Source organism: Cervus elaphus, chromosome 5 (genome assembly GCF_910594005.1).
Source record: "Cervus elaphus chromosome 5, mCerEla1.1, whole genome shotgun sequence".
Taxonomy (NCBI): Eukaryota; Metazoa; Chordata; class Mammalia; order Artiodactyla; family Cervidae; genus Cervus; species Cervus elaphus.
In genome coordinates this window covers 60,306,628-60,450,806 of record NC_057819.1, presented here as the reverse complement: position 1 = coordinate 60,450,806, position 144,179 = coordinate 60,306,628, and the positions used below count along the sequence as shown (strand labels likewise).

The 144,179-nt window shown below is 37.4% G+C and overlaps 1 long non-coding RNA gene across 1 annotated transcript; it reads right to left on the bottom strand.

Annotated features, from left to right (window-relative positions):
- Window positions 1–39,158: 39,158 nt before the first annotated feature.
- LOC122694188 lies at window positions 39,159–143,878 on the bottom strand. Its single transcript, XR_006341131.1, has 4 exons — window positions 143,807–143,878; window positions 44,682–44,739; window positions 40,694–40,773; window positions 39,159–39,255 (listed from the first exon to the last, which is right to left on the bottom strand). It is a non-coding gene; the product is annotated as an uncharacterized LOC122694188 (long non-coding RNA).
- Between the last annotated feature and the right edge of the window lie 301 nt (window positions 143,879–144,179).

The window sequence follows — 144,179 nt, the reverse complement described above, 5'->3', positions numbered from 1 at the left end:
GATTGCATTGAATCTATAGACTGCTTTGGGTAGAATAGCCATTTTGACAATATTGATTCTTCCAATCCATGAACACGGTATGTTTCTCCATCTGTTTGTGTCCTCTTTGATTTCTTTCATCAGTGTTTTATAGTTTTCTATGTATAGGTCTTTTGTTTCTTTAGGTAGATATACTCCTAAGTATTTTATTCTTTTTGTTGCAATGGTGAATGGTATTGTTTCCTTAATTTCTCTTTCTGTTTTTTCATTGTTAGTATATAGGAATGCAAGGGATTTCTGTGTGTTAATTTTATATCCTGCAACTTTACTATATTCATTGATTAGCTCTAGTAATTTTCTGGTAGAGTCTTTAGGGTTTTCTATATAGAGGATCATGTCATCTGCAAACAGTGAGAGTTTTACTTCTTCTTTTCCTATCTGGATTCCTTTTACTTCTTTTTCTGCTCTGATTGCTGTGGCCAGAACTTCCAACACTATGTTGAATAGTAGTGGTGAGAGTGGGCACCCTTGTCTTGTTCCTGATTTCAGGGGAAATGCCTTCAATTTTTCACCATTGAGGGTGATGCTTGCTGTGGGTTTGTCATATATAGCTTTTATTATGTTGAGGTATGTTCCTTCTATTCCTGCTTTTTGGAGAGTTTTAATCATAAATGAGTGTTGAATTTTGTCAAAGGCTTTCTCTGCATCTATTGAGATAATCATATGGTTTTTATCTTTCAATTTGTTAATGTGGTGTATTACATTGATTGATTTGCGGATATTGAAGAATCCTTGCATTCCTGGGATAAAGCCCACTTGGTCATGGTGTATGATTTTTTTAATATGTTGTTGGATTCTGTTTGCTAGAATTTTGTTAAGGATTTTTGCATCTATGTTCATCAGTGATATTGGCCTGTAGTTTTCTTTTTTTGTGGCATCTTTGTCAGGTTTTGGAATTAGGGTGATGGTGGCCTCATAGAATGAGTTTGGAAGCTTACCTTCATCTGCAATTTTCTGGAAGAGTTTGAGTAAGATAGGTGTTAGCTCTTCTCTAAATTTTTGGTAGAATTCAGCTGTGAAGCCATCTGGTCCTGGGCTTTTGTTTGCTGGAAAATTTTTGATGACAGTTTCGATTTCCTTTCTTGTGATGGGTCTGTTAAGATCTTCTATTTCTTCCTGGTTCAGTTTTGGAAAGTTATACTTTTCTAAGAATTTGTCCATTTCATCCAAGTTGTCCATTTTATTGGCATAGAGCTGCTGGTAGTAGTCTCTTATGATCCTTTGTATTTCAGTGTTGTCTGTTGTGATCTCTCCATTTTCATTTCTAATTTTGTTAATTTGGTTTTTCTCTCTTTGTTTCTTAATGAGTCTTGCTAATGGCTTGTCAATTTTGTTTATTTTTTCAAAAAAACAGCTTTTAGCTTTGTTGATTTTTGCTATGGTCTCTTTAGTTTCTTTTGCATTTATTTCTGCCCTGATTTTTAAGATTTCTTTCCTTCTGCTAACTCTGGGGTTCTTCATTTCTTCCTTCTCTAATTGCTTTAGGTGTAGAGTTAGGTTATTTATTTGGTTTTTTTCTTGTTTCTTGATGTAAGCCTGTAATGCTATGAACCTTCCCCTTAGCACTGCTTTTACAGTGTCCCATAGGTTTTGGGTTGTTGTGTTTTCATTTTCATTCATTTCTATACATATTTTGATTTCTTTTTTGATTTCTTCTATGATTTGTTGGTTATTCAGAAGCATGTTATTTAGCCTCCATATGTTTGAAGTTTTAACAATTTTTTTCCTGTAATTGAGATCTAATCTTACTGCACTGTGGTCAGAAAAGATGACTGGAATGATTTCAATTTTTTTGAATTTTCCAAGACCAGATTTATGGCCCAGGATGTGATCTATTCTGGAGAATGTTCCGTGTGCACTTGAGAAAAAGGTGAAGTTGATTGTTTTGGGGTGAAATGTCCTATAGATATCAATTAGGTCTAGCTGGTCCATTGTGTCATTTAAGGTTTGTGTTTCCTTGTTAATTTTCTGTTTAGTTGATCTATCCATAGTTGTGAGTGGGGTATTAAAGTCTCCCACTATTATTGTGTTACTATTAATTTCCTCTTTCATACTCGTTAGTGTTTGCCGTACATATTGCGGTGCTCCTATGTTGGGTGCATATATATTTATAATTGTTATATCTTCTTCTTTGATTGATCCTTTGATCATTATGTAGTGTCCTTCTTTGTCTCTTTTCACATCCTTTATTTGAAAGTCTATTTTATCTGATATGAGTATTGCGACTCCTGCTTTCTTTTGGTCTCCGTTTGCATGAAATATTTTTTTCCAGCCCTTCACTTTTAGTCTGTATGTGTCTCTTGTTTTGAGGTGGGTCTCTTGTAGACAGCATATATAGGGGTCTTGTTTTTGTATCCATTCAGCCAATCTTTGTCTTTTGGTTGGGGCATTCAACCCATTTACATTTAGGGTAATTATTGATAGGTGTGGTCCCGTTGCCATTTACTTTGTTGTTTTGGGTTCACGTTTATACAACCTTTCTGTATTTCCTGTCTAGAGAAGATCCTTTAGCATTTGTTGAAGAGCTGGTTTGGTGGTGCTGAATTCTCTCAGCTTTTGCTTATCTGTAAAGCTTTTGAATTCTCCTTCATATCTGAATGAGATCCTTGCTGGATACAGTAATCTAGGTTGTAGGTTATTCTCTTTCATTACTTTCAGGACGTCCTGCCATTCCCTTCTGGCCTGGAGGGTTTCTATTGATAGATCAGCTGTTATCCTTATGGGAATCCTTTGTGTGTTATTTGTTGTTTCTCCCTTGCTGCTTTTAATATTTGTTCTTTGTGTTTGATCTTTGTTAATTTGATTAATATGTGTCTTGGGGTGTTTTGCCTTGGGTTTATCCTGTTTGGGACTCTCTGGGCTTCTTGGATTTGGGTGGCTATTTCCTTCCCCATTTTAGGGAAGTTTTCAGCTATTATCTCCTCGAGTATTTTCTCATGGCCTTTCTTTTTGTCTTCTTCTTCTGGAACTCCTATGATTCAAATGTTGGGGCGCTTCACAGTGTCCCAGAGGTCCCTGAGGTTGTCCTCATTTCTTTTGATCCTTTTTTCTTTTTTCCTCTCTGCTTCATTTATTTCCACCATTTTATCTTCTACCTCACTTATCCTATCTTCTGCCTCCGTTATTCTACTCTTGGTTCCCTCCAAAGTGTTTTTGATCTCATTCATTGCATTATTCATTTTTAATTGACTCTTTTTTATTTCTTCTAGGTCTTTATTAAACAGTTCTTGAATCTTTTCAATCTTTGTTTCCAGGCTATTTATCTGTAACTCCATTTTGTTTTCAAGATTTTGGATCATTTTTATTATCATTATTCTAAATTCTTTTTCAGGTAGATTCCCTATCTCCTCCTCTTTTGTTTGACTTGGTGGGCATTTTTCATGTTCCTTTACCTGTTGGATATTTCTTTGCCTTTTCATCTTGTTTAGATTGCTGTATCTGGAGTGGGCTTTCTGTATTCTGGAGGTCTGTGGTTCCTTTTTATTGTGGAGGATTAACCCAGTGGGTGGGGTTAGACGATTGGCTTGTCAAGATTTCCTGGCTAGGGGAGCTTGCGTCAGTGTTCTGGTGCGTGGAACTTGATTTCTTCTCTTTGGAGAGCAATGGAGTGCCCAGTAATGAGTTTTGAGATGGGTCTATGTGTTAGGTGTGTCCTTGGGCAGCCTGTATGTTGATGTTCAGGGCTATGTTCCTGCGTTGCTGGAGAATTTGCGTGGTATGTCTTGCTCTAAAACTTATTGGCTCTTGGGTGGTGGTTGGTTTCAGTGTAGGTATGGAGGCTTTTTCACTGTCTACTTAGTTTTTCTATAAACCTAAAACTGCTCTAAAAATAAAGTCCATTATTAATATGAAAACATATACTATAGAATTCCTATATATGGTTTCTTTATTTCTATACATTGTATAGAAAACCACATAATTTGGAATTAGCTCTATACAGCCATAACACATTTGTTCAAACACTGTCTTAAATGACAACAACCTATCAATATGTGTTAATCTTAGTCCAAACAGGAAAACATAAACCACTGTTAATTATTTAAACCAGAGGGAATTTAATAACAAGGACTGGTTACAAAGGTGAGGTGCAAGATGAGAATCAGAGAGGGTAGCTTGATCTGCAATGGCAGGAAACAGCATCTACCCTTAAGCTGGAAAGACAAAGGGAGAGCAACCTTATGAGAGCCAGGCCTGGGGCAGAGAGGAAGCTGGAACCACTATGGCCCATAGGAGCTGGGGACACAGAGAACATGCTAACACCCAAAAAAATGATGCCGAAGTAGGAAAAAGAGGAAGAAGACCCATGCATCTCCCTTCCACCTACCCTGGTCTTATGGGTACCATTTATTAGCTAACCCTAACTACTGTAGGAAGCAGGCAATGGGACCACAGGGATCAGAACAAGAAAAGGGAACAAAGACAGGGGCAGTCTGGCCCAAGATCAGCATAGCATCAGAAAGTAATAATAGTAATAATAATAGAATGAGGATGCTAGTGAAGTGAATTAATCTGGTTTTTAAAAATGCTTTAACTATGGAAGTACATTAGGGAAAAAAAAGATGTATAGTAGGTATTACAACAAAATTCAGAAAGTAGCATCAGTATTTACCAGAAATATCATTTCTGCCCAGTTTCCATGCCTCCTCCCCACCAATTTCCAGCACTGAGATTACATAACACCTGAGCCCATCCGGTTCTGTGTTCTGGAATTGACAACCAGAGACACTAGCTGAAGACATTACATCCATAGTGGCAAGAAGAGAGGAAAAGAGGAAAAATCTAACTTTCTAGTTCACAGTGAGAAGACATGAGACAACCCCTTTATTCATGCTGGCTTGAGCAAGCTTGTTTTTGCTCACAGAATCCCTAAGATAGTCAACTATAAAAAGTCATAATTCAAGATTTCAGATTGAAATTTTCTGTTATAATTCCTGTGATAACATGTTTGAGATACATGAATGGGACATTTTGTCATCATTAAGTATTCATTGTGTGTGTGCTCATTCACTTGGTCATATTATTGATTAGGCCCAAAGAACTCTGCAGAGGACCCATGATACAATATGTATCTGTACCATATTTAGAAGAGTGGAGTAATCAAAACAATGAGCTCAGAAGAATACAATGAGGTAAAAAGTTAAGATTACCAGCTGTCACACAACCAAAGGAAAACATTTTCTATGCCAGTTGTTAAGAGAAAACACAGGTGCAAGGAAGATGTCCAGGCTGTAGGAGGAAACACAGAAGAAGGCAATTATAAAAAATCTACTGAAAGCCCTACATCAGGATATGCCAGAGCTAGAAAGGGTTATTGATTTATCATAAATTCTTTCAAGAGCAGCTTTTTAATACTCCACTCTTTTCTATTTCACTTCCTTTGAAATAGCTTTCCCCTTCATCTACAAAGAAATTCTGGAGTTGAGGAGAAATAACAGCCCTCAGCATGCATCGCGTGGTGTCAGTCGGAAACTGTAGAGAAATACATGTTTGCATGTGTATAAAGCAGTGAAGGCCCAGGAAGGCATATTGACTAAATTCCTGAAAGCGTTTTCATTTGATTCTATTTGGAAATATAATATGGCCCAACTTATTTGCATGCTTTTATTATTAAATTCTCCATAACCATAAAGCTATAAGAAAGCCTATATTTTATAACGATTCAATCAAAAGGAAATTATCATTGGAAAGAGAAACTTGGCAAGATGATGTGATGAAAGTTCAGATTGCTCTTGCTGCAAATGGTCTACTGTATATATTGCAGCAAGATATGCTGTATCTTGTCTCAGAAAGACCCACGTTAATAATATCAATCATCCCAATTCTACTCTTCGCTAGGTCTGAGAGGAGCCTGGATCAGAAGCAAAGGCTAAGCATACCTTCCGGTTCTAGGCTAATGAATTGTTTTTTTCCTGGTTATAGGCTAATGACTTATTGTTTAGTTGCTAAGTCATGTCTGACTCTGTGAGACCTCATGGACTGTAGCCCACTAGGCTCCTCTTTCCATGGGATTTTCTAGGCAAGAATACAGGAGTGAGTTGCTGTTTCCTTCTCCAGGAGATCTTCCTGACCCAGGGATTGAACCTGAGTCTCCTGCTTTGGCAGGTGGATTCTTTATCACTGAGCCACCAGGGAAGCCCAGAAACCGGAAATTCTACAGAATCATAAGAAATATCAGCTGCTGCAAAAATTGAAGACTGTAAGATAAACAATAGCCTGACCCTCTTACATGGATGTTTTGAAGTAATTTATCCCCTCCAGAGTGCTGTTTACACACTGCAAAGGCTTATGCTTAGGTTGAAGGACCTAGAGATGATCTGGTTGCTTGTTTTTTATTTTTTGGAAATGGGGCATTTGGGATGTTAGTTCCCAGACCAGGGATCGAAGCCATACCACTTGCAGTGGAAGCGTGGTCTTAACCATTGGACCTCCAGGGAAGTCCCTGGTTTCTTATATTATAGATGTGGGAATACAGTTCTGAAGACTTTTGAAATGAACGAGTGTTTTAGTGTCAAAGTGGACATAATATATCTCAGAGCTGAACTTCTTCGAATGTGCACAAGTGTGTTTTCATCCAAAAAAAGGAATGCTCTTTATATGCAGTGAAAATTAGCCAGATTCCCTTTACCTCTTGTCAAATTAGAGATGTATTTGGAATGAGCATCAATTTAATAGAGAAAGGTGTCTTTATATCCCCCTGTTACACAGAAATTACTAAAAGAAAACTTGTAAAAAGTAGTATTCTTTTAAGAACTGTTTCACTTTAATCATTCAGATAGTACATATAACTTTTTGTGTTAGAAAAAAACACCACCCAAATAGAGTTGTTCTTTCTAGAAGATATTCATATAGAAGTTTTGGAATTAAAGCTTCCTTCTTACACTATCTGGATTGTATTTTTACATGAAGCTATTTTTAGTAGAGTATAGTATTCTGTCAGGTATTTAAATCATCTTTCAACAGATGTCTTTTTAAAATTCATAATTTTGCATACATTGTCTCATGTGATTTTTACAAAAAACCCTTTGAAGTAAGATACTATTTTAATCTTTATAAATTCAGATTATCCAAGTGAAATTTCACAAAACTAAAGTAATAGACCAACAGACCCTCAGAAATCCTGACCCACGTCAGAATCACTTGGTGAGGGAGGGACATGAAAAATTCAGATTCCTAGGCAATTCCCCCAACACTTCTGAATTAGAATCTTTGGGAGCACAGCCCAGGAAGCACTAAGGTAATCTGATCATATCAGACTCTTATCTGAGTCCTAAGACTCTGCAGAAGATGTTCAGGGACTTCTCTAAGAGTGAAAAGAAAGCTTGATGAATATCACCATTCAGCATAAAATCTTGAACATACTAGGTTTCTATTTATAATTTCATTCAAAGGAAAAGTGGGGTCGGTGTTTCAATGTTTAATAATTAAAAAAAAAGGCACCTGCATTTTTCTGATGAAGAACCCAGTCACATAAAGGCCAAAGGTCAAAGAGCTCATGAGGACAAACCAGGTTCTAATGCCTTAATGCTTATTCCAGGGTTTTTTTTTTTTCCATTACACCACAGTGAATCTTCCTGCTGCAGAAATGTGCTCTGGTCAGAGCCTCTGCTGTTGCAGAAGATTTACAAAGACCAGAGGCATGCACATAAATACAAGGTCAGCACTTCAGCAGAGCTTTTGCAAACCAGACTATTCATGATTTTCCCATGAACCACTTGGTTAATCAGACAGCCTGCAGGAACTTGAAAGCAGGTGGAGAGTAGAGTGGGCCTTGATCCTCTGGATCCCTGATCTCTACCTGTCCATCCATAGATGCCCCTATTTCAGAAGGAGCTTGGCCTCTTGCTGTATCTTTCTACTTTTCCTACTTCTTATGCAATTTTGGCACTTTAAAGACCAGAGTGGTGAAGACAGACTTACCTTAAAAAAAAAATTATTGAGTATAGTTGACTTACAATGTCATGTTATTTTCAGGGGTACAGTACAGCAGTTCAATTATACACGCACACACACACATATATACGTATGATTATAAAAAGGAGATATTAAGAAGAGGTGGCAAGAATACATAGAAGAATTGTACCAGAAAAAAAAAAAAAACCAAATAGCCATGATGGTGTGATCACTCACCTAGAGCCAGACATCTTGGAATGCAAAGTCAAGTGGGCCTTAGGAAGCACTGAACAAAGCTAGTGGAGGTGATAGAATTCCAGCTGAGCTATTTCAAATCCTATAAGATGATGCTATGAAAGTGATGCACACAATAGGTCAGTAAACTTGGAAAACTTAGCAGTGGTCACAGGACTGGAAAAGGTCAGTTTTCATTCCAATCCCAAAGAAGGGCAATGCCAAAGAACATTCAAGCTACCACACATTGCACACATTTCACATGCTGTCTAAGTAATGCTCAAAATTGTTCAAGCTAGGCTTCAACAGCATGTGAACCAAGAACTTCCAGAAGTACAAGCTGGATTAGAAAAGGCAGAGGAACCAGAGATCAAATTGTCAACATCCATTGAATCATGGAAAAATCTAGAGAATTCTAGAAAAGCATATACTTCTGCTTCATTGACTATGCTAAAGACTTTGACTGTGTATAACACAACAAACTATGGAAAATTCTTAAAGAGATGGGAATACCAGACCACCTTACCTACCTCCTGCCAAACCTGTATGCAGGTCAATGGACTGGTTCAAAATTGGGGAAAGGAGTACATCTTGTCACCCTGCTTATTTAATTTATGTGCAGAGTACATCATGCAAAATGCCAGGACAGATGAAGCACAAGCTGGAATCAAGGTTGTGGGGAGAAATATCAATAACCTCAGATATCTGATAGAAAGTGAAGAAGAACTAAGGAGCCTCTTGATGAAAGTGAAAGAGGAGAGTGAAAAAGCTGGATTAAAACTCAACATTCAGAAAATGAAGATTATGGCATCTGGTCCAATTACTCCATGGCAAATAGATGGGGAAACAATGGAAAGAGTGACAGACTATTTTCTTGGGCTCCAAAATTACTGCAGACAGTGATTGCAGCTATGAAATTAAAAGACACCTGTTCCTTGGAAGAAAAGCAATGGCAAACCTAGACAGCGTATTAAAAAGCAGAGACGTTGCCGACAAAGTTCCATATAGTCAAAGCTATGGTTTTTCCAGTAGTCATGTATGGATGTGAGAGCTGGACAATAGAAGAAATAACTGAGTGCTGAAAAACTGATGCCTTCAAACTGTGGTGCTGGAGAAAACTCTTGAGAGTCCCTTGGACTGCAAGGAGATCCAACCAGTCCATCCTAAAGGAGATCAGTCCTGAACATTGATTAGAAGGACTGATCCTGAAGTTGAAGCTCCAGTACTTTGGCCACCTGATGTGAAGAGCTGACTCATTGGAAAAGACCCTGATGCTGAGAAAGACTAAAGGCAGGAGGAAAAGGGGATGACAGAAGATGAGATGGTTGGATGGCATCACTGACTTAATGGACATGAGTTTGAGCAAATTCCAGGAGATGGTGAAGGACAGGGAAGCTTGGTGTGCTGCAGTCCATGGGGTAGCAAACGGTCGGACATGACTGAGCGACTGAACGGCAACAACAATATGTATGTATGCTAAGTAATTTAAGTCATATTCGACTCTTACAGCAAAGTAACTCAATTATACATACCTATGTATTTATTCATTTTCAAATTATTTTCATTGATCACAAGTTATTTTTTCTGTTCTTGATTACCTGCATTCTGATAACTTCCAAGTAGGCTTTGCTGTGTTTTTTTTTATTTGCTAAGTCATGTCTGACTCTTTGCAACCCCATGACCTGTGGCCCAGCAGGCTCCTCTGTCCATGGGATTTCCCAGGCAAGATTACTGAAGACAGTTGCCATGCCCTCCCCCAGGGGATCTTCCCAACCTAGTGATTATATCCATGTCTGTTAAATCTCCTCTATTGGCAGGTGGGTTCTTTACCACTAGCACCACCTGGGAAGCCTTTATACACACACACACACACACATATAGTTTTTTATAATTTTTCCTTTATAAATTATTACATATAAATACTGAGCATAGTTCCCTGTGCTATACAGTAGGTCCTTGTTGTTTATTTTATATATAGTATTATGTATTTGCTAATCCCAACCTCCTAATTTATCCCTTCCTCCAGTCCCCCTTTCCCCTTTGGTACCATAAGTTTGTTTTCTGGGTCTGTGAGTCAACTTACTGTTTTGTAAATAAGTTTATTTGTATCATTTTTTTAGATTTCACATGTAAGTGACATAAGATATTTGTCTTTTTCTGTCTATCTTACTTCACTTAGTATGATAACCTCTAGGTGTGTCTGTTTGCTCCAAATTTAATTATTTCATTCTTTTTTATATCTGAGTAATATTTTATTTTATATATATATATATATGTATGTGTGTGTGTGTGTGTGTGTGTATATATATATCTTCCCTGGTGGCTCAGATGGTAAAGCGTCTGCCTACATTGCCAGAGACCCAGGTTCAATCCCTGGGTTGGGAAGATCTCCTGCAGAAGGAAATATTCAGTAGCTCAGTTGTGTTTGAGTCTTTGTGAGTCCACAGACCATAGCTCGCCAGGCTCCTCTGTCCATGGACTTTTCCAGGCAAGAGTACTGGTGTGGGTTGCCATTTCCTCCTCCAGGGGATCTTCCCAAGCCAGGGATCAAACTTGCATCTCTTGATTCTCCTGCATTGGCAAATGGATTCTTCACTGCTAGCTCTACATAGGAATGTGGGGTGTGTGTGTGTGTGTGTATTTATATATATATATATATCTTTTTTATCCGTTTGTTTGTCCATGGACTTTAGGTTGATTCCATGTCTTGGCTATTGTAAATAGTGTTGCAATGAACATTCAGGTGCATGCATCTTTTTAAATTATTATTTTCTCCAGATAAATACATAAGAGTGAAATTTCAGGGTCATATGGTAGCTCTATTTTTAGTTTTTTAAAGTACCTCCACACTGTTCTCACATAGTGGCTATACCAGTTTACATTCCCACCAACATTGTGGAAGGATTCCCCTTTCTCCACACCCTCTCCAGCATTTATTTACTTGTAGACTTTTTGATGATGACCATTCTGACTGGGGTGAGGTGATACCTCATTATATTGAATAGCTTTGATTTGCATTTCTCTAATAATTAGCAATGTTGAGCACTTTTTCGTGTACCTTTTGATCATGTAGATGTCTTCTTTGGAGAAGTGTATATTTAGATCTTCTGCCTATTTTTCAGTTAGGTTACTTATTTGTTTTTGGTGTTGAGCTGTGTGAGCTATTTGTATGTTTTGGAGATTAACCCCTTGTCAGTTGCATCATTTGCAAATACTTTCACTCATTCTGTAGGCTGTATTTTTTTGTTTGTTTATAGTTTCCTTTGCTGTGCAACCTTTTAAGTTTAATGAGGTCCCATTTGTTTATTTTTGTTCTTATTTCCATTGTTTTATGAGATAGATCTAAAAAGATATTGCTCTGATTTTTGTCAGTGTCCTGCCTATGTTTTCCTTGAGGATTTATATAGTAACTGGTCTTACATTGAGATTTTTAATCCATTTTATTTTTGTGTATGATGTTAGGGAGGGTTCTAATTTCATCCTTTTGCATACAGTTGTACAGTTTTCCTAGCACCACTTGTTGAAGAGACCATCTTTTCTCCACTGTATATTCTTGCCTCCTTTGTCATAGATTAATTTACCATAGGTGCATGGGTTTATTTCTGGGATTTCTATCCTGTGCCATTCATCTATATTTTTATTTTCATGCCAGTAGCATACTGTTTTGATTGCTATAGTTTTGTAGTAGTCTAAAGTCAGGAAGCCTGATTCCTCCAGCTCCATTTTTCTTTCTAAAGATTGCTTTGGCTATTTGTGTTTCTGTACAAATTTTTTTTTAATTGCTCTAGTTTTCTGAAAAGTGCCATTGGTAATTTGATAAGGATTGAATTGAATCGGTAGATTGCCTTGGGTAGTATAGTCATTTTTACAACATTATTATTCCAGTCCAAGAAGACAGTGTGTCTTTTCATCTGTTTGTGTCATCTTCAGTTTCTTTCCTCTGTCTAATAGTTTTCAGAGTACAGGCTTTTTGCCTCCATTGGTAGGTTAATTCCTAAGTATTTTATTTGTTTTATTATGATGGTAGATGATATTGTTTCATCAATTTCTCTTTCCAAATTCTCATTGTTAGTGTATAGAAATGCAATAGATTTATATATAGTTTTATATATTGCAACTTTACCAAATTCAGTGATGAGCTCTTGCAGTTTTCTGTAGCATTTTAGGATTTCCCATGTATAGTATAATGTCATTTGCAAAACAGTGAGAGTTTTTACTTCTTTTACAGTTTAGATCCCTTTTATTTATTTTTCTTCTCTGATTGCTATATCTAGGACTTTCAAAACTATATTGAATAAAATGTGGTGAGAGTGGGCATCATTGTCTTGTTCCTGATCTTAGAGGAAATGCTTTCAGGTTTTCACCATTGAATATGATGTTAGCTACGAGTTTGTCATATACGACCTTCATTATATTGAGGTAGGTGCCCTCTATGTCTACTTTCTGGAGAGTTTTTATCATAAATAGATGTTGAATTTTATTAAATACTTTTTATCATCTGCTGAGATGATCATGTGTCTTTTATTTTTCAGTGTGTTAGTGTGATGTATCACACTGATTGATTTGCAGCTATTGAAATATCTTTGTATCCATTCAATAAATCCAATTTGATCATGATGTATGATGCTTTTTAATATACTGTATTGTATATAATGTATTTCATTCAGTTTGCTAGTATTTTGTTGGACTTTTGAGTCTATGTTCATCAGTGATATTAACCTATAATTTTCTTTTTTGTGATATCTTTGGTTTTGGTGTCAGGGTGATGGTGGCCTCATAGAATGAGTTTGAAAGTATTCCTTTATCTGCAATTTCTTGGAATAGTTTCAGAGGAATTGGTGTTAACTCTTCTCTAAATGTTTGATAGAATTCACTTGTGAAGCCATCTGTTCTTGGACTTTGGTTTGGTGGGAGATTTTAAATTGTATTTTCAATTTCAGCAGTTGTAATTGGTCTGTTTGTATTTTCTATTTATTCCTGGTTCAGACTTGGGAAATTGTACCTTTCTAAGAACTTATCCATTTATTCTAGATTGTCCATTTTATTGACACATAGTTGCTTGTAGTAGTCTCTTAAGGTTTTTTGTATTTCTGTGGTGTCAATTGTAACTTCTTTTTTTCTGATTTTATTGATTTGGTTCCTCTCCTTTATCTCTTGATGAGTGAGGCCAAAGCTTTGTCAGTATTTTTTATATTTTCAAAGAACTAGCTTTTAGAATAAATTTTGTCCATTTCCTCCAAACTGCTTGGAACAGCATGATCCATGAATTGCCATGAAAGGTCATAATTGTACCAGGGATAAGCTCAGTGTTCAGGCTGCCTCTTCCTAGGGATTCAAATATAGTCAACTGAAAGCACTTAGTGAAGAGAAGGATATTGCAAAGAAAAGTCTGCTAAAAATAGTCAGGGACCCCTGGTCTCAAAGGTAACCACCAAATATTTTTACCTTTGTATATGTGCGTTGATCAAAGCAAAAAAAATTGACAATTTGAGTTTATTTTTCCTTTTAAAAAAAAAACCTGTATTCTCTATCCCCCTTCTCCCTCACCTCAATAAAGCTGTAAATAGAAACTCCTGAGATATGATCATGTATAATGATAGTGAAGTTGCTCAGTCATGTCCGACTCTTTGCAACCCTGTGGACTATAGCCCACCAGGCTCCTCCGTGCATGGGATTCTCCAGGCAAGAATACTGGAGTGGGTTGCCATTTCCTTCTCCAGGGGATCTTCCAGACCCCGGGATTGAACCTGGGCCTCCCGCATTGTGGGCAGACGCTTTAACCTCTGAGCCACCAGGGAAGTCCTGATCATGTATAGCAACTGTATATGTTGCAATTCATGAAATGTGTCTGAATTACATAAAAATACTGGAATAATATCCAGCTAAGAGATTAAGGAGATCAGTCCTGGGTGTTCATTGGAAGGACTGATGCTGAAATTGAAACTCCAATACTTTGGCCACCTCATGAGAAGAGTTGACTCATTGGAAAAGACCCTGATGCTGGGAGGGATTGGGGGCAGGAGGAGAAGGGGACAACAGAGGATGAGATGGCTGGATGGCATCACCGACTTGATGAACTTGAGTTTGATTAAACTCCGGGAGTTGGTGATGGACAGGGAAGCCTGGCGTGTTGCGATTCATGGGGTCACAAATAGTCGGACACAATTGAGCAACTGAACTGAACTGAAGAGATTAATAATAAACGTCTTGGAAAACTATCTTAGACAGTTGTACCCTATGTATAGTGTCACTTTTGACATCTTGTAGTAATTTACTGAGGTCCCCAATAAGTGTAATTTACAATGACAAGCTGGGCATGGTCATGTATATGTATCCATTTGTCATTCCTGGGTAAATATGTACGTAAGTACCCATTTGTGCTGGAGATAGGAGGAACTCTGCAGTCATAGCTTGTATTACATGACCTCACTGCATCTGCCTGAAACCAAGTGCATCAAGGTAAACGTCCCTGTGACCTGTGGGTGGATGTTTTCTGTTCCCCAAGGATCGTGTGGAGATGAATACCCGTAATGATGTATAGGAAGGCCAGAGAGTCTGCAATGACACAGTGAAGTCAGAAGGGAGCGAAAGATTTAAATAAACAAAAGAATCTGCCAGAAGAAAGAAAAGAGCCAAAAAAGACACCTAGAGAGAAACTAAAACTCATTGAGTGAAATCAAGAAAGAGCAGTTCAGTTTTCAGTGGGTTTCCTCTTCTAGCTTCAGACCACACACGTTCTCCCCAAAAGTCCCCATCACTTGGGTTGTTAGGACAGTTCTCTATTCCTTTCACTCAGTGCAAAAATGCCTAAGTATTCAGCAGGAAACAGGAAATAGCAAGGAATATTGAGTTTGTGCTTTATTTCTTAAAGAAACTTAATTTTGAAAACTGACATTGCAGTGCTTGAACAACCTACCTAAATACAAGTTTCTGTGGGTGGTCCTGTTAGTGTGTGTATATGTTTTAGCTAGTGCTATTTTTTCTTTTAAAAGCAAGAAAAACAAGGGTCATGGTGCTTATTGGTATTTTCAATTAATTTAAAATTAAGTGGCCTAAAATTTTAACTATTCAACTATTTTATGATTTTATTCCAATTAAATGAAGAATTTGAAGACAGTTAAGAATTCAGCAAGTTAAGCACTGACTAAAAGCTAAGAAGAGTGAGTCTTCACTAATTCCTTTCTTTTCTAACTGTCCAGTAATCTGATGTATCTCAAAAGAGTCTGCCCAAATTCTTCAAAGTGAAATTACCTCTGGGCTTTGACCAGGCATTTTTCAAGGACAGGATAATTTATATCTAAAAGAGATTATTTCAGAAGGCTTTGAACAACAGAAAGGAATGGCTTATAATGAAAAATTACTTTCTCCTTCTAACACAGCATTGTATTGTGATATGGAATTTTCATGTACTCACATGTAGCTATTTCCTCATATGCACCAACACAAAATAGAATCTAAATAGGAGCCATTCAGGTTCTAGGGACGAGGCACTGGAACAGGTGTCAGAGCCCAGAACCCAGCCTTGGCTCTTCTACAATGTTACATGAGCTGGACCACAGTCACCTAATCTACCTAGTTTTACATTGATTTCTCTGAAAAGCATGCAACTAAACTAAATCAGGTATCTCTTATTACACTGAAGTGACACTTGTCTTTCATCTCAAATTTTCTGGAAGCTCATTTAGAGGTGAGAGTGACACTAAATATACCGTGTAGAGTAGCTAAGTTTTGTAATTAACTGTATTCCTTTTCACAACATGAAGACAATGGGAGCAACCTGCTTAGAAAGCCACAAGAAGATGACTTTTTATATGCTCAACAAGACAATTGCACTAAATGATCTGTAAGGTCAATTTATGCACACAAATTGTATGATTCTCATTTCAAATAGAGAAAGTACATCCTTACTGCCCCTACCAAGTGCAACATGGAGTAGCAGTTGGGACTGTGACCCACGAAATGTTAGAGCAGCGATCTTTCAGCACTTGATACAGTGGCAAGTAGCATGGTTGGTGGCTCTTTCACCTGAACTTAAACCTGGAGAAATACCAACATACAATATTAAGAGCACAGAACGTTGGTAATGAAAAATGAGAGTAGCTGTAGTGGGACAGAAGTATTCGTTTGGTTCAGGAGGAAGATAGGGTAAAGAAGCTTCAAAATGAATAAGGAACAGAAATTTAGGTGTGAGCTTGTATAGCTTAAGAGGATTCTCCCAAAAACTAAAAAGAAAAGCATAACTTTAAAGTCAGGAAAATGCTATAGATAGAATATAGGGAAAGAAACATAAAAGAAGCAAACAGAAAATACAGGTTATTTAAGTTGGAAGATGTGTACTTTAGCAGTAACTACAATACATGTAATTGTTAACTACCCAGATCAAGACTTTTAGATTGCGCTAAAAAGGACACTATCCAGCAGTGCATCCAACACAAGAGCCATGCTACGAGGAGAATATAGAAACGCTGAAAACAATGAAAATGAGTGGATGTGTTAAAAAAGATGTAAGCAGTAAACTGAATTTTGTTTCAGCTTCAATATGCAAGTCTTTTTCTCACAAAAACAAGAAGCTGAGCAAAAAAAAAATCAATAACTTTTCTTGAACAAATCAGAACTGAGTCTGCAGGACTAACTACCATCTCAAAAGCTAGAAAGATAGACAAACTCAGAGAGTTACAGCCAAGATCTGCTCAGAAGCCATGGAAGCCACACAATGGTAGGAATACTTCAGTGACAATTTTGATTAATTTCTGGGAGATGAACATGTATTAAAAGTGAAAATCCAAGGGTCATTTGGTCCTTATCCTCAGGAACCCCACGAGGTTCTCAAGGTAAAGATCCACGAAAGTTCCCATTGTGGCTCTAAGGGGAGTCAAGAGGAGGAGTCAGTTCAGTCACTCAGTCGTGTCTGACTCTTTGTGACCCCATGGACCGCAGCACGCCAGGCCTCCCTGTCCATCACCAACTCCCAGAGCTTGCTCAAACTCATGTCCATGGAGTCGGTGATGCCATCCAATCATCTTGTCCTCAGTCATCCTTTTCTCTTCCTGCCTTCAATCTGTCCCAGCATCAGGGTCTAGTCCAATGAGTCAGTTCTTCACATCAAGTGGCCAAAGTATTGGAGTTTCGATTTGAGCATCAGTCCTTCCTATGAATATTCAGGACTGATTTCCTTTAGTATGGACTGGTTTGATCTCTTTGCAGTCCAAGGGACTCTGAAGAGTCTTCTCCAACACCACAATTCAAAAACATCAATTCTTCGGTGTTCAGCTTTCTTTATAGTCCAACTCTCACATCCATACATGACTAGTGGGAAATGCCATAGCTTTGATTAGATGGACCTTGTTGGCAAAGTAATGTCTCTGCTTTTTAATATGGTGTCTAGATTTGTCATAGTTTTTCTTCCAAGGAGCAAGCATCTTTTAATTTCATGGTTGCAGTCACCATCTGCAGTGATTTTGAAGCCCAAGAAAATAAAGTCCCTCACTCTTTCCATTGTTTCCCCAACTATTTCCCATGAAGTGATGGGACCAGATGCCATGATCTTAGTTTTCTGAATGTTGAGTTTTAAGCCAACTTTTTCACCCTCCTCTTTCACTTTCATCAAGAGGCTCTTTAGTTCTTTGCTTTCTGCCATAAAGATGGTGTCATCTGCGTACCTGAGGTTATTGATATTTTTTCCCAGCAATCTTGATTCTAGTTTGTACTTTATCCAGCCTAGCATTTCGCATGATGTACTCTGCATATAAGTTAAATAAACAGGGTGACAATAAACAGCCTTTATGTACTCCTTTCCCAAATTTTAACCAGTCCATTGTTCCATGTCTGGTCCCAACTGTTGTTTCTTGACCTGCATACAGATTCCTCAGGAGGCAGGTAAGGTTGTCTGGTATTCCCATCTCCTTCAGAATTTTCCACAGTTTATTGTGATTCACACAGTCAAAGGCTTTGGCATAGTCAATAAAGCAGAAATAGATATTTTTCTGGAACGCTCTTGCTTTTTCACTGATTCCATGGATGTTGGCAATTTGATCTCTGCTTCCTCTGCCTTTTTAAAATCCAGCTTGAACATCTGGAAGTTCACGGTTCACATACTGTTGAAGCCTGGCTTGGAGAATTTTGAGCATTACTTTGCTAGTGTGTGAGATGAGTGCAATTGTGTGGTGGTTTGAACATTCTTTGGCATTTCCCTTCTTTGGGATTGGAATGAAAACTGAACTTTTCCAGTCCTGTGGCCACTGCTAAGTTTTCCAAATTTGCTGGCATATGGAGTGTAGCACTTTCACAGCATCATCTTTTTGGATTTGAAATAGCTCAACTGGAATTCCATCACATCCACTAGCTTTGTTCGTAGAGATGCTTCCTAAGACCTACTTGACTTCACATTCCAGGATGTCTGGCTCTAGGTGGATGATCACACCATTGTGGTTATCTGGGTCATGAAGATCATTTTGTATAGTTCTGTGTATTCTTGCCACCTCTTTCTAATCTCTTCTGCTTCTGTTAGCTCTATGCCATTTCTGTCCTTTATTGTGCCCATTTCTGCATGAAATGTTCCCTTGGTATCTCTAATTTTCTTGAAGAGATCTCTAGTCTTTCCCGTTCTGTTGTTTTCCTCTATTTAATTGCATTGATCACTGAGGAAGGCTTTCTTGTCTCTCCTTGCTATTCTTTGGAACTCTGCATTCAGATGCATATATCTTTCCTTTTCTCCTTTGCTTTTCACTTCTCTTCTTTTCTCAGCTATTTGTAAGACCTCCTCAGACAGCCATTTTTCCTTTCTGCATTTCTTTTTTCTTGGGGATGGTCTTGATCCCTGTCTCCTGAACAATGTCACCAACCTCCATTCATAGTTCTTCAGGCAGTCTGTTTTCCAGATCTAATCCCTTGAATCTATTTGTCACTTCCACTGTATAATCATAAGGGATTCGATTTAGGTCATACCTGAATGGTCTAGTGGTTTTCCCTACTTTTTTCAATTTAAGTCTGAATTTGCCAATAAGGAGTTCATGATCTGAGCCACAGTCAGCTCCCGGTCTTGTTTTTGCTGACTGTATACAGCTTCTCCATCTTTAGCTGCAAAGAATATAATCAGTCTCATTTCGGTGTTGACCATTTGGCGATATGTATGTGCAGAGTTGTCTCGTGTTGTTTGAAGTGGTGTTTGCTATGACCATTGTGTTCTCTTGGCAAAACTCTGTTAGCATTTGCCCTGCTTCATTCTGTATTCCAAGGCCAAATTTGCCTGTTACTCCAGGTATCTCTTGACTTCCTACTTTTGCATTCCAGTCCCCTATGATGAAAACGACATCTTTTTTAGGTGTTAGTTCTAGAAGGTCTTGTAGGTCTTCATAGAATAGTTCAGCATCAGCTTCATCAGCATTACTGGTTGGGGCATAGACTTTGGTTACTGTGACATTGAATGATTTGCCTTGGAAACAAACAGATCATTCTGTCGTTTTTGAGACTGAACTCAAGTACTGCATTTTGGACTCTTTTTTTTTTACTATGAGGGCTACTCCATTTCTTCTTAGAGATTCTTGCCCACAGTAACAGATACAATGATCATCTGAAATAAATTCACCTATTCCAGTCCATTTTTAGTTTACTGATTCCTAAAATGTCAATGTTCACTCTTGCCGTCTCCTGTTTGACCACTTCTAATTTACCTTGATTCATGGACCTAACCTTGGTAATCCTTGGTAAATATGCCCAGAGACTTTTCTATTTAAAATAAAGGCCTACTTTCCAGGAAGAAATACTTTACCAGAGCCTGTGCAATATTTGTAGTGGGAAGGATGTTCCTTTCACTCCAGTCCTCTCCAGTCTCCCTCTCTCACCTAAGAGTGGGGGAGCTATACCAGAAGAGATGCTTGTGAAGGTCAGAAACTAAACACAATGGCTCATGAAAAGACTGAAACTTACTTGGAGTATTCTAGAACACTCACCCACCCCTGTCCACTACAATGATACCAGTAGGGTTCCAGTGTTATAATAGTAGATTACAGCAGAGAAAAACACTCTATCTGAAGAGGAATACTCGTGAAACCAAAAGTCAAAATTAGTGATGCTGAGCATTTTTTTCACCTGCCTATTAGCCATCTGTATGTCCTCTTTGGAGAAATGTCTATTTAGTTCTTCTATCCATTTTTTGATTGGGTTGTTCATTTTTTTCTTATATTGAGTTGTATGAGTTGTTTGTATACTTTGGATATTAACCCCTTGTCAGTTGCATATGATAGTACTTTTTATGCTGTATTTTACCCCAATAAAATAGCTTTAATTTAAAAATAAATTTGAATTAATAAATAATTCAGCATAACTATAAGATCAATTTACCGATGTGAAAAAGATTCTTCTATGCCTCAAAATAAAATAGAAAAGAAGAAAACATTTTAAACAGCAATAAAAATAATAATGCATTTAGGAATTATCCAAAGAAAAGATAAAAAAAGACCTTTATAGAGAAAAAGTTTAAATTCTTTTAAGGATTAAAAAAATAGCAGAACTAAATAAATATAAAATACAATATAATATTGTAAAGATATCAAATCTGCAAAGAATTTTTCCTGAATCCAACTTAATGGAAATAAAGATGTCAATAGGAATTCTTTGTAAACTTGAGAAAATTTTCCTAATATTACACAAAAAAATAAATCTTCATAAATAATTTCAATTTTATTTTGTATTTGTTTTGCATTTTTGTAAACTTCTTCATACAATGAAAATATTTTTATCTTCATCTGCTTATGTAAACATAGTCACTCTTAAAACAATTGGAATAATATCTAAAAATGTAAAGATATTTGAAATTTCACCACCCTGAGATAATCACCTATAATATTCTGAAATCATTCATTGTTGTGTTACTTATGCATAGGTATACATATATAATTTTATATAGGTGTCATCATATCATGGATATCTTTGCTCCACTGTGATCCTCAATTTCATGCTAACATTCTATTATTTCCCACAATCATATAGCCCATACATACATATATGTTCTGATTTTCATGATTTTAAATATTATATGGAGTTTGAACCATAATTATGTTCATCTCTTTAGTTATATTCTTTGCTTAGTTTTTGGTCAGTATAAAGAATGCTGCAATAAATGTCCTTGTAATTTGTAGATTCATACACTATTTTTGTGGACAAGATTTATGTTTTTATTTCTATAATAGAGATTTTGGGAATAGAGTCATTGAGTAGAAGAGAATGTGTATTTTTTCCAGTTTTACTGAGAAATAATTGACATGCATCACTATTTAAGTTTAAAGTGTACAGCATGATGGTTTGATTGACATGTTTTAAAATGGTTATCACGCTAGGTTTAGTTAACATCCATCTCATATATGTACAATAAAAGGAAAGAAAAAGATTTCTCCTTGTGATGAGAACTCAGTTCTACTCTGTTAATAACTTTGTTATATATCATACAGCAGTGTTAGCTATAGTCATTATGTTGAATATTTCTGTATTCCTAGTACTTATTTATCTTGTAACTAGAACTTGATATGTTTTGACCACTTTCAACTTGCCCCAACACCACCCTTACTTCTGGTAACCACAAATCAGATCTCTTCTTTAAGAGTTTGGTGTTCTGAGTTTTGGGGTTGTTTTACAGATTCCACATGTAAGTGAAATCATGCAGTTTTTGTCTTAGTCTGACTCATCTCATTTAGCATAATGTCTTTGAGGTTCATCCATGTTGTCACAAATTGTAGGATTTTCTCATTTTATGGCTGAATAGTATTCCATTGTATGTATAAATCACAATTTTATCCATTCATCCATCAACAGACAGGTTGTTGCCTTATCTTGGCTATTATAAATAAAACTTCTATGAACACAGGAGTACAGATATTTTTCTGAGTTGGTATCTTTATTGTTTTAAACTTTCTCAGAATTGAAATTGCTGTATCATATGATACTATTTTAATTTATTTAGGATTCTCTATATTGTTTTCCAAGGTGGCTATGCCAATTTGCAATCTTACCGCAATGCCCAGGGTTCCCTTTTCTCTGCATCCACCCAATATTTCCTCTGTCTTGTCATTTTGATAATAGCTGTTCTCACAAACATAAAGTGATACCTCATTGTTGTTTGAATTTGCATTTCCCTAAGGACTGGTGATGTTGAATAACTTCTCATGTACCTATTGGCCACTCATATATCTTCTTTAGAAAAATGTCTGTTCAGATCCTCTGCCCATTTCAAAAAGGATTATGTGTGGAAATTTTTGCTATTATATGAGCTTTTTATATATTTTGGATATTGCCCCTTACCAGATATATGGTTTGCAAATAACTTTTTTCCATTCTGTAGGTTGTATTTTCACTCTATTGCTTTCTTTTTCTGTGCAAACTTTCTAGTTTGATGTAGTCCTAGTTCTTCATTTTTTACTTTATTGCTTGTGTTTCAGGTGTGTGTTTTTTTTTTTTATTTTGTAATTGGAGGAAAATTGCTTTACAATGTTGTATTGGTTTCTGCCATACAATAATGCAAGTCAGTCATAATTATACATATAACACCTCCCTCTTGAGCCCCCAACATATGTGTGTTAATATACAACTTTTGTTTTCCTCTTTCTGACTTACTTCACTCTTTTAACAGGCTCTAGGTTCATCTAGCTCACTAGAACTGACTGAAATTTATTCTTTTTATGGCCGAGTTATTTTCCATTGTACATATATATCACATCTTTATCCGTTCATCTGTTGATGGGCATCTGGGTTGCTTCCATGTCCTAGATATTGAAAATAGAGCTGCTATGAATATTGGGATACATGTGTCTTTTTCAATTATGATTTTCTCCGGGTATATGCCCAGTATATACCATATCACTGGGTTGTACAATAGATTTATTCCTAGTTTTTAAGGCATCTCCATAGCATTCTCCATAGTGGCTGTATCCGTCTCAACGTACATCCCCACAAACCCTGCAGTAGGGTTCCCTTTTCTCTACCTCCTCTCCAGTGTTCACTGTTCGTAGATTTTTTGTGATGGCCATTGTGACTGCTGTGGGGTCCTTGTACATTTTCTTTGCACTTCTCTAATAATTAATAATGTTGAGCATCTTTTCATGTGTTTATTGGCCATCTGTGTGTCTTCTTTGCAGAAATGTCTGTTTAGATCTCCCCATTTTTTGATTGGGCTGTTTGGTTTTCTGATATTGAGCTGCTTATATATTTTGGAGATTAATCCTCTGTTAGTTGTTTTGTTTGCAGTTATTTTCTCCCATTCTGAGGCTTGTCTCTTAATCTTGTTTTTTGTTTCTTTGCTGTACAAAACTTCTAAGTTTAATTAGGTCCCATTTGTTTACTTTCATTTTTATTTCCATTGCTCTAAGAAGTGGGTCAAAGAAGATCTTACTATGATTTAGGTCAAAGAGTATACTGCCTATGTTTTCTGCTAAGCGCTATGTAGTTTCTGGCCTTACATTTATGTCTTTAATCATTTTGAGTCTATTTTATTGAGTGTGGTGTTGGGAAGTGCTCTAGTTTCGTTCTTTTGCACGTGGCTGTCCAGCTCTTCCAGCCCCACTTATTGAAGAGGCTGTCAGGTGTGTTTTCCAAAAATTCACCACCAGGACCTCGTGAGGAAGATTTTTTTCCTGTATTTTCTTCTAATAGTTTAATGGTTTCAGATCTTACCTTTAAATCTTTAATTGATTCTGATTTAACTTCTATGAGTGAGGTAATATAGGGATCAAGTTTTCGTTCTTTTGCATGTGAACGTCCAACTTCCCCAGCACCATTTATTGAAGATTGTCTTGTTTCTGATGAATATTCTTTGCTCCTTTGTCAAATATTAGTTGACTGAGAGAAGGTGTATTTTTAGTTTTCATAGATATTAACTAATTTCTTTTCCAAAATTCTATACATCTTAACGGTCTCACCACAAATATTTATCATACTGTCCTTTGCTCTATATTCTTGTCCAATGAGAAGAATATTTCATTTAATATTTCTTTAATATGAAGCTCTCTGACATTTTGTGTACTGCTGTTCATATTTGGCCCTTTAAATTGTTGTTTTCTGAATTATCTGTTCGTATCATCCATTTTTAATTGCGTGGTTTACCTTTGAATAATATAGAAATTAATACTTTTTTTTATCTGAGTTACAAATGTGTTTTTCTTGTTCCATCATTGCCTATTGATATTTTATGGGATGTTTTGCCATTTAAAACTTTTAGTTTTCTACACAGTCAAATATTTCTATCTCCTACTTTATAGCCTCTGGATTTCCAGTTTCACTAGGAAGATCTCAGTAATCCATCTGTTCTGCATTTATGCTCATAATTATCTAGCCAAGTTTTAAAAATTATTTCTAAGCCCTTATTTGTCTGGAGTTAATTTTTGACAATAGGTCATATTTTTCTTTTTCCATATGAATAGCTAGTCAGTTTTGTTCAATTTTGGAAAAAAGAAAACAAAGAATGGGACTTAACCTCTCATATATTAAGACATGCCACAAGCTGCAATAATTTGAGGCAATGTGGTATAGGTATAAAAATAAAAAGACTGATCAATGGAACAAAGCAGAGTGCTTGAAGTAGGCTAATATTTATATATTATTTGCTACACTAATATAAAGTTGACAGCAAAATATGTGAGAAAAGATGAAATAAGGCTTATTTAATAGATGATCTGGAAAGATTAGTTTACATGGAGAAAGTCAAAGTGAAAAACAAAGATTTATGGGCTTCCAAGTGGCTCAGTGCTGAAGAATCCACCTGCCAGTGTGGGAGACAAGGGTTTGATCGCTGATTCGGAGGATCCCATGTGCCACAGATCAACTTGGTCCCTGTGCTGCGACTATTGATCCTGTGCTTGAGAGCCCAGGAGCCGCAACTACTGGGCCATGTGCTGAAACGACTGAAGCCTGGTGTACCCTAGAGGCCGTGCTCTGCAACAGGAGAAGCCGCTGCAATGAGAAGCCTGAGCACTGCAACTGGAGGTTAGCCCCTGCTTGTGGCAACTAAAGAAAAGTCCACACTGCAATAAAGACCCAGCACAGCCAAAAATAAATGAACAAATAAAATAAAGAAAAACAAAGATGTATTTCAATGGACTAACTTAAAATGATAAAGCAAATGAAATGCTATAAAGCAGTTAGAAGCAATGCATTAGACATACCTGGGCCAATGTGGATAGCCTTAAAAATTATGATGTTGCATGAAAACACTTTAAAAAACAGAATGAGATTAGTAGCTAATTGCTGATGATAGGTACAAACAGCTAATACTATTTATAAACAGCTTAAATATGTATGTATAATGAATTTGTATATGAACACATATACAAACACATACCAAAAATGCTGTATATTTTATATATACCAGAATATGTATTGATAGTATTAGATTGGTTATGTATGGAATTAAAAGAATGGAGATTAAGGATAAAGTAGAAAATAAAGTAAAACAAGAAAGGCACCTTTCTTAGAACAATGTGATAGGGTGCTATATACCAAGGTAAATAATTAATAATCCTATAACTCAGATCAATGACAAGAACAAAAATATATGGAAAAAATGATAGATCTATAAACATCAATTCTGGAAACTGAGATCCTGAGAGATTAAGGTCCCTACCTAGGTAAAATTCCTAGTTAGTGGCCAGACCAAGCCAAACCCAGGTATATAGACCACTTCACCCCTTGTATCCTCTTACATAAATTTAAAGATTTTATGCAAATATGAAATCTGTCAGGGCTCCAATATACTATAAAATGTTGTTGTTCAGTCACTCTGTCATTTCTGACTCCTTGAGATCCCATGGACCTCAGCATGCCAGGTTTTCCTGTCCTTCACCGTCTCCCGGAGTTTGCTCAAACTCATGTTGTCCATTGAGTTGGTGATGCCATCCAACCATCTCATCCCCTGTTGCATATTTTTCAGAATCAGCTTAGTATATAGTATAGTTTTGAAGCAGTAGATGTCTTGGGTTTTGGTCCACCAACCTCCTTTCCTTTTAGGGAAAGGTCCATGTTTTTTGGCAGGGCTGCCAATGTCCTAAACCCTTCACCACTACCACCAAGATGGGCACTTGATCCAAACTAATTTAACTATGCTTTCTCACAAGGAGTTGAATCTTAAGCAGAACACAGATACTGATTTGAGTGATGGACCCAACCAAAGGAGAGAGCCCTGAATTCCTGCTCTTCACATGGCAGAAGCAGATGTTCCTGCCTTTCTCAAAGCCTGCTGGTTTAGCTCTTTCTTATACTGTGTGGGCCGCCTGGCTTCCCCTCCCAAATATTTTGTTGATCAAATTAATCTGTGTTGTTTGCTGTTAGCCTGTCTAAATAATATGCTAATCATAATAAACTCTAAACATGCAGTAATTAGACATTTTTCATGGTGCTTTGAAATGTGAATGGTCGAGAGGAAGGTGGGAGGGGGGATCGGGATGGGGAATACTTGTAAATCCATGGCTGATTCATGTCAATGTATGACAAAAACCACTACAATATTGTAAAGTAATTAGCCTCCAACTAATAAAAATAAATGAAAAAAAAAAAAAAGAAATGTGAATGGTCCATGGAGGGGGTTGAACTGGATGACCTATATTTCTTAAAACAGATTTCCATGAAAGTATTTAAAAAAAAAAAAAACTTTTTATCCTGTAGCAAACAGAGAAATTCAAGTCCATTCCACTGATCAGTTATTCCCAAAGAGACATTTCATTGTCTTAAGGCTTGGAGGCTCTTTCAGCATGCTGAGAGTTAGGAAAGCTAGAATTACTTGAATATAAACCTCTCTGACATTATATTCTCTTTACTCTCTCCCTTCATTACCATCCCTTCCACCTCCCTCCTCATTGGAATGAAAATATAAATCAAAATAGATAGCTTGGTGGTGTTATGTAGACAGGACCTGCAATATTTATTGGATAACTGTATGCTTCCTTGGGGATTTTTAAAAATGCAATCTCTTTTTTCCCCCTATTGAATCACTACCCATGTAGAGTCTGCTATAGAATTAATAAAGAAGTGAATAAACGTATTAAGTAAAATACTGTCATAGCTTCATAGAACATAAATCATAACAGCTCAAATGCATATGCTGCTTACGTTCCATGGAACTCAAAATATTTCACATATGATCTCACTTAGTTTATAACATCCCTGTGAGATAGGTAGATAACCTGTGGTATGTAATACCTTTACCCTGCATGTCTAGAACATTCTGTGCACTTCCTTATTCCTCCTCCTTAAATTCTTATGAGGTAAGGAAAACAAGGATCAACTTCCTTGCTTTTAAGTGATGAAAATGGATACTCAACAGGAACAGTGATTTGCCTCCTGTCAAACTGCAGTTTGGCCACAAATGTAGATATTGCAAGACCCAAAGCATGTCCATTCAAACCACTCTAAAGAAATGAGAAGATAATGAGATCAAAAGGAATGAAGAGTGAGACAGAAGGGAGGAAAACAATGGTCACCTCAGTCTGGCATCCTGCCACCATGGTTTCAGAGGACAGAATAGCTGCTGTTACTTCTACATCATTTTCACTCCACATTGAAAACACAGTGATAGGAGATGTAGTGGTCCAGGGACAAGGCAAGGGGTGATGGCTAAGTTCATTTCCATTATATCATACATTCTTCAGTAGTCACGTCACTTCTGGACCTCATTTTTCCAGTGTTTAGTTTCGCATGGAATATCCTCTAAAATTCATGATTTCTGATGGGAATTTGGAAAGAAAAGGACAGAATTGATGGGGATAAGCTGAGCCAAGTTTCTTCTAGCTTGTGGCCCATTCAAGTCAAAGTGATCTGAGATTGATGGCAGGGGAAGAGAGAAATCAAAATACGTTTTCTTTCCCTTTGATAACAAATTTGAAGTTAAGTGATGTCTCCTAGTGTAGGTGAACCACTCATTTCAAATGTCCAGGAACTTTTTCTCCCTGCTTCCTCTGCTGCTTTGCAATCAACTCCATTGTGCCCTATCCTTTTAGACTTTACTCTACACTACATTTTTGGCAATAGGAAGAGTACATGTTTAAGTGCTTTTAGAGTCATTTTTCTTAATATCTGAGGATGTGGGAAAAATAGTAAACAGACAAGAAATAAACCTTACTGCTCCAAGTAAGAGCTTAACCTGGGCTTCCCTGGTGGTTCAGTGGTAAAGAATTCACCCACCAATGCAAGGGATGCAGGTTCAATCCTTGGGCTGGAAAGATCCGCTGGAGAAGGAAATGGTAACACACTCCATCATTCTTTCCTGGACTCAGTTATTACAAACATATATTCTTTTTCATATTCTTTTCCATTATGACCTATTCGGTATTCAATAGGATATTGAATATAGTTCCCTGTGTATTACAGTAGGACCTTGTTGTTATCCATCATATATATAATAGTTTGCATCTTCTAATCACAGACTCCCAATCCTCCCCTCCATTTACTCTCTTACTTGGCAACCACACCTCCATTCTCTATATCTGTCTATTTTTGTTTTGCTGATATGTTCACATGTGTTATATTTTGGATTCCACACACAAATGATATCATACCATATTTGTCTTTCTCTTTCTGACTTACCTCACTTAAAAATAATATCACTCTCTAGGTCCATTCATGTTATTGCAAATGGCATTATTTCACTCTTTTTTATGACTGGGTAATATTCTATTGTGTGTGAATGTGTGTATATATATACACACATATGCTTTTATATATATATATACACACATATATATATATATATGCATGTATATACCACATTTTTATCCATTCATCTGTCAAGGACATTAGGTTGTTTGCATGTCTTGGTTATTGTGAGTAGTGCTACTATGAACATAGGAGTACAAGTATTTTTTTGAATTATGGTTTTATCTGAGTATATGCCTAGGAGTGGTATTACTGGATCATATGGCAACTCTTTATAGTTTTTTGAGGAACCTCCATACCATTTTCCATAGTAGCTGCACCACTTTACATTCCTACCAACAGTATAAGAGGGCCATCTCTAGCATTTATTATTTGTAGACATTTTAATGATGACCATACTGACTGGTGGAGAAGGAAATGGCAACCTACTCCAGTCTTCTTGCCTAGAGAATCCCATGGACAGAGCAGCCTGGCGGGCTGCAGTCCACGGGGTCGCAAAGAGTCGGGCATGACTAAAGCCACAGCACAGCACGTACTGACCGGTGTGAGGTGGTAACCCACTATTGTTTTGATTTGCATTTCTCTAATAATTAGTGATGATAAACATATTTTCATGTGCCCATTAGCTATTTGTATGTCTTCTTTGGAGAAATATCTTATTTAGGTCTTCTGCTCGTTTTTTGATTGTTTTCTTTTGATACTGAATTGTATGAGCTCTCTGTATATTTTGGAAATGAATCCCTTGCCAGTCTGCATCATTTGCAATTTTTTCTCCCAATCTGTAGGTTGTCTTTTTGTCTTATTTATGATTTCCTTCACCTTGCAAAAGCTTGTAAGTTTGGTTAGGTCCCATTTGTTTGTTTTATTTTTGTTGCTCTGGGAGATTGACGTAAGAAAACATTGGCATGATTTATGTCAGACAGTGTTTTTCCTAGGAGCTTTATGGTGTTTTGTATTTAAAGTGTTGAAGCCGTTCTGAGTTTAATTTTGTGTATGATATGTGGGTGTGTCCTAGCCTCATTGATTTACATGTGGTTGTCCACCATTCCCAGTATCACTTGCTAAAGAGATTCTTTTCTTCATTGTATTCTCTTGCCTCCTTTGCTGAAGATTTAATTTTCCATAGGTGTATGGGTTTATTTCTGGGCTCTCTATCCATTCATCCTTTTTATGCCTGATTTTGTGCCAATACCACACAATTGATTCCTATAGCTTTGTAGTATTGTCTAAAGTCTGGGAGATTTATGCCCCTTGCTTTGTTCTTTTTCCTCAGAATTGCCTTGAAAATTTGGGGTCTTTCACGCTTTTATATAAATTTTTGGATTATATACTCTAGTTCTGTGAAAAATGTCATGCAAATTTTAATAGATAATGCATGATATCTGCAGATTTCTCTGGGTATATGGCCATTTTTAAAATACTAATTCTTCTAATCTAAGAGCATGGAATATCTTTCCATTTCTTAGAATCATCTTCAATTTCATTTATGAATGTTTTATTGTTCTCAGCATATAAGTCTCACCTCTTTGGTAAGGTTTATTCCCGAGTATTTTGTCTTTTTTGATGTCATTTTTAAAGGGGTCTTTAGTTTGCATTCATTTTCTGATATTTCCTTGTCAGTGTAAAGAAACGCAACCCATTTTTATATACAACTTCTTCCCTAACAATTTGAATATGTTTTATTTCTTTTTCTTGTCTGATTTTTGTGACTATGACTTTTAGTAGAATGTTAAATAGAAGTCACAAGAGTGGTAATTCTTGTCTTGTTTCAGATTTCAGTGGAAAGGCTTTCAGCTTTTCACTGTTGAGTATTATATTGGCTGTGCATTTGTCATAAGTAGCTTTTATTATGTTGAGATACATTCCCTCTATACCCACTTTTTAAATAGTTTTTATCATGAACAGATGTTGACTCTTATCAAATGCTGTTAAGAAGATTGTATCTTTTCTTTTGTTCATGTGGTGTATCACACTGATTGATTTGCGTATGTTGAACCATCCATGCGACCCTGGGTGAATCCAACTTGGTCATGGTGTATGACATTTTTTTATGTGTTGTTGGATTCATTTTGCTAATATTGAGAATTATTGTATCTATATTCATCAAAGATATTGGCCTATAATTTTCTTTTTTGGAAGTGTTTTTGGTTTTGGTATTGAGGTAATAATGGCTTCATAGAATGTCTTTGGAGATGTTTCCTCCTCTTTAGCCTTTTGGAAGAGTTTGAGAAGGATCAATACAAGTTCTTCTTTCTATGTTTGTTGGATTTCTTGGAAAGCCCTCTGGTCCTGGGCTTTTGTTTGTGTGGAGTTGTATTTTTTAAAGTACAGATTGTATTTCACTTCCAGTGATTAGTCTATTCAAGTTACCTGTTTCTTTTTGATTCAGTTTTTATGGGCCAGATATTTCTAGAAACTTGTCCATTTTTTCTTGATTGTCAAATTTGCTGCCATATAATTGTTCACAGTATTCTGTTCATTTTGCATTTCTGTAGTGTCCATTATGATTTCTTCGCTTTCATTTTTCATTTTATTTATTTTGGTTTTCTCTCTTTTCTTCTTGATGAGCCTGGCCAGAGCTTTGTCAATTTTGTTTACCCTATCAAAGAGTCAGCTCTTAGTTTTATTGATTTTTTTCAATTGATTTTTAAAATATCTATTTTATATATTTCCTCTCTGATCTTTATTATCTCCTTCCTTCTGCTGATTTTAAATTTTAGTTATTTTTCTAATTCTTTTATGTGGTGGGTTAGATTACTTATTTGAGATTTTTTCTTATTTCTTAAAGAATGCCTGTTTTGCTATGAACTTCCCTCTAAGAACTGCTTTGCTGCCTCCCGTAGATTTGGTATGGTGCATTTTCATTGTCATTTGCCTCAAGGTATTTTTAAATTTCTTCTTTGATTCACCATTGACCCATTGACTTTTTTAGTAGCATGTTGTTTAGTCTTCATGTAATTATGGTTGACTTCTAATTTCTTAACCTTGAGGTCAGGAAAGATGCTTGAAATAATTATTATGCCCTTAAATTTTTGAGGGTTGTTTTGTCTCCTAGTATGTGGTCAGTCCAAGAGAATATTTCATGTAAACTTGAAAAAACGTGTATTCTTCTTTTTTGCCAAGTAACGTCCTGATAATGTCAAGTAAGTTTAGCTGTGCTATTGTATCATTTAGGATTTCGGTTGCCTTACTGATTTTCTGTTTTAAAAATCTGTCCATTGATGTTAGTGGACTGTTAAAGTCTCCTACTATTATTGGATTCCTACCGGTTTCTCCCTTTATGCCTGTTAGTGTTTATTTTATGTACTCGAGCACTGCTATGTTGGGGACATATATGTTGATGAGTGTGATATCCTTTCTTTGTATTGAGCCTTCTATAATTCTTTATAGCCTTTGTTTAAAACTCCATTTTGTCTTATATGAGTATTGTGACCCCTGCTTTCTTATCATTTATGTTTGCATGAAATATCTTTCCCATCCCCTCACTTTCAATCTACATGAACATTTTGCCCTAAAGTGGATCTCTTATAGGCTGCAAATTGTAGGCTCTTTTTCCTTTATCTAACCTGCCACTCTATGTCTTTTGATTGGAGTACTTAGTCCATTGACATTTAAGGAAATTATTGTTAGATATGCATTTATTTCCATTTCACACCTTACTCTTTCTCTATTTAGAGAAGACTTTTCAATAGTTACTTTAGAATAGGCTTAGTAGTGCTCTATTCTTTTAGTTTTTGCTTTTCTGAGAAATTCTTTATCTTTCCTTCTACTCTAAATGATGATCTTGCTGGGTAGAATATCCCAGGTTACAGGCTTTTCTCTTCCAGGACTCTGAATGTATCTTGTCACTCCGTTATGGCCTGCAATCTTTCTGTAGAGAAATTAGCTGATAACCTATGGAAGTTCCCTCATAATTAATTCTTTGTTTTTCTCTTGCTGCCTTTATTGCCATTTTTATCATCATATGTCTTGGTGTAGGTATATTTGAGTTTATCTATTTGGGACCCTATGTTTTTCCTGTACCTGGATATCTTTTTCCTTCTTTAATTGGGAACTTTTCAGTCAAAATTTCTTCAATTATATTTTCAATCCCTTTTTCTCTTTCTTTTCCTTCCAGAATTCCTGTTATGCATAGATTGGCACACTTTATATTATCCCATAGGTTTCTTATATTGTTTTCTCATTTTTTGGTTTGTTTGTTTGGTATTCTATATGCTGTTCTGATTGGGTGATTTCCATTATTCTGTCTTTCAGATCACTTATTCATTCTTCTGCATTATTCATCCTGCTATTCATTGCCTTTAGTTCAGCTTTCATTTCTGAAAATGAATTTTTAAATTTTTCTTGGGTCCTCCTTATAGTGTCTAGCTGTTTTTAACAGTAATTTGCATTTCTATTGATAGTCTTTCTTAAGTTCTTCAGTATTTTCATAATCTCCTTTTTAAAGTGGTGTCTATTAGACTGGGGAGGTCTGTTTCATTATTCACTTGTTCAGGGGAATTTTCTTGATCTTTTAATTGGGAATGGTTCCTCTACGTCTTCATTTTACTTTTATTTCTCTTGCTCCATGAGTTTAGGAGAAACAATTATCTGCTGTGGTCTTGGAGGGCTATGTTTATGTGGGAACACCCCCATATAGCCTGTTTGGGTTTAATATTTTTGGCGCAAGGGCTGTTTTTAGTGTGGTTGCCTGCCACCTCTCTTCTCCGTGTATGCTGGCGTGTCCCCCTTGATAGGAGGCGTGACTGGTGTTGTGGTGACCAGAGCCCGCATGAATATTGAGCAGGGCCTCCTCTGTGCTGTTTGCTTGTCCAGTCCTGTCAGGGACAAGGTCTGCTCCCTAGCTGCTGAAGTGGAGCCCTTGAGAGCCATTTTTGTGCTGTGTTTTTGATCTGTGGTGTGCAATTGGTGGGACTGGAGCTCTTCCACTGGGAGAAGAGCCACTGAGCCTTCCTCTGCCAGAGCTGTTCACCACTGAATGTACTATTTTGTGACCCATCACCTGTTGTGTGGCTCACAAAATACACTGTTGTTTGCACAGCCCTTGACCCTGTCTCAGCCTTGGGAAAGCTGGTAATCAGCCCTGGTATCCCTCAGGCATTGTTTTCACAAAGTCATCAGTGCAAACCCACGGAAGTCAGGTCCTCCGACTGGAGAAGTTGCACAGCCGGACCTGCTGTGGGAGCTTTGGAGGTGGCTCAGCCCAGCCCCCACCTGCACAGGCTCACAGAGCCCACAGCTGCTATGGCCAGACCCGCCCTAACTGCAGGAGAACCCACTGTCCTTCAGATGTCCTGAAGGCCCTCAGTTTACAAAGCCTGCCCCAGGAGGAACCGGCCAAAGTGGCAGCTAGGATTGTTCTCCCAAAGCCGGTGGAGGCAGGGGCCTATTCACAGAGCAAAGGCTGCAATGGTGGCTTCACCCCTCCCTTTAGGTGCCTCTTAATGGTGGAGCTTTGCTTCTGTGGTGGGCCCAGGGCTTCTTTGACAAACACCTCTGGATGCTGCAGTACCACACTCCAGTCCCTTCAACTGTCTCCTCACAGCCAGCAGCAGTCCTCTCCCTGAGTCTGTCCCCTGAACCCTGAGTCCCATCACCAAGCCCTTACCCATGCCAGCGGATGCACATTTCAGGCTGGAGACACGAGCTGGTGGCATGGACTCTCTGTGTGGGTCCTCCTCTGTTCTGCCTGTCGCAGAGCATTGTGCTCCTGTGATACTTCTTTTCTGCCTGGTCCTCCCACCAGTGAGGGGGCTTTCCAGGGTGTAAACTTTTCTTCTTTTCCAGCTCCCTCCCAGAGGCACAGGTCTCATCCTGCTTCCACTTTCATTTTTTTCCTATTGTCCCGTCAAGTTACATAGAGACCTTTCCTGTCCTTTCAGATATGTGAGGTCTTCTGTTGATATTCTGTACATGTTCTGTGAGAATTGTTCTTTTTGAAGATGTATCTTTAATATATTTATGGGAGGAGACGAGTTTTCTGTCCTGCTACTCTGCCATCTTGGTTGGATCCCCTCCTTGGGCTGTTTTTAAAAATCAGATCTACTTTCAAAAGACAAAGATTCAATTTCCACTTGCAGCCAAGATGGAGTAACAGAGATTGGATTATCCTCAGTTTGAGGCATCTTCCTCTCTCAGTCCTCTACAAAAGGGAAGGCAGGGGGTAAACTCTGACCTGGATTGCCTATTGTCTGTGGTTTGTCAACACTATAATGAAATATTTGAATCCACAAGAAATATTAGTTACAGTCTTAAAATCTCTGTCAGATTTTCTTCCATCAAAATCTGAATCTTTTCAGAGGACAATGGAGCTTAGAATATCACTCTTTGCAAAAGCAAAGCAAGCGTGTGTTTCAAACTACTTTTCTTAATCTTCCCAGCAGTTACTGCAAACCATAAAGGAACTTTTGTACCAACTAACTTCTCATACTCTTAATAAAGAGAAACTAATGACATAGAGATTTTTGTGAAGTGCTTTTGAGCTAAAAAACATCATCATATGCTTTTATATGGTTTCTTTATCCTTGGACCAAAAAAAAAAATCTTTGCCAAACTAAGATGAGAAAAGTGACTCCCCATAACAAAAGCAAAACAAACTTCATGTGGTCTGTAAAAAACAACAACAACAATAACAAAAAACTGCTGAATGAAAAAAATGGTTATTTGTCAAATGTGATGTGGAAGCTATCTTGGTGAATCAGGTACCTATTTGTACTATCGGAGAATGTCACGTGGAATAGTTTGTTCTAGGATCAGAAAAGAGCCTCTCCAAACAAAAAATAGAGCAGTAAAGAACATTTCCTTTAGCCAGCCAGAATGTCTCTAAATGCATTTCTACCTGGTTTTGTCTATAAAGAAGACTGGACATTTTTAACTCGGCAACCAACACGCTATAAGTAGTTACATAAAACCTTGTTGGTATGGACTTTTGAATCAAGAACCAAAGTGAAATTAGAGGAATGTAGAAGTTGTAATATCATCAAACAAATTCGGTTTTGACTATATGAAGCATATTGTTTTTGCTTCACTGAGGTCACTTCATATCACTTCTATAATTTCTTACCCCCTACTCCACCCTCACACCCTACACCTACCTCTTTTGACTTCAATGGCCAGTGACACAGACTCTCCTCCAAGGTCTGTCCTCAGGCTACTGGAAGCACTGCTCTGCCCAAATAAAGTAGAAGGAAGTTCTGGGAGTGTACTCCCCTGTCTTCCTCCACCTTCACTTTGTGAACAGTGTCAGTCCCTCAGTTGTGGGCTGTAGCCTGTGAGGCTCCTCTGTCCATGGAATTCTCCGGGCAAGATACGGAAGTGGGTAGGCATTCCCTTCTCTAGGGGATCTTCCCAACCCAACGATGAACTCTAGGTCTCCTGTATTGCGGCAGATTCTTTACTATCTGAGCCCACTAGGGAAGCCCATAGCACTAAGTAAATGTCTAGCTGATACCAAACTAGACAGTTCAAGTTTTTTTGCCTAGGGTAAGGCACTCAGAGGATTCAAAATGCCCCAGAGCTCTCCTTTGGGCTCAAGGTGAGGCCAAGAAGGACGTTGCCTGAACCCCCACCCTTGCTTGGCCTGCCTCCTTCCCTGCCCTGTTTCTCTTTCTAGTTTCCCCTGAAGTACCTCCTTAATAAATCACTTGGCCCCAAATCTTCTTCTCTGAGGCTGTTTCTGGAAAGACTAAGCTAAGGAAGTAGCTCAAACCACTAATAAAACCATGCCATCTGCATTCCTTACTAATCTATAATCAGTAATCTATGTGTACATGCAATGCTCAAAAACAGAATTTTTCAGAATTAGTTTCTATTAACCAACTAGAATTTCACATAATTTGTTAATCACCTTCATACACCTCTCCCTCAAAGAGAATATAAAACTAAACATCCTGCCAGTGAATGTGAATATAAATGGAAAGTTAGAAGAGTACAAATAAGATTTAAAATACTTAGGTTTGCAGCAGTTTTGAAGCTTCTTCACTGAAAAAAAAATTAAGTCAAATTCCTTTCAAGTGATGTATTTTTTAAATAGTCTACAAATTATTTCATTAGGTCCCTTGAAAGACATTTGGCTCCTTTCAAATTAATATAGCAGTTGATCACCTAATAGGATTTAATTTTGATAGAGGACACACTATGAAAAGAGAGAAAAAGTCATGATAAATAGGAGCAGTTTTGAAAATGAGTAGTAAATGTTTTTTGACCCACTTCCAACTCATTAAAATCTTTCTGAATCCAACCTAAATCCTTGCCTCAGAACCTTAATAGCCTTTAGTCAGAAAATTGAATTAACTTTTGAATTTAACTTGTAAAGGTCAAAAGGAACATACTTCTAATGACAAAGGAAATTAAATATGTGCTATTTCATCTTCTATTGTTTAATACCTAATATATCATTTATCTGAAAATGAGAGGAAGATTTTTTTTGAGCAAAATAATGCCTATTTTTAACTAGAAAAATATGGTTATATTCCTTTTACGTTAACTCTATCTCCTTTCTTTGAAAACCAGATAAATATTCATATCTAATATGGGTTATAGTTTGAAATATAGGTTATCTTATATACAAGCAAGAGAAAATTGAAGAACAGTAGCAGTAATCTCCCTTAAGGTAAATCCAAAATATAAATCCCTTCATTCATTCCACAAACATTAGGTACCTAATATGTATCAAAGACATGTATAGTCCTGTTTGTTCATGGAATTTGGTCTGAAAGGGTTTTTTTCTCAGGTTTTTTTTTATCCTATTTGACTTCTTTTCAGTCAAAAATTGACACTGTTGCACAATCCATTCCTCTTGAAAGGATCTTCTCCCTAATGTTAATATCTAGAGAGAAACGAGACCTCTGAAATATTCATCCCTCCCGATTTCCGCCCATTTTTCCTAGTCTCCTTCTGCATCTTTCTTTTGTCCATCTCTAAATGTTGGCTTTCCCCACGAGTCAGTTCATGTGTGGCTGTTTACTTGGCTTCATCCACCCCCGACAAGCTGCTGACACCACACAGCCATTTCCAGTTTATATTAGTCTATGCTCTAGAGGTGTATTCTCAACTGTCCACCGCTCCAACCCAGAAACCTCAGACTCAAGGTATCCTCTCTTCTCACCAAAAAGTATGCAAAGGAAAAAAATTCCCCTTCCCTATCTTCCTAAGCCCATAAACTTCAACCCATTCATGACAAAACCTAGCTGCCTTAAATCAGAAAATCTCTTATCTGGACTACTTTAAGAGTACTTACCTGGTCTATTGTTCTCTAATTTCTCCTCCCCACCTTTCTGCCAAGTCAAAAATTGTGTGGTACAACCTAAATTATCAGTTATAAATCAGGTATGAACCATGTTAATCTTCACTTTAAAATCCTCATACTCCCTTGTTAAGTCAAAGCATAAAATCCTAACTCCTCAGTACAGTACACATTGTCTTACCCGTGCCTCTGCTGATGGACATGTAGGTTGCTTCCATGTCTTGGCTATTGTAAACTCTACTATGATAAACATTAGAGTGTATGTATCTTTTTGAATTACAGTTTTATCTGAGCCTGTGCCTAGTAGTGGGATTGCTGGGTCATAAGGTAGCTCTCGTATTAGTTTTTTATGGAACTTCTATACTGTTCAACAACTACACTCCAATAAAAAAAATGTTAAAAATAATAAATAAATACAGTCCACAGTGCTTTCCAATCTCATTCACTCTGGCTTTTAAGACTTGTAAATCCATGGCTGATTCATGTCAATGTATGACAAAAACCACTACAATATTGTAAAGTAATTAGCCTCCAACTAATAAAAATAAATGAAAAAAGAAAAAAAAAAAGATTTCTCTCCGTCCATCTCTATCACCCATTCAGCGGTTCTGAAATCACAGGCGTGGTCAAGCCTCTGTGTTTTCGTCCATAGAGTTCTCTCTTCCTGCCCTGCTGCCCTACACCACCTTGTATTTGACTCATCCATATAACTGAGAGCATCTTAAAAATAGGTACTGATTTTTATTCATTTTTGTACCTTCAGAACCTAGCTGAGTACTAGGATTCTCATGGATGTTCAATTGACATTGAATTCAAAACCATTTACAATGTGGTTTTCACTCTCCTTTTCTGTCTCATCTCCAACTTTTCACCCAATTCACCCAGTTTTCTAGTCATATAGACTATTCATCATGACTGAACAAGGCATGTTCTTTCATACTCTAAGTTCTTTGTTAGAAGCCTGTTCTTCCTCAAAGAATTAACTCAGTTTTAGACTAATCTTCTACATTCTAGATGTATATTTTCCTTAGTGATGTGAGGGTTTCTGCATCTTTTCTCTTCAGACATACCCAGGTAGAATTAATTATCATCCTTTTCAATAGCTAATTATTCATAAAACTTACCAGATTAAATCATATATGTGTATGTCTTGATCTCTCCTATTGAATCATAAGATATTTAGCTTGTCTCATTTGTATCTTCAGCACCAAGAATCTTGCCTGGTAAATTAAATTGAAAAACAGATTAGTTGGGGCATTGGATTCTCAAACACATAGTTCATTAGTTTGGCTGACATTAGAATTTCATGGGGAACTTTTAAAAAATACCAGTGACTCTGTCCCATCTCCAAATAGTCTTGCTTAATTGGTCTGGGAGAGATACAGCACTAGCATTATCGGCAGTGTTCCATGGCTGATTGACAGGGAATGTTGGCCAGGAATGGGAGCGGGCAGCCCCAGAGACATGAGAAAGGGTCGAATTATAGAGCTCCATGAATGCCAGCTCAAGGCAATTAAGGGCTAATTTGCTCTGGGGCCACATCATCCCTCACCATGGACTCTCCAATTGGTTGAGAATCTTGGGAGATTAAATGAATATGAGTTTTCCACGATCAATTCTACAGTGTCCTGAGGACCACTTACCTTTCTTTAGTCAATAGACACAATACTAAAAAGCACTCTCTCCCATCCTCTCTCTTTGTCTCACAACTCACTTGCTGCAAACTCAAACAAGTATTTCCTGGCTACTTATGGGAGTATTGGCTTTCGTCTCCATGGGAATATTTTAAGCACTAACTTGGGTTCTCAATCCTCTTTCCCTACATTAGCTCCTTCACCACCACAGTAGTCACTTGATGACCCCCACTTACAGCCTCAGATCTGCATCAGCTTCTGAGTCGTTTTGACAAGGACAACAATAATTGCAACAGCTTCAGCCTAATACTTAGCAGGCTATGGCATCCTGCCGCAAGACCAGCAGCCAAAACATTAAGTTCTAGGGACATGCCCCCAAGACTGTCTCAGCATCACTTATGACTCACACCTCGCCCACAAGGCTATCCTATCTGATAGTACCCCATTTGCCCTAGGAAGGACAGATCGATCTCAGGGGACCACAGATCCTGCCTTGCTTCTCCGACTACTCCGGTCACTACCCTGCAGACCCCATATTATGGTATGGTCCATCAGCTTCAAACCCGCCCTTCTCTGCTCTGTGATGCTGAGACTAGGACTCTGCAGACTGCATTTCTGTCTTGCTGGCTGGCTCTGTTAGACTCCTCCAATAGGGCTGCTGGAGGAGACTGCAGGGCTGGAGAAAGGGAAAGAGTCTGCTGCTTCCTGCTGTCTCTCCATGGGCTTTCTCTTCCTGACAGCAACAATCAACCATGCCTCTGCTGCACCCTGGCAGTTAATTCCAATTAATAGCAAATCCAGTTTGCAGTCTTTTTCCAATTTTATATGCCCACTCAGAGACACCAGCAGCAGCTTATGTCTTCTCTTTACAAATTCAGGTCCCAGGTCCACAGGGTCCCTCCTCTAACCATCCCAAAACCAGCCTTCTCCTCCAACCTCTAAGTTGTAATAACTCCAGCTCCTCCCTTGGCGTTCTCAGCCTCTCTCAGCCTCAGGGTTGATGGCTGCTGCCTGCAGTTGTTACCTTGGAGATAACTTCAGGTTGTCTTTTAGCCTTGTCAGTTCTTCAATCATTAATTAACAATTCTTTATGTTAAATTCTCACTGTGGGGGGAAAAAAAAACCAGTGTGATTCCTTCTTTTGATTGCACCCTCTTAGTACAGGCCTGGCTCAAACAGGCATATTTGCCTGAATTATGTCTCAGCTAGTTCTGTGCCTTGAAGCTCTCAGCTGTCCTCATTGCAATCTGCCTCTGTAACATGAACAAAAATGTTTCAATTGTAATATTCAATCCACCACTGATATAGTATAGTCATATACTATGGACTATTTGATTGGAATTTTATTTTCTAAATAATGATATTAGCAGCTTGCATTTTTAAGGAATAACAAATACAGCAAATAGACCATTAGCTTTTATAAAGAACATGCCCATGCATCTTCAAATTTTCCAATACTGTTGCCATCATAAGCACCTGGCTTCCTTTCCAGGGCCATCATTTGCATGTGGGATCAAATGGAAAAGGGCGAAGTACATAAAATGTGGATGCCAAAGTGAGCTAAACTCCCTCTCCAGCTAATCAACTCACCCATACCGTGTTTTTAATAGAGCACATGATGTAAAACTCTCAGAGTGCCTTAACTTGCCATTGATTTTTAGATTCATTCAATGGCAGTTGAATTTTCAAAGATAAACATAAAATCATCTACTTAATGAACATGAATTTGAGCAAACTCCAGGAGATAGTGAAGGACATAGGAGCCTGGCATGCTGCAGTCTATGGGATCGCAGAGTCATACACAATTAAGTGACTGAACAACAATAAAAGGCTATTAGCACTGCTATTTATTTAGCACTTAATGCATGATAATCACTATACTTACAGTATCTTAATACTGTACATACAGTATTTTATTTAGTCTTTACAAAAATTCTAGAAGTAATTCATATCATTATGTCTCTTATTATAGATGAGAAAACTGGGACACCAACAGGAAAAGTAACCTGCTGATCGCAAAGAACTTGTAAGTAACAAAAGTGGAATTCTGACTATAGAGCCCACATCTGTTGGCCATCCTTAATATGTTAGCTCTACATACACACTTTTCTTGTGAATGCACCTCTTATGGTAAAGGCTACATATTGTTTTTACCAATCAGATGGATAATTGTTTGCTTTTACAATGCTTAAGGAATTATCATTATATAATCCTTTCAAAACCTTTTATGATTTTGGATTGTAAACCTACTTTATTGTATATTACAGTACCCAGCTTATGAAAGTTCACTAGCAAATCAAGGCTTTTTAATGTAATGTATTTCCCAGGAGGAATTAAGTTTCCTGGGCCAGTCCACAAAACATGTAGAATTGTTCATCACATTTTTAGCAGTAAAATTAAGTAGAAAACAACAGAGTTGGCTTTTCCTTTTAAAATTATAAAATATATTTTAAAAATAATGAGCCGTTTTGAAAAGCCATGAAACTCAGCAGGGCTGTAGGAAGGCCAGGTATCTTCTGTGGGAGTGTGGGGATATAGGACAAACATGTGAAATGGGAGAGGATAGAAGTTATTCTGACGATAACCCTATATGCAAGACAGAAAAAGAGACACAGATGTATAGAACAGACTTTTGGACTCTATGGAAAAAGGTGAGGGTGGGATGATCTGAGAGAGTAGCATCGAAACATGTATATTATCAAGTGTGAAACAGATCACCAGTCCAGGTTGGATGCATGAGACAAGTGCTCAGGGCTGGTGCACTGGGAAGACCCAGAGGGATGGGATGGGGAGGGAGGTGGGAGGGGGCTTCAGGATGGGGAACACATGTAAATCCATGGCTGATTCATGTCAATGTATGGCAAAAACCACTACAATATTGTAAAGTAATTAGCCTCCAACTAAAAAAATAAATGAAAAAAAAAAAAGTTATTCTGACCACAAAGCCCCCAAGAGGGAAAATAATCATGCCATTATTCCCTATCTACCTGTCTATCCACCCTACCATTAGCATAGAGTATGTTCTTCCATAAGGAAAAAGGAGGTAAATTGGAGGTCATAAGCCTATCAGATAAATTTATCAGAGAGCCATATCACCAGCCAGTCATATAAAGAGAAGGGCATCAAAGTCAAGCTTAAAAGGAAAAAATGGCTCTGTCTCAGGTCCAGGAAGGTGATGGGTGTGAAGTAGAAAGGAAGTTCTTCTGAACAATTTTGTTACCAGAAGTCAAATGATAGGGAGAGGAGGTGCTTTAAAAGAAAAGCACTTTAGCTGTGATACCATCATAGATAAAAGCTGTGAAATAGATGAGCTGTAGGTATACTGGGCATATTGTTGGGACCATTCCTACATAGTCCTTTCAAGAATCACAATTATCTTTGGCTTCCCTTATTTAGTTGTTTAGATAAGATCTTGTTTCCAGGGAGACTTACTCAAAGATATTTTTGGCAAAATGCTACCAGTAAGAAATGAATCTAAATTGTTTAATTCTGAAGAGACTTTACATTTTTCATCTTTTTAATCTTTTAATTCATGTATTCATCCTGTCAGCAAGAGTTTATCATACACACTCTGTGGGGCACTGTCCTAGGTGCTAGAAGACACACCAGAGAAAAATACTGCCTCCAGAGAGTTTATATCTTAGTTTTACAATCATTTGAGAGTCATCTGCAAATAAATTAATGTCTAAAAAGTATTTTAATAAAGTGGAAAAGGATAAAGGATGCCATCCAGATAGCTATAGTATTAGCTGTCTTTAAAAGAAAATATGGATTCCCAGATAGATCAATAAATTTTCCTTTTCAAATGATATCAAGCAAATGTGACTTGTACAGTTTCTATTTGGCCTTATAGTTTTTGGCTTGTACATGTTTAGACCACTTAGAGCTGTTGTTTGAAGCACAAAGATAATGGACAAAGTAGATGTAAGAAAAGCAAAGTGTACACTGTAAGTAGAGTTTTGCCCTGACATTCTGCAGATTTCCTATTTTGAACCAAAAACTGAAACTTAACCTTTGAATGTGTTTTACAGAATTTAAAAAATTTCTACTTCATCAACTAGGTTCCAAATATTGTCAGTTGAACATATACCGGGAGACTTCTCTAAGTTTGTTGAGAGTTCTTAGTTCAGGGAATAAACATGAAACATAGGTTGCTACTGAGGAAATTGTCCAACACACAATTAGAAGAAAGAATACAATGCTCCCAGAAAAGGAAATGCTAAGATGTCAAAACCTCCTTCAAACAGAATCTTAAGGATAGAGCCCATCTATGCTGAATAGATTAAAAGAGCATTGAAAGAAGATGACTCCAGCTTTTAACAGATGTTTTTCTCTAAAGTAGATAATACAAGCCTATGAAATAAGCTATTAGATAATAAAATTTTAAGTAAAATCGAATGGTAAAATTCGGTCTGTAAACACTAGAAGTGAAATTTAATAAAAGTTGATTGATTTTGACTCTATTAATTCAGAATTTCAGATAATCTCATAAAAAATAAACTAATGTTAGCTCTTTGGTAATTTGGGGAGAAAGATCTTCTAGGTCAATATTTCTCAATGTTAATGTTCATAGGAATCATCTAGGGATCTTGTTAAATGCTTCCAGCAGCTCTGGGGTGGGGCCCTGAGTGTCTGCATTTTTACTGACTCCCTGCTGGCCCTTTGGGGGCTTCCCTGGTAGCTCAGCTGGTAAAGAATCTGCCTGTAGTGCAGGAGACCTGGGTTCAATCCCTGGTTTGGGAAGACCCTCTGGCGGAAACGGCTACCCACTCCAGTATTCTGGCCTGGAGAAATTCCATGGACTGTATAGTCCATTGGGTCACAGAGTCAGACACAACTGAGTGACTTTCACACATTGCTAGTACTTTGCTCCCAGTGCACAAAAGTACTTTGAGTAGCAAGGATCTAAGAAAATCAGTATAAGCCAGATTGTACAGAAAATAGCAAACCAAGAAAAAGCATATTTTCACAATATCATTGGGAATATCAAGTAGAAAAAAATGACTACTTACAAATGAGTCTTTGTTGTTCATTAAAACAGTTTTGGTAGGAGTTCAATGTGGTAACGTGCTGTAAGTGGATAAGTAGAATTAATTCACATTGTCAAAAAAATGAAAACAAAAAGATTTTCTTTAGAAATACTCTATCCCATTTTAACTCTAATTTCATTCATTTCTAGTGCTTTCATTTTAGTTAATGAATATGTGGAATTTTGACCACTAAAAGCAAAAGGAAATGGTATCTTTACCCATCTTCAATTCTTCTTGGGTTCATTTTCCCAACAAGTTTGAGAATTTCCCCACATATTTACTCATTTACTCAGGAGAAGCACACACAGACAGAGAAAAATACTGCTAAGAGCAAGTCCTAAAGTAACTAATTCAGAACAGATTCTAAGATGAGCCACTCCCACTCCACCCCAACCTGGTAAGATAAATAAACAACAAAATTGTTAAGGTAAATATTATGACATAACACTCACTATAAACATAATGCATCAAAAGCTCCAAAGTAGTATTTCCATGGGTCACCACCATGACTGACAATTATTAATTGAGATTGTCCAAAATCCTTTGGTGTGCCTTGGTCCCTACCACATTGCTGAAGCTATAGAGAAATAAGAATGAATGGTGACTGCACTTTCCTATTTCCAGGGAGTGTAAAGATATACACATTTTGTGGGTATCTGTCTTTAGTCACCAATGATGATCTTGTTTTCTGTGGTAAATAAATAGAAGCAGAGGCCAGGAGGACAGAGAGGAAGACGTAATGTCAGGAGCATGCAGGAAGGCACAGGATGCCTTCCTGGGGAAGAAACAAAAGGCACGGTTCCCTTTTCTCCACATCCTCTCCAGCATTGATTGCTTGCAGTTTTTTTGTTTGTTTGTTTGTTTTTATAATGACCATTCTGACCAGTGTGAGGTGATACCTCATTGTAGTTTTGATTTGCATTTCTCTAAAATTAGTGATGTTGAACAGCTTTTCATGTGTCTCTTGGCCATCTATACGTCTTCTTTCAAGAAATGTCTATTTAGATCTTCTGCCCATTTTTTAATTGGGTCATTGGTTGTTTTGATATTGGGTTGCATGAACTGTTTATGTATTTTAGAGATTAATCCCTTGTCAGTTGCTTCGTCTGCCCTCTTGCACGGTTGCTGGGAATGTAAATTGATACAGTGATTATGGAAAGCAGTATGGAGTTTCTTTAAAAAACTAAACATAGAACTAGCATAGGCCCCAACAATCCCACTCCTGGGCATATGCCCTGAGAAAACCATAATGTAAAAAGCCACTTGTACCCGCATGCTAATTGCAGCACCGTTTACAATAATCAGGACATGGAAGCAACCTAAATGTCCATAAATTGAGGAATGGGTAAAGAAAATGTGGTTTCTTGTTTAGTCACTCAGTCGTGTCTGACTCTGTGACCTATGGACTGTAGCCCACCAGGCTTCTCTATCCATGGAATTTTCCAGGCAAGAATGCTGAAGTGTGTTGCCATTTCCTTCTGAATATTACTCAGCCATGAAAAGGAATGAAACTGGGTCATTTGTAAAGATGTAGATGAACCTAAAGTCTGTCACACAAAGTGAAATAAGTCAGAGAAAAACAAATGTTGTATTAATATATTAACACATATATGTGGAATATAGAAAAAAACTGGTACAGATGAACCTATTTGCAGGGCAGGAATAGAGACAGATGTAGAGAACAAAGACGTGGACACAGTGGGGAGAAGGGAGGGTGGGACTCACTGGGAGATTAGGACTGAAACATACACGTGACCATGCGTAAAACAGATAGCTGATGGGAGCCTGCCGTATAGCACGGGAAGCTGACCTGGGGCTCTGTGATGAGCCAGACGGGCGGGATTGGGTGTGAGTGTGGGAAGGAGGTTCAAGAGGGAGGAGATGTATGTAAACATACACTCACTTCACTGTACAGCAGAAATGCAGCATTGTAAAGCATTTATGCTCCAGTAAATATAAACAGAGTAATATTTTTTTTAGAGAAACAAAAGATAGGAAAATGAAGGAAAAAGAGAAGTGTAGAAATGCAATATTAAAGCAGCAGAAAAAGAAAGCAGAAAGGAAGGAGATACTGAGAAGTTAGAAGCACTTTCAAAGCCAAACTTTTAACCACATAACCTACTTGCATTGGACCCTGGAGAAGAAGAATTTCCCACATATAATACTGGTATCACCCAACATGGCAGACACATTCCTAAGCACAAGCATGGGATGGAAAGTATTTTCCTGTTCTGAAGATGATTAAACAATCAAATAATAATTGACTACCCTACATCAGATGTCATGTTTGCTAAGCAAGATTTCTTTTACCTACGAGGAAAAAAAGTAAAGCAATCTAATATAAGCACTGCAATAAACTTGACATTTGTATTTCTCATTATAAATGAATTAAGTTGGCATGGATGGAAAAAAGAAAGAGGTGAGGAAGGGCAAAAAGGCAGAGGGAGAGCCCTGCGCTAAACCACAGCTTGAGCTGTCCTTCTTGAGAATAACTAGAACACAGAAACCAGGATTCATCAAAGTTTCACCTTGGTAGACCCAGCTGCACAAAGTGGGAGCTAAATTGAATACCAGATGAACAGAATCAGAGCAGAAGTCAAAAGAAACCTACTGAGCATAAGAGAGGAATTTGAGAGGGAGACAAATAGGGGGAAAATGACACAGAGATCAAAATCGGAAGGCAAAGGGAACTGAGACTGGAGAAGAAAGCATGACAGAAGGCAAGCTGTAAATAAGGATGAACTTCAGAGAACTCTTTTTATGTGGTCTCAGTGAGGTTCCTAGAGCTCAGAATGAACCTGAAGGGAGAGACCCAAACCTAACACTGAGGGGTCTTTTATTCCCCGCCTACTGACTTCCAAGACTTCACAGGATGTACAAACCCCTTCCAGCTGGCAGGGATGGCTGCTCTTGTGTGTGTGTGTTGGGGGGCCGGGGGGAACAGGCTTGCCAAGCTCTGCATCTCTCTTGACTCCAGTTCACGTGCTAACTCCGTCGGAAATAACACTGTGCTGTGCTTAGTCACTCAGTCGTGTCCAGCTCTTTGTGACCTCATGGACTGTAGCCCACCAGGCTTCTCTGTTTGTGAGGATTCTCCAGGCAAGGATACTAGAATGGGTGGCCATGCCCTCCTCCAGGGAATCTTCCCAACCCAGGGATCCAACCCAGATCTCCTGCATTGCAGGCAGATTCTTTATCAGCTGAGCACAAGGGAAGCCCAAGAATGTTGAAGTGGGTAGCCTGTCCCTTCTCCAGAGGAACTTCCCGACCCAGGAATCTCACCAAGGTCTCCTGAATTGTAGTCAGATTCTTTATCAGCTGAGCTACCAGGGAGTATCACAGGGGACCATGTAAAAGTAGATGAGGCAGAAAAGCAACTAAGGCCCTTAAGATGCCTTAGTAAGTCACGTGTCACGTGTTCTAACAACTGAAATGATTGTTGCATGTGGAAGGGTGGGGTCTGTTTCAAATAAAAGAAAAGGAAGCATCCAGGCCTATTAAGGTATTTCTTTGAGCCATGCTCTTCCAGGAAGTAGACCTTCCAAGAATTATGCTGGGAATTAGAAAAGGTCCTCCTCTCAGCCTATGCAGAAGTTGGATAATTCACACTGCTACTTCTTTCTCTCATCTTCAGTAAGGGGCACTCATGACTGATGTTCCTTAAAGAAGGAAATGAACTGTCTCAACCCTTAGCAGGTGAGCGCTGACGGGTATTTCTGGAAGTTGCTCAGTGTTTTATTTTTTCTTAGTAGTTCTTACTAGTCACTAGAAATCCACACCTGAAGACATCAGTTTCTGCTCACCCTCCACCCTCTCATTAATAATGCAATCCTGTGCTTTGACCGACCTTTGTACCTCTTCTTAGTAACTAATATCTGCTGGTGAATTGAAAATACAGGTCCTCTTCAGTCCTGAGAAAGACATTCCCTGAAAATGCACTAAAATAAAGTACTCGTATAAGCAGAATGCTCTTATAAATCTCAGTATTTATGTCTTTAATACCCACCAAGTGATCTGGTACTAAAAATAACACTTGATCTTTACAAGCACAAATGGCAAAGTCAACAATGAAAACCATACATAGGTCTCAAGAGAAAAGTTGCAAAGAGAAGTGAGAACTCTGTTCCCTAGAGTTTTTCCTAAGCAGAGGTGTGAAGACAGGAAACATTTTCTTTGACCTCTGCCTGTCTTATTTTTCTAGTCCTTCTACCATGATGCCCGCTTCCTCCCAGTTTCCATTGCTCTACCTGTAATCACTGCCCAGAGTACATCACTCTGTTGGAGCAGTTCAGTTTGGGTAGCCCTTCCCCAGATAATTTCCTGTTTATATGCAGGATATGGGGCAACAACAAGGTTGAAATCAACACAACCACCTACAGACAAAATTCTGATGAAATGAAGTATCCCAACCTCAACATAAGGATTCTATGCTATAGAAGTCAGAATGGTGTTTACTCTTAGAGGAACAGTTAGAGACTGGAAGGGGGCATGAGCCTCAGGGGTAGTTTCCTAGGTATTGAAAATTTTGATCCAGTGCTAGTTCCACTGGGTATTTTCAGTTTGTGAAAACCCACTGAGTAAAACACTTAGAATATATGGGCTTTTTAAAATATGTTAAATGTTATAGAACATGTTAAAATAGAATGACCTTAGGAATGACACACTGCAGGAGATTGAGAGGTTCAGATCTCAAAATACAATCAACGTAACCTTGGTATTTTAAGAAAAAATATTCTGAACAAAAAGTGGAATAACATTTGACAATGTTATTAATACAAATCCCTTATAAATATTATTAAAAGTATTTCACAAAATATATTTCCCTTACTTGGAAGCATCTTTTAAAAAGGTTTTCACCATTTCTAAATGGGCTTTCAATGTCTCAGTCTAAAAGGTGTCTGTTGGGCGTCCAGTGTTAAAGACTGGTGCTTCCACTGCAGGGGGCAGAGGTTCAATCTCTGATTGGGGAACTAAGATCCCACATGCCTCGCAGCATGGTCAAAAAATAAAATAATAAATAAATAAAAGGTGTCTGTTGGAAAGGAGCTGAGAAATGTCACCAGCACTGTCCCAAGAATATAACAAGCACTGCAAAATCAGGCTGTAATGCTAGCAGGTCACTAGTTGAAGAGAGTGCTTTCCTGGTGGCTCAGATGGTAAAATGTTTTCCTGCAAGCCAAAGACTCAGGTTCAACCCCTGGGTTGGGAATATCCCCTGGAGAAGGGAATGGCTACCCACTGCAGTATGCTTGCCTGGAGAATTCCATGAAATGAGGAGCCTGATGGGCTACAGTCCATGGGGTTGAAAAAGAGTTGAACACAGCTGATTGGATCATCAGTCTCATCAGTTGATTGGATCATCCAACCAATTCTTGCTCAGATTCCATACTTAGCAACTCAATGATAGAGAGGAAAAAACTTAATTTTATTGCTCTAAGTGAAAAATGTTCTAATTTTACATATATCTCCTTGGAATCACAAACTTTTTTTTCAATCTGTGGACACTTTCTAATCCAAAAATATTAATGAAACTCTTCAGTAGCTCAGTCGTGTCAGACTGAGCAACCTCATGAACCTCAGACTCTTTGCAATCTCATGAACCATAGCACACCAGGCCTCCCTGTCCATCACCAGCTCCCAGAGTTTACCCAAACCCATGTCCATTGAGTCGGTGATGCCATCCAGCCATCTCATCCTGTCATCCCCTTCTCCTCCTGCCCTCAATCTTTCCCAGCATCAGGGTATTTTCCAATGAGTCAGTTCTTCCCATCAGGTGGCCAAAAGTAATGGAGTATCAGCTTAAGCATCAGCACTTCCAATGAATATTCAGGATTAATTTCCTTTAGGACTGACTGGTTTGATCTCCTTGAAGTCCAAGGGAATCTCAGGAGTCTTCTCCAACACCACAGATTACCTTTGTCAGCAAAGTAATCTCTCTGCTTTTTAATATGCTGTCTAGGTTTTTCATTGCTTCTCTTCCAAGGAGCAAGCGTCTTGTAATTTCATGGCTGCAGTCACCATCTGCAGTGCTTTTGGAGCCCAAGAAAATAAAGTCTGTAATCATTTCCACTGTTTCCCCATCTATTTGCCATGAAGTGGTAGGACTGGATTAGTTTTCTGAACATTGAGTTTTCAGCCAGCTTTTTCACTCTCCTCTTTCACTTTTATCAAGAGGCTCTTTATTCTTCTTCACTTTCTGCCATAAGGGTGATGTAATCTGCGTAAATGAGGTTATTGATATTTCTCCCAGCAATCTTGATTCCAGTTTGTGCTTCATTCAGCCTGGCATTTCACATGATATATTCGGCATAAAAGTTAAATAAGCAGGGTGACAATATATAGCTTTGATATACTCTTTTCCCAAATTAGAACCAGTCTGTTGTTCCATGTCCAGTTCTAATTGTTGATTCTTAACCTACATATAGATTTCTCAGGAGGCAGGAAAGGTGGTCTGGTATTCCCATCTCTTGAAGAAATTTCCACAGTTTGTTGTGATCCACACAGTCAAAGGCTTTGGCATAGTCAATAAAGCAGAAGTAGATGTCTTTCTGAAACTTTCTTGTTTTTTCAGTGATCCAAGGGATGTTGGCGATTTGATCTCTGCTTCCTCTGCCTTTTCTAAATCCAGCTTGAACATCTGGAAGTTCATGGTTCAGGTACTGAAGCCTGGTTTGGAGAATTTTGAGCAATACTTTGCAAGCATGTAAGACGAGTGCAATTGTGCCGTAGTTTGAACATTCTTTAGCATTGCCTTTCTTTGGGATTGGAATGAAAACTGACATTTTTCAGTCCTATGGCCACTGCTGAGTTTTCCAAATTTGCTGGCATATAGAGTGCAGCACTTTCACAGCATCATCTTTCAGGATTTGAAATAGCTCAACTGGAATTCCATAACCTCCACTTGCTTTGTTCATAGTGTTGCCTCCTAAGGCCCACTTGACTTCGCATTCCAGGATGTCTGGCTCTAGGTGAGTGATCACACCATTGAGATTATCTGGGTCATGAGATCTTTTTTGTACAGTTCTTCTGTGTATTGTTGTCATCTCTTCTTAATATCTTCTGCTTCTGTCAGGTCCATACCATTTCTGTCCTTTATTGTGCCCATTTTGCATGAAACATTCCCTTGGTATCTCCAATTTTCTTGAAGAGATCTCTAGTCTTTCCTATTCTATTGTTTTCCTCTATTTCTTTGCATTGATCACTGAGGAAGGCTTTCTTATCTCTCATTGCTATTCTTTGGAACTCTGCATTCAAATGGGAATATCTTTCCTTTTCTCCTTTGCCTTTTGTGTCTTTTCTTTTCACAGCTGTCTGTAAGGCCTCCTCAGACAACCATTTTGCCTTTTTGCATTTCTTTTTCTTTGGGATGGTCTTGATCACTGCCTCCTGTACGACATCATGAATGTATGTCTGTAGTTTAGGCATAGTTTAGGCACTCTATCAGATGTAATCCCTTGAATCTATTTGTCACTTCCACTGTGTGATTGTAAGGGATTTGATTCAGGTCATATCTGAATGGTCTAGTGGCTTTCCCTACTTTCTTCAATTTCAGCCTGAATTTGGCAATAAGGAGTTCATGATCTGAGCCACAGTTGCTCCTGGTCTTGTTTTTACTGACTGTATAGTGCTTCTCCATCTTTGGCTGCAAAGAATATAATCAATCTGATTTTGGTATTGAACATTTGGTGATGTTCACGTGTAGAGTTTTCTCTTGTGTGGTTGGAAGAGGGTGTTTTCTATGACCAATGTGCTCTCTTGGCAAAATTCTGTTAGCTTTTGCTCTGCTTCATTCTGTACTCCAAGGCCAAATTTGCCTGTTACTCCAGGTATCTCTTGACTTCCTCCTTTCAAGTAGTAGTTATAATAACTTCCCAAGGGGTGTGGTCACCAAGCTGGGGCACAAATCCATCCCTCTGGAAAAGCACATCCAGCAAAGCATTGTCAAGCACTGGGACATGTTGTTCCCTGCCTGCGGAGATGTGTACGCTGGATCCCTTTCTCTTTGGGGAGCTGCCTGCTTTCTCCATGAATGGGAATGTTTGTGAGTCCTACTGTGTATCAGCTATAACAGAGTGTCATATTGAAGCAATTAAAACACGTTTTGATATTCAGAGTGATTTTTAACTTATTTTTCAGTAGAGATATAATCAACATACAACATTATATTCATTTCAAGTGTGCAAAATAATGATTTGATATTTGTTTATATTTCAAAATGGACACCACAATCAGTCTAGTCCACATGTCACCATTCACAGTTACAGAATTTTTTTTTTCTTGTGGTGAGAACTCTTAAGATTTAATTTCTTAGTAACTTTCAAATATGCAGTAGTGCATTATTAGCTACAGTCACCATGCTGTGCCTATCACCTCACACTTGTTAGAATAGTGAATATCAAAAAGACAAGAAGTAGCAGGTGCTGGTGAGGATGTAGAGAAAAGAGTGTAATGTTGGTGGGAATACAAACTGGTGTAGCTGCTGTGGAAAACAGTATGGAGGTTCCTCAAAAATTAAAAATAGAGCTACCCCATGATACAGCAATTCCAATTCTGGATATTTATCAGAAGGTGAAAACAATAACCTGAAAAGATACAGGCACACCCATGTTCCCTGCTGCATTGTGTACGATCACCAACACGTGGAAGCAACATAAATGTCTATGGACAGAGGAATAAAGAAATTGAGATACACACACAGAAATATTATTTAGCCATAAACATAATGAAATCTGGTCATTTGTGACAATAATGGGTGGACCTATAGGGTATTACACAAAATGAAATGAGTCAAAGGAAAACAAATACCACATGTAGGTGGAATCTAAAGAAAGGAAACCAACTGATCTATACAGACAGCAGATTGGTAGTTGCCCGTGGTGGGGAGAAATGGGTGGAGGAAGTATAAAAGGTACAGAGGGATCTTATGGTGAGTTCTTAGAGAAATCTTCAAAGCGATTTGTTATAAACTTCATTCCTCTTGAACAGTGACTACACTGGCAGTACTTTAGCCTCAAGAATTTGAATAGGTGCTTTGTATCAGTCTTACATCCAGGGCGCCTAACACACTTCATAATACCCATCAATTTAATGGGATTTGATAATTCTGAGAAAGAATCACAAACCACTGACAGGGAGAAGCACCTGCTAACAATTGTAAAGGGACACATTGAAAAGCAATTTTAAATATTTAAAATACAGAAGCTTTCAGAATTCATCACTCATATGTTTATATGGTTTCTAAAAGTACAATCTATTTTTTAATCTACCAAATCAAAATTCCTTATAGTTATATTTACTTAACTCATTTTTATTTTTCTTCAATCTTCCTTGTGCTCTGAAATAGAAATATTGTAGCTTATATATTTCATACAGATATTTCAAATATGAATTTTCCATTCAGAGGAAATCTTGTGCCTTCCCAATGGGGAGAAAATCCAGCATCAAATTTATACCATTATTTGAAACACACCTAAAATGTTCTGCCGTGTTGATCATACACTCCTCAGCGATCATGAAGAAAACTTTCCCAGAAACTTTACGTCCAGCATTACAATGTTTCTAAGTTCATATTTTCTCATACTTTGTTCTTCTACGCTTGACAAGGGAAAAATATCAACTGCTCTCCTGGAGCAACCTTGGAAAATATATATAAGAAATCAACATCAATTGATGCCTAGACACAAGTTGAAGTCATTCACATCTGGAGATGAGGAAAAAGCAAGAAATAAAAATATCTTATTTCAGTGTCTTGAGTTTTCATTTTTCTTTTGCCTTCAGTTACAACTAAGCAAACTATTTGCCTAGAAACCACCTCCGCCCAATAATCTCACCCAGAATACAACTAACTTCCCTGGCTGATATGACATAGCAAAGCCAGATTGAAGAAGCAAGGGAAAAGATGAAATGTGCAATCTCATATCTTTGAGTAAAAGAGAGAAAAAGAAGGAAAAAGTTCCCTAGGAAATTTACAGAGCACATGGGAAAAAAGAAAATGTAGCATTCTGTTCACATGCAGAGTTATTTAATGCTGAGTAGTCTCCACCCTGAAGCACAGACTTCTTTTTTCCCCTAACTACTTTAGCAATCATTCTTTTGACACAATAATTATGAATGAATGTTTCCTCATATTATCAAAAGGTTTTTTTCTTTCTGTATAAGTAGATCAGCTAATTCAAATTATGAAATTGCCTATGCAGTACAGTGGTTCTCAACCAAAAACAATTTTGTTCCCCAAGAGACATTAGACAATGTCTGGAGACATTTTGTATTGTCACAACTTGAGGAAGGGAGGGCAGTATTACTAGCATCTAGTGAATGGAGGTCAAGGATGCTGCTAAATATCCTGCAATAAACAGTGGAGCCTCCTCTCACTCCCAACTCCCCAAAAAAGAATTATTGGGGCCAATAATTCTTAATTATTATAATGACAATAAACATTCCTGGTCATATACCTACCTAGAGAATGTGTGGGGTACTTGCATGCAGTGGACATCGAGATGGGGATGCCCAAATCCCCTTCAAGGGAGACACTGTTGTCCTACTTGCTGGGAATGCTGTCAGCAAAGGACCCTTAGTTGCTAGCTTCTTCAAGATTTGCCTCAGTGGCAGAGACCTTCCACAGCCAAGGCCAGGTTCTTTCAAGAGTGGACCACATCCAAAGACTGCTTGTAGCAGTCATATAAAGGCCTGACCATTTCAGCTCCCCAAGGGACAACTCTGATAGTAGAAATGCCAGAGCTCTCCTGAGAGGTCTGGCTAGCGTTTCAATTCAACTTTGCCCTCTGCCCATATCTACTCCTTCCACACTTAGTGACGCCTAATGTACATCCTTCACTCCCGTCTCTTACTCAGCATCTGTTTCTGGAGAACCCAACCTGTGACAAGGCTAGTTTGGATGGGAAGCCTCTGAGCAAAAGAAATTTGGTAGAAATAGATTCCTCTAACACTCCACATAGGAAATTACCAGAATATTTGTGGAGCCCACAAAACCCTCTTGGGAAGAATCTGAGAGAAGAAATCAGGGGACGTTGGCTCTGTCTTAAGGCAGAGGACTATGCTACAGTAGCAAGTTAAAAATACCCTGCTGCTGCTGCTGCTAAGTCGCTTCAGTCGTGTCCGACTCTGTGCGACCCCATAGACGGCAGCCCACCAGGCTCCCCCATCCCTGGGATTCTCCAGGCAAGAACACTGGAGTGGGTTGCCATTTCTTCTCCAATGCATGAAAGTGAAAAGTGAAAGTGAAGTTGCTTAGTCATGTCCGACTCTTAGCGATTCCATGGATTGGAGCCTACCAATACCCTAGAGATGTTAAAAATGGCTCATTTAGAGTAAAAAAAAAAAAAATTAGAGTAATTTTCAAAACCCAAAGTGCCTTCTAGACAATGACAGAAGACTTCCTCTGAATTCAATCATAAACTTTAAAAACAAACCATAAAATGCAGTGCTGTGTTGGTGAAAAAGAAGATGGGAGTTGAATCCTGAGATTCCAGACTGCTCTTCCTCACCTCTCACTGTTATGAGTCCAAGTTTGGTCTGCTTGCCACACAACAGGCCAATAATCTGGAAACGAGGTGCTGAGGCAAGGAACAGCAAACATGATTCAGAAAGCCAAATAGCCCAAGAAGATGGCAGACTGGAATCCTAGAGAACCATCTTATTAGGGTCTTGAGGCTAGTTTTTTAATAGAACAGAGAGGGGGAGGAGGTGAGGAAATAAAGTTAAAAGGCCGTAAGTCTTGTAAAATATCTTCTGGTTTGGCCAGCCTTGGGACAGGGATGGGGAGTGGGGGTGTTAATTTCTTCTTTCCTCCAGCTATTCACAGGTGGGCAGTGTCAGGGTGTTTCCCTGTGAGATGAACAAAGGCACTTTAACATTCAGGCAAGGGGCAGGGTTCCCTAAGACAGGCCATTAGGTATGCTTATAGCTATTCCAGCTGAGCTATTTCAAATCCTAAAAGATGGTGCTGTGAAAGTGCTGCACTCTATATGCCAGCAAATTTGGAAAACTCAGCAGGGGCCACAGGATGGGAAAAGGTCAGTTTTCATTCCAGTCCCAAAGAAAGACAATGCCAAAGAATGCTCAAACTACCACACAGTTGCACTCATCTCACACACTAGCAAAGTAATGCACAAAATTCCCCCAGCCAGGCTTCAACAGTACCTGAACCGTGAACTTCCAGATGTTCAAGCTGGATTTAGAAAAGGCAAAGGAAGCAGAGATCAAACTGCCAACATCTGTTGAATCACTGAGAAAGCAAGAGCATTCCAGAAAAACATCTACTTCTGCTTTATTGACTACGCCAAAGCCTTGGATCACAACAAACTGTGGAAAATTCTTCAAGAGATGAGAATACCAGGCCACCTTACCTGTCTCCTGAGAAATCTGTATGCAGGTCAAGAATCAACAATTAGAAGTGGACATGGAACAACAGACTGGTTCCAGATTGTTAAAGGAGTACATCAAGGCTGTGTATTGTCACCCTGCTTATTTAACTTAAGTGCAGAGTACATCATGCGAAATGCTGGGCTGGATGAAGAACAAACTGGAATCAAGATTGCCAATAACCTCAGGTATGCAGATGACATCACCCTAATGGCAGAAAGCGAAGAAGAACTAAAGAGCCTCTTGAGGAAATTGAAAGAGAAGAGTGAAAAAACTGGCTAAAAGCTCAACATTCAGAAAACTAAGATCATGGCATCTGGTCCCATCACTTCATGGCAAATAGGGAAACAATGGCAACAGTGACAGACATTATTTTGGGGGCTTCGAAATCACTGCAGATGGTGACTGCAGCCATGAAATTAAAAAACACTTGCTCCTTGGGAGAAAAGCTATGACAAGGCTAGACAGCAAATTAAAAAGCAGAAATATTACTTTGCTGACAATGGTCCATCTAGTCAAAGCTATGATTTTTCCAGTAGCCATGTACAGATGTCAGAGGTAGACTATAAAGAAAGCTGAGTGCCAAAGAATTGATGCTTTTGAACTGTGGTGTTGGAGAAGACTCTTAAGAGTCCCTTGGACTGCAAGAAGATCCAACCAGTCAATCCTAAAGAATATCAGTCCTGAATATTCATTGGAAGGACTGAGGCTGAAGCTGAAACTCCAATACTTTGGCCACCTGATGCAAAGAATTGACTCCTTAGAAAAGACCCTGATGCTGGGAAAGATTGAAGGCAGGAGGATAAGGGTAAGACAGGATGAGATTGTTGGATGTCATCACCGACTCTATGAATATGAGTTTGAGCAAGCTCTGGGAGATAGTGAAGGACAAGAAAGCCTGGTGTACTGCAGTCCATGGGTTCACAGTCAGACATGACTGATCGAATGAACAGAACTGATAGCTACAGACAGCATCCTTTTAGTCATTATATCAACAAAAGCAATGGAAAGCAAACATTAAAGAAGTAAATCCAACATGATGTTACATTTTGTTCTTCACTGTTACATAATCACCTAGACTGAGTCATCTCTGACCTCAAATTCACATCCTAAAGATGAGAGTACAACCAGAGATCCATTTCTGATTGGCTGGCGGTTCCAAAACTCTAGTGGGAGACAGCCCTCTGCACCTTAAAGGGGAATGAACCCATGAACCACAAGGCAATGAACCACAGCTACTTTCCACAGTCAATCATCCCAACTTGCCTGAACCATAAAACCTCGATTTGCACAAATGATTTTAATCTGTGAGAAATAAAAATATTAAATATATTGATTTTCAGGAGAGGATGGGCTGCAGAAACTCTTTGAAAGTTATTTGAAACTGAATGAAGACTTTGCACATGATGGCGTTCAAAGAACTGCATTTTATGGGTCATTGTAACTTGTATTCTTATGGAAACTCATTTTTCAAACTGTATTTTCTATATCTTTGGTTGAGCAGGTAGGCAATTATCTTTGACAGATGACTCCAGCTTTTACAATGCAAAACACTTCTACAAATTGTATTTTAAATGAATCATCATAAAGATAAGCATAAGCTTTTGCAATTGCCAGTTACAAAATATTTAATGTCAGTGAGATATTCAATAAGTGAGTAGGTAACAATGAGAAGAAATACACATGAATGTTTATTAAGCAGTGTCAACCATGCAAAACAGAGAAAACAGAGATCTTTTAGCATGTAGTGTCTTACAGACATCTCCAAAGCAAATCTGGTAAATATCAACCCTACTCCAATATTCAGTTGTCCTAAGTACATTACATTGACACAGCCATAAATGTAACCATAAACCTAACACTGTGGGGCTTGAGGTTCAATCAGGATAATATTTTTGGCAACATGCCTGACCTTACAGGGTCATAGGCATGCAAAAGCATCCCTGTAGAGACCTGGATTTCCCCAGCTCAGGGTGATGAGTAAGGGGTCCAGTTGGAAAGAAGAGATGTCTAAAGAAAATAGACCACCATCATAGAACCTAGATCCCACTAGAAAGGATACAAGCAGAGGAACAAAGAAAGAAACAAACGCTTTGCTGGGGACAGAGGACAGCTAGGCAACCATCCTAGAAAGGCTGCTATAGATAATAAAGAGGAAGATCTCACTTAAAGAATGGGACCACTAAAGATGATAGCCTCTGAAAAGATAAAGCTAGTCAGGAGTTTCTTATCAGGGAGTCTGAACCACATGGATATACCAGATAAAATTAGGTCTCATTAAGATTATGGCATCTGGTCCCATTCAGTTCAGTTCAGTTCAGTCACTCGGTCGCGTCCAATTCCTTGCGGCCCCATGAACCACAGCACACCAGGCCTCCCTTTCCATCACCAACTCCTGGAGTCCACCCAAACTCATATCCATCGAGTTGGTGATGCCATCCAACCATCTCATCCTCTGTCACCCCCTTCTCCTCCTGACTTCAATCTTTCCCAGCATCGGGGTCTTTTCAAATGAGTCAGCTCTTTGCATCAGGTGGCCAAAGTATTGGAGTTTCAGCTTCAGCATCAGTCCTTCCAATGAATACCCAGGACTAATCTCCTTTAGGATGGACTAGTTGGATCTCCTTGCAGTCCAAGGGACTCTCAAGAGGCTTCACCAACACCACAGTTCAAAAGCATCGATTCTTTGGGGCTCAGCTTCCTTTACAGTCCAACTCTCACATCCGTACATGACCACTGGAAAAACCATAGCCTTGACCAGACAGACCTTGTTGACAAAGTAATGTCTCTGCTTTTTAATATGCTGCCTAGCTTGGTCACAACTTTCCTTCCAAGGAGTATGCGTCTTTAATTTCATGGCTGCAATCACCATCTGCAATGATTTTGAAGCCCCAAAAAATAAAGCCAGCCACTGTTTCCCCATCTTTGCCATGAAGTGATGGGACTGGATGCCATGATCTTAGTTTTCTGAATGTTGAGCTTTAAGCCAACTTTTTAACTCTCCTCTTTCACTTTCATCAAGAGGCCCTTCAGTTCTTCTTCAGTTTCTGCCATAAGGGTGGTGTCATCTGCGTATCTGAGGTTATCGATATTTTTCCCAGCAATCTTGATTCCAGCTTGTGCTTCTTCCCGCCCAGCGTTTCTCATGATGTACTCTGCATATGAGTTAAATAAGCAGGGTGACAATATACAGCCTTGTTGTACTCCTTTTCCTATTTGGAACCAGTCTGTTGTTCCATGTCCAGTTCTAACTGTTGCTTCCTGACCTGCATACAGGTTTCTCAAGAGGCAGGTCAGGTGGTCTGGTATTCCCATCTCCTTCAGAATTTTCCATAGTTTATTGTGATCCACACAGATCATGGCATCCAGTCCCATTTCTTCATGGCAAATAGAAGGCGAGAAAGGGAAACAGTGACAGATTTTATTTTCTTGGGCTCCAAAATCACTGTGGACAGTGACTGCAGTGATGAAATTAAGACTCTTGCTCCTTGGAAGGAAAGCTATGAAAAACCTAGACAGCAATATTAAAAAGCAAAGATACCACTTAAAGACCAAGGTCCATATGGTCAAAACTATGGTTTTTCCAGTAGTCATGTATGGATGAGTTAGACCATAAAAAAGGCTGAGTGCTGAAGAATTGATGCTTTCCAATTGTGGTGTTGGAGAAGACTGAGAGTCCCTTGGACTGCAAGGAGATCAAACTTGTTTATTTTAAAGGAAATCAACCCTCACTATTCATTGGAAGGACTGATGAAGCTCCAATATTTTGGCCATCTAATGCAATGAGACAGCTCATTGGAAAAGACCCTGATGCTGGGAAATATTGAAGACAAAAGAAGTAGGCAATAGAGGATGACATGGTTAGATAGCATCACCGACTCAATGGACATGAATTTAGGCAAACTTCAAGATAGTGGAGAACAGTGAAGCCTGGTGTGCTGCAGTCCATGTGATGCAGAGTCAGACACAGCTTAGCTACTGAAAAACACCAACAACCATACAGATCTAGATATCGATAGACATAGATATAATCTCTATACATGTTTGCTACCCGAAATCTTGCTGAATATTCCGCAGTTTCTTTTTTTTTATTTTTACTGTAGTATAGTTGATTTACATCATTGTGTTGGCTTCAAGTGTACAGTAGAGTGAATCAGTTATACATATACATATATCTACTCCTTTTTTAGATTCTTTTCCCATATAGGTCCATATTGGTCATTACTGAGTACTGAGTAGAGTTTCCTGTGCTACACCTTATCAGTTATCTATGTTATATATAGCACGGTGTATATGTCAATCCCAATCTCCCGATTTATCCCTCCCCTCCCCTCTTCCTCCACAGTTTCTAAGCATGCTTGGTATTCCTTGGGTAAATGACAAAACTAGCAGAGACTGGCCTCTCATTATGTGTTTTTACTTTTCTATATTCTGTTCATGGTGGTAAAAGTAGAAAAGGATTTAGGAGATGCCATGTTAACATTTGCATTAATTCACACTTTCTTTGGAAGTTTAATCCTATCAGTTAGGAAATGCAAAATTTAAGGTTCTTCCATTTATGGGAATGTACATACATGCCTTTAATTAGTTGTGTTTTTAATTACTAAGGAGCATTTATTATTTTATTGTTCCATTTCTATAAAATGGTGAGTGCATTCTCCTAAGTAGCACTTGGTTGTTATATAGTTCATGGATTTTGAGCTCAGACTGGATACATTACCATTGCTCAATGCAAAATATTGTTTAAGTGCACATTTTGCCCATCCAAAATGACATGCATGCACAATGATTTCACAACTTACAATGCTAAATGAAGTTATAGAGCAATTGGAGAAAGCAGATTGGTAAGCCAGAAACCTAAACCTTTTTACAAATGCATGAATGTAGCCTCCAATTTATCCACATCCCTGATTGCTCCCTCTCCCACTGTCTCCCTCTCCTTTGGGGATCTCAATGATCATTATCATCTCCACCAGAAAAGAAGGTAAAAAAAGAAAAGGCATGAAATTCAGTAGACCCTTTGAAAGGTTAGTTGGAGAAAATGTCAAAACTAATAGCCAAAATGAGGTTTGGAGACTATGCTAAATTTCATTTATCTATGCTCTTCTTCACTTGCCCACCCCATTAGCACAGATAATTGAAAGTTTGCTTCATTTATCATAGCACACTAAGCAGTGCTGTCATTGTAAGTCAAGACCAGCAAAATGAAAACAGGATTTTAAACTGTTGCAGGAAGGACTATTATAGAAATAAACTAAATTGCTTCAAGGAAGACAAAAAAAACTACCAAAAGTAGTTACGGAACCTTTCCCTTTGAAGATTTTTAAAGAGTCAAGCAACTCCTATAGCGAGGACCTGCTTAGAGACAGAGAAATCAATGTATAATTTGTTAAGGTCCTATGCTCCATAGGTTTATATTAACTCACTTTTTAAATGCGAAAACTATGGATTATTTGAAAAAGAAGGGGTAAATTTGTATAGCTTAATGCTATACAACTCAGAAGCCCCCAATCTTCCCCAAACCGTGATTGTGAAATTTGGTTGCATTACCTTTAAAATCCAGTGAACCAATTCCAATGTGACACTAATTACCACATCCTAAGAGCAATAATAGTTCTCTCCTACCCCACACATACACAAATTGTGAAGAATTCCCCAGGTTTGTTTATTCTGGTTTGTAACTCAGACATATTCAGTACAGATTTCCACAATGGGTAATTTCCAGAGAGCCTGTCTTGATGATCTAGGCTCCCTTGTGTTAACATAAAAAAAATACACAGTGTGAGAGCTGCAAGTTAAGTTTTATTTGGGGCAAAATGAGGACTGCAGCCTGGAAAACAACACCTATGATAGCTCTAAGATACTTCTCCAAAGAGACAGAGCAGGAAGGTCAGTATATATGTGATTTTGGTGAAGAGGGGATACATACAGTGAAGCACATAGTTTTTGCAGAAGGATTCTGCTAGTCATGAGGAGCAGTCATCACCATGAAGGATTTTAGTGCTTTTCTAAATATGAGGAGATGAAAGATTTGGGCTCGTAAAATCAGCTCCTGAAAATAACTAACTATCCAAAGATGTGTTCTTCCAGTTACCCCCTACCCTGCCCCAGCACAGAGTGCCTCATTTCTGCTGTCCATTCTGAACTCTTTTGGGGGGTGTTGAAAATCAGCAGCTGCAGCAGTACATGATTTAATCCTTGTAGAAGTGGATGGCAAGTGCCAGTCTGTAGTTGACACTTGAGTACCTTTTACAGTAACTACTAGAACCTGAATATACTGCAGAAATGACCCTCTCCCCAGGGCCATGCTCACTGTTTACATAGCCTACAAGGAGGAGTTCTGTTGATTAACCTAGAATTTAGTGGTTTCTTGAGATACAGGGCAAGATATCCACTCCCCAAGAACAAATGAAATCAAAAAAGAACTGCTTGAACCCCATATGTTAATTGGTTTTGCAGTTCTTAGTGCTTTGACTCTTTGAATCCATGACTGCTGTATTTTAGACAGAAAATTGTTATCTTTACCTTATGGAAATTGTGTTTCAAACCAAGTTGTATAAGAAACTTTAGTGTATGCCTATTGGGGTGGGAATATTTAACCTCAGTGCTTACCTGCTTCCTGCCAGTTCTCGCATGCTGTCTGGCCATGTGGTAGAACATGACTGTCAATTTCCAGCTTGCACATTTCCTAAGGGAAATTATGGTGGCTCAACTCAATCTTCTCAACTAAGCAAACATTCACTGAATACCTATTGCTGGTACCTACTGCATGTCAATGTGACAAGGTACCTGATGTGCTTTGCTAGGGACAGGCAAGACACCAAGGGAACACATAAGAGACACCTGACCCAACCTTCAAGAATCAAGAAGATTTTCTGAAGGAAGTGACATCAAAATTGGAAGCTGAAAGAAAGCCAGGAGATTATCAGGTAAAAAAGGGAAATGGATATAATTCAGGAAAAGAAGATAATTTGTGCAAAGGATTGCACACACAGGAGAACGTGCTGTGCTCAAGGAATGTCGCACAATTCTGATTGGCTGGAGCTGAAGTCAAACCATAAAGGATCTCAGATGCCTTGCTGAAAACCTGGAACTTCATCTTACAGGGGCCACAGAAAATCATTACTTGGCTTAAAATGGAGTGGCGGGATCAAGTTGATGCTTTAAAAGAACATTCTGATAATTTGTTGTAGAAGAATGAGGCTGGAGGCCCTCAAAAGAGGGACAATATAGAGCTGGATTATAAAAAAAGAAAATAGAATAAATTCCTCAAGGAGGAAGAATTTGAGCTTAGCCCTGAAATTGGAAAAAGCCCATTCAGGACTAATGGAACAATGCAAATAAGGAGACAGGAAAACACAAGGACGAAATATATAAGGGAAGTAGGTGCCTGGGCCAAAGTGTGGGCGTTGAAAAGGAAAAGTGGTACACAGTGTGGCTATAACAGTAATTAGGGATGAATTCAGGTAAGACCTCAAATTGTGCACTGGCTAGTTTTATTCTGATAACAAGATAGACCCCTTGAAGTGTCTTATCATGATCCAGTTTTAGAAAAATAATTCAAGGAGTGAAGCAAATGTTATTGCATGGCTATATTGACCTCAGTGTTTTTCAAAGGCAGAGATCATTTAATTCATATTTGGATTGTCAAGACTTACACTGTATATATCTGGCAGATGCCCAATACAGATGCATTGATGTATTTTAGAAGATGGTTGGATAGATTCATGGATAGAAGGATGAATAGACAGATGGATGAGTAAACTGACAAATCATCACACCACAAGGATAAATGAGCTCTGGGTGAAATAATTTATCAGAACAAGTTTTTTAAAAACCTAGGAAATAAGCAATGAGATTTTCACCACACCCTGCAGGAGTTAACATAGAAAAAAAATCATCCTCTCTAATGAGCGCTAGAAATTGATCTTAACCAACTCTTGTGAGTGTGTCTCCCAAAAATCTGCTAAACTGCCTATTAAGACATTGTTACCTTCAAGACTGCCTTCTAAACCTTAAACTTTTATAGTGCTGAGTTCCCACTTGCCCCGAGGAATAGGACAAGGTGCATCCTTTCCTTGGGTTCATATACAAAACCCTGAAGATTGAAGTGAAAATACAGAATATACTACTGAGCAACCATGTATTTTTTCCCCAGAAATCAAGACCCCACCTCACACCTAAAATAATACTCTGAGAACCAACTTTTTAATTAGAATGAATAAGTTGCTTCCTTGATTAATTGCACATTGCAGGAAAAAAGACTATGTAGAAGGTAATAATTTATGGTGGCAATTTGAGGTGATTTTATCATAAACTTTCCATGGTTTCATACTGTAGATTTTGGAAAACATAGTACTTTGTCAAAAAGGGAGGGGGGTGGAGGAAGTAAAATAAATATTTAAGCCCAGAGAGATCACTCCAACAAATGTTCATTCTTAGATCATCTGTTCTTCATTTCATGATATACGTTATAAACAACAGCCTCACTCCAACTTTCACATTGCTGCATACTTTAAAATTCAGCAAATATGTTAGTGCACATATATAATGTATTGTTGTAGTTTGCAGTCACAGATAACTCTACTAATGGAGTTGTTTGCCATATATATGGATAAGGTTAAAAATCTCAGAGAGAGACTAACAATCTTGCCACATGGGCAGATGTACTGGAGGACTGTCCTATTTTTGTAGCTCGAGAGACCATTTTAGAACAAATCATTTCTCATGACTCTGTCTCTTTGCTCAACGGGTTACTGATGTCTTTGCTCTAAAAGAGCTACATGGATTTACTCACTGCCAAGTGGGTCTTTTGGCTGCTGCTATACTCAGAATATCTTAACTATACAGCAAGGCTTTACATTGTATTTCAGGATGTCAAGTGAACATTTCTTCTTCTGGAACCTGCAGACATTTCTTGTTTCAGTTTTCCAAATAGCTGCTAAAGTTTTTCTGTCTTTTGTTAGGAGAGCAAGCAATATAGCATAAGGCAAAGGCTAGCCAATACTGATCCACGGTTAAGGATATTTGTTTTGTGTTTGAAGATTTTATAACTTACTTATTTTAATATTTAATTCTCATTTATTTATTTGGCTGCACCAGGTCTTAGTTGAGTCATGTGAACTCTTAGTCAAGACATGTAGGAACTAGTTCCCTGACCAGGGGTCAAACCCAGGCCGCCTGCATGGGGAGCACAGTCTTAGCCACCACTGGAACACCAGGAAACTCCCAAGACTTAATAGTTTCTTTTAGAGAAGCTTTAAGTTAACAGCAAAATTGAGTGGAAGGTACAGATATTTCCCATGTATTCTCTGCCCCCACACATGCATGGCCTCCCCCATGATCAACACCCCCTACACTCGTCACCACTGATACACTGACTCACCGCAGTCACCCAGAGTCCACGGTTTACTTCAGGGTTACTCTTGGTCTTGTGTGCCCTGTGGGTTTGGTTATACATGTAATGACAGGTATCCATTATTATATCATCCTCCCATGGATTAGTTTTATAGATGACAGAGAAACAAGCAAACCAAAGATACACACACACTGTTCATTTTCAAAAAGCTAAATTTGATTCCATTTAAAAGACTAAATTTTATTCTAAAGTCATGACCTTTCTACCTATTTTTTTAAGAAAATATACTTTCTCCTGTGAAAGGATAAAGGCAAAATGAAAATAACGGTACTTAACTTTGTGGGATTGTGTGAGGATTAAACAGGATAATCCACATAAAATTTGACACAGTGTCTGGCTAATAACAAAAAAATTAATAGATGTTATGTAAGATTATTACTATTGTTATTATTCATTGCTTTTTGTAGGTTTTTCTTTTTTTCCTTTTTTGCTATTGCTATTTTTCAAAAAAAGACACTGGTTTTTAATTTCCTTACTTGGATTAAGAAAAAAGCTTTCAACATCATGTTAGCTCTCCTTTTTTTGTTTAAAACTTAAAATCCAAATATCTGAAAATGATCAGTGGAAGGAAAGTAGACCTAAATTATACTATTCAAGAAGTCTGAGACCAAGCACTGGCGCTCCTGGTACATTGACTATATAATTGTAATCACATAAGCTCCATGTAGTTGAGTATCCTAACTTAACTAGCTTCACACCAGAATACTTTGGAGTGCCAACACGTAATTATAACACCTCTTAGGGTTTTGTGAAAATTAAATGGACTTAAAAGTATTAATAAGACCTTTAGAACAATGTCTGGCATGTAGTGCGCATTTTAGTACATACAGGGTAAACATTAGCTTTTACTACTGTTTTTCTTCCAGGTCCAATATGTAAACAGCCGGTATCCCTTCTTCGGTGATCATTGTGTTTAGGTGCTCTCTCTTAGTGATATTCTATTCATAATTGTTTGGTTAGGGCCCAGGGTATCAGTTATAGAGCTATAGTAGACGTAAGGCTAAAAGCCACTCAAATATGCAGACAAACTATTTAAAGGATTATATCACTTTAGGAAGTGATAAATAGCTTACTTTATGTAATTTTCTCATAGAATCACATGGTCAATTACAACAGACTTTTTGACAAATGACTTATACTTCACTGGTTACACATTGGAATGGACTATTGCATCAAGGTATAAAAACCCCTTCATTGAACAAATATGTATATAATTATCTGCCTGTGTGGATGTTTCATTTGAGGTTCCTCCTAATTTTATAATTTTTGTGGGTAATAAAAGAACAAACATGTTCATTCCTGCTAATAAGAATGAACTTAATTATCAACAACCCTGTATAAGACTTCCTACTTTAGATAAACTGCTTCATTCATTATTTTTTGACAGCCTACTACATGTTAACTACCCTATTAGGTGACAGTTTCAGTCTTCATAGTTTTCAAGTTCAATGAGGAGACAAATAATCCAAATGTAGTAAAACAGAATGTTAAGTGAAGATGACAGGGACATTCCTAGGTTCTGTGTGAGCACGGAAGTTTAAATATGAAAGTATCTAAACAGCCTCCTTGGAGGAGCAACATTTAAATTGAGTCTTACAGGATTATTAAACACTAGAGAGGCAAAGGACAATACATTGCAGCATAATCATCTTCAAACATAGCTACTCAACTATTGAGTACTTCTCCTTACAGAATTCCCTTCTCCCCTTAATTTTTCAATGTCTTCTATATGTCCCTAATTCTGGGTGTCCAGGCAAGACTCCATTTGCACAAATCAAATCCCTTTATTCCTCATAAAATTCCTATATGCTCTCAAAAGAGTAATTATCTAAAATACATTTTAAATGTCAATTTATAAAAGAGCAATGCCAAAGCCCAGGGGGAAATGTAGTTCAAAGGCATCAACAAAAGTGGAATGATAAGATTATCTCAATATTGAAAAAAATCAAGCTTTATCTCTAAAGCAATAAAATATGCCTTTAACATATTGAAATTAAAAAATTTTAGAGGAAAATTTGAAAAATTGGAGACACAAATTTCTGGTATTAGTATCCATTAATATCCATAATATCCATTAATATCCATTGTTTCCTTCTTTGAGGATAAAATCTGGCAGCATGCTTCAAGAGTCATAAAAATGTTCATAACCTTCAACCTAATAACTACATACCCAGGAATTTAAATTATGTAATGAAATTATTTTTAAAAAACAAAGGGAAAATGTTGCATATACAAAATGGTTATGACAAGAATGCTAATATAGTCTTGATTTTTAAAATGTGTATGATTCAGCATTTGGAAAATTGGTAAATTATGATATATTATCTAGAAGGAATTATGAAGCAATTTAAATGTAAGAACATAAAGACCATAAAGATACAAAGAAGTATTTACAAATAAAGTTTTGTTAAAATGCACAGTTGTACAATGACAGCAATAGATTTATAAAAAATACTTATATCAAGTGAAATAATTATGGGTTTAATTATCGGTAATTTTTATAAGTAAATGCCAGTTTTAAATTTCTTTTTACATATGTACATGTATAAATAATTTGACATAAATGTGTCAATATAGTCCAACCCACATTCAGTGGGAATTTTTTGTGCTCTCTTATTTATTGTTTTACTTGCCTTCCTAGTCAACATTTCCGAAACCCCATCACCCATTTCACGATCTTATCCATGTTTAAAAATATAGTATATTTTTCCTTTTTTCCATATTCTTATAACACAGAGACATGTATAACTATGCATAAAAATACAATTCCATACAAATATACATATATATGAATTGTTATCATTTTTTCACCAATATGCAATAAAAATATATCCATGTCTCTATATCTTCCATTTCTCACTTATATCACTCCAAGTCAACTTATATAGTTCTAACTAACCCCATTTAATTATTGTTTACTATGACATGATGTGTATTATCAAAATTTTTGAAATCAATAACTCTATTTGTACATTAACTTTATTTCCATCTTTACCCTCTATTGTTGCAACTTTTATAAATATCAACTAAGAACCAGAGTTTTTATTCCAGTGAAAGAGATTCTCAGATGTGATATCTTTGGTCAAAAGTATATGTGTTTCTAGTTTTAATAGGTCTTGCCAGGTTGCATTCTAAGCTATGGTGATAATTCACATTTCTACCAGCAATGTGCTCCCTGCTTTTCAACTTTTTGGCAGTCTTAATGATGTTCATTGTTACTTTAACATACATTTCCTTAATTGTTTATTTGAGCATACTTCCCTTTATTGGCCATTTGTATTAGTTTTTCTGAGAATTTCCCATTTACTTTTTTTTAACATTGAGATATAGTAAAATGCACAAATCTTATGTGCACTGCTGGATGAAATTTTGGATAAGCATATACCTTCCAGATCAAGATGCAAAATATTAACAACATCTGAAAAGGATTCCATGTACACTTTTGCTGACAATACAAACTGCTCCCTCACTCTATCCCTAGATCATTCCTCTGATATCTGTCACCTCAGATCAATTTTGATTATTCTTGAACTTCATGTAAACAGTTATATAGAGAAAACTCATTATTTTCTACTTTTTACTCAGTGTTACAATTATGAATTCGATTATATTATAGGGAGTGGAAATAATTCCATCTTTTCATTGCTTTTCATATATGAGTGTTCTACAGCTTATTTAAAAATTCAGATCTTTTCACCTTGAAGCTATTGTGAATAAAGCTGTTAAAAGATGCATTATTTTATGTGTCTTTGGTAGATAGACACAATCTTTTCCCCTGGGTATATACTAAGATGAGAACTACTGGGCCATGAGGTATACAGGTTTAGCCGCTGCAAAATAGTTTTCCAAATAGGTTGTTGCAGTAATTTATATTTTCACAAAGAAAACATGTAAGTTCTACTTGTCTCATTTTCTAGTCCATATGTGGTACTAATCGACTGTCTTTTTAATTTGGCCATTCGCGTGTATGTGAAACTAGATCTCATTTGGTTTTAGTTTGCATTTCCTTGATAAGTCATGATGTTGAGCTTTATTTCGTGTCCTTGTCTTTATGAAGTCAATTTTATGAAGTGCCTATTTAAAGCCTTTGTCCATTTTGTAGAGAGATTATCTTCTTTTAATTAATGATTAAAATACTCTTTGTGTATTCTGGGTCCTTGCCATTTTGAATATATGTATTATGAATATCTTCTCCTAGTGTGTGGCTTCCCTTTTCACTCTTTCAATGATATATTCTGAAAAACAGAATTCTTTGATTTTAATGAAGTTCAATTTATCAATTTACCAATCTTTTATTATATAGTTATGCTTTATTGTATCCTATTTAATAAAACCACAATAGCTCAGTTGGGAAAGAATCCGCCTGCAATGCAGGAGACCTCAGTTCGATTCCTGGGTTAGGAAGATTCACTGGAGAAGGGATAGGCTACCCACTCCAATATTCTAGGGTTTCCCTAGTGGCTCAGCTGGTAAAGAATCTGCCTGCAATGCAGGAGGCCTGGGTTCAATCCCTGGGTTGGGAAGATCCCCTAGAGAAGGGAAAGACTACCCCCTCTAGTATTCTGGCCTGGAGAATTCAATAGAATGTATAGTCCATGGGGTCACAGAAGGTCAGGCACAACTGAGCGACTTTCACTTTTTTTCTGCAAGCTTTTTATTTTGTCATTTATAGTGAGAGCTTTGATCCACCTTGAACAGAAATTTTTGTAAGGGATCAAAGTTTATTTTTTCCATATATATATCGAATTGTTCCATGATCATTTATGGAAAAGACCATCCTTTTCCTCCTGAAATGGCAAAGGGAAATAGCAATATCCTTGGAGCAAATCAGGTGACTGTATGGGGGTAGAACTTTTCTGCAGTCTGTATTTTTTTACAATTGGACAACTTTCTATCCTTGGGTAAATATCACCCTCTTAGTATCTTTTTAGTAAGTCTTGATATCTAGTAGTGCATAAATTCTTAAACTTTGTGTTATTCCTTAAAAATTGCCTGCCTGGGGAAAATGGACATTTTTCTTTTTTTTTAATTCCTTGGTAGCTCAGCTGGTAAATAATCTGCCTGCAATGCAGGAGACACTAGTTTGATTCCTGGGTCAGGAAGATCCCCTGGAGAAGGAATAGGCTACCCACTCCACTATTCATGGGCTTCCCTGGTGGCTCAAATGGTAAAAAATCCTCCTGCAATGCAAGAGACTTGGGTTCTACCCCTGAGTTGGGAAGATCCCCTGGAGGATGGCAACCCACTGTAGCATTCTTGCCTGAAGAATCCCCATAGACAGAGGAGCCTGGCCAGCTACAGTCCATGGGGTCACAAAGGGTCTGACGTGACTGAGCGACTAAGCACCGCACAGCATAGTTGATTTACAATACTGTATTACTTTGAGGTGCACTGCAAAGTGATTTAATGTTTTTATAGATTATACCGCATATAACATTAGTATAAAACAATGGCTATATTTTCCTGTGATATGCAATGTATCCTTGTTGCTTATCTATTTTATACATAGTCATTAGTATTCCATATCCCATATACCTATTTTACCCCTTCCAACTTCCCTCTCCCTATGGATAATCACTAGTTTATTCACTGTATCTGTGAATCTCTTGCTGTTATACACTTGTTCCTTCTATTTTTTTAAGTTCCATATATGTGATAACAGCATATTTATCTTTGTCTATTTCACTAAGCATAATATTCTCTAGGCTCATCATTGCAAATGGCAGAATTTTATTTAATTTTTATGGCTAAATAATAGTAAGATCATGGCATCCAGGTCCATCACTTCATGGCGAATGGATGGGGAAACAATGGAAACAATGACAGACTTTATCTATTTGGGCTCCAAAATCACTGTAGATAGTGACTGCAGCCATGAAATTAAAAGATGTTTGTTCCTTGGAAGAAAAGTTATGACCAACCTAGACAGCATATTAAAAAGCAGAGACATTAGTTTGCCAACAAAGGTCCGTCTAGTCAAAGCTATGGTTTTTCCAGTGGTCATGTATGGATGTGAGAGTTGGACTGTGAAGGAAGCAGAGCACCGAAGAATTGCTGCTTTTGAACTGTGGTGTTGGAGAAGACGCAACATGGAGAAGTCATCATGTCAACTCGATGGACGTGAGTTTGAGTAAGCCCCAGAGCGGGATGGACAGGGAAGCCCCTGTCCTTGGGTCAAGGCCCAAGCAGTCCTTGGGGTCGCAAAGAGTCAGACACGACTGAGCAACTGAACTGATGGCTGAATAATATTGCTTTATTGATAACAGATTTCACATCTTCTGTATCCATTCATCTTTTGATAGACACTTAGGTGTTTTCTGTATCTTGGCTATTGTCAATAATGCCACTGTGAAGATCGGGGTGCATGTATCTTTTTCAAATTAGAGTTTTTGTTTTCATCAGATGAATACCCAGGAGTGGAATTGCTGGAAAATATGATTTTTTTTTTCCACACTGTTTTCCATAGTGTCTGCACTAATCTACATCTGCACCAACAGTGTACAAGGGTTCCCTTTTCTCCACACCTTGGTCAACAATTATTATTTGAAGAATTTTATGATAGCCATTCTGACAAATGTGAGGTGGTGTTTCATTTTGGTTTTGATTTCCTTTTTTCTGATGACCAGTGATGTTAACATCTTTTCATTTGCTTGTTAGCCATCTGTATGTCTTCTTTGGAAGAGTTTCTATTATGATCTTATGCCCAATTTTTGATCAGATTATTTCTTTTTTTTTATAATGAGTTGTATGTTCTGTTTATATATTTTTGGATATTAACCCTTTTTTGTCCATGCTATTTGAAAACATTTTTTTCACAATCAGTAGACTCTTTTTATTTTGTTGATTGTGTTCTTTGTTGTACAAAATCTTCTAAGTTTAAGAAGGTCCCATGTGTTTCTTTGTGCTTTATTTCTTTTGCTTCAGAAGACAGATCAAAAAGTTCAGTGTTATGACGTATATCAAAGAATCTTCTACCTATATTTTCATCTAGGAGAGTTTTGGTTTCAGTTTTTAAATTCAGGCCTTTAATATATTTTAAATTTATTTTGCATATGGTATGAGGAGATGTTGTAATCTTACTGTGTTATAGGTAACTGTAAAGTTTTTCCAGCACCAACTGTTGAAGAAAGTGTCTTATTTCCATCATATATACTTGCCTTGCTTGTCATAGATTACTTGACCATAGCTGTGTGGGCTTATTCCTGGGCTCCCTATCCTGTTCCTATGATCTGTGTCTCCTTTTTTTTCCAGCACCATACTGTTTTGATAACTATAACTTTGTAGTATACATACTCTGAAATCAGGAAATGTAATACCTCCATCACTGTCCTTTTTTCTCAGGATTGCTTTGGCAGTTTGGGGTGTATTATAATTCCATACAAATTTTAGGGCTATTTGTTCAAGTTCTAATAAAAAAAGGTCATGGATATTTTCATTAGGTTCGGATTAAATTTACAGATTGCTTTTGGTAGTATGGATATTTGAATAATATTAATTCTTCTAGTCAAATAACATGAAATATCTTTCTATTTGTTTATGTCATTTGCAAATTCCATCATCATTGTTTCATAGTTTTTAGAGGATATGTCATTCACTTCCTTGGTTAAGTTTATTTCTAGATATTTTACTATTTTTGAAACCATTTTAAACTGCACGGTTTCCTGGCTTACTCTTACTGATAGCTCATTATTATTATATAGAAAAGCAACAGACTTATGTATATTAATCTTTTATCCTACAACTTTGTTGAATTCATTTATTCTAACAGGGTTTTTGGTGGTGATTTTACAGTTTTCTATAGTACTGTATGATCTGCAAGTAGTGACCATTTTACTTCTTCTCCTCCAATTTTGGTGTTTATTTCTTTTTCCAGCTTGATTGCTAAGCCTGGGACTTCTGATGGAAGTTAAATACTTAGTATTTAATGTAGTATTATACTTTGTTAAATGAAAGTGGTGGGAATGGGTATTGTTGTATTATTCCTGATTGTAGAGGAAAGGTCTTCAGTTTTTCACCATTGAGCATGATTATAGCTGTGAGTTTATCATAAATGGCCCTTATTATGTTGAGATATATTCCCTTTATGTCTACTTTGATTAGAGTTTTTATCATGAATGGATGTTGGATTTTGTTAACTGCTTTTTCTGCATTTATTAAGATGATCATGTAATTTTTATCCTTATTTTTGTTAGTATGGTGTATCATGTTGATTGATTTGTGAATGTTAAACAGTCCTTGCATACTTGGAATAAATTCTAGTTGATCATGGTGTATGATTGTTTTTATATACTGCTGAATTTGGTTTGGTAAAATTTTTGAGGACTTTTGCATCTATGTTCATCTGAGATATTGGCCTGTAATATTCATTTTTTGTAATATTTTTATCTGATTCTGGTATCAGGGTAATTATGGCCTCATAGATTACATTTATGGTTTCCAACTTCTTAAACTTCTTGGAATAGTTTGAGGATAGGTATTAGCTCTCCTTTATATGTTTGATAGAACTCCCCTGTAAAGCCATACAGTACTAGAGTTTTGTCTACTGAGTTTTTTTTTTAATTACATTTTTTATTACAAATTCAATTTCACTACTAGTGAACAGTCTGTTCAGATTATCTGTTTATTCCTGATTCAGCCTTAGAAGGTTCTGTGTTTCTAGAAATTTGTCCATTTAATCTAGGTTATCCAATTTGTTGTCATATAACTGTAGTATTCTTTTATGAGTTTTCATATTTCTGTGATATTGGTTGATATTTCTCCTTTTCATTTCTTATTTTATTTATTTTTGTCATGTCTCTTTTCATCTTGATTAGCCTAGCTAAAGGTTTATTAATTTTATCTTCTAAAAAAACTACTCTTGGTTTTATTGATCTTTTCCATTTTTATTGCCTCTATTTTATTTATTTTATCTTGGATCTTTATAATTTCCTTCCTTCTGCTGAATTTAGGCTTTGTTTGTTCTTCTTTTTCTTATTCCTATAGATTGTTTACTTGAAATTGTTCTTGTTTCTTTCAGTTCAGTTCAGCCGCTCAGTTGTGTCTGACTCTTTGTGACCCCATGAATCACAGCACGCCAGGCCTCCCTGTCCATCACCAACTCCCAGAGTTTACTCAAACCCATGTCCATCGAGTCAGTGATGCCATCCAACCATCTCATCCTCTGTTGTCCCCTTCTCCTCCTACCCCCAATCCCTCCCAGCATCGGGGTCTTTTCCAGTGAGTCAACTCTTCGCATGAGGTGGCCAAAGTTTGGAGTTTCAGCTTCAACATCAGTCCTTCCAATGAACACCAAGGACTGATCTCCTTTAGAATGGACTGGCTGGATCTCCTTGCAGTCCAAGGGACTCTCAAGAGTCTTCTCCAACACCACAGTTCAAAAGCATCAATTTTTCGGCACTCAGCTTTCTTCACAGTCCAACTCTCACATCCATATATGACCACTGGAAAAACCATAGCCTTGACCAGACGGACCTTTGTTGGCAAACTAATGTCTCTGCTTTTTAATATGCTATCTAGGTATCTTGTTCCTTTAGGTCAGCCTAAATTGCTGTAAGCTTCCCTCTTATAATTGCTTTTGTTGCATACCATAAATTTTGGAAAATTGTGTTTCCATTTTCATTTGTCTCAAGGTATTTTCTCATATCCCCTTTGTTTTCATTGTTCATCTGTTGGGTTATTTTTAGTAGCATGTTATTTAGTCTCCATGTGTTTGTGTTTTTGCCATTTTTCTTTAACCAATATCTTGTTTCATAGTGTTGTGTTTGGAAAAAATAATTAGTATAATTTCTATCCTCTTAAATATACCAAGACTTGCTTTTTTGGCTTAGAGTCTAATTTATCCTAGAGCTACATTCACACTTAAAAAGAAGGTATTCTTCTGTTTTAGAGTGGAATGTCCTGTAGATAAATCTATTAAGTGCAAGTGGCCTTTTGCATCATTTAGGACCACTCTTTTTGATTTTCTGTCTGGATGACTTGTCCATTGATATAAGTGGGGTGTTAAATTCCCCTACTAGTTGTAACGTTATCAATTCTCTTTATGTCTGTTAATTTTGATTTGTGAATTTAGGTGTTCCTGTATGGAGTATATATATGTTAATAAGTATAATATTCTCTTCTGGTATTGATCCTTTTATCACTATATAATGACATTCTCTGTCTTTTGTTATTGTTTTATTTAAAGTCTATTTTGTCTGATATCAGTATGCTACCCTTGCTTCCTTGTTGCTTCTGTTTGCATGAAGTACTTTTTCCATCCCCTCACTTTCTGTCTCTGTGTGTCCTAGCTCTGAAAAAAATCAGCTGATAACATTATGTGGGTTCCTTTGTCAACTGACCCTGTTTTTCTCTTGCTGCCTTTAGAATTTCCTCCTTATATTTAACTGTAGTCATTTTAATTATGATATGTCTTGTGGGTCTGTTTCTGTCCACGTTGTTTGAAACCCTCTATACTTTCTGTACCTGGGTTTCTGTATCCTTCTTCAGCTTTGGGAAAATTTCAGCCATAATCTCTTCAAATATATTTTTGACCATTTCTCTCTTTTCTCCTTCTGAGACAGCTATAATATAAATGTTTGTACATTTAATGTTTTCCCACAGACCTCTTAAAATGTTCTAATTTTTTTAAATTTTTTTCTATAGTTTTGATTGCCTTGGAAACAAACCAAGATCATTCTGTCATTTTGAGGTTGCACCCAAGTACTGCGTTTCAGACTCTATAGATCTAGTAGAGACTGAGTAGAAGCAGAAGAGATCAAGAAGAGATGGAAATAATACACGGAAGAACTGTACAAAATAGTTCTTAATGACCTGGATAACCATGATGGTGTGGTCAGTCACCCACAGCCAGACATTCTGGAGTGTGAAGTCAAGTGGGCCTTAGGAAGCACAGTTGTCAATAAAGCTAGTGGGTGTGATGGAATTCCAGTAGAGCTATTTAAAATTCTAAAAGATTTTATCAAAGTGCTGCACTCAGTATGTCAGCAAATCTGGAAAACCCAGCAATGGCCACAGGACTGAAAAAGGTCAATCCTCATCCTAATTCCCAAGAAGGGCAGTATTAAAGAATATTCAAACCACCAGACAGTTGCACTTAAGCCCCATGCTCGTAAGGTAATGCTCAAAATCCTATATGCTAGGTTTCAGCATTATGTGAACTGAGAATTTCCAGCCATCCAAGCTGGGTTTAGAAAAGGCACAGAAGAACCAGAGATCAAATTTCCAACATTTGCTGGGTCATAGAGAAAGCAAGGGGATTCCAGAAAAGCATCTACCTCTGTTTTATCAACTACACTAAAGCCTTTGACTATGTGGAACATTACGAACTGTGGAGAGCTCTTAAAAAGAATACCAGGCCATCTTAGCTGTCTCCTGAGAAACCAGCATGAGTTGGAAAGCAACAGTTAGTATCCTGTGTGGAACAACTGACTGGTTCAGGTTTGAGAAACAAGTACAACAAGGCTGTTTGTCGTCACCCTGTTTATTTAAATTATACACTGAGCAAATCATGAGAAATGCCAGGCTGGATGAGTTACAAGCTGAAATCAAGATTGGCAGGAGAAAGATCAACAACCTTAGATAGGCCTGTGATACCATTCTAATGGCAGAAAGTGAAGAGGAACTAAAGACCCTCTTGATGAGGGTGAAGGAGGAGAGTGAAAAAGCTGGCTTAAGACAAAAAAAAAAAAACCAACTATGATCATGGCATTCAGCCCCCATAACTTCACAGCACCTAGAAGGAGAAAAGGAGGAAGCAGTGACAGATTTCCTCTTCTTAGGCTCTAAAATCATACAGATAGTGTCTGCACATAAAATTAGAAGATGATTGCTTCTTGGCAGGAAAGGTATGACACACCTAGACAGTGTGTTGAAAAGCAAAGACATCACTTTGCCGACGAATGTCCATATAGTCAAAGCTATGATCTTTCCAGTAGTCGTGTACTGCTGTGAGAGCTGGACTGTAAAGAAGGCAGAGCACCAAAGAATTGATGCCTTTGAAGTGTGGTGCTGGAGAAGACTCTTGAGAGCCCCTTAGACAGCAAGGAGATCAAAGTATTCAATCTTAAAGGAAATCAACCCTGAATATTCATTGGAGGACTGATGCTGAAGCTCCAATATTTTGGTCACCTGATGTGAACAGCCAACTCATTGGAAAAAACTCTGATGCTGGAAAAGATTGACATCAGAAGGAGAAGAGGGCCTCAGAGGATGAGACGGCTAGATGGCATCACTGATGCAATGGACATGAACTTGGGCAAACTTCGGGAGATGGTGAGGGACAGGGTAGCCTGACTTGCTACAGTCTATGGGATTGCAAAGAGCTGGACCCAACCGAGTGACGGAAAAACAACAGTATAGTTTTGATTGGGTGATTTTTTATTCTGCCTTCCAGATCACTTGTATATTCTGCTGTATCACCAGTCTGCTCTTGATTCTTTCTGGTGTGTTTTTCACTTTAGTTAGCGTATTCTTCAGTTCCAAAATAGACTAGTTCTTTTTTTTTTTCCCAGCCTTGTGAAAATTCTCACTGTGTTCATCTCATCTTTTCCCTAATTCAGTTAGCATTCTTATTACTCATTCTTTACCAGGTAAATTGTTTCTGATTCACTGGTTGTTTTTTCATAGGTATTCTCTTGTCTTTCTGTTGGGACCAATTCCTCTGTCTTCTCCTGTTGCTCAACTTTCTGTCTCTCTGACATTAGATGAAACATCAATCTTTTGCAAATGTGAAGTAACCTCATGTGGGAGCATCCTATACATTCAGCATATGCCGAGTGGCCTTAGGGGGAAAGCTGGGTTTTCCACGATCCCAAGCACATCTTACCTCAGTGTGTGCTGGCAGCTGTGACTTTGGTGACAGGTTGAGCGGTCACCCTGAGACTGAAGCAGGGTGAGCTGGGGCAGGAACCAGGGGTTAAGCCCGGATCCCCCCCGCCCGCCCCACTCAGCGGCTCTCACCAGGCTCAAGGGGGTGGCTGGGGGTGGGCTCAAGTGGCTAGAGCAGAGCCCTGAGGGTCAGATCCATCCTGCGGTTTTTTTGTTTGTTTTTTGTTTTCTTTAAGTGTGAGCTCTTCTCATCTAAGCGCCAAGACTCTAAGCCCAGAGGGGAGCAGTGCTAGAGCAAATGGCGCGTGACGGGGCGCAGGCTGTGGGAGTCCGGCTGGAGCAAGGCTCTGGGGCTTCTCCTGATGCACTGCTGGTGCGAGCGCCCGTAGGGACTGCCCCCAGCCTGCTCAGATGCCGTCTGGGGTCTGAGCTGCCTCCGTTTCTCACGGCTGAGCTCTTTCCTCAGTCACGGCAGCCCTGGCTCCAGCACAGAGCTGCGATGTGAAGAAACAGCGACTGGAGTGCTCCCTCAGCTCGGACCTGGACGCACACCGGGGCATCTGTGAAAACCAGTCAGCCATCCTCGCAGCTTTAACACCCCCTCTCCACCTTGCCTCAGGAGCAAGCGAGGGTACACACACTCCTCCTGAATGAAGCCTAGTCTTCCTGCTGTCAGTTGTTCCAAAAGTCCTCCTCTTAGGCTCACCAGCCTTCCCACCAGCCAAGGGGGCTTGTCTTGCCTATACGGGACCCCAGGACTGGGATGCCCAATATGTCTTTCAAACTGCTCACTCCCCCAGGAAGATCTCCACCCATTTAATCTCCCCTTTTCTCTGAGCTCCCTCCCCGAGGTGCAGATCCCAACCTGACCATTTTTCTTTCCTTCCTACCTGATTCCATGTGAATCTCTGTTACAACCTCATCTGTACAAGCGTCTTCCTGCCATCTCCAGTTTTCAGTGAGAATTGTTCCACGTGTAGGTGTATTTTTGACATATTTGTGAGGGAAGGTGAGTTCTGCATCCTCCAACTCTGCCATTTTGATTTCCTCCAACAATTACATTAAAGACATTGATTTCATACATACATAATGAATTTCATACATTCCATGAAAATGCCATATTATTTCTGGTTATTTATATCTTCCTTAATTTTAAATTCCTTATTCCTAGAAATTTGTATGATTTTGATACTATTTCTTTACTAGCTGGTACTGGAAATATATTCAAAATATTTATATTTATTTTATAACAAATAATTTTATATTGAAAAGGCTTTGCTAAATTCAAATATTAAATATGATAGTTTGTAGATTCTTTTGGATTTTCTACATATATATTCATGTTATCTTAAAAGCAATTTTCTTCTTTCTTTCTAATATTTACACTTCAGTTTCTTTCTCTTGCTCTTTTGTCCTGGAGATGACCTCCAGAATAATGTTGAATAGAGTAGAAATGGTGATAGTGGACACTCCTTCTTTGTCCCAAACTCAAGGAGAGAGGAGACATTCAATATTTAACATTAATTATGAGCTTAGCTGTACATTTTTTATATATGCTCTTTATCAGGTCAAGGATGCTCCTTTCTACTCCCAGTTTCCTGTGAGTACTTCTTATGAATATGGGTTGAATTTTATCAAATGCTTTTTCTGTATTTATTGCAATGACATTTTTTTCTCTGTTAATGCGATGAGTTAAATTGTTTTTTTATTGTTTTTTTTTTTTTTTTTTAATGTTCAGCTGACCTTGCATTCCTTGGATAAATCTTACTCAGTCATGATTTACTACCCTTTTCATATTTACTGGATTCAATTTGCTAATCTTATGTTTAACAATTCACATTTATTTTCATAAGAGATATAAGCCTCTAATTTTACCTCCTTTTAATGTTATTTTTAGGTTTTGGTGTTGGGATTATATTGAACTCATGAAACAAGAACAGTTGTTTCTTTCTAGAATCTCTTAAAGAGTTTATGTTACGTTTAAACATTTTTTTCTTTAAATATTTGGAAGAATTTCCCAGTCAGGTTGTCTTCTTCCTGGAGTTTTCTTTGTAAGAAGGATTCAGTTTCTTTTAATAGATAAAAAGCCTTGAGATGGTTCAATTACTTCTTATGTCATTTGCGGTGAGTTATGTTTTTCAACATAATTTTTCATTTTAAGTTTTATACCTATTCTTAATGTTGTACAAAATATGCTTTATTATATTTTTAATTAACTTCATGTATCATAAACATGTGATGACAATTTTTTTATTTTTAATAGTAATTGTTTTATTTCTCTTATTCCTTGATCAATTTTTCTAGATGTTAATAAAATTTTATAGAAATATTCAAATATGCAACTTGAGAACCAGGGTTCTCCAGTAATACAGAATAAGTAAGGAATGTAAATAAAGAGATTTATTATAAGGAGTTGGCTTACAGGATTATAGAGGCTGAGGAATCCCAAGGGGAACCACTCTTGGTATCAAAATCTAGTAAGTGTTCTCCAGAGAAACAGAACCAGTAGGAAATGGCTCACTGATTATGGAGGCTGGGAAGTCCAGTTTTTGCAGCCAGTAATCTGGAGATCAAAGAGACCTGGGGTCATAGTTCCCGTCTCAGTCCAAAACCCTGAGAAACAGAACTTATGATGAAAGTTCCAGTTTGAGTTCAAATGTGAAGGCAGAATATCCCAGCTTGAAGACTATCAGAGAGAGAAATGATACGCTATTACTCAATATTTTGTTCTATTAGGCCTTTACAAAATTAAAGACCCACCCACTTTGGGAAAGGCAATCTGCTTTATTTAGTCTACTGATTCAAATGTTAATCTCATCCAAAAACATCCCTCACAGACACAACCAAAATATTGTTTACCCAAGTATCTGGGCACCCTGTGGTCCAGTCCTGTAGGCACATTAATTGTCATCATATGACTTCTGCCTTTGTCAATATTTTTGATCATGCCTTTGCTTTCCACTTCAGTTATTTTTCTTTTACTGTTCACATATCCTTCTCACTTTCTTGTTTGCAGTTATTTTTCTACCCCTTAAAATAAAATTTTGATCATAGGTTGTCAACTATCCTTCTAATATATACATTTAAAGCTCATATTTTCCCTCTAAATACTGTTTTATCTATGCCCTATACATTTCAATATGTTATATTTTCATTATTATTCAGTTCAGAATATTTTATCATTTCAGTTGAGCTTTTACCATTTGGCTCAGTGAGTTATATTGAAATGTACTGCTTCAAAATTTGAAATTTCCAGATTTGGGGAGATTTTCTAGTTGTGCTTCTTATATTGATTTATAACTTATTTCCAATATGGCAAGAGAATATAGTTTGTTATGTTTTCAATCCTTTAACATTTCCAAAGATTTTTTTATAGCTCAGAATAAACTATCTTTTGTTCAACGTTCCATGGCCACTTAAAAAATTTATGTATTCTTTCTTATGTCAGTTATGTCAGGTTGTTTGTTCAAATTATATATATCTTTACTAATTTTTTCTACTTGCCTTATCTTAAACTCTGATTGTGAATTTGTCTATTTCTTCTAACATTTCTGCCAATTTTTTATTAATACAACTTAAAACTTTCTTACTATCTGCACATAATATTAGAATTATATTTTCTTCTTTTCATTATGAAATAAGCTTTGGCCTTAAAGTCTAATTTTCTGATATGAATATAGTCACCCTAGCTTCTGTGAGTTAATATGTCATATTATATATTTATTCTTTAACCTTCTCCCTATCTATATTCTTATATTTAAAGTTTGTCTCTTATAAATAGGATACAGTTGAATCTTATTTTCTTAAATACAATCTAGTAATCTCTGCCTTCTCATTGGAGGTTTTTTACCACTTACATTTTCATATTATTAATTTGATTCTGCTACTTTCTCTTTGTTTTTTATGTATTCTCTTTATCCCACCTGTCTTCTTTGCTTTATTTCTCCTTTCCTGCCTTGTTTGTATTAATGCAATACTTTTAAAAATTCTTTTTTACCTACTTTATCTAACTTTAATGTTGTAGTTAGAACATTTTATATTTTTCTTTTAGTGGTTAGAGTTAAAATATGAATGTTTAACATATTACAGTCTTACTTAAATTGATACATTTAGCATTTCTCAAATAATACAAGAATGCTGAAGAAATGTAACAACATTTAATCCCTCCCTTGTTTTGTACATTAATATGATATTTCTATATGAGATATAAACACCATAATACATTATTACTTTAGTTTTAAACAGCTAGTATTCTTTTATATTTATCAACATAATTACATTTCTAGTGATTTTCATTCTCTCTTTAACTCCTTTGTTTCCATTTGTGATTACCTTAAGATGTATTCTCTGTTTTCTTCTCTGAGACTGCTTTTTCTCAAATGACTTCATTTACTATTTTTTAATGTATAGCAGCAACAAATTTCCATAGCACTTTTTGTCTGAGAACATTTTAATTTTCCTTCTTTTTTTAAAAAAAAAATTAAGATATAAGTGATGTATAACACTATATTAGTTTCAGGTATACAGAATAATGATTCAATATTTGTATACATTGCAAAATAATTGCTATAATAAATCTAGCTACTATCCATAACAACACATACCTACACTTTTTTTCTTATGATGACATTTAAGATTTACTCTCTTAGCAACTTTCATATTCACAAAATAGGATTTTTAACTCTGGTCTCCCTGCTACACATTGTCACCATTACTTATTTATTTTATAACTGGAAATTTGTACCTTTAACCCACCTTGACCCATTTTGACCACTCCCTAACCATCAATCTGTTCTCTAAATTTATGAGTTTGATTTGTTTCTTTGTTTTTAGATTTCATCTAAAAACATCCATATAAGTGACATCATACAGTATTTGTCCTTCTCTGTCTGACTATCTGATTTATTTCACTTAGCATAATGTCCTCCAGATCCATTTATGTTGTCACAAATGGCAAAATTTCATTCTTTTTATGGCTGGATAATATTCCAGGGCATGTATAAGTACCACAACTTCTTTTTCCATTTATCCATCAATAGATACTTAGTTTGTTTCTATATCTTGGTTATTATAAATAAGCTGCAGTTGGGGTACAGATACTTTTTTAGTTAGTATTTTTGTTTCTTTTTGATATATTCCCAGAAGTGGAATTTCTGGATCATATGATAGTTCTATTTTTAATTTTGTGAGAAATCTCCATACTGTTTTCCATAGTGGCCATACCAATTTACATTCCCTCAAACAGTGTACAAGTGTTCCCTTTTCTTCACACCCTCTCTAACACTTGCTATTTCTTCTCTTTTTAAAATACTCATTCTAACAGATGAGAGATAAAAATCTCATTCTGGTTTTGATTTGCATTTCCCTGATAATGTTGAGCACCTTTTCATGTGCCTGTTTACCTCTGCAAGTCTTTAGAAAAATGTCTATATCCTCTGCCCATTTTTTAATTTGTTTGTTTTTTGTTGTTGTTGGATTGTTTGAGTTCTTCATATACTTTAGATATACTATGTCAGGTATATGATTTGCAAACAATTTACCCCATTCCCTAGGTTGCCCTTTAATTTTGTTGATGGTTTCCTTTGCTGTGTCGAAACTTTGATATAGCCCCATTTGTTTGTTTTTACTTTTTGTGCCTTTGCTTTTTATATCAAGTCCAAAAAACCACCCCCAAGACCAAAATAGAGGAGCTTACAGCCTCTGTTTTCTTCTAGCTTTATGGTTACAGGTCTTAAGCTGTTTAATATATTTTGAGTTAATTTTTATTTATAGTGTAAAACAGAATTCCAGTTTTATTCTTTTGCATGTGGCTGTCCAGTTTACCCAGCACAATTTATTGAAGCAAGAGTCCTTTTCCTGTTGTTTAGTAGTTCCCCCTTATCTGCAGGGAATACGGTTGAAGACCCTCAGTGGATACCTGAAACCATGGATAATACCAAACTCAAACAGGCACACCTTGGAGATAATATATGTTCAGTGCCAGACTACTACTATAAAGTGAAAATCACAATGAAGAGAGTCACACCATTTTTGGTTCCCCAGTGCAATTATGTTTACACTATGCTGTAGTCTATTAAGTATGCAATAGTATTATGTCTAAATAAAAACTATGTATTTACCTTAATTAAAAACTTTATTGCTAAAGAAAAAATGCTTACCATCAACTGACAACACAGGGTTGCCACAAACCTTCAATATATGAAAAACACAGAATTCACAAAGCATAATAAAATTAGGAATGTCTGTATATATCATTTTTTCTTATACATGCTTATATATAATAAAGTTTATAAATTATGCACAGTAAAAGAAAGTCCAAATTACAGACATCACTATGCTTGCACTTAGGAGTGATATTAAGTAAAATAAGAACTACTTGAACACAAGCACTGCAACACCACCACAGTAGACCTTATAACCAAGACAGCTACCAAGGGACCACTAGACAGGTAGCTTACATGGTGTGGCTATGCTGGACAAAAAGCTCGCTCACATCTTTGGTGGGATGGTGCAGAATTTCATTGTGAGTACATAACTGCTTTCAACGTAAAACTTATGAATCGTTGATTTCTGAATTTTCTATTTAATATTTAGATTCATAGAATTCAATAATAATTTTCTATCCTGAAACTTTGCTGAATTATTTATTGGTTTTAACAGGTTTATGGTGAAATCTTTAAATTTAAGTACATAATACATTATCAGCCAATAGTGAGTTTTACTGCTTCCTTTCTGATTTGGAATGAATTTTCTTTCTTTTCTTGCCAAATTTCTCTGGCTAGGATTTTCAATACTATGTTGAATAAAGGGGATGAGCGGGAGCATTCTTGTCTTACTGATCTTAGAGGAAAAGCTTTCAACTTTTCACCACTGAGTACGTACTTCACTTTTGAAGGGTGTTTTAATTGAATGTAGAATTCCCAATGGACAGGTTTTTTGTTTTTTTTTTTTCTTTTAGCACTTTAGAAGAATGTCATTTCATTGTTTTCTGATTTCTATAATACTGTTGAAAATTCAGCCATACACTTTGATTTTCATCTTTTAAAAGCAATTTAAACTGTAGATTGATCTCTTTCATCAATTTTTTTGAAGAAAATGATTCACTATTAGTTGTCAAATACTGCTCTGTCCAGTGCTCTTCCCTCTTTCCCTGAGACTGTAATAACATTAATATTAGGACATTTGAATGGATTGCGTATGTCTCTTACCCTCTGTTCTCTTTGTTTCCTTTTGTTATTACCGTAATTGATTTGACCTATCTCTGAGTTTAACTGGTCCAGCCTAACTGGCATTCAAATCTTCAACTTGGAAGGAAATTCTTATATGAGTTGTTCAATTATTCCTTCTATCAGTTGCATATCCTTCTAAAATGCTTACTTATATGAAATGTATTCTGAATCCATTATATAAGCCGTCTGTCCTTTTTTCTTTCAATTTCCAACTCTTCATACTTTTTATTATAAGTTTTGAAATATTTCTCCCAAATGGCCTTCAAAGCCATTAATTTGAATCTGAATTAATGTGACCATCCTCTCCTACATATTATTTACTCATTTGTAGATGCCCTTGGCCGGCTTCCTAGGTGGTTCAGTGGTAAAGAATCTGCCTGCCAATGCAGGAGGTGCAGGAGACATGGGTTCGATCTCGAGGTCAGGAAGATGCCCTGGAGAAGGAAATGGTAACCCACTCTAGTATTCTTGCCTGGAGTATTCCATGGACAGAGACTGGAGGGCTACAGTCCATGGGGCCTCAGAGTTAGACACAACTGTGAGACTTTCACTTTTCAATGATGTATTATCCTTTTTTTATAGTTATTGATTTATTTGCTAATATGTTTTAAGGATTTTTATATCTATGTTATGAGGGATATTGATCTTTAGCTTGTCTTCCTCACAATGTCACATCAACTTTGGACTCATAAAACAAGTTGGGAAGTATTCCATTTTCTAAGTTTGTATAGAATTGGTATTATTTCTTCCTTACGGGTTTGATCAAATTAAGCAGTGAAATCACCTTTACCTATATTTGAGGGAGTGTAGGAGGTGGGCATTCAATTATAGAGTGAATTCAATTTCTTCAATAAGTATAGGAAATTCAGGTTATCTGTTCTGCTTAGACTACAGTTCATAATCATAATCTCCTATTATCCTTTTAACATCTGTAGAATCTGCAGTAACTTCCTCTCTTCTATCCCAGGTGTTGAAAATTTATGTCTTGTCTCTTTTTAACTTGATTTGTCTATTTAGAGCTTATCAATTTTGCTGATATTCTCAAAGACCTAGATATTGGCTTGTTTTATTTGTTCATTTTCATTTGTCCACTAATTTCTGCTTTGTTTATCTTTTTTTTCAAGCTCATTTCTGTTTCTGCCCTAATTTGAATTGTGTCTATCAAATGTATTTTCTTCTACAGAATCTACATTGCTCTTAATCCTCTGCAGTAAGTGTTCCATTTCAGATATTGTATTTTTCACTTTTAGAAGCACCATTTGTCATTTTTATATCTTCTATTTCTCTTCTCATTTTATTCATGATTTCCTTTAAATTCTACAGCTGTTTTAAGTCTATGTCTTAAATTTTTACCATCCCTATCATTTTCAAAGTTGTTTCTATTGATGAAATTGTCTCTCTGTTTCTGCCTCATCACATCTAGCAATTTTCTTAAATACTGAATGTTGTGAAATTTACATTTAAATACTGGAGTGTTTTCTTCCTTCAAGAGTGCTGGGCTGTGTTTTGGATTTACAGTTAAATTACAAATTAGTTGGCATACTCGGTCCTCTGAAGGACTATTTTTAAACATTCTTAGCATAGATCTCAAGTTATCTTTATGCTGGAGCTACATTTCTTCTAATATTAATGCAAGATCCTTCTGGGATTTCACTGAATGCCCTGAGAATTCAACAAGGACAGTTCAACCTGGCTAGTCAGAACTCAAATATCTTCCAAGTCTTTGTGAGTTCTCGGGTTGGTTATGTAGGTTCACTCTATTAATCTAATAGAGTCAAGGGGACTCTTAATGCAAATTTCTGGAGCTCTTCTCTGCTTGGTTCTTTTTCCTCTGGTACTCAGCCCCAAATTTTCAGTGCCCTGACCGCCACCCCCCCCCAAATTCTGATCTTTGTCTCCCCAGCTCCGTGAAATTGCTGTGTTCTCTTGGAAAGCCCTCCATGTGCTGTGGTCTGGAAAATGCCTACAGGCAACAGTACAGTGTGATTGAAGGGTTCACCAATTTCATCTGCATTTCTCCCTGCTGCAGCCTGTTGCCCACAGTTAGAAGACTATTGTTCATCTATTTTATTCTGTTTTCTGGTTGTTTGCTATGGGGAGATATGTTAGTTTTAGTTACTACATTATCACTGCAACAGATATCCCATCCACTAATTTACTTAGTTTGAAATGTATGGTTTGGGTTTATATACTTCATTTAGATCTCTTTTTGTGTTAGTAGGTCAACTTTACTTTCTTCAAGCACATTTATTATTTTTTGTTCATGTTGTCATCTGCCTATTTCATTCATCCTACCCAGTTACCTGGAGATCTTTCTTGAAATATTGGCTGTCTGAGATCTTCTGCCAGCAGTCGGTCAGTATTCTGTGAGAATTGTTCCTCATGTAGATGTATTTTCTACGTATTTGTGGGAGGAGGTGAGCTCCACATGCTTCTAGTCTGCCATCTTGATTGGAGCACCTATCTGCCTATTTCAGTGGTTCTAATTCACTGGACACATGATCTGTTTTTCATGTATCTTTTCTCAGGCTTTTGGACCCACTAAAATATTACTACTGTTACTATTATCATAGTTTTGTATGTTTGCGAATCGCTGGGCTAGATGAATTACAAGCTGGAATAAAGATCTCCAGAAGAAATATGAACAACCCCAGATATGCAGATGATACCACTTTAACAGCGGAAAGTGAAGAAGTAAAGAGCCTCTGGATGAAAGTGAAAGAGGAGAGTGAAAAAGCTGGCTTAAAACTCAACATTCAAAAAAATAAGATCATGGCATCTGGCCCCATCACTTCATGTCAAATAGATGGGGAAACAATGGAAAGAGTGACAGACTATTTTCTTGGTCTCCAAAATCACTGCAGATGGTGACTTCAGCCACGAAATTTAAAGACACTTGCTTCTTGGAAAATAGATATGTCAACCTGACAGTGTTTTTAAAAGCAGAGACATCAATTTGCTGACAAAGGTCCATACAGTCAAAGCTATAGTTTTTCCAGTAGTCATGTATGGATGTGAGAGTTGGTCCATAAAGAAGGCTGAGCATTGAAGAACTGATGCTTTCAAACTGTGATGCTAGAGAAGCCTCTTGAGAGTCCCTTGAACAGCAAGGAGATCAAACCAGTCAATCCTGAAGGAAATCAGTCCTGAATATTCATTGGAAGGATTGATGCCAAAACTCCAATACTTTGGCCACCTGATGCGAAGAGCCAACTCATTGGAAAAGATCCTGATGTTGGGAAAAACTGAGGGCAATAAGAAAATGGGGTGACAGAGGATGAGATGGTTGGATGGCATCACTGACTCAGTGGGCATGAGTTTGGGGAAACCCAGGGAGATAGTAGAGGACAGAGAAGCCCCATGCTTCAGTCCATGGGGTCACAAAGATTTGGACATGACTTAGTGACTGAACAGCAATGTTTGTATTCTTGTTGTTGACTACTCATCAGGGCTTGTGGTTGCTGGTTACTTGAAGAGACAGCATGTCCCCAAAATAGTTGACAATAAAAGTGGCCCCTATCATGGGCTCTAGACCCTTGCTAAGAAACCAGTGGGAGTCTCCCTTGCCCTCACTCCTGCAAGTTCAGGGCTAGGCACTGAAGGCCAGTGAGACCAGTTACATTCATGAAATATGGCTAAGCTTACCTTCATCCTATAACCTTGATCCACAATGCTTATCAATTTAGTAATATCCCTGGGTCTCTCACTTTACAGTCCTTTTTCCAGTTCCCCCATGTAGATCTCTGAGTGCTTACTGAGCTCACTGGGAAAGAAGCCCCTTACTAGGGTTCTCTGCTAATGTTCCCACAAAACCAAAGGTTTCATTAAACCCACTAAATGCTTAACTGCGAAGATGCAGCTAAATCAAACTTGGACAAGGAAGAAAAGGTGACAGTGTGCCTATTGTTGTTTCCTTGAATCCCCTCTCAACAGCATTTTTACTTCTAAGACCTTTCTTTTTGTCCTTCCCATGGATCCTCCCCAGGACTCTTGTCAAAGAGAAAAGTTAAGCTGATCAAATAATCCACATTGCTGGTTAATATATTCCTCCATTGAAAGATATTTGCATTTCAGCCATGAACTTTCATAAACAGTAGCTTAATCTAAAGACAAGCATCTGTTTATAGGACTTTTGAATATCATGACAAACTAAAGAGGAAGACATTTTCTGTGTGGTTCGAATTACAATCATCCTGGAAATGAAACTGCTGCATTGTAGGATAGGAACGCATTCAGTTTCATTAAATACTTTACCCCTAGCCCTGTATAACTGTTACTACCCCACACTCTCTCTCACTCTTGAGATATTTAGAGTTGTGGAGAGGGGCGGTCTTAAGATGGCAGAGGAAAGGAATAAGACAGGGAGACCACTTTCTCCCTGACAAATTCATCGAAAGATCCTTTGAAAATAGAGGTGTGGGAATCGGATGTGCAAAATAGTAATTTGTTATTACTTTAATTGCCATTCCCATTTACCATTTGGATTACCTATTCTATGAATTTATTATTCATACTATTTGTATCATTATATTTCTCTTACCTACCTGTAGATGGCCTTGGAATTTTCTGGATATAAAGCATGTGCTAAAATATTGAAAAAATCTCTAAATTTGTGGGTTGTCTCTTGGATTAAAGTTTTTACTGTTAAGTTGTAATATTTATCAATATTTCCCTTACATTAGTGCCTTTGTTTTTGTTTTTGCGTGTTCTTATTTAAGAAGTCTTTTCCTGATCTAAGATCATGAAGTTATTGTTTGGTTTTCTTGCTTTGGTTTGCTCTTCAAATTTAAGATATGAATTTATCTCCATCTGGGATTTATTTTTGTATGGGGTGAGATAGGGATATAATCCAGGTATTTAATTACTTTCTCCATAAGGAGAACCAAGTTTATAACTCCATTTACTAAATCCTCTCTTCACTGATTGCCCACTGATTTATACCAAATTCCCTTCTATGCTTCTGTGCTCTTGTCTGTCCATCCTTGAGCTGGCCTCAGAGATAAATGTTTTGTTGTTAAGGGGACACTGGAAATTTTGAGAAGCTTGGTGGTGAGCGTTGTCTACCATAGAGCTGGGCTCCAGGATGCTGAAGCCTGGGGGAAACTCCTAACCATCAGAGGCAAGGCATACGGCATCAACATCATGGTATCAAGACTGGAGTGATACTCAGTCCACTGAAGACCCAGAGGCCTCATGAAGGTGAATAGACCGTGATGTCTGCAGAGCTGAGATACAAGGACAGCTGGCTAAAGTGCTGTTTGGTTTGTGTGCAGAGAGGAATTGAGATCTGGTGAACAGAAGGCTGATGTCAGTACTGTAGTGGAAAACCACTGCTTTATACCCAGTTTCCAGCTTTACATCTATAACATGTATACCCACGGCGAGTTCAAGTCAATGTATGCAAAACCAATACAATGTTGTAAAGTAAAACAAATAAATTAATTAATTTTAAAAATAAATAAATAGCATTGTTTGAAAGGGAGGTTAGATTCCTCTGAAGAATCACCCTTTAGTGCCACTCAGGCATATATAGCAAATATTCCTTTTTTCTTGCTCCAAAGAACTCTAAAGACACTCCCCAGGGTAAAGGTCATGGGGGAGTCAATAATACCAAGACTTTCTCAGGAAAGGCAGAACAGCATCTCGGTCCTCCAATATGAATGAGAGCTTTCGGAAGCCAAGTAATCAATGTACTTATAGGTCAGGATCATCTGCTTGTGGGTCCAATAGGTCTTTGAACCTATTCTTTGGTAATTGCCACAGGTCCTAAATATATAATTGATGAAGGTATATGAGGCTACTCATATTGGTTGGAATGAGAGAGATTATAGTGGCAGTCTCTGAAATTTGCATCAACCCAATAAGGTAAATAACCAGAAGTAATCAAAGTAAATAAATCAGAGGAAAGGCTACTTCTTATGAAGAATTGCAGAGTATCCAGCACCATCAAAGAATGGAAGGGTGCAATGGCAGTGTCTTTATCAACTCACCTAGACCCTCACAAACACCAGATGCACCCCGGCAGGTGAGGGTGAACCACTGCAACTTTAAAAAGATGGTAGCCCCAATCACAGTTTCTTTTTACTGAAGCAGATCATCACAGCTTCTGAAATTCAGTAAGGAGTTATTTAACTAGATTTCCCTAAATATGGAGGATCAAAAGCTGTTTACCTTTCCTTAGTAAGGAGAGCAGTTTATCTTCACTGCTCTGCCTCGGAGCTACTTAACTCTCCTCCTGTCATATTTTATCACCTAATTTGGCACTAGATAATAGAGACATTCATGCACATGTATGCTTGTATGTTTTTTTCTTTGAAACTATTAAACATAAAGTATATTTGATAACAATAATTTTCCATTTCTTTCCTAAGTTTCCATATCACATGGAAGATTAATCATATCTAGAGCTTCATAATGCATTGATCACACCTTCCTTTTCCCCTCCTTCTGCAGATGTTAAACACATGGGTTTCAGATGTGAATTTTGCTTTGACAGAGAATAATCTTCAGACATTATGGCTGGAGCAAGAACTTCTCCATGCTTCCATGTCATAAAGTGGGAGCACTGTAAAACTCTCCAGCCATTTGAACTTCTGTGCAATGAAATGAGTGAAGTGCTGTGGGTATAGAGATCAGCAGTTGATTTCAAAATTGATTTGATAGTATCATGACTACTTAATTCCAATTCTGTTATTTCTGCTACTACATTTTACATTCTTTATAATTTTTTATGCAAAAAGAGAATGAAAGCCTTTAGCCAAGCATTCTTAAACTTCTCTGTGTGAATAATAATAATATATGATTGATTATATTCTTTGCAGCCAAAGATGCAGAAGCTCTATACAGTCAGCAAAAACAAGACCTGGAGCTGACTATGGCTCAGATCATGAACGCCTTATTGCCAAATTTAAACTTAAACTGAAAAGAGTAGGGATAACCACTAGACCATTCAGGCATGACCTAAATAAAATCCCTTATGAATATACAGTGGAAGTGAGAAATATATTTAAGGGACTAGATCTGATAGACAAAGTTCCTGATGAACTATGGATGAAGGTTCATGACATTGTACAGGAGACAGGGATCAAGACCATCCCCATGGAAAAGAAATGCAAAAAGGCAAAATGGTTGTCTGAGGAGGCCTTTCAAATAGCTGTGAAAAGAAGAGAAGCAAAAAGCAAAGGAGAAAAGGAAAGATATTCCCATTTGAATGCAGAGTTCCAAAGAATAGACAGGAGAGAAAAGAAAGCCTTCCTCAACGATCAATGCAAAGAAATAGAGGAAAACAACAGAATGGGAAAGACTAGAGATCTCTTCAAAAAAATTAGAGATACCAAGGGAACATTTCATGCAAAAATGAGTTTGATAAAGGACAGAAATGGTATGGACCTAACAGAAGCAGAAGATATTAAGAGGAGGTGGCAAGAATACACAGAAGAACTGTACAAAAAAGATCTTCATGACCCAGATAATCACAATGGTGTGATCACTCACCTACAGCCAGACATCCTGGAATGTGAAGTCAAGTGGGCCTTAGGAAGCATCACTATAAACAAAGCTAGTGGATGTGATGGAATTCCAGTTGAGCTATTTGAAATCCTGAAAGATGATGCTGTGAAAGTGCTGCACTCAATATGCCAGCAAATTTGGAAAACTCAGCAGTAGCCACAGGACTGGAAAAGGTCAGTTTTCATTCCAATCCCTATGAAAGGCAATCCCAAAGAATGCTCAAACTACCGCACAATTGCACTCATCTCACATGCTAGTAAAGTAATGCTCAAAATTCTCCAAGCCAGGCTTCAGCAATATGTGAACTGAGAACTTCCAGATGTTCAAGCTGGTTTTAGAAAAGGCAGAGGAGCCAGAGATCAAATTGCCAATATCCGCTGGATAATCGAAAAAGCAAGAGAGTTCCAGAAAAACATCTATTTCTGCTTTATTGACTACGCCAAAGCCTTCGACTGTGTGGATCACAATAAACTGTGGAAAATTCTGAAGGAGATGGGAATACCAGACCACCTGACCTGCCTCTTGAGAAACCTGTATGCAGGTCAGGAAGCAACAGTTAGAACTGGACATGGAACAACAGACTGGTTCCAAATAGGAAAAGGAGTAAAACAAGGCTGTATATTGTCATCCTGCTTATTTACCTTCTATGCAGAGTACATCATGAGAAACGCTGGGCTGGAAGAAGCACAGGCTGGAATTAAGATTGCCGGGAGAAATATCAATAACCTCAGATATGCAGATGACACCACCCTTATGGCAGAAAGTGAAGAGGAACTAAAAAGCCTCTTGATGAAAGTGAAAGAGGAGAGTGAAAAAGTTGGCTTAAAGCTCAACATTCAGAAAACTAAGATCATGCCGTCTGGTCCCATCACCTCATGGGAAATACATGGGGAGACAGTAGAAACAGTGTCAGACTTTATTTTGGGGGGCTCCAAAATCACTGCAGATGGTGACTGCAGCCATGAAATTAAAAGATTCTTACTCCTTGGAAGGAAAGTTATGACCAACCTAGACAGCATATTAAAAAGCAGAGACATTACTTTGCCAATAAAGGTCCATCTGGTCAAGGCTATGCTTTTTCCAGCGGTCATGTATGGATGTGAGAGTTGAACTGTGAAGAAAGCTGAGTGACGAAAAATTGATGCTTTTGAAGTGTGGTGTTGGAGAAGACTCTTGAGAGTCCCTTGGACTGCAAGGAGATCCAACCAGTCCTTCCTAAAGGAGATCAGTCCCAGGTGTTCACTGGAAGGACTGATGTTGAAGCTGAAACTCCAATACTTTGGCCACCTCATGTGAAGGGTTGACTCATTGGAAAAGACCCTGATACTGGGAGGGATTGGGGGCAGGAGGGAAGGGGACGACAGAGGATGAGATGGCTGGATGGCATCACCAACTCGATGGGCATGAGTTTGAGTAAACTCCGGGAGTTTGTGATGGACAGGGAGGCCTGGCGTGCTACAATTCATTGGGTCGCAGAGTCGGACACGACTGAGCAACTGAACTGACTGATTACATCAGATCTCAAACTTCCTTTACACCTCCTGATGTACCATTTTTATTTCTTGTACCTATGTGGCTAACCTGTCAGGAGTTATGAAACAGATAACATAGAAGATCTGAGCATTAATAATATATTTTTACAGATGTACTTCTTTCTACTTCATAACAGACTTGATCCCACACAACCTTGTATAGACTGGCCAGAAAAATCCCACCTCAATAAATTTGACACAAGTATTAACTCTGTCTTAGAAAAAAAAAGTGTACAGCTTCTCTAAAAGGTACTTGCTGAATAATTTCCCATTTTCACATTCGTAAGTATTAATTTACCTGACTCTCTCCATGGCATCTTTGGGTCTGAGAAAATCCCAATGGTAGATACAGGAAAAGCATCTTAAAGACACCGGGACAAGATATATGAGCCAACCTTGTAAAAGGGTTACGATGATGACTCAAAAGATACTGAGCAGTTTTATCTAGTTCACGATTTTTCTTAGACCAGTAGTAGTTATCAATAACTATTAACATACCAACAAGTTCCTCAGAGAAGATGGAAACTTTAGCAAGGAAATCAGTGGTGGAATGAAAGGAGCACAGACTTCTTGGTTAGCCCTGACTTCAGACTTTAATATATTACTTCTTAGCTGTGTGACCTAGGACAAGTTACTGAGCCCCAGTTTCACCATCTGTAAACTTTAAATAGTAATTAATATCCACCTCAGAGAATTGTGAAACTTAAACAATAAAACATAGCTTGCATAATATTGAGCATAAGAGCTCACTGAATGTTCGGGAAGATCCCCTGGAGGAGGGCATGGCAATGAACTCCAGTATTCTTGCCTGGAGAATCCCAAGGACAGAAGAGCCTGGAAGGCTACCATCCACAGATTGGCACAGAATCGGACATGACTGAAGCGACTTAGCATACACACACTGAATGTTAGCTGTTTAGAAGTCATTTTAATAGGAAAATACCCCAAATTCAAGAGTTAGACAAGGTGATTTCTATATTCCTTCCAGTTCTGCGTTTCTGCTTCTATGATTCCAAACAAAGGCAGAAGAATCACAGAAATGATTCATGTTTAGTTCTTATGTAGATGTTCAAATGCCACCAGCATCCCACCTACAGCCTTGTGTTCTCACATACTGTAGGTTTCAGCTATTACAAAGCATTTTGACAATGCAGGGTATTCACTTGACCACTGGGACAGGAACAAGTATTCTAGTTAAGCAGACAGACTTTTCCTGGGTTGAGATTACAGTCCCTAAATTCAGACTTAACTCCTAAGATAAGTCCCTTTCCAACACGCCTGAGAACACAGACTAAATCTAATCTATATATCTCCTACCTTAAGGGAGACTCTGCTAAAAACTTTGTGAATATTGCTTTTTACAAGTCTTAAAAGTGAAGTTGAACAATAAAATTACATGCATCCTCATGGGAGATGCTCATGGGAAAAATGATAATAAGATTGCCTCTAGGCCACCTTTCAATGGAAAATTTTTAGTGGTTCTGTTTGGATTTACAATTGTTTTGTTAAAGCCCACTATGGTTTTTCTCATATTATTTTTGTGGATTTTTTTCTAACGATAGGGGATGAGAAAAATAAGGGCAGTATAGCAATTAGGTAGTACTTGAGATTATTAGATGTTTCATTGGGTGCCATCTTAGTAACATTGGCGCGTACATCTAAAAGAGCATTGCTTTTTAGTGCCTTATTTATTCATTTATTCAGCTGTGCTATGTCTCAGTTGTGGCACACAAGATCTCTGATCTTCACTGTGGCATGCAGGGTTTGTTTTTTTTTTTTTTTTCAGTGACAGCATGTGAACTCTTAGTTGTTGTAGCATGTAGGGTCTAGTTCCCTGACCATGGATCAAACCCAGGCCCCCTACATTGGGAGCAAGAAGTTTTAGCCACTGGACCACCAGGGAAGTCCCTTTAGTGCCTTATTAAACTGATTTGAGTTCTAATCCCACCACTGCTATTTATGTGACCTTCTATAAATGCTTAACTTCTCTGACCCTCACTGCCCTCATTTGTATAAAGAATTAATTCAGAAAGAATAAGATTAAACTAGTAGGCAGCAAATCATTAGCTATTACTTACCATTGCTACACTCCCTCTGTGATATCATCATGAGAATCCAACAATGTGTAATAATGAATATTCGCTCATTCCCCTTTATTTACATCTTTCACAACTTTCTCCTTGTTACTTCCAACCCCTGATACTACCAAAAAGGCTGCATCAATAAAAGGCAAATAAAGACCAAGGAACTCTTACACATTAAAGGAAACTAAGGAGACATGACAGCTAAATGCAACATGTAATTCTGGATTGCATCCTGAAATAGAATGGACATTAGTGAAATAATTGGCGAAACATAAATGAAATCTGTAGCTGCAATAACAGCACTTTATCAAGGTTAATTTCTTGGTGGTGATCATTGTTATATGGTTATATAAGATAACACCCTTGTTTTTAGTAAATATACACTAAAATATTTAGGACTAAAGGAATATCATATGTGCAACTTACTCCCAAATGTTTCAGAAATATGTGTGTGTGCATATATCTATACATATATCCTTGTATATATATATGCATAGTTGATCCTCATTATTTATGGGCTTCCTACTTGCAAATTTGGACTTCCCTTTTGGGGCTCAGTTGGTAAAGAATCCACCTGCAATGCGGGAAACCTGAGTTCAATCCCTGGGTTGGGAGGATCCCCTGGAAAAGGGAAAGGCTACCCACTCCAGTATTCTGGCCTGGAGAATTCCATAGACTGTATAGTCCATGGGGCACAAAGAGTCGGACACGACTGAGTGACTTTCATTATCATTCATTATTACTTGAAAATTTATTTACTCACTAAAATTATTTGTAACCACAAAATCAGCACTTGCGGTGCTTTTGTAGTCATTCATAGACATGTACAGAGTGTGAAAAAATTGAGTCATCCAGTGCACACTTTCCAGTGGGTGTTGACCAAGTGATGCTCTGCCTTCTTGTAGCTCTCAGATTGCAAATAAGTGTCATTTTCATTCAGTTTAGTGCCACAGTGCTTGCATTTTTTGTGCATTTTGTTGGTGATTTTGTTGTTTAAAAGGCCCCTGAAATAGGGCTGACGTGTTGTGTGGTGTTCCTGAGTGTAAACCAGCTGTGATGTACTCTGTGGAAAAAATGAATAACCCCCACTTCAGGCATGGGTGACAGTGCAACTGGCTATGAATTAAATGTTAATGAATTGATGACATTAATATATGTTTTAAAAACTGTCCTATTAGAAACACACATTAAACAAGGTTTGGTAAAGATCAGTTGACAAATGTTGTAAGCAGAGGCTCAGGGGAACCTAATACTGTTTTTCCCGTGGTAGTTCAGTACTTGCTAATTCAGTGTCTGTGATGACTTTATGGAACAAAACTACCGCAAATAATGAGAATTCAGAAAGGGAGACTGATGAAGCAAATGGGGTAAAATGTCAAATTGGGGAATCTGGAAGAAGAAGAAGATGCAGGAATTCTCTCTACTATTTTGATAGTTTTAAGTCTGAATTTTAAAATGAAGGGTTTTTGTTTTTTGTTTTTAATCTATACCCTCAGACATCACTTTGCCAACAAATGTCCATCTAGTCAAAGCTATGGAATTTCCGGTAATCACATACAGATGTGAGAGTTAGACCATAAAGAAGGCTAAGCACTGAAGAATTGAGGCTTTCGAAATGTGGTGCTGGAGAAGACTCTTGAGAGACCCTTGGACAGCAAGGAGAACAAACCAATCAACACTAAATGGAATCAACCCTGAATATTCATTGGAAGAACTGATGCTGAAGCTCCAATACTTTGGGCACCTGATGTGAAGAGCCAACTCATTAGAAAAGACCACAATGCTGGGAAAGATTGAGGGCAAGAGAAGAAGGGGGAGACAGAGGATGAGATGGTTGGATGACATCACCGACCCAATGGACATGAGTTTGAGCAAACTCTGGGAGATAGTGAAGGTCAGGGAAGCCTGGCATGCTGCAGTCCATGGGATCACAAAGAGTTGGACACAACTTAGTGACTGAACAACATATCCTCAGTCTAGAACATTTTTCAGGGCCAAGAACAATCAAGAAGCTATGAAAAATGATGAGAGAGGCTACATCAAGATGTAGAATGAGAGGGAGGCATCTCTTTATTCAGGGGGCCTTGGGTCACATGATTAGTAGGGTATAAATTTGGTCCAAAAAATGATATGAGATACAAGAGATGTTTGGAGCCCCAAATGTGAGAAGAATCTTGGGATCAGAAGCATTCAGATTTGCAGGAAATTTGTAAGCACAATGAGATGGACTAGAGCAGGCACTTGAGGTTTCAAACCTTAAAGAGTACAAGAGTACATCCTGCTATTGGAGACACTGCTGCTATGGGACAGGGGCAGCCTGACAGCTTTAAAAGAAGCAGGCAGGACAAGACACTTCCTTCCTCTGTATTAAAATTCATCTTTTCTCAATGTTGTAATTCTACCAGAGCCATTTGTCAAAACTTCTTTAGATTAAAAATGCAGTAAAAAAGTAATGGATGAACAACAACAAAACTGTCTGTTCCATCTGAGGAAAAATGTTTATTTGTGTACTGAAATTGATATATGTGTTTGCTTGTGTGGATTTGGGAGTGGATTTTTCCTTGCTTATTCAGGAAATAAGTACAATTAACAATATATCTTGGACACGTCCTTAAGTGCATTTGTCATTAGAATGTAACATACACAAAAGGGTGCATAAATCATAAATGCACAGCTTAACAGCTTTTCATAAAGGGATCAACAGAAAACATCATCATTTCTTCAGCAGTCATCATAGTCCCTCCCAGTTGCTATGTCCCCAAGGGTACCATTATCCCAAGTTCCATAAATGTTTTCCTCATTTTTTAACTTTATATAAATGACATTAAATGGTATGTACTCTTTCTTATCTGGTTTCTTTTATTTAACATTGTCTTTATGATATTCATCTATGTTTATCCATGAAAGAATGGTTTGTTCTTTCTCACTGCTATGTAGTATTCTGTTGTTTGAAGATATCAAAAGTTATTTGTGTAGTCTGCAACTGAAGGACATTAGGGATGTCTCCAATTTGAGAATATTATGAATAATATACTACTGTGTACACTGTTATATTTTGTTATACATCCATACACAGGGCATCTACTTGGTGGTGAAATGTTGGGTATTCAGTGTTCAGCTTTAGTCTTTCAGTTTTCAAAGTTGATACTTTGGCTACTTGACGTGAAGAGTCAACTCATTGGAAAAGACCCTGATGCTGGGAAAGATTGAAGCCAAAGAAGAAGAGGGCAGCAGAGGATGAGATGGTTAGCTGGCATCACTGACTTAACGGACGTGAACTTGAGCAAACTCCGGGAGATAGTGAGAGACAAGGAAGCCTGGCATGCTGTAGTCCATGGGGCCACAAAGAGTCAGACATGACTTAGTGACCGAACAGTGATGTCACTTTTTATCTTCACTAGCAGTGTATGAAAACCTAGACAATATTTTATTGTTGCTTTCTATCTTTATTTGATCATATTTGGACAACATGCTGTGAAAAATCTCTATTTTTTTAAAGTAAAATTTTTGTGTGACCAAGCCCATAAAGTTGTGGTACATATACACTATGGAATATTACTCAGCCATTAAAAAAAATTCACTTGAATCAGTTCTAATGAATTGGATGAAACTGGAGCCCATTATACAGAATGAAGTAAGCCAGAAAGATAAAGACCAATATAGTATACTAATGCATATATATGGAATTTAAAAAGATGGTAATGATAACCCTATATGCAAAACAGAAAAAGAGACACAAATGTACATAACAGACTTTTGGACTCTGTGGGAGAAGGCAAGGGTGGGATGTTCTGAGAGAACAGCATTGAAACAAGTATACTATCAAGGGTGAAACAGATCACTAGCCCAGGTTGGATGCATGAGACAAGTGCTCGGGGCTGGTGCACTGGGAAGACCCAGAGGGATCGGATGGAGAGGGAGGCAGGAGCGGGGATCGGGATGGGGAACACATGTAAATCCATGGCTGATTCATGTCAATGTATGGCAAAAACCATATTGTAAAACAATATTGTAAAGTAATTAGCTTTTAACTAATAAAAATAAATGGAAAAATAAATAAATAAAATAGTCCATAAACTTCAAAGAAAAACTGTAACATCTAGAGAGCAAAAACAATATTTATAAAATTGAGACCTGAATAACTTTGGAGGAGTAGCATATCTTGGATGCAAAGATTAAGTCATACAAATGACAGTGTTCCCAATATTTATATTTATATATATATATATATACATATATATTTAATGCATTTCCAATTTAATTACAATAAAGGATTTTTAGTAAAGTAAAAAATTATATTTTCTATTTCATTCACAAAGGCAATTATGAAAAATTGATAATCACTTAAAATTGAGAATTAAATGAAGGATTCTCATCCTACTAAATACAATACATTACTATCAACTTACCATATTAATAGAATATATTGGCATAGGAATAGTCAAATAGGAGAATATTGAGTTAGAAACTTATCCAAGTATACATGAATTTTAAACATAATAAATATGATTTTATAATATATTGCATAAAATACACTAATTGCTATCCATCTGGAAAAATAAAAATATACCATATTTAATACCACACAAAAAATAAATCCACAATTTAAAAACTAAATATCACAAAAGAAGTATGTCAGTAGAATATTTAAGAGGTACTTGTATAAATCTGAGAACAGCAGATAACTTAAGAGCATTGAGAAGCCCAGAAACCATAAAAGAAGTAACAACAGATTTGAGTACATAAAATTTAAGACTTTCTGTCAGAATATACTGGGAGAAAATATTTTCAATATATATGACAAAGCTTATTATAAAAGGAAATGGCTGAATAAATTGCATTTTAAAACAACATTATTTATAAAAAGAATGTACTAGATCTATATGCATTGACCTGGAAAATAGCCTTATCTTTTAAGAGGAAAAAATGTGAATTCTGGCAAGATGATGGCAGTAGTACAGCTGTTAGATCTATAGTACAGCTTTTATATCTTTCTAAATTCTCACATGAAAAGTTAAAGAAACTAGAGAGCAAAAACAATGTTTACAACAAATACTGGTAACAGAGTAAAACCATACACCCCCAAATACAAACAGGGACAAACCACCAGTAGCCACAAGGTCAAAATGTTGTTGACATTGCTATGAGAGAAAGCAGAGTACACCTGACTGGCCTAAGAATAGAATAATATGAAATAGTCATCTTGAATTTTGGCAGACCAATCTGAGAACAGTAACTGCATCTCAGAAGCATTTTGCACCCTGTACTGGCATTTAAGTACAAAGAACCACAGTGAGATTTAATGAGTTTAGAGAAGTCTAGCCACTATGAATTCTTGAAACTGAATTGGTAGGACTCCTTTGTAGAACAGGACTATGTAAGAGGAAAAATTGATGGAAACAAAATGAAAACTGTGCAGGACTGGGATAGAGTGACAAAGAAAAGAGTCAAAATTGGACAGAGTAAATAAAGCCGAGAAATCTTAGCAATATGCCACATTTTTACACCACACAAAAACAAAGAGAAAAATACATTTCATGAAGGCAGAGGCCATATGAGTCAAGTGCCTAAAAGTTCAGAGGGACTAAAATTATATTAAAATTATCAATGTAAAACTATTGAAATCAAATTCCATCCAAAATTACTACAGAAAAAATATAAGAACCAGAATGACATCTCTACAGACAATAAAAAATACCAGAAAGTTGTATACAAAAGACAGAAAAAAATTATAGAGTATTATTTCAAAACAAGCTAAAATATATTAAGAAAAATACAAAATATGAAAAACAGTATAACTCAAAATTATAAAAATTCTGAGACAAAAAGTTCAAGAATTAGAAGCGAGAGATAAGTCATTTTAGAAATCAAGATTCTCTAGAAGGAAAACCAGAGTGAATAAACTCAAGTAATTTTTCTTAAAAATGATTAAAAGAAGAATTTATTTAATTATAAGGAAACAAGAAAAGGAATTCAGACAGTGACATAATTAAAGATTGGCGGGGGGGGGGGAAGATCCAATATTATATTAGGTGTCCTAACAAAGGAAATCAACATTACAAAACTAAGTTTATGAAAATTTTCCTAAAATAATACTAAACATTTGAAACTGAATATTGATAGAGCATAATGTGTACTTAAGTATATAGAATCAGAAAAACAAGGACATTCTGGTGAAATTATTAGAAAATAAAGGAAAATAAAAAGGCCATGATGCTCAGGAGAAAAAAAAAACATGTGACTTAAAAGACATATAAAAATATACTGTCTACTGTCATCAAACTTTTTGACATCATAGCTTTACACCAGAAGAAAATAAAGTAACATATTTAATGTATTAAGGAAAGAAAATGTGAACAAAATATTTTCTATCCAGTAAAACAGATCTCTAAAAATAGAACATGGTTGTTATCAACAAGCAAGTTTTCAGGGAATATTTATTGCTTCCATTGAGTTCTTCTTAAGTAATTTACTAGAAAAATAGCTTAAAGCAACCAAAATTTACAGAGATATTTATGTAAAGATTGGTAGCAAGAAGTAAATATATAAATATGTACAGAACTAACTAAATAAAGATATAAAGATTAAAATAAACTTTATGAAATCTCACATATTCTAGTATTATAACTAGAAAGAATAGAATTGCATTTTTAATTTTTTATAATTTTAAACTATTTTCAATAATCATAATTAGTGATAATATTATTTTTATAAAATAAATGAGTAATTATGGGATATTTCCTATGACCTTCCAGGATTTTCAGAATGTAAGAAATGACACAGTAGTGTAATATAGACCAAATTAAATAAAAAGTCTGTCATTCTGTTTTTAATTGGAAAAAGCATTGAGAATATATGAGGCTTTTTAAAGAGAGAGCTATAGTGTGTGTATGTGTGTGCCCTAACTGTCCACTGAAAAGGTCTTGAAACAATTATCCATCTAGTCATTCTGGTCAGGGAAAGGAAATGAACAAAATAGGCATATAATACCTCAACAAAGTAGATGGCACAAAAGTATTTAAAACAGGGTTATATCAGAAAATTCAGAGCCAATTCAAAGAGAAGGTCACTATCCAGAGATAGAAATTTTGTACTTTAGTAAGAAGGAGAATTACAAAAACTAAAACTCAACAAATATATTTAAATACATTTCATAATGATATTTTTCTTATCTTATTGCATAAGCTAGCAGTTGCAGTACAATCTTGAAATCTAATAGTAAGTGAGGACATCCTTGTCTTGTTTCAGATCTTGTTTCAAGCTTTCTTGTTTCAGAAAGCTTCCAGTTTCTCACCATTAGCTTTAAGGTTTTTGTAGATATTCTTTATCAAATTAAGAAAATTCTCCTTAGTTTGCCATTTTTATCATGAATAAGTGTTGGATTTTGTCAAATGCATTTTATGCATATGTTGATATAATCATGTGATTATTTTTTCCTCCATACCCAGATGATGTGATGGATTACACAAATTGATTTTCAAATTCTGAGACAGCTTTGGAACCCTGAGATAAATCTCACTGTGTTGTGGGGTATAGTTCTGTTTATATATTGTTGGATTTGACTTGTTAATATTTTGTTGAGAATTTTTATGTGTATGTTCATGAGAGACATTTGTCTATAGTTTTCTTGTAATATCTTTGTCTGATTTTGGTGTTAGAATGATGCTAGCCTCATACAATATTTGGAAGTATACTCTCTTCTTCAATCATCTGAGACTGTAGAGAACTGGTAAAATTTCTTTCTTAATCTTTGGTAGAATTCACCAGCCTGGTGCTTCTTATTTTGCAAGATTATTAGTTACTGATCATAATTATACATTTTTAAAAATTAATTGGTTATCTTCTGGGAATGAAACTGTGAAAGTGAAAGTGTTTGTTGCTCAGTGGCATCCAACTCTGCACGACCCCGTGGACTGTAGCCCACCAGGCTCCTCTGTTCATGGGATTAGCAGGCAGGAATACTGGATTGGGATTGCCATTTCCTTCTCCAGGGGATCTTTCCAACTCAGTAATCAAACCTGAGTATCCTGTATTATAGGTAGGGTCTTTACTGTCTGAGCCACCAGAGAAATGGAAGCTAATTCATGTGAAAACTGGATAAATAAAAAGGCAGAATTAAACATTTATCCTATATATTTCCAATATAAACTATACCCACGGGCAATTAAATAGTAAATATGGGTGTTGCCTTTTCATGAAATACCATGTAATTAGACAAATACAATTATAAATAAAAATTAAATAATAAAATAGGACTAACACCATTCTGAGAACAAATACTTGAGGAAATAGCAAACTAAATTCATAACAGTCCAGAAGACAATCACAAATTCTGGACAGAAGACAAAAAACAGCTGCTCAAAGACACTAAAAAGTGAACCAAAATTCAGGTAGATTCAGGTTGGGACTCCACACTCAGAAGAGAGGAGCTGGGTTGCTGCTTGCATAAACTGTTATTTAGGGGACAGATACATTCAGCACAATTTTATTCATTATAGCCCCAAACTGGAAAAAACTCAAATGTTCATCCTCTGGCAAGCAGATTAACAAATTGTGGTAAATCCATACAATGAAACACTACAGTGTAATAATAAAAGAATAAACTACTTATCTGCACAGAAAGAGAAGTAAATCTCTAAGTATCATGTAATGTGAAAGAATACAGACACAGAAGGCTAATAGTGTAGTGTCTGTTTATTTGAAATTATGCAAAAGGCAAAACTATAGTAATGAGGATGAATGGTTTTCAGGAGATAGTGAATAGGCAGAGGAGTTTGACTGCTATAGGTAAAGAGATATAAGGAACTTTTGGAGTGATAGAAATGTTCAATGCCATCATTGTGACAGTTTCTTGACTGTACATATTTATCAAAACCCATCAAATATTACATTTTAAATTGGTGAATTTATTGTATATAACTTATACCACAATAAAATTGATATAAAATAGAACAAAAACCAGACTTTATATGCCTCCTGCTGAAGAAATTCACAGCCACTAATAATCTTGCCAAGGTTATTGGATATGAGTCTGATCAAACCTGTGGATACAGCTGCCAGTTGGCAGGAAAAATGACTGTGCTATTTTTCAACCAGAGGCAGATGACTGTGTTAAACTGCACCAACATTATGAAATCAAAAAGATCCAGATTAAGAAAACTCTACAGGTGAAATAGCTGGGAGTCTTCTACAAACACTTTCTATGGATTTAAAAGACAAATAAAATTAAAAAAAAAAAAAGCTAGCTTGTTCTATTAGTCCCAGTGGACTCATATTTGGGTGATAAAAACAGGAAGCAGAATTCCAGTTTCCAGTTCAACATATTGAACTTATTTTACATTAACCATTTCAGAGACTTCCCTGGCAGCCCAGTGCTTAAGAATCTGCCTTGCAATCCAGGAGACACAGGTTTGATCCCCGGTTGAGGAATTAAGATCCCACATGCCATGGGGCAACTAGGCCCACACACCACAACTACTGTGCGCTATAGAACCTGAGTGCCACAGTCAGAGAGTGTGTAAGCCACGACTACTGAGCCCACACACTGCAGTGAAAGATCTACATGATGCAAGGAAGATCCTGTGCACCACAACTAAGACCCAGTGTAGCCAAATTAAAAAAGAACAAAAGCAGCCACGCTATCCTAAAAACAAATAAAAAACTGAGCAAACTGAAAAATCAACAACTCTTCTCAGATCCACTGGAAAGTGGGGTCACAGGGCAAACTGCTGTTCCCAAATTTGGAGAGACAGATGGGCAGATACAGAGAGTCACAACCTACTAGAGCAGAAACCCATGAGCAGAGAAGTCCAGAGAGACCAGTGCTGGAGCAGGAAAACCTGAGCTATAAATGACGTACTGTTGGAAGTTCAGTGTGGGCAATGCAGAGAATAGAAAACTCCAGGGAAACCAGCCATGGAGTCTTCCACGCTTTCATGAAATGTTACTTTCAGAAGACTACAAGGTCCTTAGAATATCAGAGAAAATTCCCCACTGTGCTTCCAACATGAAGAAGATAACAGTAACAATCTTGAAATATGCCAGAGCATTCTTTTCTTCTTAACAAGGCCTGCCCTCAGGAGAAACTATTTCATCCAAGCATAACCCACTAGAAGTTTACCAGAACTCCACACCAGCCTCCTCTAGTCATCCTGTCCCACCTAAAGGAGGAAAAACAGCTGAGAAACTCCAGTGAAATTTACATTCCAGTGACACAGACTCACCAAAAGATTGAGACCTAATCATAAGACTTATGATTATAAATCATAAGATTTTAAATTATATAAATCATATAAATTATAAATAATAAAACAGGTTTCTCTCCCCAACACCTTAGTGCTATATCAGTAAAGGCTATTTGTTACAGTTCTTTTTACTCAGTACATCATGACAAACTTTCAAGAAAAAAATTACAAGGTTCTAAAAGGCAAATAATACAGTTTAAGAGACTGAACAAGTGCCAGAGTCAGATATGGCAGGAATGTCAAAATCTTCAGACCAATATATATATATTTTTTTAGCTGTGGTGAATATGCTAAGGGTTTTAATTAGGAAATTACACAGCCTGCAATAACAGATAATGCAAACAGAGAGATGGAAAGCCTACAGAAGACCCCAAAAAGAAATGCTAAAATTTAAAAACATAGTAAATTAAATGGAGAATGTCTTTTATAAATGCTTTCATTAGTAGACGGAGCATGGTTAAGGAAAAAAATCTCTGAGCTTGAAGATATGATAATATAAACTTTTGGAACTGAAAATCAAAGAGGAAAAAAACAGAAAAACAAGACAGAACAGGAAACCCCAGGACAACTACAACCTGTGTGGCGTGTATACTGGGGACACTGGAAAAGAAAGGGAGAGAGGAACAGAAACCATGCTTGAAATAATAATGACTCAGAATTTTCCTAAATTAATGTCAGATGCCAACCCACATACTCAAGATGCTCAGAGAACAACAGGCAGGATAAATGCAGAGAAAGCTTCATCGAGGCATATTACATTTAAACTACAGAAAATGGACACTAAAGGAAAAAATTGTGGAGAAAGTCAGAGGAAAGCACAACTTATAAAAGAGTAAAGGTAAGAGTTTAGATTTGACTTTCGTCAGAAACCATGCAAGCAAAATGAGAGTGAAATGAAACATTTCAAGTTTTGAGGGAAAAAAACCAAAAACCTAGAAATTTGCCTTCTGTGAAATGATCTTTCCTGTGAAATTATCCTTTAAAAGTGAAAGAGAAATAAAGACTTTCTCAGACAAATATTGAGAAAATTTGTTGCCAATAGATCTCCCTTGCAAAAAAAAAAAAAAGTTAAATCTTCTGAGAGAATAAAAATGATTTAATTCATTCACTTGGATCTACATAAAGAAAGTAAGGGCATTGGAGAAGGAACCAGTGAAGGTACCATGGACTAAGTTGTGTCCCTGTGAAATTCATACACTGAAGCCCAAACATCCAATATGACTACATTTGGAAATAGAGATGTGAGGAATTAATTAAGGTTAAAGATATAAGGTTGAGGGTCCTGATCTGATAGGATTAATAGCCTTATAAGAACAGGAAGTGAGTCTCTCTCTATTTCTCTGTCCCTCTGTAGGGCTTCCCTGGCGGCTCTGCAGGAAACATGGCTCCATGCCTGGGTCGGGAAGATCCCCTAGAGAAGGAAATGGCAACCCCCTCCAGGGTTCTTGCCTGGGAAATACACGGACAGAGGAGCCTGGTGGCTACAGTCCATGGGGTCACAAAGAGTCTCTATGACTACATGGAAGAAAGGCCATGTAGGCACACCCCGATAAGTTGGCCATCTACAATTTAGGAAAGGAGAGCTTGCCAGAAAGTTAATTTGCTGACTGAAGCACAGGGAATAGTTCCTAACTCATCCTATGAGGTCAGAATTAGTCTAAACACCAAAACCAAAGACATTCAAGAAAAGAAAACTAGAGAGCAATCTCTCTCATGGGATATGTCTTTTGCACATATATGCAAAAATCCTTTAACAAAATGCTAGCAAATCAAACCCAACAATATGTTAAAAGAATTGTCCTCCCTGGTAAACTGGGATAAAATTATAGATATTAGATAAAGTAAGGCTTATCCCAGGAAGGAAAGACCAGGTTCAACATCTAAAAATAAATTAAATAACCGCATCAACCAAGTAAAGAAAAAAAATTACATAATCATATCAACAGCTGGAGGAAAAGCATCTGATTAAATCTTATACCTATTCATGGTAAAATCTCTCAGAAATCCAGGAATAGAGGGAATTCCTCAACTTGATAAAGAATATCTCTGAAAAAAACTACAATTAAATGGTGAGAAACTTTAAGCTTTTGCACTAAGATTAGAAAAAGGGCAAGTTTTTCCCCTTTGCCTACTGCTTTTCAATATTATACCATAATTCATGGCTAATCTAGTATAATAAGAAAAGAAAATATGTGTGTGTGTATGTGTATTTATTTATTTATTTATTTATTTATTTATTTGATGTTGTTTAGTCACTCAGTCACATCCAACTTTGGGACCCCATGAACTGTAGCCCACCAGGCTTCTCTTTCCATGAGATTTTTTTTCAGGCAAGAATACTAGAGTGGGCTGTCATTTCCTCCTCCAGGAAATCTTGCTGACCCAGGAATCGAACCCACATCTTCTGTGTCTCCTGCATTAGCAGGCAGATTCTTTACCACTTTGTCACCTCGGAAGCCTATGTGTGTGTGTATGTATATATGTATACATACTATATATATAGCATTTCCTCCTTCCCAAACACAAAGATTGGGAAGGAGGAAATACAAAAATTAAAAAAGAAGAAGTAAAACCATCTTTGCTCACAGATGACATAATCATCTATATAGAACAGCTGAAAAAACTGACAGAAAATGTCTGGAACCAATTAGATGAGTATAGTATGTTTTCAGGCTACAAAGTTAATACACAAAAGACAGTCACTCTTCTGTATACCAGCAATGAACAAGTTATTAAAACTTGGAATTAAAGATACAGTGCCATTTAAACTAGCATCCCACAAAATGAAACACTTAGGTATAATTCTATCAAAACATGTGTCAGGTCCATATGAGGAAAACTACAAAATTCTGAGAAAAGATATTAAAGAGCAACTAAATAAATGAGGAGATATTCCATGTTCATAGATAGAAAGACTGAATATTGTCAAGATATCAGTTATTCTCAATTTGCCTTCTACATTTAATGCAATTTCAGTTAAAATTGAGGAATCTATTTCCTGGATACTAACAAACTAATTCTAAAGTTTATATTGAGAGGATAAATAGGATACTCAACTCAATATTGAAAGGATAAAGCAAAGGCAGAAGACTGACACTACCTGACTTCAAGCTATATTAATCAAGACAGTGTGGTATTTGCAAAAAAGATCAATGAAACAGAACAGCAAGCCTATAAATAGACCTACATAAATATGGCCAACTGCTCTTCCACAAAGGAGCAAAGGCAATGCAATGAAGCAAAGATAGTGTCTTTTCAGCAAATGATGCCGGACTAACTAGACATCCTCATGCAAAAAAAAAAAAAAAAAGCAAATCTAAACATAGATTTGGCACCTCCTCACAAAAATGAATGAAAAATGGATCATGGACCTACATGTAAAAGGCAAAAGTATAAAACATCCAGAAAAAACATACGGGAAAACCTAAATGACCTTGGGTAGGGCAATGTCTTTTCAGGGACAAGACCAAAATGTGATCTGTGAAATAAATAATTGATAAACTGGACTCTAGACAAACTAAAAGCTTCTGCCCTGTAGAAGACTGTCAAGAAAATGAAAAGACAAGACACAAACTGGAAAAAAAAATATTTTCAAAAGTCACATCTGTAAATGACTGTTATCCAAAATATAGAGAGAACTCCTAGAATTCAACAATAAGAGAACTGATTAAAAATAAGCAAAATACCTGGACAGACACCTGACCAAAGAAGATACACTGATAATCAAATAAGCATCTAAAAGATGTTCAATATTCTGTATCATCAGGGAAATGCAAATTAAATTACAGAGATTCCCTTACACACCTATTAGAATGACCAAAGCCCAAAACGTTGACAGTAAATGTCAAATGCTGGTGAGGATGTGTAGCAATAGGAACTTTCATCTATTATTGGTTGGAATGCAAAATGGTATAGCCACTTTGAAAGTTATTTTGGCAGTTTCTTACAAGACTAAACATTACCATAGTACTCAGCAATTGCACTCCTTGGTGGCTAGCCAAATAAACTGAAATTTTATGTTTGCACACACCACACACACAAAAATAACTCCCACATGTGTTTATGGCAGCTTTATTCATAATTGCTGAAACTTAGAAGTAACCAAATGTTCTTCAGTAGGTAAATAGGTGAATAAGTTGTGGTACATCCATACAATAGAATATTATTCAGCACTAAAAAATAAATGAGCTCTCCAGGCAGGAAAAGATATGAAAAGAAATTTTACATTTTAAAGACATTACTAAGTGAAAGAAGCCAATCTAAAGAGGCCACATCCTGCATAATTCCAGCTATATGATGGTCTGAAAAAGACAAACTATTAAAAAATGGTCTTGCCAAGGGGTAAAAGGAAAGCCAACAAGAGCAAGCAGAGCAAAGAGGATTTTTAGGGCAGTGAAATTATTCTGTATGAAATTATAATGGTGTATACAGGTCTTTATAAAATTGTCCAAAGCCATAGAAGGTACAACATCAAGAGCAAACCCAAATGGAAACTATGGACTATGAGTGATAATGATGTGTCAATATAGGTTCATCTTTGGTAACAAATGTACCATTCTGGAAAGAAATGTCCATAGTGACTGAGTTGGGGGGCTTGAGAAGGGGGGGCACAGGCAGGAGTTATAAGGCAATTCTTTTGTACTTTCCACTCAAGTTTTATATGAACCTAAAACTCTTCCATAAAAATAAAATTCATAACTATAAAAAATAATACGGTTTACCATTTTGCTGACATGGGAATATACTATGTTGTGGCATGTACAAACAGTGGGTACAGATGATTCCAATTTGTTCAATAAAATATATTCATAAGGGAAAAAACACAGAGCAACACAAGGAAGTGTTTGCCCTAAGAGTCAGAACAGTGGTTACCAGAAGGGAGATAGGAACTCTTGTTAGAATGGGCTATGGCAGGAAAGTTCTATTTTTCACCTGAATTGTGGTTATAAGGTGTTGATCTTATAAATAATTCACTAAACTTAAGGTTCTCCAACTGTGATCCCAGATAGTGTCAGCATCACCTGGGAACTTGTTAGAAATGCAAATTTTCAGACCTCAGCCCAACTTCCTCTGTCAGACGTTTGAAATATGTTTCTAGTAAACACCATCCTTGCTGGCACATATGTCATTCCTTTATCTTCTCTCAGCTACTTTTACACAGACTCCTCAGAGACAAAAATTGAAGACTGGATCAGAAATTCTCAAGGTGGGACCAAGCAATCTCTACTTGGCAGTCCCTCCAGAGGGACCATAGTACTAAGTCCCTCGCTTGTTCTCTGCAGTTTGCTAATACTATGTTTTATTTACAATAAGAAAGCTAAAACATTTTTAAGTGGCAGAATAATGTGGTTTTTAAAAGACAATGCATATTTAAAGGATGCTAAGAAAGTGGAACTTAAAAGTTCTCATTAAAAGATAAATTGTAACAATGAGTAGTGACAGATATTAATTTATTGAGGTGATCATTTTACAATATATACAAGAATGGAATCATGACCTGAAACTAACATAATGTTACATGTCAATTATATCTCAATTTAAATAAAAGTAATGAGGAACTTCTATTACATATGTAGACCTAATTTGTATAAGTTTATATGGTAAAAGGATGAAATGACATGTATTAAGCCCTTCAGTTCAGTTCAGTTCAGTTCAGTCGCTCAGGCGTGTCTGACTCTTCAACCCCATGGACTGCAGCATGCCTGACCTCCCTGTCCATCACCAACTCTCAGAGTTACTCAAACTCATGTACACTGAGTTGATGATGCCATCCAACCATATCATCCTCTGTCGTCCCCTTCTCCTCTCGCCTTCAATCTTTCCCAGCATCAGGGTCTATCCAAATAAGTCAGTTCTTCGCATCAGGTGGCCAAAGTATTGGAGTTTCAGCTTCAGCCTCACGCCTTCCAATGAACACCCAGGACTGATCTCCTTTAGGATGGACTGGTTGGATCTCCTTGTAGTCCAAGGGACTCTCAAGAGTCTTCTCCAACACCACATTTCAAAAACATCAATTCTTTGGCACCCAGCTTTCTTTATAGTCCAACTGTCACATCCATACATGACTACTGGAAAAATCATAGCCTTGACTATGGACCTTTGTTGACAAAGTAATGTCTCTGCTTTTTAATATGCTGTCTAGGTTGGTCATAGCTTTCCTTCCAAGGAGTAAGCATCTTTTAATTTCATGGCTGCAATAACCATCTGCAGTGATTTTGGAGCCCAGAAAAGTAAAATCAGCCAGTTTCCACTGTTTCCCCACCTATTTGGCATAAAGTGATGGGACTGGATGCCATGATCTTTGTTTTCTGAATGCTGAGCTTTAAGCCAGCTTTTTCACTTTTCTCTTTCACTTTCATCAAGAGGCTCTTTAGTTCTTCTTCAGTTTCTGCCATAAGAGTGGTGTCATCTGCATATCTGAGGTTATTGATATTTCTCCCAGCAATCTTGATTCCAACTTGTGCTTCTTCCAGCCCAGTGTTTCTCATGATGTACTCTGCATATGAGTTAAATAAGCAGGGTGACAATATACAGCCTTGACATAGTCCTTGTCCTATTTGGAACCAGTCTGTTGTTCCATGTCCAGTTCTAACTGTTGCTTCCTGACCTGCATAGAGATTTCTCAAGAGGCAGGTCAGGTGATCTGGTATTCTCGTCTCTTTCAGAATTTTCCAGTTTATTGTGATCCATAGAGTTAAAGGCTTTGGCATAGTCAATAAAGCAGAAATAAATGTTTTTTTGGAACTCTCTTGCTTTTTCAGTGATCCAGCAGATGTTGGCAATTTGATTTCTGGTTTTTCTGCCTTTTGTAAAACCAGCTTGAACATCTGAAAGTTCATGGTTCACATATTGCTGAAGCCTGGCTTGGAGAATTTTGAGCATTACTTTGCTAGCGTATGAGATGAGTGCAATTGTGTAGTAGTTTGAGCATTCTTTGGCATTGTCTTTCTTAGGGATTGGAATGAAAATGACCTTTTCCAGTCCTGGGGCCACAGCTGAGTTTTCCAAATTTGCTGGCATATTGAGTGCAGCACTTTCACAGCATCATCTTTTAAGATTTGAAATAGCTCAACTGGAATTCCATCAAGGTCTTATCACTTAGTAATTCAGGGAAATGGAATGACAAGAGAGAATATAATTTTATATTTTTATTGCTGATTTATTAATTTGAGTTGATATTGCTTTTGTAACTTAAAAGAATTACAAAGTTTAAAATACTAAAAACAGAACAATTAAAGCTTTAACTTATACATTTTCTAAATTGTGTTTCCTAGCACACTAGTGTCCCATTCATATCAACAGGTGTCAAATGAATTATAAAACATGTCCTAGGATTTCAAAATGCAAATTAATGTTTTGACTATTTTAAAATTCCCCACATATGTTTAACTTTATCCAGTGTTCCCCAATTTTTTAAAACTATGAATAATTTCTTCCTGAATTAACATCTAGCAGCCATGGTGGGTTGAAGCCAGCTCATACAGAGGTCCAGTTGTATCCATTTCTTCCCAATTGTGTTCAGCGACATTGGGATGGTGACTTGAAATCAGCCACAGAGGGGGTATTTACACCCTGGAAAGCATCAAACACTACAAGTCAATACTCCACCTACTCTATTCCAAATCTGAGGGAAGAGGTAAAATTGTCATTGTATGTAGATGACAAGATATTCTATACAGAAAACCCTAGAGAATCCACACACACAAAAAAATAGAGCTAATAAATGAATTCAACAAGATAACAGGATACCAGATCAAAATATACCTAGAAATAAACCAAACCAGGGAGTGTTAGTCAGCCATGTCCAACTCTTTGTGACCGCATTGACTATAGCCAACCAGGCTCCTCTGTCCATGGAATTCTCCAGGCAAGAATACTGAAGTGGGTTGCCATTTCCTTCTCCAAACTAGGGAATTGAAAGATTTATATGCTGGAAACTATAAAGCACTTATAAAAGAAACAGGAGATGGTTCAGAGGAATAGAAAGCTACTCTGTGCTCTTGAATTAGAAGAATTAATATTGTTGAAATGGCCATACTACACAAATCAAACTACAGATTTAATGCAATCCTTATCAAGTACCTAGTGGCATTTTTCACAGAACTAGAACAGATAATCCTAAAATTTACATGGAACTACAAAAGGCCCAGAATTGTCAAAGCAATTCTGAGGGAAAAGAACAAAGCTGGAAGCCCTAATTCTCCCAGACTTCAGACTACACTGCAAAGCTACAGTAATCAAAGTAGCATGGTACTGGCACAAAATCAGACATAGAAAACAACAAACAGATTAGCCAGCCCAGAAACAAATCCACACACCTGACATCAATTAATCATCAACAAAGCAAAAAATAATATGCAGTGGAGAAAAGATAGTCTCTTCAACAAGTGGTCTTTGGAAGAGCAGAAGACTTCACGTAAATCAATGAAGTTAGAACACATCTTCACACTATACACAAAAATAAACTCAAGATAGCTTAAATGCTTAAATATAAGACATGACACCATAAAAGTCCTAGAAGAGAACATATGCAAAACACTCTCAGACATATATTATAGTAATATTTTCTTAGTTTCCCAAGGTAAAATAAATAAAAGCAAAAATAAACAAATGGGACTTAAACATATAAGCTTTCCCACAGTGAAGGAAACCATAAGCAGAACAAAAAGACAACCTACAGACATGGAGAAAATATTTGCAAATGATGCAACAGAGAAATGCTTAATTTCCAAAATATGCAAACCACTCATATAACTCAATATAAAAAAAAAAACCCAATGAAAAAACAGGTAGAAGACCTAAATAGACAGACCTAAGTAGATAGTCTTTTTCCAAAGAAGACATACAGATAGCCTACATGCACATGAGGAGATGCAAATTATTACAGAAATGCAAATCAGATCTAAAATGTGGTATCATCTCACCCCAGTCAGGATGACTATCATCAAAAAGTTTACAAATAATAAATGCTGGAGAGGGTATAAAGAAAAGGAGCCCTCCTACACTGTTGGTGGGAGTGTAAGATGGTGCAGCCACTATGGAAAAAAGGGGTTCCTAAAAAACTAAAAATAGAGTTACTCTATGATACAGCCATTCCACTCCTGGGCATATATCCAGAAAAGACAAAAAGTCTAATTTGAAAGATACATGCACCTCAGTGTTCATAGCCACGCTAGTCACAATAGCCAAGACTTAGAAGCAACCTAACTTTCCACCAACAGATAAATGGATGAAGAAGCCAGCCAGACAGACAGACAGACATACACACACACACATACACAATGAACTACTACTCAGCCATAAAAAATGAGATAATGCCATTTTCAGCAACATGAATGGACTTAGAAATTACCATACTAACCGAAGTCAAAGACAAACATTATTGTTAATATGATATCACTTATATGTGGCATTAAAAAAATACATATCAACTTATTTACAAAAGAGAAACAGAGACATAGAAAAGAAACTTATGTTTACCAAAAGGCCAAAGGGGGTGATAAATTAGGAGTACAGTATTACCAGACACACACTACTACAAACAAACAACAAGAATTTACTATATAACACAGGGAGCTATATTCAGTATCTTGTGCTAAATCTCTTTTGTGACCTCATGGGCTGTAGCCCACTAGGTTCCCCTGTCCATGGGGTTTCCCAGGCAAGAATACTGGAGTGGGTTGCCATTTCCTTCTTCTCAGTATCTTGTAATACCTGTAATGGAAAGAAGTCTGAAGCTATACACTCAAAAATAACACAATATTGCAAATCAACTATAGTTCAACTAAAAAAAAAGTTTAAACTCCACCCACTCCCAGAGCCAGCTGTCAAAGATTTTTCAGCACACCCATCTAGCAGACAGTGTTTCATAAAGTAGGAAAATTCTGCTTTATATTTCTCCCTTTAGTTGGAATCTGGTTGTCCTTAATAACTTTAAATCTGTTATATTCTTCATTTATAATCCATAAGCAAATAAAAATTTTATTGCACCTGGCATGTTAAAAGTTATTGATAAAAAATTTTCAACCACTAAAAAGAAGGTTGGAAAAGTGTAGAGGTGAGTAAAAGAAGCGTAAAGGCCCCCCCGCGGTGCCGCTATGCTGAGCATCGCAATCTGAGGGTAGAACAAAACACTTCTAGTACTTTCAAAACAGCAGGAAAAGACAATTTTAAAATTTCTGTTTATGTGATAGTGCTTTTCTTAGGCAGTGTAACGTTCTAAGTATTTTTTTTTTTTCCTCCAACCACAACCTCTGCTAAGCTCATCATGTGGAAATAGCTCCAATTCCCGACGGGACAGTGTATGAAGGCAGATCTAGATTTGTGTATTTGGGGCTGAAATGACCAATGTCCTAAATGAAGTTGTCACACCCACGTTGAATTAGTAAGCAACTTCCTCTGTCAGGCTATCTTGAAATACGTTTCCAGTAAAACCATCCTTGGTGGCACATACGTCATATCTTTATCCTCTCAGCTACTTTTACACTGACTCCTCAGAGATGAAAACTTAGGACACCCGCTGAAGAATGGGACAGGGGCCAGTGGTTGGAGATTTTTGAACAGGTGGCAGTAAGCAAGACTGGTTCAACAGCAACCAGATGGCACATCTTTATAATGGAAGATGTGTATTATTCTTTAACCTTGTAACAAAAGACGCATATACTATATAATCAAAATCCCTCTTGCCATGCCTGGGTTGCTGGCAGCCACCCTCCTCAAACAGAATTAGAACACACCACACAGATCAACTATGTAACACGCGTCTAGGGAAGCAGAAGTGGGAATCCCAGCAGCGGGAAAACAAGCCCTGTTTCCCAGCAACACTGTGGCCATGTGCCGTACAGTAACACTGAGCCCAATCCTTGAAGCAAGACTCCAATTCCTCACCCATGGAGTCATGCATTCCAGAGTTACAGGCTTGCATGCCATAGGCTTCTGAGTGAAAGAGGAAACTCCAACTGTGACTTGTACGGCGGGCTTTCCTCACACGCGGAGGTAGAATCAGACCATGCATTCAACTCGAATTCTCACTGCTACGTGACTGTTCCAGGAATGACGCAGTCCATGTACTGATACGTTGTAAATTACAGTGCGGACAGGTATGAAGCATTTTGCCGTGTGAATAATAGATTTCACGTCAACATTGTGTCGTTTTCATCTACAAGTAACTACATCAGATTTATATGTAATTGTGGGGGAAAGGAAATAAGCAGTTGGGTTCATATAATCCTTCCACCTCATAACACACATGGGCATTCACGTGCACCCCACAGAAACCATGGAGATGAGTGAGCATTCCAAGAAGTCAAGACTGCTTCTAGTCATTTCCGCCACTGTCAAAACATCTCGGACTTATAAAACCTCCATTTGTTTTCAGTAGTTGTTCGGGATGTCTCCATGCTGACAGATGAGCTTCAAACATCTCTTTAGGCTTAGGTGAGATGCATATATCACTCTTGTTTCCTAATGAGACCCAGGAGAATTGAAGAGTCTCTAAGGAGTCTCCCTTGCTTACTTCACTCTGATCACTATCATTTGCTTTCAAAGTTTAACTCTTTATCTGACTCTTAAAAAATATAGCTAGCCACATCCAAATTTCAGATGAGACTATTCTAAACCTCAGTGATATTTTACCCTTGTCATAATAGCTACCACCTACTGTGCCCTTTTTTCCCTAATACTTTACATTTTTCTGTGTATTTCTTATAACAATCCCATGGAGTGGGTAGCTTACAGATAAGTATTCTTAAATGTAGAAAAAATAAAGAACTTGTCTAGCAGTACGGAGTTAGCAAGATGTAGAGCTCAGATTTTAACTGTTTTCCTAAAAAGCTGTGAGTGTTGTCACTGCAGTATCCTCTCTCAGTGTGATTCCAATATTCAAGACTCTTCTTCCTTGCTTCTTTGATTTCTTAAGTCAGCAAGCCATTGGCCCTGTGTTCCAATCATTCTTGGGAAAATCAAGAACAAGAAAATAAGTACCCAGGTTTGTTTCTTATAGGTTATGCCTGCTGAGAATGAACCCTGTGGAAAAGGTCTGAATCGCCTCTCAGATGTCCTTGTGAGCGCATAGATCTGAGGAAGACGGCCATTGCTGTGTTGTAATTGAGACGAGCTGACTTTTGTGCTGTCTCTCTGAGATCTGCCCTGGCACTCACATTTCCTGGCCCTTAACTTGATGAATGTTGGCAGAGCACAGTGGCTGTTGCTTGCAGGAGTCTTAATGAATGATTGCAGTCTGATTGACTTCTAGCCCAGACAAAATGCTGAATACACTCACTTTCAATACCCAGTGACTCTTCCATTAATACCCGGCTGAGTTTTACATGGAACCTAAAGTCTCAAATAAATTGAATGTTAAACTCAGTCACAAAAGGGCAAACAGTCCAGTGTGACTTACAGCTTATAGAGACACATTAAGATAATAGATGCCATACCTACTTCTCAATTTTGCTGTGAATCTAAAACTATTGTAAAAACAAATTGCCTTTAAAAAAAAAAGATAATAGGTGTAAATATACAACCATAGGTTGATTCTATGTGCCTCAAACCTGGTAGCCCAATGTGAAATAAAACAAAATGAATATGAATTTTTCTTGGGAATCACAATTTTGTGTTATTCATTGAGTTTTTTAATGTGTTACTCCATCTTTCCTAGGTATATATACACAAGAGTAATAACATGTGATAAAAGATTTTAATAAAAACTCAAGAGGTTTTCAAATACCTGCATAAACAATGCAGATGGAGTACACAAAAGAGCTCAGGATTTTATCTGTGTGTCCTTAGGTAAGTAAGTTTTCATCTTCCCTCTCCTATAGATTGAGGACTGTAGTATCACCTTGTTCAGAGAAATATTATGAAAGTTAAATGAGGTAATAATTGTGAAAATGTTTCCTAATATTAATATTTAGAGTTCTATCTAAATACTAAAATTTAAGAATATGAGAGAGAAATATGATTATTTGGCTGCTATTTTTCAGTCATATTCAGTGTCTTGTAGGCCTTCTGGAAGGAAGGTAATAGAGAAATGTATTTTTTAATAGACATTATTTACTTACTATTAAAAATATGAGAATAATTCATAAAAGGTACTTTTCAAAGCATTCTCTTCTACACATTTGTTTAGCAATTCTCTCCTTGCTCTTTCTTATCTAAAATTTTTTGAAAATATATAAAAAGGAACATGAATAATTACCTGTAATACCATCCAGATATAACCACTGTTAACATTTAGTCACTTATTATTAGACATTTTTCTATATACTTCTGTATTTAGAAGTATACTTCTATATACTTCTTTTGGCTTGTATTTCCAAATGTATGTTTTAGGTGAGCAAATTATCAGTGGATTTTCTCTTTCATGAAGATACTTAACTAGTATAAATTTAATAATCTTACTAATACTTGGTCATGTTTCTATAAGAATGTATTTTCATTTTTTTCTTTTAAAACATTTGCTTCCTGATATTTTTCCCTATTTACTTTTGCTGAATAGAGGTTTGGTTTGGGGAATTTGGCAGGGGGGTTGCTGCTATTTACAATCCTTATTTTGGAACGAAGAGAATCTATGCTTATTCCTTACATATTACCTTCAGGTTTGCAGAGACAGTCATAAAAATGGTAGCTCAATGGTAAAGAGTCCACCTGCAGTGCAGGTGACCTGGCTTCAATCCTTGAGTTGGGAAGATCCCTTGAAGAAAGGAATGGCTACCCACTGCAGTATTCTTGCCTGGAGAATTCCATGGACAGAGGAGCCTGGTGGGCTACAGTCCACAGAGTGGCAAACAGTTGGGCATGACTGAACACTGAACGACTAACACTTTCACTTTTCAACCATAAGACTTAGGGGCAAAGTAGTTATTTGTTAACTACCACTGACGAAGAATTAAATACTTTGTGCCTTTGCTTTCAAATCCTCAGCAATTTACAGATCGTCATTTAAGTTATGAATCCTGTATTTTTCTTTCTTTAATGTCTGATACAATAGAAGCTGTGTACTTTAAATGGAAACCAAATTGTGTAATCCATCTGGTACTTTAAAAGTTATTAGGCTAGTAATTTAGTCTAGTAATTTTTACTAATAATTTAGACTCCTGCCCCCTTGCAGACACTATTTCCCTTCTGATCTTTGACACAGTTTGCATTGTCTTGACTCAGGTTTTTGGATTATTTTTTGAAGTTGCCTGAACACTATATTTTAATCCATGTGTATCAAAAAAATGACTTTCTGTTGCCTTCACATATTGATAACTTGACTGGGTATAAAATTCTTTCAAAGCTCTCTAATAAAAAACAGCAACCAAGGAGGAGGAGGAGGAGAGTGTTCAGAGGAGAAGTGAAGGGGGACGGGGAGGAAAGAAAACGAAAAAGAACACATAATTTGCTTCCTATGTCTCAGGTCCTCTTCTAGCTACTTTAAATGTACTAATTCACTTAATCCTAACAACGACCCTAAGAGCATGCATTTATTATCTTTTGTATTATTGATGAAAATGAGGCACAAAGAGGATAAGGACTTGGCTCAAACTCAAATAACTAATATTCAGCAAAGCTAGGATTCTAAACCAGACAGTCTGGCCCCAGCCTCTCCATGATCTTGCCCTTTGACCTCTGTTGTTTCATATTCTACCATTTAATAGCAAAGGAATTAAAAGAGAATTAATGTCCTTTGTAGGGGAATTGGAGAAATCTATGTTAACATTTTTCTTCTCTATGTGTTTTTCCTGATTTTTATGTGATTCTGGGTTTTTTAAGATTGCATTAAAATATATGTAGGTGTGGTTTGTTTTCACAAAGTTGATCTATAACCTATTTCAATGCACATTCTAGCTTTTGAGGATGAGATCATCCTTTTGCCATAATGGAGTTTTCCTTTGATTATTGCTTTTGATCCATCCTTTCTAATTTTATCTATGTAGAAAGTTCTTTTTTGTAGGTTCATCTCTTGGATGGGTCATGTATGTTCTGATTTTAGTTTCTGATTTATGGCTGAATATATTTATTTTCTTTTAATTAAACAATTGTCTTCTATGTGCTTGCAGTCCTTCCAATCATAGGCTATCAGATCTTCTTTTTCCATAATGATGCCCACATCCATATTCATACTCTCTCAATCCTCCCTTGCCCTCTCTTTCTTTTTCTTTTTCTCTTTTTCTCTCTGGGCTTCAATGAGTATTCACAAGTCTGGTGGTCTTCCTGTTTGCTCAACCTTCAGAGAATTTATACTCACTTAGTAGTGGCATATAGTCAAATAGAAGACTGATAAAATTTATGTGTCTCTCCTTAAAGCTTTTATATTTTTAAAGACAGAAGAAATAAATGAAAAATAAAGCGGAATTACACTTACAGAAAATGTGCATATATATTCAGTGATGCATGAGTCTAGAGGAATTCGGAGGGAGATTAGAGCCATGGATAATTATATCAAAGAACTGCATTGCAGTTGGTATAAAAGCCCTCCGGCAAGAGCAGTCACTGGCATTCCCCAAATCTCTCAAGGGTTGTGGCTTGTGATAGAAGCATGTTCTTTCTCAGCCACTTCCAACAGCTCTCTTCATTCTACTTGCCCTTTGCTCACCAGCCAGTTCTGCAAGGTCTTCCTGCGGTGCTCTGAGGACTGAACTAATCACCAGAAGCCAGAGGGGACGTGCTATTCTCAAGAGTTGGATGGGGGAACAAGCACAAAATGGTCTGTTTCAACATTATAAGATAAGGGATACATAACATATAAATACTGGATGCTTGGATGGTTCCAGAATGAACACACACACATATATATATACACCACATGTAAAGGAAACTTTCTGTAGAACTACTGATTGAACTCACTTTGATTGAATTAACTTTTTTAATGTTTTGAGACAGATTTGTTAGTTTGATTTTTTTAATCATTAATTAACCATTGGGCTACCTTATTCTTAATAGAATGTAGCCTCTTTTCTCCTTAGTCATCTTATAACAGAATCAGAGAAACAAAATCCTCACATTTTTACATATCCATGTGTCTCAAAAGCTCACCCAGAAAGTTGCATCTGGTGAAGTCAGAAGGTCAGAAACAAAACAATTAACTGGTTCATTCATGCACTGATGAAGCAACTTAAACTGGCAACCCACTCCAGTACTCTTGCCTGGAGAGTTCCATGGATGGAGGGGCCTGTTGGGCTGTGGTCTATGGGGTTGCAAAGAGTCAGACACTACTAAGCATCTAACATACACACATACAGTGAAACAACTGTGTTCACCAAACTGTACTGAACCTATATATCATCTCTTTACAGTTTGTACACTATTATAATTCACCTTGAGCACATTATTTAATAAGTTAAAAATAAATTAAAAAGAAAAAGATTGCCTACTTTCTCTCTCTATATATATATATGTAATGTATATTACAACTGAACATGTATATTCAATATATGATACATAGAAATATATATTTTATATATTAAATATTATTGATATACAGCTGTATCTGTATCTACAGATAGAGAGAAATACACATATATGTCAGTGTCAGTTTGAAATCTGACAGGTTGTTGGTGGGAACATGTGTATAAGCATTTGAATGGAGAATCCATTCATCATGAAAACCATTTATTCCTACATGACAATAAGGCAAACACCAGAAAACAAATCAGAAAGGAAGAGTGGGGATGAAAATGCAAAGTCTTGACAAATCACTGAAATAAGAGATTCTTTTCTCAATTTGCTGATGGTCTGTTTCCCCAGATTAATGGTAATCCGATACCATATGTTTAGTTCAACCCCTGCAGCTCTTAGCGCATGGCTCTTTCAGATTCAGGCTGCTAGGTCAGCAGTTTCAGCTGCTTTTGGCAATGTTTTGATTTTTCACAAGAGTTGTTAAAGTAACTCCAAATCTGAGTTTCTTAGGTAAGCTCTCATCTCTTTCATATTACTTTCATCTCTTCACTGATATCAGACTATAAAGAAGCCAACACTGTTAATGCATATTTATATTTTTTCAGATAAATGATGAGGGTTTATAAATATTTTCTGATAGTTAATAGAAAAGTTTTTAAAACTGTCAATTTACTATGTCCCAGTTAAAATTTTTAGCATTTTGTTACTGATAATTTTATTTGGGTGCTTAGACAGTGTTTCAATAAAAGCGCTATCCCAAAGGCCTAGAAAAATACTATTCTCTGTAAAAATGTTAGTCACTCAGTCAAATCCAACTCTTTGCAACCCCATATACTGAAGCCTGCCAGGCTTTTCTGTCCATGGAATTCTCCAGGCAAGATTACAGGGGTGGGTTGCCATGCCCTCCTCCAGGGGATCTTCCTGACCCAGGGATTGAACTGAAGTCTCCCCCATTGCAGGCAGATTCTTTATTGTCTGAGTCACCAGGGAAGCCCATTCCATAATTAATTAAAGCTTTTCATAGACACAGTATTGCTTTGGGCAAGATTAAGACATCACATACAAGTAAGCAAAAGACAAAATAACTGAAAGAAACCAGAGGCCCTAATTTATGAAAAATGTGCCAAATTAATTTTTAATAAGAAAAAGAGTCAATAAAGAAATAAGCAAATGAACATCTAGATAGGACATTGTTTCATATACTCTGGAAGACATCAGATAGTCTCAATTTACGGGGGAAAATGATTTTCCTCATGGTTCCAAACTGTTCAGGCTCTTCCAATCATTGTTTTTTCCTAGGTGAGGAAATATTACTGCATAGCATCCTCTAAAAAGCTTTGAACTTTGTAGTCATTTGAATCTTAGGGAAAGAGAAAAACAGGTAGGATTATGACTTTGGGGAATGTCTACCTCAACCTTATGAGAGTGGACTGCCCTGGAAAGACAGATATTCTCTGGGACAGATTTGCCAACTCCTGGGGTTTAAAAATACTGCTTGGAGAAGTTGACTTCTTCTATTATATCTAATAATTCATTTAGGGAAAATGACCTTGTTATGCAACTCTGTTTGGAGCTGTTAATTAAAATTAACGAGGATCTTGCTGTTTTGCACTGGCTTGTTTCTCCGATCAAGCTAGTTTAATCTGGACTGGCCTGACGTCCTGCCTGGACAGGTTTGACATTCTGCCAAAAGCCAGCAATGGGCTGAGGAAGGTTAAAACACTGAGCTGGCAAGTAGCAGAGTTTTGAAAGTTGAATTTAGGGCAAGAACAACAGGAAGGAGCCTGATGGTCAGAGGTAAAGGTAACAAAATTCTCAGTTACCAGTGTGGAGGAAATCCACTCCTGTGTCTGACAGAGTTTTGCTTTTTGCAATTGTCAATGGAAAAGTATGCATAGAAAATTCCAGCAAGTAGAATTGCCATTGGAAAACATGCATCTCTAGAAATACTGAAATATTCAATGCCAGCAACCCGCATGAAAGATCATCTCTATATTTGACTATTTTGCATTTAAAAAAATAATAACTAGATTTATTTCCTAGAAGAGCACCAATTTTTGCCTTTATGAGTAGGGAGTATTTCACTTTTAAAAAATATTTTAAGTAATGATTTTTTTAACAATGTACTGGCTCCCCTAAATATGTATGATATATAATTTATACTCAGGACATATGGATCTTTCAGTCAGCTAGGGAATCTATAGCAAGATGCAAGTATCATTGTTCTCTTCTTATGAACACATAGTTCTTTATTCTCCTAGCCAACAATATAAGTCATGTTATTTTGTTGATATTTATATTATATGTAAACTTGGAAAACAGAAATGTTCACAATTTCCTATTTAGCAGTCACACTTTAATAAACATATCTTCTTTCCAATATACTGCTGATGTTTAGTTCCTCTATGTGATGACTGTTTAGTAATAAAATGAGTATCATTAAGATGTCAGTTTTCCCTCAAAATGACCTGTAGATTCCAACAGAATTGTTTTTAGGAAATAATCAAGCTGATTCTAATTTTTTTGAAAATGTGCAATAAAATAGCAATAAAATAAATGTTAAAAAAGAAGAGGAATAGCACTAATTTATTTCCAGATTTTTTATAAAGCTACAGTACTCAAGACAGTGTGGTACTGGAGAAACAAAGAAACAGAGATCAATAGATCTCAATAGAAAGTCGAAAAACGGACCCACACATGTATGGTCAATAGATTTTTGATAAAGTGTAAAAGCTGTTCAATGGTGAAAATATCATATTTTCAACAAGTGGGCTGGAACAACTAGCTATCCATTTTTTCAGTGTCTTCACCTATACCTTGTACCCTACAGAAAAATTAACTCAAAATAAGTCATGAGCCTACATGAAATATATAAAATCATAAAAGTATTAGAAGAAAATGAGAAAATCTTTGTGATCTGGGGTTAGCCAAAGATTTCTTAGGTACAACAAGAAAAACACAAACCATAAAAGAAAAAAAGACAATTGGACTCCGTAAAAATTAAGAACTAGTCTTCAAAAGACATTATTAACAGAATGAGAAGACTAGCCATATATTAGGAGAAAATATTTTCAGGACACCCATGTGATTTTAAAAACTTGTGTGTACGTAATATTAAAAGATCTCTTAAAATTCAATATTAAGGAAGTAAACAGCCCAATGAAAGTAAATGGGCAAAAGGCTTGAACAGATACTTCACTAGAGGAGATATACAGATTACAAGGAAATACATGAAAAGATGTCCAACATCATTTGTCACTAGGGAAATGCATTGAAGTCACAGTGATATTCAATTCAATGCCTACTAGGATGGCTAAGGAGAAGGAAATAGCAACCCACTCCAGTGTTCCTGCCTGGAGAATCCCAGGGACGGCGGAGCCTGATGGGCTGCCGTCTATGGGGTCGCACAGAGTCGGACACGACTGCAGTGACTTAGCAGCAGCAGCAGCAGGATGGCTAAAAAAAATTTTTTTTTAAATAACAAGTTCTGGTGAGAATATGGAGAAATTAATGTTGAGAATGAAAAACTGTAAAGTCAGTTTCTCAAACAGTTTGGCGATTTCTTAAAAAGTTGAACATGTAGTAAAATAAGAGTCAGTGATCTGACTCCTGGGGCTTCCCTGGTGGCTCAGTGGTAAAGAATCTGCCTGCCTCTGCAGGAAACGCGGGTTCAATTCCAGTTCCAGGAAGATCCCCCGGAGAAGGAAATGGCAACCCACTCCAGTGTTCCTGCCTGGGAAATCCCTTGTACAGAGGAGCCTGGTGGGCTGCAGTGCACGGGATCGCCGAGTCTGACATGACTGCGCATCTGCGCATGAGCACACGAACCTTCTCTACCTTCTTTTATAAAATGCAGGCACGCCACACCCACTTTATGGGGGGCTGTGTTGCTAAACGAGACGACGTGTGTACTTTGTTTAAGCACGGGGTGTGACACGTAGTGATGATTCCTAGGAAGCAGCAGCTGTAGCTGACGCCTGTGCCCCGTGTCACGTGCCTAGGGTTGCCCTGTGCTCTCAACCCCAGATGGCGTGTGTCTCAGACCCAGTGCACTGACAGCATCTCACCTTCAGAGTGTGCATCTCATTGTTCTGCGTTCTGTCCCAGGTCCTGGGAACACTGCCGGGCCAGCTGAAAGGGCAGCCCAGTCCAGGAAAGTCGAGGAGTTGGGACCTCTGAGAGCAGGGGTGCATAGCACACAGCATCTTGTCCTCCAGAAGAAGAACTGGGGTGGTTGCAGCAGAAGAGTCCCTTTGCTCACAGCAGTGACTGTAATCATATCCCCTCCTGTCATCCTCCCCTTCCCCATCTGGTTCTCCTTCCTCCCTCTTTCCAACTTCCTCGAATCACCTCATCAATGACCTGCCAGGCACCAATGCTTCATTTCAGGCTTGGCTTTCAAGAGAGCTGTGATCAGAAGGCTGCATTTTTAAATCAGATGCAGTGACTTAATGAAATGTCCACACCTCATCCCCGAAACCATATAGCCTTCTCTTCAGCAAATGCTGTTTATGCTGTGATCTGTAACTTACCAAGTGCCTGAGTCTCTAGGATCATTCCCTGCAGTCTCGTGCCACCATGGAGTGCAGAATTTACATGTGCTCTTCATGACTTTGCACTCAGGCTTCCCTGGTAGCTCAGACAGTAAAGAATCTGCCCGCAATGCAGGAGACCCAGGTTCAGTCCCTGGGTTAGGAAGATCCCCTGGAGAAGGGAACGGCCACCCACTCCATTATTCTTGCCTGGTGAGTTTCATGGACAGAGGAACCTGGTGGGCTTCGGTCCATGGGGTCGCAGAGAATCAGACATGACTGAGTGACTAACACTTTGACTTCTCATTTCCCCTTTCCTCCGTGAGCTCCGTCACCCTTTGCTACCCAACAGAAAAAGCTCTACTTGAAAATGGGTGGTAAAAATAAATAAGTAACTAGATAAAATTTCATTACAATTATTTTAGTAGGAACACTATCAAAATAAGATTAGAGCACTATCAAAGTAAGATTAAAGAATAACTGAGTAAAAATTATAAAAATGTAATTCCGTAATTCAAGCAAAGTTTGGTTTGCATATTAATCTCCAATTGTATACACTGGCTTATTTTTCATATATCAACATTTCTTTATATTGTGTTAATTTTTACTTATTATTTTAACATATTTGTTTTGTTGTTTGGTCATGGAGTTGTGTCCAAGTCTTTGCCACCCAACGGATTGTAGCCCACCAGGTTCCTCTGTCCATGGGATTTTCCAGGCAAGAATACTGGAATGGATATAAAATATTTTGAATTTTTAAAAAAAAAAGTGAAAAAGGCTGTTCTTACATCTCTAATCCCCACTTCTTCCTGCCCCATGCCTAACTCCTCCCCCTTCCTTATTCCATTATACCACTGAGCTACTCTGTAAAATGTGCTGGGCCCAGCCCAGGGTTCCTACAGGCACAGATTCAGCTGCAACCCATTTTACAGAGCATTCAGAGGTGGCTGTTGTTCAGTTGCTCAGTCGTGTCCAACTCTTTGGGACCCCATGAAGTGCAGCATGCCAGGCTTCCCTGTCCTTCACCATCTCCTAGAGCTTGCTCAGACTCCTGTCCATTGAGCCAATGATGCCATCCAACCATCTCATCTTCCATCGCCCTCTTCTACTCGTGCCTTCAGTCTTTCTCAGCATCAGGAGCTTTTCCAGTGAATCAGCTTTTCATATCAGGTGGCCAAAGTATTGGAGCTTAAGCTTCAGTATCAGTCCTTCCCATGAATATTCAGGGTTGATTTCCTTTAGAACTGACCAGCTTGATCTCCTACTATCCAAGGGACTCTCAAGAGTGTCTTGGTACTATTAGGAATTGGAAGGAACTAGGTATGGGACAGGAAGAAGTTAGCTGGAGGAATAAACACACACATGATAATACGTGCCCCATTACAAGAAATTCATGCTCTAAGCTTCTCCTAACATCTCCTTTTGCTGTTTTTTTTACCCCTCACTTCCATTCACAGTTATTTGGAAAACAGCTTGTAGCTATTTGCAAAACCTACTTACACTATAGAAGAAAATTTAACCCAAGATTGTGTAGCAAATAAGTCCCATTGCAACAAGATTTAATAAGCACAAACACAGTCTTGAAATGTTGTATCCTCTAAAATGAAATATTACCTATACATGGCTCTCCACATCTGGTTATGGTACCAGGCTGTGCTTTAGATGGCTTTGTATCTTATACCACTCTTGTCTAATAGAACTTACTGTGGTGATAGGAATGTTCTTTCTCTGCACTGTCCACTAAAAGCTTAGAATTTGGCTAGTATGACTGAGGAACTGGACTTGTAACTGTAAGTATTTGAATATAAATCAAATTACTGAATTTAAAAGTAAATAACCACATTCGGCTACTCTCTAATACCATAGAGAATTTTTTTAGTCACTAAGTCGTGTCTGACTCTTTGTGACCCCGTGGACTGAGTCCTCTAAGTTTCTCTATCCATGGGATTCTCCAGGCAAGAATACTGGAGTGGGTTGCCACTTCCTTCTCCAGGAGGTCTTCCCGACCCTTCCTGTGGGTTTAAACCCATGACTCCTGCATTAGCAGGCAGATTCTTTAATGCTGAGCTGGGGAGTACTGTATTAGACAGGCCTGTAAGTTCATCACCAATATCACAGAAATGAAACCTCTGTCTCCTAAGAGCATTCTTTTTGTTTTTTGTTGTTTTTTTTTTTTTTTTTGTCCTGGGCAGTGCTGGTACTTTTAATTTTAATCAAAATTAAATTTAATTAATTTTAATCCCTTTGAATGTAATTATTAGTGTATATAAAAACCCTTTATGCTTTTAAATTTGTTAACATCCAAGAGTCATAAACAAGCCATATTGCCTATTAAGAGTTTCAAGAACATAAACAAACATAAACTAAAAGCCTCTGGAACTGGAAGGCTTTCCTCAAAAGCTGAATACGTCGTTTGACACCAACCTCCATACACTCTCTGGCTCCCTTAGGTAGCAGATTATTAAATAACCTCAGCCTCTCACATTATTTTGTTTCTCCAATTTGATAACATAAAGAACCCCCAAGAGTGCCCTGTCCTGCTCCTTTATCTTCTGCTTATTTCACTGTTGATAGCCTGAAGACATACATCTTTTTTTCTAGGTCCCTAGCCTGCTTAGAGGGCTTGCCTGGTGGCTCAGTGGTAAAGATTCCGCCTTCCAATGCAGGAGACATGGGTTTGATCTCTGGGTCAGGGAGATCCCCTGAAGGAGAGCACTGGCAACCCACTCCAGTATTCCTCTCTGGAGAAGCCCATGGACAGAGGAGCCTGGCGGGCTCCACAGGGTCGCAAAGTGTCAGACATGACTGAAGGAGCTTCGTCTGCATGCACATGTGTAACTGAATCGCTTTGGTGTACCCCTGAAACTAACACAGCATTGTTAATCAGCCAAGCTCCAATATAAAACAAAAATTTAAAAGTATATACACAGATACAGATGGTCTAAAATAAGGTCTTAATCTCCCAGTTCGCTAAAGCTATATTCTCAGATGTCAAAATGACTCTGTTATTACAGTTCTCTTATCTTTACTCAGCCCCCTTTCTCTGCATTTGAAGCAACATCAGGTATTATTGAACATGCCCTCCTTCTTGAGTCCCTCTCCTCCCTGCCTTCCCATAGCTTGTCTGCTATCTTTGTTTCAAGCCTGACTCTGTGACCATTCCTTATCCCATTCTCTAGTTTTTCTTCTGCCTCCACCATTGGTCAGGTGTTCTCCTTGGCCCTCCGCACTTTTCACTCTCTCTCTCTTGAGAACAGAATTTGTCCATCTCTCCCATGTAGCTCTCAGCCCTAGGCTGATGACCCTTCAAACAGAACTTCTCCCATAAATTTCTCATCATGTTCTATAATGCTCTGTTCATAGATACCTCACCGCTGCCTCCATCTACCATCTCTGCAGCCTGAATCATCACCTGCCTCTGTAACCAGGTCTTCTTTCTGACCAACATCTGACCCCAAAGATCAGAGACATCATTCACTCCTCTGTCCTTGCCTCTGATAGCAAATGAAATTCTTCTCCTGTCATTACTACTTTATGTCTGTTCCTAAACAATGTTGTCTCCTCATTAGTTTCACCTGAAAATCTTTTGAAAGTATTCCTTTCAAATCCCCCCCCCCCTTAACCAAAAGCCTTAATGGATCCCCATGACTTACCTAGTATCAAATATCTGAGCCGCTCAGGTTCATACTCATGACATTAACCCCACCTTCTCTCCCACTAATTACTTCCTTCCTAATGCAAATTCTGTTCCTGTATCCAGACTAGTTTTCTACTTCTGAGTTTTCGCTCACAGAGCTTTTGCCCAACCCCTTGCCCCCCAAAACCTTTTCTTCCCCAGGCTGTCTACTCAACTCTGACTCATTTCAGGTCCAAGCTCAGCGCCCCCTTTTTCATATGACTCTTTTGGTGTTACTCTGGAGGCAGTCTACAGTCCATAGGGGTCACAAAGTGTCTAACACAACTAAGCACATGTGTTCTGTACAAACAATTAGCCACATCACTCAGTCATTTATTTTTACTTGACTGAGTGATGTGTGTATCTGTATGTTTCTGTGTATATCACTGTGTTTGCCGGTGTATCTGTATGTGAAAGTCAGAATATATGAAAAGCTCTTACAAAGCTTCCTGGCACATAAGCCCTCAACAACTAAGAGCATTATCAATATGATTATTTTTAGTATTGCTACTACTAATATTATTATCATGGAAATGTTCTACCAATGTATTCTACAGAGCCCAGTGCAGTGTCTTGAAATTAGTATGTGCTTAACAAACACAAATTCTATAAAGTAATTTTCATGCATGGATGCTTTGCAAAGCGATTCATAGAAGCAAAGAAAGAAGCGAGTGATGGAGGGGGCTTAGCTAATTATTTTGAGTGTGGAAAGTAGATTTCGCCTAGAAAATTCTTTTCTGAAAAGCTTTATCCAGTTTGTGTATACATCCAAATTATAATATATTTAGTTTCTTCTCAGGGATAACAGCCCTCCTCCTACCCATCTGTCATGTCAGGTTGCGCTGAGCAAATGCTAATTTACCTTTTTGATATACCATTTGACAATTTCTGGTTTCAGATATCACACGCAAGGTTGCACATCAGTGAATCAAATTTGAATCCATATTGTCAAGTTCATATTTAGAATAAAATTATGTTGCATCTTTCATATAAACTTAAAAGTAAAGTTGTATATCAAACGAGGGTGTGCATGAAACTTGAATGCAAAAGATAAAAGCAAGGCAAAGGAAGACATTATTACCTTATTGGATATGAGATTACTGAACCAACTCAGTTGATTTATGGAAGAAGATTTAAGCAGCTTCAGTTGAACTTTTTCAGTACAACTTCTGGATGCCTGTTCCATTAATTCATTAGATAAAAGAGCATTCTTTTCATTTTAATTATTTCAGCTACACATGTTAAATACACAAAAAGCTAAACACAAGCGATAAGATTCCTGTCATTTTTTTCATCTGCCAGCTCCTCAGAAATAATTAACCTATATTGAGAGAATTCTTCACTCAAAATGATTTTTCCCAATGCAAAGGAAGCTGCATGCAATAAAAATTCATATAACCCAGTCATTCGGTACAAAAATGGAACTGAAAAAGCATTAACAGCAATTTAGTTCAATACAAAGGAGAAGATTGGCTGTGTTTAATTTCATAGGATAAATATATATTTCAGATTTTGTGTATTATTAAGTTTTTTTTAAATTTTAGACACTAATTTTATTATAAGCAGGAGTATTTGGAGATGCTTTGATTTTTTAATTAAAAAAAAATCCAGTTCAAATAAATTAGATTTTATTCTAATTTTATTCTAATTCTGGATTTTATTCTAATTTTTTATTAGAATAAAAAATGTTGACCTGATTTCTGACCTTCAAATTCAACAATAAAGGCAAAGAGTCACAGACTTTAGGAATAGATTCAAGCAGTAAAACACCCAAATGGAAGTTTTCTAAGATGCAGTGAGAGGAGGGGGATTCAGTCTTCTGGGTACTGAGAGCAAAGCATTCTCAGAACATCCTCAATCCCTCATCCTAACTAGGTAAGTAGATGGGGAGGTAGACAGATGGTGAGATGAATAGCTGGATAGTTGGCTATGTGGATTGGTGTGTGTGTAGGTGGATGAATGGATGGGTGAATGATTGATTGATAGATGATAGAAATGAAATTACAATTAATTGATTCTCTACAATGTTGCACCTTCTACACGGAAGTCGCCTTGGCTTATACATGAATTTCCCCAGCTTGTTAACGTTCTGTGTCATCAAGTGAAAGCATCTGAATACAATACAATAACACAGCTCACTGCAGCAGGGTACCCAGACCCAGTACTATCCCCAGTGAAACAAGCACTATCTTGAAGTCATTGGTGGGAGATTTTCCTCCTTTTATGCATTTTATACCAAGTCTGAAATTATTCCTCAACCTGCAACATATCTCTCTTCCCTTATTTCCATAATTCAGATGCTTTAACCCTCTCTTACATTCACTTCTATCCAGCTACCTTTACCTTTTCCCTCCAGAGGTGAAACTTAAAATTTAATGTGGTATTATTTTTAAACAGTATTGAATTGTCCTTTTAACTGAATTATTGTTAGTAATTAGGACTGTGATTTTTCATATCATACTAGTTATAAACATGTACAGGTTTGGAATGACCTCCTCCAATTCTATCTTTCTGTTAACCTTTGTTATGTTTTAGAGGTGGTTTTGCCAATCATGAAGTTTTTTAGAGAAGCATATATCATACTTTGACAGAAGAAATGTTTGTTCTAGAACTTCTCAATAACATATTTCATCCTTACATTAAAAACCAGATTGCCTATGTCAGGTTTTCATTCATCATGCATATTTATTTCTAAGGTCCTCCAGAGGCCTTTACAAATATCCCTTCATTTTTCCCACTAGCTGATCTAGCCCTGGAATATAGGAAAAAACCTTCAACACATACAAATTATTTATAAATCAACTTTGGTGCTATAGAGTGTTCATCAAATGGCTGGTCATCAACAAAAATTATTGTTCTCAAAAATACTATTGGATATTAATTGGTTAAGTCATTTAAATGTTTTACTCTACCAATAATCTGTGATTTACAACCTTCTACCTATCTAATTACAGCACTGTGAGTCATCGCTTCTATTTCATTGCACAAGACATCTTTTAAAAGATAAAAGGTTTTTGTTCACCTGTCATCTCCCTGTTCATTGCCTTCTCTTCATTCCCCATCTTGGCCCCAGTCATGTGGACTTTGGGATGCTAGTCACCTGCCTGCTATCTTTCTGACATATTTTTGCAAGTATTTTTGGCATATCACTGTGTGCCAAGCTTGCCCTTTCTCTCACACAGGCTACATACTTTAGCGCTTTCCCCCTCAACTGAACTCTTCCATCTGTCTAATAAGCAATTAATTCCCTTGACAAAAAAAAAAAAATAGATGTCGGTGGTAGTTTTTAATATATCAAATTTTAACACATTGAAAGAATTGCTTGGTCCAATTCAAGTGGTACTCCTTCAGCTGTTTTATTCTTTTATTTTGTTTTGTTTGGATTTTTTTAAATCAGATCAATAGATTTTTATTTTCAAATTGAAGGAGTCCAACACAGAGTGTGAACTCTAGAGCCAGACTTTGGAGCTTACATCCTCGTCAACTATTCAGTTACTAAGTAGTCAAGTTATGTAACCTCCCAGGACTCAGTCTCTTCACAGGGATGTGGAAATATAAACTAAGTATGTGGTGGCTAAGACAGTAAAGAATCTGCCTGAAATGTGGAAGACCTGGGTTCAGCCCCTGGGTTGGAGAAGGGAATGTCTACCCACTCCATTGCCTGGGAAATCCCATGGACAGAGATCTTCACAGGCTACAGTCCATGGGGTTGCAAAGAGTCAGACATGACTGAGCAACTAACACTTCAAAGTGCTTATAACATTGCCTGGCGCATAATAAGTGTATGTTGCTGTGATACATACAGCAGACCTGGGTATGACATAAGCCGTCTTGGAGGAGGTCACCATTAACCCCACCATAGAGCTACTAGAACTTACATAGGACTGGAAAAACAGACTCTTGGGGGGCACAAACAAAACCTTGTGTATACCAGGACTCAGAAGAAAGGAGCAGCGACCCAAAAGTAACTGGCCCAGACTTGCCAAAGGTGACCAGGAGTCTCCAGCAGAGGCATGGGTCAGTGTTGGCCTGCTTCAGAGCTGGGCACTCAGTGCAGCAGTGCATGCATGGGACATTTTGAAGAACCTTATCTTCATTACTTCCACCATAGTTTGGCCTCAGATCAAACAACAGGGAGGGAACACAGCCCCACCCATCGACAGAAAATTGGATCAGAGATTTACTGAGTATGAAATTAAAATACACTTGCTCCTTGGGAGAAAAGTTATGACCAACCTAGACAGCATATTAAAAAGCAGAGACATTACTTTGCCAACAAAGGTCCATCTAGTCAAGGCTATGGTTTTTCCAGTAGCCATGTGTGGACGTGAGAGCTGGACTATAAAGAAAGCTGAGCACCGAAGAATTGATGCTTTTAAACGGTGGTGTTGGAGAAGACTCTTGAGAGTTCTTGGACTGCAAGGAGATCCAACCAGTCCATCCTAAAGGAAATCAGTCCTGAATATTCATTGGAAGGACTGATGCTGAAGCGGAAACTCCAATACTTTGGCCACCTGATGCGAAGAGCTAACTCATTTGAAAAGACCCTGATTCTGGGAAAGATTGAAGGCTGAATGAGAAGGGGATGACAGAGGATGAGATGGTTGGATGGCATCACCAACTCAATGGACATAAGTTTGAGTAAACTCTGGGAGTTGGTGATGGGCAGGGAGGTCAGGCATGCTGCAGTCCATGGGGTCACAAAGAGTCAGACAGGACTGGGCTACTGAACTGAACTAAACTGAGCATGGCCCCACCCATCAGAACAAGACGCAGTTTCCCCCTCAGTCAGTCTCTCCCATCAGGAAGCTTCCATAAGCTTCTTATCATTATCCATTAGAGCACCAACAGAATGAAAACCACAATCACAGAAAACTAACCAAACTGATCACATGGACCACAGACTTGTCTAACTCAATGAAAATATGAGCCATGCCATGTAGGACCACCCAAGATAAATGGGTCATGGTGGAGAGTTCTGACAAAGTGTGGTCCACTGGAGAAGTGAATGGCAAACCACTTCAGTATTCTTGCCTGAGAACCACATGAACAGTATGAAAAGACAGGGCACTGAAAGATGAACTCCCCAGGTCAGTAGGTGCCCAATTTGCTACTGGAGATCAGTGGAGAAATAACTCCAGAAAAAAATGAAGAGACGAAGCCAAAGCAAAAACAACACACAGTTGTGGATGTGACTGGTGACGGAAGTAAAGTCCGATGCTGTAAAAAACAATATTGTAGAGGAACCTGGAATGTTAGGTCCATGAATTGAGGCAAATTGGAAGTGGTCAAACTGGAGACGGCAAGAATGAACATTGACATTTTAGGAATCAGTGAACTAAAATGAACTGGAATGAGTGAATTTAACTGAGATGACCATTATACCTACTACTGTGGGCAAGAATCCCTTAGAAGAAATGGAGTGGCCATCATAGTCAATAAAAGAATCTGAAATGCAGTACTTGGATGCAACCTCAAAAACGACAGAATGATCTCTGTTCATTTCCAAGGCAAACCATTCAATATCACGGTAATCCAAGTCTCTATCCCAAGCACTAATACCAAAGAAGCTGAAGTTGAATGACTTTATGACAACCTACAGGACCTTCTAGAACACCCAAAAAAGATATCCTTTTCATTATAGGGGAATCGAATGCAAAAGTAGGAAGTCAAGAGATATGTGGAGTAACAGGCAAATTTGACCTTGGAGTACAAAGTGAAGCAGGTCAAAGGCTAACAGAGTTTTGCCAACAGAACACACTAGCCATAGCAAACACCCTCTTCCAACAACACAAGAGAAGACTCTACACATGGACATCAACAGATGGTCAACACCGAAATCAGATTGATTATATTCTTTGCAGCCAAAGGTGGAGAAGCTATATACAGTCAGCAGAAACAAGACTGGGAGCTGACTGTGGCTCAGATCATGAAATCCTTATTGCAAAATTCAGACTTAAAAATAAAGAAAGTAGGGAAAACCAATAGACCATTGAGATATGACCTAAATCAAATCCCTTACTATAATACAGTGGAAGTTACAAATAGATTTAAGGGATTGGATCTGATAGAGTAGCTGAAGAACTATGGATGGAGGTTCGTGACATTGTACAAGAGGCAGTGATCAAGACCATCCTGAAGAAAAAGAAATGCAAAAAGGCAAAATAGTTCTCTGAAGAGGCCTTACAAATAGCTGAGAAAAGAAGAGAAGCAAAAGTCAAAGAAGAAAGGAAATATATACCCATTGGAATGCAGAGTTTTAAAGAAGAGCAAGGAGAGATAAGAAAGCCTTCCTCCATGATCAATTCAAAGAAATAGAGGAAAATAATAGAATGGGAAAGACTAGAGATCTCTTCAAGAAAATTAGAGATACCAAGGGAACATTTCATGCAAAGATGGGCACAATAAAGGGCAGAAATGGTATGGACCTAACAAGCAGAAAATACTAAGAAGAGGTGGCAAGAATACACAGAAGAACTATACAAAAAAGATCTTCATGACCCAGATAACCACCATCGTGGAATCATCCACCTAGAGCCAGACAACCTGGAATGCGAAGTCAAATGGGCCATCACTACGAACAAAGCTAATGGAGGTGATGCAATTCCAGTTGAGCTATTTCAAATCCTAAAAGAAGATGCTGTCAAGTGCTGCACTCAGTATGCCAGCAAATTTGGAAAACTCAGCAGTGGCCATAGGACTGGAAAAGGTCAGTATTCCTTCCAATCCCAAAGAAAGGCACTGCCAACAAATATCAAACTGCTGCACAATTGTACTCATCTCACATGCTAGCAAAGCAATGCTCAAAATTCTCCAAGCCAGGCTTCAACAATATGTGAACTGTGAACTTCCAGATGTTCAAACTGGATTTAGAAAAGGCAGAGGAACCAGAGATCAAATTGTCAACACCGCTGGATCATTGAAAAAGCAAGAGCATTCCAGAAAAACATCTATTTCTGCTTTATTGACTACGCCAAAGCCTTTGACTGTGTGGATCACAACAAAATATGAAAAATTCTAAAAGAGATGGGAATACCAGACCACCTTACCTGCCTCCTGAGAAATCTGTATGCAGGTCAAGAAGCAACAGTTAGAACTGGACATGGAACAAAAGACTGGTTCCAAATTGGGAAAGGAGTACATCAAGGCTGTATATTGTCACACTGCTTATTTAACTTATATGCAGACTACATCATGCAAAATGCCAGGCTGGATGAAGCCCAAGCTGGAATCAAGATTGCCAGGAGAAATATCAGTAACTTCAGATGTGTTGATGACACTACCCTTATGGCAGAAAATGAAGAAGAACTAGAGTCTCTTGATGAAAGTGAAAGAGGAGAATGAAAAAGTTGGCTTAAAGTTCAACATTCAGAAAATTAAGATCACAGCGTCCAGTCCCATCACTTCATGGCAAACAGATGGAGAAATAATGGGAACAGTGACAGACTTTATTTTGGGGGGTTCCCAAATCCCTGCAGATGGTCACTGCAGTCATGGAATTAAAAGATGCTTGCACCTTGGAAGAAAAGCTATGACCAACCTAGACAATATATTAAAAAGCAGAGACATTACTTTGCCGACACAGGTCTGTCTAGTCAAAGCTATGGCTTCTCTAGTATCCATGTATGGATGTGAGAGTTGGACTATAAAGAAAGCTGAGCACCAAAGAATTGATGCTTTTGAACAGTGGTGTTGGAGAAGACTCTTGAGAGTCCCTTGGACTGTAAGGAGATCAAACCAGTCCATCCTAAAGGAGATCAGTCCTGAATATTCATTGGAAGGACTAACGCTAAAACTGAAACTCCATTAGTTTGGCCCCCTTACGCAAAGAACTGACTCATTGGAAAAGACCTTGATGCTGGGAAAGATTGAACACAAGAGGAAAGGGGGATGACAGAGGATGATATGGTTGGATGATATCACCAACAAATGGACAGTGGGTTTGAGTAAGCTCCAGGAGTTGGTGATGGACAGGGAAGCCTGCCATGCTGCAGTCCATGGGGTCGCAAAGAGTTGGACATGACTGAGCAACTGAACTAAAATGATGTTGCTATCACTATGATTATTAGCTTATTTTATGCCATGTTATTCCTTGAAGCTCTTTTATTATATTTTTTCAGTATTGAGATATGAAATAAACTTTAGAGTTTCACGTAGAAAGATGTGGCAAATCAGAGCTAATGTCAGCACATACACAAACACACGCACACACAGACAGACTGCAAGAACCTTTCAAAATCTTATCAACCATCTTACTGCATAGGAACATTGACTAGGAGCTCAAAGCATTCAGCTCTTGGTAAACGGATCTCACATCCTTGGAGGATTCTTCCAAAATAACCATCTAATAATCTAAGGAAAGATGATTTTGAATTATACTCTATAAGTGACTGGTGTGCTAGAGGGAGACATTTCATTAAGTCGATTATTCACTGAGAAAATCTGTGTTCCCGTCTTGTGCCAAACACCATGCAAGTTGCTGGGGTTACAACGATGAAGAAAAAATTCCTCATTCTTAATATAATCCAAGTTTATCATCTGGTGGAGAATACATACAAATGAAATAGTGTAACTTAAGAGCTAAAAATAATGCAAGGTTTCATGAGAGTACCTGAGAAGGGCAAATATGTTGAACTTGAGGGCTTAGAGGAAGCTTCTAGAGGAAGGGCTGTCTAAATGCAGTCATAAAGAGTAAGTAGGAATTAGTAAAACTCTGCATGAGAAGTTTTCATAGCAAAGGGAAGAGCATATATGAAAACTAGTGTATCTGCAATTGACCACAAGGATTTAACTGTTCTTACTCCACTGGACTACTCTTCTCCTAGAATAAAGACAGAAGATATGTCTAGTTAGTGCACTGTTATATATCCATACCCTTGAAAAGTATATATACAGTGATATACAGTAGGAGCTCTGTAAATATTTGTGAAATGAATGAATACATTTCAACACAGCTCTTTTATTTTCCACTTATGTCTTCCAACCAGGAACTCTGGTTAATTTAATCTGAAGATTAAGCCTGTGGATTTGCAATAGTATCATTTATGCATATCAAGAATCTACTGCAAAAATGCAGTATGTCATCCTGTGTTCCTATAAAAAGCTAAAGCTTACTCTTCAGTGTTATTGAGGGACAAAGAGACAAATATTATCCATGATATCCAGAAAAAATGATATTAGTATTCCTTATCTCTCCATGAGCTTTATGACCACCATTAAGATTCAGCCATGCAGATATGGGTGTGTTCAAATGCTTGCAAACTAGAATTTCCCAGTTGTTTTCTCATCCTAACCATAAAAAGTGAATAAAAGGAACCTCCAAAGTCAAATACTGGTCATAAAAAATTTGCATTCATTATTGAATTAAAATGCAGTAATTTCAGCTCTAAGTTCAAGACAAAAAAAAATTGCCAGGGTTCCTAAGTGAGTCCTAACATCTTCTGAGGAATCTCAGTAAAATATTGAATTGAAGTAAATCTAACAAATATATGAGGTCAACAAGCTCAGTTCTAGGAATCAGTAATTTCTGGTAAAAGCACAGGGCAGGAGTTGTGAACTGACAGGTTTATTTCTGCCATCTTTCTACTTTCCCTTTCAGAAAACTTTGTCTTCTCGTTGCCTGAACAATACCCCCCACTCCATTCACACTCAAGACTGATCCTCTCAGGCACTACCTCACCTCCCCATTATCTCTTTATCCTCTTACTTTTCAAAATCTCAGCTGGATTAGAGACTTCATTTGTGTATATTTGAGGTGTTCTTGAAAGGCAGTCAGACTCAATAAATAGTGCCGAGATGAAAACCCAGTTAAACCAGCTTTATGTTGTGCAGTCCTGGCAAGTTACATGAGCTCTCTGAAGCTTGGATTCCTCATAAGTTATGATAGTGTACCATCCCATTGGGAAAATGTAATCAATGATCAAATGATTCCATACTGGAGAGTTAATGATTAAAATAGTCAATGCATCCTTCCAGAAATAGCCACATGTTGAAAGGACATAAGGCCAATGGAAGAAAATGCTTACAGGAGGTTTCCTGGCATCAGGAAGAAAATGAGGATAAGTAAGGATAAAGACTTTTCCAAGAAACTTTAACCCACACTTCATAGGCAGCTACCTGCTCCAACTATTTCAGCTGGTATAATGTGGTGCATATAGAAGATAGTTACCAAACAGAAACTCTAGACAGTAAATGGTTCCAGCCCAGTTATTGAGCCCAGAACTAAACATATATTAATGATCAGTTAATTTCCAACTAAATGAAATTGACCACTACCTGATATATTGTAGTGTGTCTTCTGAGTATATTTGTATGTATGTATGTTCAACTCGTTGCAACCCTGTGGACTGTAGTCCACCAGGCTCCTCTGTCCATGGGATTTCTCAAACAGGAATACTCGAGTGGGTTGCCATTTCTTTCTCCAGGGGATCTTCCTGACCCAGGGATCAAACCCACATCCCTTGCGTCTCCTGCATTGGTAGGTAGATTCTTTACCACTGAGCCACCTGGGAAGCCCAGAAGTGCTACTACTTGTCTTTAAATCTAGAGTGAATATTTTCCCTCATTGTTATATCTCTGAAATCAGGATATACCTTATCATTTATTTCAATTAATTAACCTTTTTCTTCTTTCTTAGTGGTACATGAAAGATGGAATCTTCAATTCATTAAAATGTTAACATATAGAATTCCAGATAATGACTTTACTGAGTCCTAATTGAAAGTCAAAGAGCAAATATTCAGTTTAATGGACCATGGTGATCTATTATGCTTCTTGGATGTTTAGTCTCTGAGCACCTACTTTAAGAATATTTGAAAAGACAGGTATGAACAAGGTATATGTGTAAAAAGAACTGTTTTGTGATGATCTAATAAATACATATAATTATTTCAAGGGAGATAAGCAAATCTCAAAATAAGATAAATATATTTTCACTTTAATTTTTAAAAGTACATATCTTACTCATTGTTTCAAAATGATAAAATGTGAAGAAAAGACTGGTAGAATGTCAACTCTTTATAAAGCTTGAATGATGCCTTAATCTATTGGAAGGAAGTTGTGTGTTAAGCAGTTTGAAAATCACTACTTTGTATTCATCAATAGTTATGTAAAATGTGCAAAGTATTATGGTTCCTTTAGCAATTTCCAGATATTCATTCTACCCAAGTGATTTTGGGGAAATCATTAAGAAAGAGGAAAGAAAGGAAGGGAGAGAGGGAAAGAGGAAGTAAAAAAGAAAGGAAGCCATGGACTGATGATATAAGCACAGTAAGTTTATGTTTAATTTCACCAACCTCTGTGACTTCCCCATTGGTCCAGCTGTTACAACTCTGCTTCCACTCCAGGGGACACGGGTTCAATCCCTGATTGGAGAGCTAATATCCTGCATGCCATATGGCATGGGCAAGAAAAAAAAATAACAATTTTACTAGTCTTCCATCATTTTGAGCTAATGTAAGCAAAGCCATATGATTCCCCATGGCAGAATTAATATTCTCGCAGGGCACAATGACCAGCATTGACTCTCATGTACTCACCTTCACCAAGAAATTATTTGTTTTTAATGTTTCTATGTCTATGAAGACTCAGAAATTCTTATTGTCTCAATATGTTTTGGTTTTATATTTTGATTTACCATCCCAGGTACAGTCATCCACAGGTCACATG